Source organism: Triticum aestivum, chromosome 6D (genome assembly GCF_018294505.1).
Source record: "Triticum aestivum cultivar Chinese Spring chromosome 6D, IWGSC CS RefSeq v2.1, whole genome shotgun sequence".
Lineage (NCBI taxonomy): Eukaryota > Viridiplantae > Streptophyta > Magnoliopsida > Poales > Poaceae > Triticum > Triticum aestivum.
Window position 1 is genome coordinate 472574668 of NC_057811.1, and position 140290 is coordinate 472714957.

General features: G+C 45.1%; 11 protein-coding genes and 1 long non-coding RNA gene across 16 annotated transcripts; 7 read left to right on the forward strand and 5 right to left on the reverse strand.

Annotated features, from left to right (window-relative positions):
- Positions 1–5787: 5787 nt before the first annotated feature.
- LOC123142104 (uncharacterized) lies at positions 5788–7060 on the forward strand. The gene is made up of 2 exons (XR_006470527.1): positions 5788–6066; positions 6681–7060. It is a non-coding gene; the product is annotated as an uncharacterized lncRNA (long non-coding RNA).
- A 3947-nt stretch (positions 7061–11007) lies between these two features.
- Positions 11008–11912, forward strand: LOC123146017 (auxin-responsive protein IAA9). Its single transcript, XM_044565581.1, has 2 exons — positions 11008–11590; positions 11712–11912. The coding sequence occupies exons 1-2, from the start codon at positions 11115–11117 to the stop codon at positions 11752–11754; spliced, it is 519 nt and encodes a 172-aa protein (XP_044421516.1). The 5' UTR covers positions 11008–11114; the 3' UTR covers positions 11755–11912.
- A 15618-nt stretch (positions 11913–27530) lies between these two features.
- On the forward strand, positions 27531–29461 carry LOC123146016 (proliferating cell nuclear antigen). Its single transcript, XM_044565579.1, has 4 exons — positions 27531–27952; positions 28055–28207; positions 28305–28402; positions 29071–29461. Exons 1-4 carry the CDS (start codon positions 27634–27636, stop codon positions 29290–29292), a joined length of 792 nt encoding a protein of 263 aa, XP_044421514.1. The 5' UTR covers positions 27531–27633; the 3' UTR covers positions 29293–29461.
- A 793-nt stretch (positions 29462–30254) lies between these two features.
- LOC123146018 (eukaryotic translation initiation factor 5A-5) lies at positions 30255–35184 on the reverse strand. The gene is made up of 7 exons (XM_044565582.1): positions 34914–35184; positions 34500–34764; positions 33069–33884; positions 31595–31711; positions 31460–31516; positions 31294–31368; positions 30255–30614 (listed from the first exon to the last, which is right to left on the reverse strand). The coding sequence occupies exons 3-7, from the start codon at positions 33189–33191 to the stop codon at positions 30513–30515; spliced, it is 474 nt and encodes a 157-aa protein (XP_044421517.1). The 5' UTR covers positions 33192–33884; positions 34500–34764; positions 34914–35184; the 3' UTR covers positions 30255–30512.
- Positions 35185–37626: 2442 nt separating this feature from the next.
- Positions 37627–40690, reverse strand: LOC123146019 (transcription factor SPATULA). Of its 2 annotated transcripts, none has more exons than XM_044565584.1 (7): positions 40199–40690; positions 39955–40110; positions 39756–39821; positions 38999–39325; positions 38803–38872; positions 38545–38673; positions 37627–38012 (listed from the first exon to the last, which is right to left on the reverse strand). In XM_044565584.1, exons 1-7 carry the CDS (start codon positions 40289–40291, stop codon positions 37981–37983), a joined length of 873 nt encoding a protein of 290 aa, XP_044421519.1. In that variant the 5' UTR covers positions 40292–40690; the 3' UTR covers positions 37627–37980. The 2 variants fall into 2 exon arrangements, with proteins under 2 accessions (XP_044421519.1, XP_044421518.1); XM_044565583.1 differs by having other exon boundaries at positions 38541–38673; positions 40199–40687.
- Positions 40691–84120: 43430 nt separating this feature from the next.
- Positions 84121–85878, forward strand: LOC123146021 (uncharacterized). Its single transcript, XM_044565586.1, has one exon. It carries the CDS (start codon positions 84312–84314, stop codon positions 85704–85706), a length of 1395 nt encoding a protein of 464 aa, XP_044421521.1. The 5' UTR covers positions 84121–84311; the 3' UTR covers positions 85707–85878.
- A 97-nt stretch (positions 85879–85975) lies between these two features.
- LOC123146020 (PAP-specific phosphatase HAL2-like) lies at positions 85976–88951 on the reverse strand. Its single transcript, XM_044565585.1, has 4 exons — positions 88229–88951; positions 87011–87695; positions 86387–86752; positions 85976–86295 (listed from the first exon to the last, which is right to left on the reverse strand). The coding sequence occupies exons 1-3, from the start codon at positions 88647–88649 to the stop codon at positions 86449–86451; spliced, it is 1410 nt and encodes a 469-aa protein (XP_044421520.1). The 5' UTR covers positions 88650–88951; the 3' UTR covers positions 85976–86295; positions 86387–86448.
- A 1945-nt stretch (positions 88952–90896) lies between these two features.
- On the forward strand, positions 90897–92963 carry LOC123146022 (quinone oxidoreductase PIG3). Its single transcript, XM_044565587.1, has 6 exons — positions 90897–91253; positions 91357–91536; positions 91846–91927; positions 92020–92127; positions 92246–92404; positions 92585–92963. Exons 1-6 carry the CDS (start codon positions 90996–90998, stop codon positions 92779–92781), a joined length of 984 nt encoding a protein of 327 aa, XP_044421522.1. The 5' UTR covers positions 90897–90995; the 3' UTR covers positions 92782–92963.
- Positions 92964–93644: 681 nt separating this feature from the next.
- On the forward strand, positions 93645–96253 carry LOC123146023 (quinone oxidoreductase PIG3). Of its 2 annotated transcripts, XM_044565590.1 has the most exons (7): positions 93645–93708; positions 93835–94245; positions 94328–94507; positions 94820–94901; positions 94992–95099; positions 95237–95395; positions 95561–96253. In XM_044565590.1, exons 2-7 carry the CDS (start codon positions 93988–93990, stop codon positions 95755–95757), a joined length of 984 nt encoding a protein of 327 aa, XP_044421525.1. In that variant the 5' UTR covers positions 93645–93708; positions 93835–93987; the 3' UTR covers positions 95758–96253. The 2 variants fall into 2 exon arrangements, with proteins under 2 accessions (XP_044421525.1, XP_044421524.1); XM_044565589.1 differs by lacking the exon at positions 93645–93708 and having other exon boundaries at positions 93801–94245.
- Positions 96254–96488: 235 nt separating this feature from the next.
- Positions 96489–98012, reverse strand: LOC123146024 (uncharacterized). Its single transcript, XM_044565591.1, has 4 exons — positions 97806–98012; positions 97055–97166; positions 96934–96984; positions 96489–96782 (listed from the first exon to the last, which is right to left on the reverse strand). The coding sequence occupies exons 1-4, from the start codon at positions 97982–97984 to the stop codon at positions 96699–96701; spliced, it is 426 nt and encodes a 141-aa protein (XP_044421526.1). The 5' UTR covers positions 97985–98012; the 3' UTR covers positions 96489–96698.
- Positions 98013–101304: 3292 nt separating this feature from the next.
- Positions 101305–106488, forward strand: LOC123146025 (acyltransferase-like protein At1g54570, chloroplastic). Of its 3 annotated transcripts, none has more exons than XM_044565594.1 (13): positions 101305–101669; positions 101780–101831; positions 101938–101993; positions 102294–102469; positions 102574–102678; positions 102876–102979; positions 103286–103407; positions 103599–103707; positions 103800–103930; positions 104048–104417; positions 105497–105610; positions 105891–105973; positions 106049–106488. In XM_044565594.1, exons 3-13 carry the CDS (start codon positions 101953–101955, stop codon positions 106326–106328), a joined length of 1635 nt encoding a protein of 544 aa, XP_044421529.1. In that variant the 5' UTR covers positions 101305–101669; positions 101780–101831; positions 101938–101952; the 3' UTR covers positions 106329–106488. The 3 variants fall into 3 exon arrangements, with proteins under 3 accessions (XP_044421529.1, XP_044421528.1, XP_044421527.1); XM_044565593.1 differs by having other exon boundaries at positions 102311–102469; XM_044565592.1 differs by having other exon boundaries at positions 102311–102469; positions 105891–106488.
- Positions 106317–112923, reverse strand: LOC123142739 (uncharacterized). The gene is made up of 18 exons (XM_044561509.1): positions 112809–112923; positions 112040–112543; positions 111693–111950; positions 111442–111608; positions 111163–111340; positions 111019–111071; positions 110727–110870; positions 110514–110618; positions 110057–110182; positions 109767–109964; positions 109282–109388; positions 108799–108961; positions 108449–108514; positions 108203–108296; positions 107948–108060; positions 107421–107491; positions 107053–107245; positions 106317–106924 (listed from the first exon to the last, which is right to left on the reverse strand). Exons 1-18 carry the CDS (start codon positions 112921–112923, stop codon positions 106517–106519), a joined length of 3063 nt encoding a protein of 1020 aa, XP_044417444.1. The 3' UTR covers positions 106317–106516.
- Between the last annotated feature and the right edge of the window lie 27367 nt (positions 112924–140290).

The window sequence follows — 140290 nt, forward strand, 5'->3', positions numbered from 1 at the left end:
CCGAAAGTGGGAAGCGTGCTTCCTAAACAAATGAAAAACACAACTATGCTTTTCCAATTTTTACCGGTTTCCTTTGTTGTTTCCGTTTTTTTTTTCTATTTTTAGTTCTTTTGATTTTTTGGGTTGTTCATGAAAAAGTACGTTCAAACCTATTAACATGTTATCTAGTTTCGAAAATGTTGATGCGAGAAACTCAGCGGTGAAAATGGTTCGTGATTTGAGCACACGGTTTAAGTGATATAATGTTTTCAGAAAAGAATCTATGAAAAAAAGCATGGCGTCACACAATCAATGTGTCATTTGTCATCACTGAAAAAGGTGTGAGTTACCTTTGCAAGGGATGCCCCTCACCTAGTAATTTCGGTGCTCCAACGGGCTGGCTAGCACTAGACTTGTGGATCTTCATTTCTGGATTGGACCTCCTCCTTAATTTGCGGATTCCGGTAGTAAAAGGCCTACATAGCGAAGTGCTCCAAACTGCGGCCCCTGCAAATTTGTGGGCCATGTGCGGTGCACGCCCTCGGGCCAGTCTTTGCAGGGCCCACAAAGAGCTGGACTATTGTGTGGTTGCAAAAGAGTTACAAGCTCAGGCGCTAGCTTCGGCCGGTATTTCCTCTCATGCGAGACATCAAGATGGTCCTTGTCGGTCACGGGCCGGCCGCGCAATGCTGTTGGTTCGATTTGTTTTGCGTTCGTTCGCTTAGCCTCATTTTTGTCCTTTTTTATTTTTTCTCTATTCTTATAAAAAACCGAGTTGGTGATGATGGTGTGTCTGCCATCTTGCAATATAGACCTTCCGATCTATATCTGACGGATAGAAAGCAGACTATGGCAATTTTGGAAAAAGATACCCGCACCTCTCTCCATATTTGCAGATAAGGCCTTCCCTCGTTCATCCTTATCTCCCACAACCTCATTTTTTAGCAATTAAAAAATGAAGCCTCCGGAACAATCTGGCATGGTGGCCACTGCTGGCGTCGTCCATTCTCATCCTCTGCTCAATCCGACCACCAATCACCACCACGCCCCCACTCCTCCTCACCTTATCTCTCCTCTTTCTCGAGATATCACTAGTTTTTACACATGAGATTACCCCGCATGGGTCAATCACAACAGGTGTTTTGTAGAAAAAATGCATCTTGATGTTCCGTGCAACGCACGGGCATCTTGCTAGTATTGTACATATATTTCACACAGAATTACTTGAGTGAGTTTTGAAAAAATATATGTTTTTGTAGTGTTAAAAAAGTGTTGGTACAACTTTAGAAAAATGTTGGTAGCATTTTACATATGTTTCAACACACATTAGAATCTTTTATATCACTTATTATATTTTTCATAAATATAAGTTAAAAAATATTAATCGTGCATTTAAAAAATGTAAAATGTATATCAAATAAATGTTCCAGATGTATACAAAAATTTTACAATGTGTATGAAAAAATGGTACACAAAAACATGTATTTGTAAGAAATGTTAAATCATGTCTGTAAGAAACTAAAAAATGAATTTAGAAAATGTTAATCATGCCCTTGGAAAATATTAAATGTGTATAAAAAATGTTAAACATGTATAAGAAAAATATTTTTATGTAAACGAAAAATGTACAATTTGTATGAAAAAAGTAGACATCAAAACATATACCTGAAGAAATATTAATCATATATTTAGAAACTGTTAATCATGCCCTTTGAAAATATTAAACGTGTATAAGAAAAATGTTAAACATGTATAAGAAAAATGTTTTTATGTAAACAAAAAATGTACAATCTGTATGAAAAAAAATAGACATGAAAACATATATCTGAAGAAATATTAATCATGTATTTAAAAAAGTTAAACTTGTATAAGAAAAATGTTTCTTATGTATATGAAAAATGTACAGTCTGTATGAAAAAAAGTCCACATAAGGCAATATATCCAAAAAATAGTTAATCATGTGTTTGAAAATGTTAAATGAATATAAAATATGTTCCTATCATATACAAACAATGTACAACTTGTATGAAAAAAAGTTGACCTCAAAACATATATTTCAAAAATTATTAATCTTGTATTTCAAAAATAATAAACAAGTATCAAAAATATTAATGTTGTATAGGAAGAATGTACAAGAGAGAAAAATAAAAAAAACAGATACAAAAAATCAAAGACCACTGGAACATATTGAGAATTGAAAAGAACCAAGAAAAGAAACTAAAAACAGTGGAAATACCCCAAAGAAACAAAGAAAGAAGCAAATAAAACCGAAACTAAAAAGGAAAACCCCCCAAAGAAACCAGGCAAAACAGTGGAACAATGTGAAAGCCAAGAAAACCAAAAGAAACCAAAAAAACCGAAGAAACCTGGATAAAAAAGAAAAAAATGATGCAAAAGAGTGAATGCATTAGAAAAAATGATGCTGCAGTACCGATCCTGGTTAGTAGTGTAACGAACGGAAAAATGTTTAAGACGACCGAAGCATAGGTCTCCCTATGAACAAACGAGATATAGCTCTCGCACTTGATGGGTTGTGGTCACATGAGATCGGTATCGTGGGCAGAGACCGCGATAAACTTGATGATGTGCTGATGTGACGTGCCGAACGAACCTTGGTGACCTGATGAGAAGTGAATGTAACGGGCTGTCCTGAGTAATTGTGTTTACTCCTTGATAAAAATATTACTGAGCTAAGTACTAGTACCGTACACAAATGGGCAGCTAGGTAGATGACCCGCGTTCACGATTTTCTGGATTCACGGGGCGCATGGAAGAACACCGACAGGACAGGATACGTGAGTGGTGAGGGACAAATTAAGCCGTCCACGAGATCCGCCGTGCCCCGGGGATGGACTACGGCAGCGGGCGACCAGCTTCCGATCGAGTTCCATTGATGGTCTCCCTCCCTCCCTCCCTTGTCCCCCAAGCCACGGGCACGGGCACTTTGCTACTCGTACGTACGCGTAAATGAAACAATATCGGCCATTTATTTATGCCCTTTGCGCTGGCGAGAGAGTAGAGGAAAGTGTTGGTTTGTTCATGCCAAGGCATCGGGGCAAGTGGTGGATGTACTCCAGTGGACGAGTTGGGCAGGAGCATGGACGGAGAGGAATATCTTGGTGCCAAGGAGCACGTGCTTAAACAATGGACATTCTGACATTGTTTGTCGAGGTGGCGACCGGCGCCGAGGGAAGTGGCCGGCGCGCGCACATCTCGGTGATCGCTCGCGGAGAAACACCCAGCCCGCCCGCCCGCACGCCCGCGCGCCGACCGCAGCCGCGTCCCACGGCGACCAAACCAGCCAATGCAAGGGGCCGCGAGGCGGAGGGAGAATCTAGCCGCCGGTCGTGACCTCGCCTGCCACTCAGCTCAGATCGGGGTATCAGGCTAGCCGGCGCACTGTAAATATATGGAATGGCTTTACACTGAGCTTACTTATACACATGGGTACCACCGGTCGGGACGCCACATGCATGCATGCCCTCCACGGTGGCCAACTGATCCGCGATGCTCACGGCCATCGTAGCCGCCGCCTTGTGCGCTCGCCACTCTGACCTGGCACAGTCAATGGCAGCTCGAAATCTTGAATACGGAAAATTAGCGCCTAGCTTTATTATAGACGCATTTTGGTCCTAGTTTTCTTTTTGGAAAACCAGTTGGATACCGTTGTACTGCAAACCATACAATCGCAGGGTGGTTTGTTCAAGTCTTAGCAGGTTCGAGAGGGATGGGCATGCACTGACATGTAGGCCGTACACATAGATTAACGGTGCACACTAAGGCTGGTCACAATGGGCAAGAACATAAACTAGTAACTTACACACTTCTCTAGACTATGATACTACGTCCATAGTGGGTAGGAACATCTATGTATTGTCATGCAACGATGTATTTATTAGGTTATAGACTCATTGTTTCTTGAAGTGTGTGATGTTCCGGTAACTTAGCTAGTTACTACAAGCACCTCTCTCTTCATTAAATATGTGCCACATAAACAAAGTTGTATTGGAGTGTGTGATGTTACTCCTAAGTTCCTCCCCATTGTGACCAGCCTAACAGCATTGATTTTTGTGACAGGCTGGCCTAATACACAGGACCCAGGTCAAAATTTAGTTTTGTCAATGATATATTCCCTTCCTTTCAAAATTCTTGTCTAAGATTTATCTAGATAATCTAATACAGAACATGACTTGATATATCCGTATCTAGACGAATTTAAGACAATAATTTTGGGACGAAAGGAGTATTTGTTATAAAAGCCGGCTAGCTGGCGCGCCGACCGCCGGATACGAGCGAGCCAACTCGCTGCTTCACCTCCCTCGCCTAGCCCGATGGAGCCAGTTACCGCCCCAAGCTGACGCGTGGTTCAACAACTCGCGTCCGCGAACGGATGCGGAAGAAAATTTAGGACGATGATAACTGCCACACGTGTGGGTGTTAAGGGGTCTGTCCACACATTTTGTGTGGTGTCTAAGAGGACCAGCCCACACGCCTACGTGTGGGCAAAACAACTAGCGCCCACACGCCTATCTTTTTTCCTTGCGGTCCCTCTCAAATGCCTACGTGTGGGCAAAATGCATAACGCCCACACGACATCTCTCAGCCACCCACCTCACGGTCCCGCACGCCCCGCGTGACAGTCACCACGTGTCCCCGCAGTTGCCATGGTCCGGACCCTCTTCAATGTCCGTTTAACTGCAGTTGCCATGTCGCTGAACTACAATTGCCATGGTTGCTCAACTGCAGTTGCCATCTCAGGTCAAGTGCCAGATGCCATTTTGGACAACTGCAGTTGTTGCCATGTATGATCTGGTTTACTATAGTTGCCATGATTTAAAAACTTTAGAGGTTGCCACCTACACACACTAGGCAGAGAGAGTTGCCATCTGCTTACAAGCACGCTAGGGCAGTTACCATGTACACTGCAAAAGCATGGAAACTGACAAGTTCGGGTAAAAAAAAAGAGATGTCATCTGCTTACAAGCACGCTAGGGCAGTTGCCATGTAAATGCATGGCAACTGACATGTTCGGGTAAAAAAAAAAGAGTTGTCATCTGCTTACAAGCACGCTAGGGCAGTTGTCATGTACACTGCAAAACGCATGGCAACTGGCAGCTTGGGTGTGGGAAGAGGAGACGGGCGTGTGGGCGAGATGGCAAATGCCCACACACCAGCCCTTGTGCGTGAGTGAAAACTGACGTGTAGGCGAACTGCTAAACACCCACACACCGGCCCCTCCATGTGATGAAACGGACGTGTGGGCGACCGAATGATTGCCCACACACCAGCCCAGTTCTACGTGGCACTACAAACATGTCAAGATTCGTGCACCCATAAACGGACGCGGATCCATGCGTGTGGGTGAGCGATAGTGTTTTCGAAAATTTAAGAGTTGCCGTTAGAGATGCCCTTACTCCTTAAGAAAAAGATTGCTTATACCGCACTCAAATGGGAGAGCTAGATTGACATATAGATAACCCGCGTTGTCGATTTTCTGGATTCACGGGGCGCATGAAAGAACACCGACAGGACAGGATTTCTGAGTGGCGAGGGACAAAGCCGTACACGAGATCCGGCGTGCCCCCGGGATACGGTAGCGACCAGCTTCCGATCGAGTTCCATTGATCGTCTCCCTTCCTTGCCCCCGGGGGATACGGTAGCGCTTTGCCACTCGTATGTACGTACTACGCGTACATGAAAGAATATCGGCCATTTACGCTAGCGAGAAAGTAGAGAAAAGTGTTGGTTTGTTTATGCCAAGGCGCGTAAGTGGAAGATGTACTCCTACTAGTTGAGGAGTTGGGCAGGGCAGGGGCGGAATATCTCGTGCTGGTAGGAGCACGTGCTTAAACAATGGCCCGCTACAGAGACACAGAGTTCTTCATTTTCTTCCCGGCGGCCGTCGCCTGAGTCGCACAGGGGCGGCTGCTCCTTCTCCCGCCCTGCCGTCGCCACCGCAGTATCTTGGACGGGGCCCCAGGATCTTCAACGGCGCAGCCGCCCGGCGGCCCTCTCTCAGTCGCACGATGTTCGGACGGCGCCGGAGATCCGTTCCTCCGCGGGTCGTGGTGGAGATCCCTCGCATAGGTACGTTGCCTCTGATCCTCCCCAAACGCCATAGCTGTACGCATGAAAAGGGCTGCTGGATCTGTGTGCGTGTGGATGCTGGCTGTGCACGCAGTAGGAATTCCAAAAGGGCTGCTGCCTGCTGGATTTGTGTGCGTGTGGATGCTGGATTAGTAGTGTGTGTGAGGTTTCTAGATCTTGTCATTTTTCCTACCATCGATACTAGTGTGCGTGTGTGGCAACAGAAATAAATTATGATGGCGTCCAAGGGTTTGTACTGTGACTATAATGCTTTGCCATCACCTCAGATTATGAGTTTGATATCGTGGGAAACGTGTTACTTCTTAGAAGAACTTAATAAGGTTATTTGGAAACCTAAACTTAATATCACGCAGGAATGAAAGTGCATGCTATGTGAACAGAAGCAATCTTGAACAATAAACATGAAAACGATGGGTTAAATTACTCTGCCCATTAGGACTGTAGGCTTCTCAGGAAATTAATAATAAGGATGTCAGAGATTCTTGGTTCAGTTACGGATGATAATCTTTGACAATTTATAATTAATATATTTTAGTGCTAGCATATTTTCTTTCATGTACATATGTAACAGGCATTGTTGTTTCTTATGACAGGATAACGGCATGGGTGGTGAAGGCATCTCGATAGATGAATTTATGGAGTATGACTCGATGGTCATGCAGACATTTAAAAGCGAGAACGAAGCTTACAAGTTCTACTTAGGGTATGTGAAGAACAAAGGGTTTGTGACTAAACTTAGTATGATGGCTCGGTGGAGAAAGAGAAAAGAGAACAATGACGAAGTGTGTGCTAAGAAGAAAAGACCTTTGAAGTTTATGTATTTTCAGAAATATTGTACATGTTGAACCCTGTTTCGATACCATGTTAATTTATTTAATTTCCTACAGGAAAACACCTGGAAAGTCAAGTAGACAGACTAAGATGACAAGGGGAACACAAGTATTATACATTCAGATTTTTACTATGGCATTTATCATCAGAGTTATATTTCTGCTTTGAATGAGATGTAGACGCACACGGCACACTGCAGTTTCACTTTTATGAGATTACAATTGAGGAGCGAAGATGCATCAGTGTTGTCTCTTGTTGTTAGCGTACTGGCCTCTTCTCTAGTGCATGATTAATTACGTGCCCATCTTCTCTTTATGTTTGTAACAGTCGACAGGTGAATGAACATCCTTGCAGTTTTTCTGGCGCTAATCCTTATCACAGCGGCCATGCATGCCCGTGCCAATCGTACATTACATGGAATTGATGATCAATCATGTTTCAAAATTGATCTGAATGTTCAGACGCTTTCTCTTGGACCATCAGTGTATTATGAATCAGTAAGAGCAAGAAAACCACCATGATCCAATACGTTCATTCAGTTCAACAATGAATGATCTCAGTCCCACAAAAAAAATTTCTCTAGCTGAAGAAAGAAGAAAATGAAGTGATTGGATGGATTAAAACCGTGTATATAATGGGCTGTTTTTCCAAAGAGAAACACACACAGTGACACAGGCAACAAACCTTTGATTGTAGGTGAGTTTAGAATTGATTTGTGCATTCCATCACCTGAACGTATGGATTTTTGGGGTCATTCATGAACGAATTTTACAGGGGCTCCTTCTTCGTTACACGAGATTCATTGGTGCCAGTTGCATCCAACCTCTATACATGAGCTCCGTCCCTGGGGTGATTAGAGAGGCCGGAAGATTAACAGATAGGAGAGTACCTGAGCCACCAATCACTAATCTCTTTCGAACGCCAGCACTAGGAATCAGCGACAAAATAAGGACCGAGCACTTGATGTGCCCCTGGGGAGTTAGTGCAGTACCTATGAGAGGTTGGGGATGGCCACGAGGAGGTCGGCGTGACATGGTTCACCACGGGCTTCTCCGGCAGCTGTGTGCTGCCTTTTTCGATAAAGGGCGATTTTATTAACTCAAAAATGTAGCATCAAGTGGATACAAAGCATTATGGGCAACACCCGGCCTCTGCATAACTACGAGGAGGAGAATCAACCGTGGATCCCAGCCACCAGCGTTGGATCTGGATCGCCCAAGAGGAGCCCGTGCTGGAACTAGATGGATGAGGAGCCCGAGATGTGGTTACGAGATATGTCCAACTCCTCCATCTCGGCGGCGCGCAGGGCCGTGACGGACGGCTACCGGGCATGCGGAACTAGCAAAACTGCCCCTGATCGTAAAATATACTACCCAAAATCTGCACTAGTATTTCCATATCTAGGCCGTCCAAACAAAAAAAATGTGACGTGTTTTTCGGCGTCTAGTCCTGCTGAGCACTTTGTTATTGGCACATTTGGCATGTGTGGCGGCAGATGAGCAGTGCAGCAAGCGGGGTCGGGTCACATGAAGACAGGTCTCCGGCCAGTACGTTACTACTCCCTCCGTTCCCAGATATTTGTCTTTCTAGAGATTTCAACAAGTGACTACATACGGAGCAAAATGAGTAAATCTACACTCTAAAATATGTCCGTATGTTGTGTTCATTTGAAATGCCTAGAAAGACCTATATTTTGGAACGGAGGGAGTAGTAGCACATCATTTAATATGATACGGTATCATGATATGATACTCAACCCTCTCTTCCTTGTTTTCATTCTATGCCACCTCATCAAATTTGTCTAGTTGGCATGCATGATACTACCTACGATACTGCCATTACGACCAGCCTAACGGTGCATAGTAAGGCTGGTCATAGTGGAAGTAACAAATGAAGTAACATAGATACCATCACATAGCACTTGACAATGCAAAATGAGTCTACCACGTCGGCCTAATAGGCAGACCCAGGTGTCAGAATCAGGGTCTAAAGTTGTAAACATGCTCTGTGCTCGGTCAATGCATGCATTATGTGAAAATTTGGTGTTGTCAATGATGTCTCTGGTATAATTTTTGTGATATGGTGGCAAACAGCTAATGACGTTGCAGTCGTGGAGGGTTATGCTTTTTTACTAGTTTTTCATAGACCGTGCTGTTTTTATGAGCACGCGGAGGCGCAGCAGTGATTTGTTGGTCTGTTTTGCCTTGACTTTCTCTGCTTGCCACGTAGCTCGGTGATCACCACCCACCAGTGCCACACGCCTGAACACCGACCGCCGCCGCGCTCCACACTCCACGGTGACCAGACCAGCCGATGCCCACGGCCGCGAGGCGGAGCATCTTGGCTGCCGCTCGTGCGCTCTGACCTCACAGCGTCACACCTCGCCCGCCACCCAGCTCAAGGTTCTACAGCAAGGATCACTGCACTGCACTGCAGTGGTTAACTTTCACCAGCGGCTGCTTCAGATCGGTGCCAAGTTTGCAGCGGTAACTGAGATCAACACCCGGTTTTGACACAGCCAAAGAGACCTAGTTACTAAGTACTCTCTCCGTCCGAAAATACTTGTCATCAAAATGGATGTATCTAAAACTAAAATACGTCTAGATACATCCATTTTTATCATTTTGATGACAAGTATTTCCGGACGGAAGGAATACTTAATTACGGCAGGTTTTAGGGGGATTAAAGAAGTCACGCCGAGCGTTAGTGGACGGATGAAATAAGAAAATGTCGTTGGAGAAAGAGATCTTTGTTTGTTGATGAGGCAAGGCACATAGGCAGTGGATGGCGACGAATATCTCGTGCGCTTAAACTATGTCCCATTGCGTACTGTCGTTGTGACGAGTTAGCCATGCCCCATAGGCCACTGCAACGTGGCTGCCGAGTGAACATACAGAGCTTCGGGGTGTGATGTGCCTTTTCGTCTTTTGAACTACGTTCAGGCCTGCCTCCCCTTTTGAACTACGGGGCACATTCTCACTCACACATTTGAGGTGTGTGGCAGCACCGCAGCAGATGAGCAGCACAGCAAGCGGGTCGGATAGCTTGGAACGGAGGCTTTGCACCTAAGCCGATCGCGCAGGAAACAGGACCCCGGCCAGTAGCCACGGATCCGCAATGCGTGCATCAGTGCATGGCATGGGCAACCAGCACCCGGAACCGGGAAGGAGCAGAGTAGCAGCGGTCTGTTCGCCATCGACAGGAGACGCCCACCGCCACAGGCCAGTAGGGGCTAATTTTGGTGTTTCGACCCATTAGCGAAAGTTGAGCCAGATCCGACCCTGGAGATGCTAATTTTTAAGGTCTAATCCTTTTCCAACCGCCAGGGTCGATGGTTGTAGGGCATACCAGCTTACCGCCAAGGCCCGTCGCGGTAGGCAACTTATTCACATCAGCGCGGTGCAGCCCTACTGCCAAACAAAATGTTGATAGTCTGTGCAACCCTACCGCCGAGGTGCCCAGCGGTAGGTGGGTACCAGCATTGTATTTGATACTTAGACATGTTTTGCGGTAAGGCGTGCAACCATACCGTGAAGGGCCTCGACGATAGGCAGTTATACCCTACCGACATCGACCCCGACAGTAAAAAAAAGAGTCAGATCTTAAAAAATATCAGAGTCAAATCTGGCATAACTTTCGCAAAATGATTAAAACACCGAATTTAGCCGCCGGGAGGCCACATGCGTGGCGCCTTCCACGGTGACCAACCGATCGATGCGCACACGCCCACTCTGACCTGCCACTCAGGGCTCAAAATGATCGGCCGATCACTGGCTCACCTGGGGAATAGAGAGGAGAAGAAATCAAGCGAGCGAGATCGCTGCCGGTTTCATGCACGTAATTGGCCAACCATGAGGACACGGGAGATTGATTAGTTCAAAGCGGCGGGCGCGCGTGTCGGTATGCCACGGGAACCCCAAGCACAGCCGCGGACTCCCTCTCACTCACTCGCCCGACAACGGGCCGGCAGACAGACAGGCTGCCCGCCTCACCCCCGACACCCTGTCCCCCTCCCGCCGATTCTCGCCGATCCCGCCGATGGTGCGTGTATATATATGCCCAGTCCCACCCGCCGGCCGGCATCTCATTCCCTCCCACCACGACTCCATCAACCAACCAATCCAGAGTTATTCTGCCTTTGCAAGAATCGCAGCTGACAACTACTCAGCTCTAGCTGTGGCCGGGATCGACGCGGCATGGAGCTGGAGCTCGGGCTGGCGCCGCCGACCAACACCGGCCGCCCCCTCGGCGGAGGGAAGAGGGGCTTCGGGGACGCGTTCGGGGAGGACGAGGAGCAGCGCAGGACGTCGACCACGACGCTGCCGCTCTTCGACGACGGCAGCAGCAGCAGCAGCTGCGACAGCGGCAGCGGCGGCGGAGTTGGGGGGATGAACAAGAAGGCGCTGGTGGGGTGGCCGCCGGTGAGCTCCGCGCGCAGCAGGGCGTGCGGCAGGCACGTCAAGGTGTGGAAGGAGGGCGCGGCCATCGGGCGGAAGGTGTACCTGCCCTTCCACGGCTCCTACGCCGACCTCCTCGCCACGCTCGCCCGCATGTTCCCCGACCCCGCCGGTGACCGGGCGGCGGGCTGCCCTCACGCCAAAAGCGGCGAGATGGTGGTCACCTACGAGGACGCCGACGGCGACTGGATGCTGGTCGGCGACGTGCCGTGGGAGTAAGTTCATCATCATCTCCATCTCCCATCTCCATTTCAAAGAAAACAAAATCCTACATGCCTCCCTGAGTGTTATAACTGAATGACTGACATCCTGCTGTGATGGTGTCTTTTTCTGCAGGGATTTCGCGCGCTCGGTGAAACGCCTCAAGATTTTGCTCTGAAGAAACAAACAGAATGGCACTCCTAGATTTTGAGAAATGTTTTCCCTTTCTCTTCTGTGAGATTTCAGCTATGATGCATCCTCACTGGCTGCTCATGTTGTAGACATCTTGTAACACTATAAATACACTTATAATATATACTACTACAACATTTCCTCTATCCTTTCTCCCGTTTTCTCTCCCAAAACGTGTAAACATGTTGCGGCTATATGTATGTTTCTCCTACCAGAATACAGTCTCAGTTGTCACACTGTCTACCCTATGGAAAAGGGCCAATTCAATTCTGTTCTGATTGATTCATGCTCTGTCAGATCAGATCCTTTTTTATTTCATTCGTTCGCGGCTGATTTCTTTTCTCAATGGAATTGGAACCGGACAGGCTCGATTTGTCAAGCCTCAGGGGCCAGCAGTTTTTGCAGGTAAGCAGCTGTTACAGATGCTAACAGAAAATCATACTATTATTATGCTCGGTCAGATTCTGCACGAACACTGGACGTGAATGTGACCTGACGGGGGAATGTTTGCTCGGAAAGGAGGATCGGTGTGGCGTGCTGGCAACCAACTTCGCTTTTTACGTTGTGTTGCGACTTGTGACAGCCTTGGGTTTGGAAGAAAGCTTCAGTCTTCCTGATTTAGATCAACGGTAGTATAGATAGCTAAAGACGGTACGCACCCTTTTGGGATTTTTTTTTTGAAACCCTTTTGGGATTCTTCTTGGTTGGATTGGAAATAGTCCTGCGACATCGCCCCGGTAATCTAGGACTGCAATAGCCAGCGACCGTTCAAGGCCAGGATGGCATTTATGAACAGCGTGGTTGGCAATTTTAGTGTTTCAGAAATGAAATTTTGACAAAAAAACATGCATTTCGTTTATTTTAGTGCATTCATATCTGAAACTGCCACCGTCGGATCTTGATCATGTGGCTATGAGGGGGTTCGCACAGCTTTTCCTCCTGGGGAAGGGGAACGGTCGCCGGGTAACATCAGGGCTAATTAGCCCAATCTACATGGCTTCATCGTGTAAGAAGTGAAAGATCGTGAACCTTTGAAAGACAACGTTTGGATTCTCAAGATCAATCTCGACCACAACACCTCTAAGCAACACCTACGAGAGTTTGCCTCCCTTTGGTTGCTCCTTCGGGATACTCACATTTAGGAGGATGTTGAGGATGACATTCTGTGTAGAACAAGGTGAGTGGGCTTTACTCCTTGGCTTTGGACTACAAAGCACAATTCATAGGGTCCACGAGCACTATCTTGAGGTGCACCATTTGGAATGCTTGGGCTCCACCGGAAGGAAAATTATGTGTTTGGCTTGCTACTCAAGATAGAATTTGGATAGCCCGATCGGTTGGCGATGCGAGGTTGGCAAAATTGTGGTGCTTGCCCTCTATGCCAAAGAGTACGAGAAAGTGGGACTCAATTTTTCCTCAAATGTCGATTCACTATTAGGACTTGGAACTAGCTAGGTTAAAGATTTGAATGCACATGTGTGCCATTACAAATCCACCCCGCCGCCAATCATCTTTGAAGTCATCAAAAAGCAAACTTTTGGGTCATAGCGGGTGCATATAAAATAAGGAATATCATGTCTGGAGAGTAACGACCTTTGTGTAAAAAGGACGATGTGTTAACAAACTCTATTCTTCTTTTTAATTAATGGGTGAGGCAAAAAAGACGGTTTGTACACTAGATGAAAGGAAAATAAATAGACAGAGAGTATCAATAGGTAAAAGAAAAATAAGCAAGCAATCTATTTATGTTTGCATAAAATAAGCAAACACTGGTCTACCTCCCGTGTTTCGGCGTTTTCACCCAGCATTTGATGAATAACCTTCCCAAAGTAAACGTGCACATGTTGTGTATCAGTGCAATAATTTGCTTCCTTATGTTTTGAAAATTGTTGACATAAACAGAAATGGTCGACTAATATGTTTGCGAGTGCATACAAACCCGGCGGAAATAATATCCTTCGTGGCAGCGAGTATTATCAACGAAGATTATGCTATCGAGAGTGACCCCTAAATATTGCTGACGTGAAGCAATTGGTCCGGTGGCATCCGCAGAAATTGACTGCAGTTGAGAAGTCGAAAACGAAGTGAAGACGTAGAATTTATTTTGTTCTTCTTCTTTCTCTTTATTGAGTCATAGGACCACTGTACTACTAGGAGGGGTGTAGTGTTCGAAGATTTGATTCTCTGACAACCTTGTATCATAAGTTTGATAAGTAACATCAACCTTGCACCATAAGGAGTTGGAATCTGTCCCCCGCAAAAAAGGAGGAGTTGGAATGTGAAAAAAGAACATAAGATGACTATGTCTTGTGGCAAAAATAATAATCCAAAATGGCGGGTTTTCCCTAACAACTAAGGAGATCAAGTTTTTTTAGGAATGCTCACCAGATCAAGATGCAAGAATACAAATAACACACAAGGACAAAACAAGACATCACACAGCTCTTCACATCGATTTTCTATGTGTACAACTCTACCAGGTGAAGCTAGTTTATTTGGGACCAAACAAGCCACAAGGGAGCTAAATGGGTTGATCCGCAGCGGTTTTACCTCCTATCCATCTCTAATAGTGATGAATAGGAGCTCCCCGCGTTTGGAAGCTTCTTGGGGGTAAAAGTAGCACCGTCGTCCTGGCGTAGGCAGCCATAGCGGAACCTCCTATTGTAGCTAAAAATTGTCGCTAAGACACGTAGGTTGGCTGACCCACCTAGCACATTGTGCGCTTCCCAATCAATGTCGGGACACATGACTTTTTTTATGATTTCAGTCGGGTTTTTTCCCCTAGGGTTTCAATTGGTTTTTGACCATTTTTAACTCAGGAACAAAATGTTAACACTAGTAAAAAAAGGGACATTTGTCTCAGTTCATAAGGTCCATCTGTTCCGGTTGGGGAACCGGGACTAAAGGGTCGTTACTAATGCCTAGGCCTTTAGTCCCGATTCTTACACGAACCGGGACAGATGAGCCTCCACGTGGCCGGTGCTGCGAGCCCAGGCAGGAGGACCTTTAGTCCCGGTTGGTGGCACCAACCGGGACCAATAGGCATCCACGCGTCAGCTGTTCAGGGGCTAGGGTTTTTGTTTTGTTTTTCTGAAAGAGGGGGGTGGATTTGGGGGTTTTGTATGGTTAATTAAGGTGTTTCATATACTTTGTTAGGTAGCTAATTAATTAATAAAGAGAAGTGTCCTCTCTTATCTCCGTGCTTGGTCGACGCTACGTACTATACGTATAGAGAGGCCCTCGACACGCTAGCTAGTAAGAAAATAAAGGAAACCATTAAGTACAGAAGTTCGTCATGCATACCGAGAGAAGTGATCGACCTCTCCTTCTCCGAGAGATTGGTCGAACAACAAGTTTTCGTATTATCTATCCGACGCTACTGGCTACATACATATACAATATGTAAGATCTCTTACAATCCCCTAGCATTTGAACTCAAGTTCCACATGGTATTCTCCGGCTTTATTGATGACGTGGTCAAGAAAGAATCCCGCCAATTCCTCTTGAATTGCTTTCATGCGATCTTGTGGTAGGAGTTCATTCCGCATCTGCCACGTCTAATTTGAAGAAGGGGGTTAATACATATACATGAATGAAACTCAACAGAAATGATGGTGTAATAAAATGAAATTGTGAATATTATTGCTTACGCACTTCATATTGTCTTTTAGAGTAGCCCCGCTTATCTTTGCAAGTCGCGTTGTAGATGAACTCGCACACGTAGTATCCACAGTAATCATTCCCTTGTTCCTGCCACAAGCACTTTACGAGAAATAGAGGTCAATCAAACTGATAATGAAGCATTATAAATGGCATTGATGAAAGTAGTTAGAATCAACGGGAGATGCGCGCAACTAGCTAGCTAGTAGTACTTACTTTCGGGTATGTATATCGCAGCTCCTTCGGCAGTCTCGGAGCTTCTGCGGTGAACTTTTTCCAAACCCTGCAAGACAAAGAAAATAATTATTACTTGAGATATCAGGAAATGAACAAAAAGTTGCCGATATGGTGCGATAATGATCGATTGAACTTACTTGTTGAGAATTTTAGTCATGTCCGCATAGGTCTCGGGATCTTTTCGTCTCGAGTCTAAGACGGTTACTAGTCCTTGCTCAAGCTTAATCTCTAGGAGAATATAGTGAAGCTGCGCACGCATGCATAACTCATCAATTACATTACTATAACCTCGCTCGAGTAATAAGGGAAACCGAATATGCACACGACAGTAACACTCACTCGAAGTTGTAAGGAAAGAGTATTAAATCCTTGTTTTGATTTATTATCAATGATTTGAGCAAGTTGGCCTCGGCTTCTCTGGCGCTCTTTTTAACTTGAAATTCATCTATGAGATTTGTGTTAATGAACCCAATATCATACATTTCTGCTTTTCTGCACTCGACGATCTTCAATCTGCATAATATAGTGAGGATAATTATAAATACATGCAATGAAAGAGCTGAGATATATATAGAGACTTAATGACAGAAGTAGTACTTACAGACAGTAGCAAGTGACCGTTAATTTATCGAGGGCCTTTTGATTGAAGAACTGGAAGAACTCCTCAAATGGAACATACAACAGATCAATTCCAACGAGGTCGTGCTCCTCTTTAACTCTCAGATACAAAGTATCCGTCCCCCCAGACTCTCTGCAGGTTTTCATGTACCAATCATGGAATCTTCGCATCATCGTTGTTAGAGATTTTTCATCTTTGACGAGAGGCTTCCCGTACTCGTATATGTGTTCGTCCACCTCCAAGAAATCATAATGTACATCGTCGGGCAGGTAATCTCCAAGATTGCTATAACCGGGCACCATCCCCGGATCATTAGCGACGATGTCGCTAGACACATTGAGTGGGGGGCATGATTGGTTCGCTTGTTCGCCGATCTAGGCAATTTTTCCCAGCTGCTCGTCGTTCTTTTAACCTTTGATCACTGACAGTACTTCCCGACCGCTCCGCTTCGAGATATACCTTTTCAGTAACGCGCTCATAGTTGGTTTTCGGCGGAGACTTTGGTGGTTTCCTCAGGGCATCGATAGTGCGCTTTGCTTTCACCGGATCTACCTTCTCCTCCGGAGGTGGATGTCTCTTTGCTTTCACCCCTTCAAAGAAGTCCTTCACTTCTTTTTGCACGATCTTCTTGTTTCTCTTCCACGGTCATCTCGTACGGTAACTTCTCTAGAGGCTTGAGAGGTGGACCGTATCTGTATTGCCTCCCGCCTCTAGCTGTACTACTAGACGCCGGAGCAGATGGAGCGGCTGAAGCTGTCTTCTTTCGTGCTTGCTTACGAGGCAGAGGAGAAGGACTACGACGCGCCGGAGCAGCCGGGGCGGCGACGGGTCTCTTCCGCCCTTGCTGGCGAGGCGGAGAAGGAGGAGGCTGGTGGCTGCTCGGGCGCGCCGGCGCAGGCGGAGTGCCGCCACGCGCCGGAGAAGGAGGCTGAGTGCCTTGATCGTCACTCGCCGGAGGAGGAGGCGGTCGAGGAGGCGGAGTGCCCTGACTCGTCGGAGGAGGAGGCGGAGGCGTATAGTTCGAAAGGTTGATGAGCTCCTTCCGCCATAGGCATGGAGTCTTCAGACAAGAACCCAGCCGAGTCTCCCCGTCACCCGTAGGGTGGTCAAGCTGGAGGTCCTCAAATCCTTCTGTGATTTCATCCACCATCACCCTAGCATATCCTTCTGGAATCGGCCGGCAGTGAAAAGTTGCGCCAGGTTCAGGAGGTGCAACAGAGCCAACAACCGCCTTGACTTTCAATTCCATCCACCGCGTCATAAGGTGACAATGCTGAGACTCCGTGATAGCATCCACAGGGTAGCTACCAGGAGCCGTGAAGACAGGCTCCTGAAGCAGCTCCGTGGAAGCCACGCTGCTTCTCCGCTGAGATGGCGGGGTAGCTTCGGGTGTAGCTTTGGTAGGTCGCATGCTGCGAACTGCGTCTCGTTCCTCTAGCGCTTGTACCCTTGCGTGCAGCGCCTGTAGTTGGGTCAACTCCTTTTTCTTCTTCCTCTCCCGGCGTTTGTAACCGCCTGCGTCGGGAAATCCAGCCTTCCACGAAAGGGAGCCTGGCGTGCCTCGTGTCCGTCCGGGGTGCTCAGGATTCCCGAGGGCCTCTGTGAGCTCGTCGTTCTCTCTGTTCGGAACAAACGTCCCTTGCTGCGCCTTTTCGATATACTCCTGAAGCTTCTCGATGGGTGTGTTCAGCTGCTCGTTGGTCCAAACGCACTTCCCTGTTACAGGGTCCAATTTTCCCCCAACCCCGAAGAACCAAGTCCTGCAACAGTCTGGCCAGCGTCGCGTCTCTGGTTCGATCCCTTTATCAATGAGGTCATTCTCAGCCTTGTCCCACAACGGCCGGGCTTTCAGGTAGCCACCTGACCCCGTGCGATGGTGGTGCTTCTTCTTTGCAGCATTTTTCTTGTTTGCTGCTGACATCTTCGCTGCTCTCTCAGATTTTTTTGGTGACAAATGCGGGCCACTGATCTTTGATCTTCTCAAATCGGCCGATGAATTCTGGAGTCTTGTCTTGGTCGACAAACGATGGTTTCAGCTCATTCTTCCACCTCCTGAATAGCTCAGCCATCTTCTTAAGAGCATAAGCCTTGATCATTGGCTTTTTAACTGGATTCTCCGGATCCTCCTCTGGCGGGAAGGTGAAATTTTCCTGCAGCGCGGTCCAAAGATCAGCTTTCTGCCTATCGCTGACATAAGACACCTGAGAGTCTTTGTCCTTAGGCTTCAACCATTGCTCGATGCTGATCGGGATCATGTCCCTAACTAGAACCCCGCACTGAGCATTTAATTTTTGCTTGGTACGGAGGGGTTCAATCGGTTGGCCAGCGCGATCAATTTCGATGATCGTGTACCTTTCATCCGCGCGCAACTTTCTCTTCGGGCCTCGTCTCGTTACCGAAGTGTTGCTCGATCCGGAGGGCTAGAAAAGAAGAAAAAGAAAAGAGTTAATATGTGTACATACCAAAAACAATTAATGCATCAATTAGCTATAGTCAGCACATGCTTAATTAATATATATACCTGGCCGGACTCCGTTCGGTCACCGGAGCCTTCATCACGGTGTCCTCCCCCCTCCATTCGGTCATCGGAGCCGTCATCATGGTGTCCTTCCCCCTCCATTCGGTCACCGGAGCCGTCATCACGGTGTCCTTCCTCCTCCATTGTTTGATCATCGTCGTAGCCTGCTTCTTCATCCTGTCTTTCCAGACCATCGGTGCATGTGTCGTTGAGAAACGACAAGACGGCATCACTTCCGTGTGCGATTATCTCCCCCAACACCGCTTCTTTTGCTTCGTCTCGGGGGTGCGGATCCATAGTTTCTGCAAATATTTACAATATGGCAATTATTATTCAAACATGACAGATGGATATATTAGTGGCAAACGTTGAACTAGCTAGCTAATCACAATAAGGAATCATATTAGTGGCCTGGCCTCGACGCTTCTCTAGGGTTTGGGGTGGCCTCGGCAACGCTTCAAGGGTTTGGGGTGGCCTCAACAACGCTTCAAGGGTCCGGGGTGGCCTCGACGACAACGCTCTTTTAACTTGGTAAATTTTGGTGGCCTCAAGAGAGTTTGTCGATCGGGTAGGGGCGCGGCGGGAGGGGGTAGGAGACCGACATTGTTTTTTCTAGGGTTTGGGTGTCCTCGAGAGTTTTGGTCGAGCGAGAGGGCCGGGGGGTGCTCCGGACGTCCCCCTCACTTTAACAAAGAACTACCTTAAAAAAAGACTTGCTTTGCCGCGGGTCCTTCTTCATTTTTTTCCTTTGTTTTTTCTTATATGTTTGTTTTCGTTTTCATTCTACATTTTCGTACATATGAAAAAAATAAAGTTTCTATACAAAAGTGCACAATTTTTATGAACAAATTACAACATCTAAATTAACTATACATCTAAATAAATATAACTATACATCTGAAATTTTCCTAATCTTAAAACTAAACTAAACATAAACTAAAATGATCTAAAAACATGTAAAAACATCTAAAAATAGCATATAAAAACATCTAAAAATCTAATAGCTAGCACGGCGCAGGGGCGGAGGGGCCGGCGCCGGCGCCGGCGGGGCAGGGCAGGGGCGCAGGGGCGTGGGACAGGGGAGGGGCGCGGGAGCAGGCTGGTGCTCACAGGGGGCGGCGGGGCACGATGGGCGGCGCGTCGGGGCCGGCAGGGGCGCGAGGGTCGACGCCGTCGTCGGGGCAGAGGGCGTCAGCGGCGGCGGCGGCGACGTTGAGCGGCCTGACGACATCGGTGGCGGCGGCGACGGCGATGTCGAGCAGCCTGACGGCATCGGTGGCGGCGGCGACGGCAAGGTGGAGTAGGGGCGTCGGGCGGCGACGGCGAGGAGGAGCAGGGGCGTCGGGGGAAGAAGTGATGGATTTGGTCGAAACTGCTAAGTGTTTTCTTATATACCCAGGGCATTGGCACCGGTTCGTGGCACCAACCGGGAGCAATGCCCCCTTTAGTCCCGGTTGGTGCCACCAACCGGGACCAAAGTTCTCTTTTCAGCAGCCCAAAGGGCGGGAAGCGGCGGCCTTTGGTACCGGTTGGTGGCACCAACCGGGACTAAAGGGGGGCATTGGTTCCGGTTGGTGCCACGAACCGGTACCAATGCACCACTTTAGTCCCGGTAGGTGCCACCAACCGGGACCAAAGGCCTTGCACAACGGGGTGGTGGTGGGAGTTTAGTCCCACCTTGCTAGTTGAGAGGGGCGCGCAGTGGTTTATAAGCCCCACTGCCGCACCCCTCTCGAGCTCCTCTCCATTGCAGGCTTACGGGCCTAATTGTGACTGCTATGCCTGATGGGCCTACTGGGCCTTCTGCGGGCCTGAATCCTGGCCCATGGATGGGTTTCTAGTCGTATTCACGCGGTGGTGGCCCAGTAGGTGGCAATTTTTTTATTTTTTCCCAGTTTTTTTGTTTTCTTTTTTGCTTTATTTTTTTGTTTTGCTTCTACTTACAACAAAATACTTATTTATTTTATTTTATTTTGTTTCTAATTACTTATTTATTTTATTTTATGATAATTCTTTTTGCTATTAAAGTTTCTAACAAAAAAAGTTCTTTATGAAAATTCTTTTTGCTTTTAATGATTTTGAACAGAAAATACTTTGATAATTTTAGTTGCATCAATTTTATATAATTTTAGTTTCATAAATTTTAGAGGTTGCTTATAATGTTTTGAACAGAAAATACTTTGATAATTTTAGTTTCATAAATTTTATTTATGTTATTAAATTTTATTTTATTTTATTTTGTTTCTACTTATATATTTTATTAAAGTTTATATTATTTTGTTTCAAATTACTTATTTATTTTATTTTATGATAATTCTTTTTGCTATTAAATTTTCATGCATTTACTGATTATTTTGAGCTATAAGACCCTGAAATTGAAAAGCATTTCAAATGAACTCTGAAAAGGTTAAAAGTTGGCATGGTATCATCATTTCACCCACATAGCATGTGCAAGAAAGTAGAGAGTGTTACGGCAAAAACTGGATGCACTTCGTGTACAAAACGGACAATCTCTTTCGAAGTATTAGGGTTTCATACGGAAACTCGTCTGTTATAAAAGGATTTCATTTTTTTTAACTTATTTGAACTCCATAGTTTTTCTATGTTTAAAATGCACCATTCAAAGTCACATCATCAATTTTCAACCTTTTCTGACTTCATTTGTTATATTTCATGCATTTACTGATTTTTTCAGCTATAAGACCCTGAAATCGAAAAGCACTACAAATGAACTCTGAAAAGGTTGAAAGTTGGCATGGTATCATCATTTCACCCACATAGCATGTGCAAGAAAGTAGAGAGGCTTACGGCAAAAACTGGATGCACTTCGTGTATAAAATAGACAATCTCGTTCGAAGTATCAGGGTTCATACGGAAACTCGTCTGTTACAAAGGGATTTCATTTTTTTGAACTTATTTGAACTCCATACTTTTTCTGTGTTCAAAATGCACCATTCAAAGCCACATCATCAATTTTCAACCCTTTCTGACTTCATTTGTTATTTTTCATGCATTTACTGATTTTTTCAGCTATAAGACCCTGAAATTGAAAAGCACTACAAATGAACATGGATAGATAAGTGACCAAATTAATAGTAGTTCATCATCACATTAAAACCAAAGTACATACATAGTTCAAATTGAACAACATATAGCTCTCCAGAGCATCTAGTTAAACCATACATTGAAACTATGTAAAACCTTTCAATGCAACAACAAATGCGATCATAATCACAACTAAGGTAACAATTGATCCAACGGCATAATGATATCAAGCCTCGGTATGAATGGCATATTTTCTAATCTTTCTAATCTTCAACCGCATTGCATCCATCTTGATCTTGTGATCATCGACGACATCCGCAACATGCAACTCCAATATCATCTTCTCCTCCTAATTTTTTTTATTTTTTCCTTCAAGTAATTGTTTTTTTCTTCAACTAAATTTAACCTCTCGATAATAGGGTCGGTTGGAATTTCCGGTTCAACCACCTCCTACATAAATAAAATCTATGTCACGTTGGTCGGCATAAGTGTCATAAACAATAAATGAACCAAATAGTTATAAAAATATAATATATACCACATCCGAATCATAGACAGGACGAGGGCTGACGGGGGCGGATACCAGAACCATCGCACTATATAATAACAAGGAATAATAAAAGTAAGAAAATCAGACAAGTATCTATCTCAAGTAAGAATTTTTTCTTTCAGAAAGAAGATAAGAACAAGAGGCTCACCGCGGTGGTGCCGACGACGAGATCGGCGCGGACAATCGATGGCGGTGAAGACGGGGACGGGACGTGACGGACCGCCAAACCTAGAAAAATCTCGGGGAAAATGGAGCTCAGAGGTCGAGTTTCGAGAGAAGAAATATTAACTAGTATGGCTCGGACATTTTATCGAACACTTCATGTGCATAGGAGGTGAGCTAGAGCATCCAAATGCCCTTCCCTCGCCGGCCAGCAAAAAACAAAGCAGTGTGGAGTGCTCTGCTTGCCGGCGATGGGTTATATATAGGCAAATCATTTGTCCCGGTTCATGGCTGGAATCGGGACCAATGGATGTGGGCCAGGAGCGAGGCCCATTGGTCTCGGTTCATGCCTAGAACCGGGACAAATGGGTCCAGACGAACCGGGACCAAAGCCCACGAGGCCCCGGCCGGCCACCTGGGCTCATGAACCGGGACGAATGCACCCATTGGTCCCGGTTCGTATAAGGACCGGGACTAATGGGCTGGCTAGGCCCGAACAAAAGCCCCTTTTTCTACTAGTGTAAAGAAAATGTTCACGAAATAAAAAATGTTCACATATTTAAAAAATGGTCATGAGTTGATACAACATCCACGTATTATTACAAGTACTCAAGAATAAACAAATATTCAAGTATTTAAATAACATATTCATGTGTTCCAAAAATTCCATTAAAATTTTATTACTTTCCATTCTAAATGAAACTTCATTTTTTAAAATCACGTATTTAGAAAATTTCATTACAAATTATCTTCTGTTTTCAAGAAAATATCATTAAATTTTGAAAATATCCATAAATTCAAGAATTTATAAAGAAAAAGAAAAGGTAAAATAAAGAAAACTATAAGTGGAAAAAAGGAAAAAAAATCATGCCTATAGAAACCCTGAATTCTTTTTAACAAAATCGGCTTTTATCGGTGTCGTAGAAGAGACAAGGCCCAAACAAAAAGCTGGGTGTGCGCGATTTATACACAAAACACTGATATCCTTCCCTACGAGCAAAGAATAACATATTTCGGCCATAGCGGTAGGGCGCGTCTTTTTGTCTTGCTTGTATTGGTAAGCGGGCAGACCTGGTAACATATTCCAGTTCCATTGTTTTTTCTCAACCTAGTTTGTCTTCAGGAAACAAAGCTAGCTGCAGTTGACCCTTTCTTGGCTGCCTTCCTTGGAGGCCAGAGGTTGAAAAGCTTTGCAGAGAAGCCTGCTGATGGTACAACGGGAGGAATCCTTCTTCTATGGAATGAAAATATTGTCGTTGGAACTTTCAGTCTCTTTGTCAGCATCACCCTGATCAATACCACCACCTCCTTTCAGCTGACAACTGTGTATGGACCGACTCGAAGCAACCTGAAAGAAGCCTTTTTCCAAGAACTTGTAAATCTGAAACCACAGCAGGGTACAAGATGGCTGGTCACTGGGGACTTCAACCAAGTATTCCGCGCTAGGGACAAGAACCGCACAAATGTTGACCGTAGCCGCCTTGTGCGCTTCCGAAACACTCTCAACACGTGTGAGCTAAAAGAGATCCATCTTCAGAATAGGAAATTTACTTGGTGCAGTGAGCAGGTCAACCCAACCTTGAGCAAGCTAGATAATTTTTTCTGCAATGAGGATTGGGATGTTGACTTTGGTTCACACATTCTACATGCTCTTTCGTCCTCGCTCTCAGATCATTGCCCACTTCTCCTGGCATGTGATAAGGGACCCAAGCAGCCAAACACTTTCCGTTTTGGAAACTTTTGGATCAAGATGCCTAACTTTAAGAAGACTGTCCAAGATGCCTGGGGTGAAGAAATGACGCACACTGAGCCCTACCAAGTGCTTTTTCACAAGCTAAAAAGAACGAGCCAACGCCTACGGACCTGGAGCAAGGCTATCTTCTCTAACCATAAAGTCCAGCTACATATGGCCCTCAAAATCATCCTCCGGCTTGATGTTGCGCAAGAGCAAAGACAGCTCAGCCCGGGTGAATGGAACCTCAGAAAGGAGCTTAAAAGAAAAGTAGTGGCCTTGGCGGTCCTCGAGCGGGCGAGAAAGAGGCAAAGTTCGCGAATTACTATCCTCAAAGAGGGGGGGGGGTGCAAATACTCGCTTCTTCCACCTTCGAATAAACCATCGCCGCAGGAAGAATTTCATTCACTGTCTTAAACATAACAATGGCTGGGTCACCAATCATGATCACAAGGAAGAGACCATCAAGAGTCACTTCTCGAGGGCCATTGGAAAGGCCCCTCCGCGTTCCAAGGACTTCAACTGGGATTGCATACCGCCGTCGACTAGAGATCTATCAGACTTAGGAGCCTTTTTCACTGAGGAGGAAGTCCGGGCTGCCATCCATGATCTTCCTGGCGATAAAGCTCCGGGACCCGATGGATTCACCGGTGTTTTTTTCAAGGAATGTTGGGACATCATCAATCCAGAGATGTTGAATGCGATCAACAATTTTTCAACTCTGCATGTTTCCAACCTTCACTGGCTAAACTCGGCCAACATTGCGCTCATCCCAAAAAAGATGGGCGGAGGACATATCGGACTTTCACCCCATTAGTCTCATCCATGCGGCTGCAAAGATCATCGCGAAGATGATGGCGACTCGCCTTGCCCCCCACATGTCAGCGCTCGTCTCCAACACGCAAAGTGCATTTATCAAGAAGAGGACCATCCATGATAACTTTATGTACGTTCGCAACTTGGCACACCGTCTCCACCGAAACAAATCTCCAACCTTGCTCTTCAAGTTAGATATCAAAAAAGTGTTTGACTCGGTCAGATGGGACTACTTGATGGACTTGCTGAGACACCATCACTTTCCAAGCTGATTCAGAGATTGGATTTCCGCTCTCCTTTCCACGACCTCATCCAGAGTTCTCCTTCACGGTGTTGCGGGTGATCCAATCAAGCATGGTTGTGGGCTTCGACAAGGGGATCCGCTATCCCCCCTGCTCTTTGTGCTTTCCATTGACCCACTCCACCACATTCTTGCAAAGGCTACAGAACAGGGCAAGCTACATCACCTCAGAGGCCGCCCCATTAGGGCATCTTTGTTTGCGGATGATGCAGCCATCTTTGTTGCACCAATCAAGGAGGACATCCAATTCCTGGCATCCACTCTCAACTCCTTTGGTGATGTTACTGGCTTAGTCACCAACTGCAACAAAAGCCTGGTGGTGCCCATTCGATGTGCCAACATCGATCTTGATGATATCCTCCATGCCTTCCCAGCAGTCCGGACCTCCTTTCCAATGCGATATCTTGGTCTACCACTGTCAATTAAGAGACTCAAGCGAATTCATTTTCAGTTTTTGGAGGATAAGGTGGCTGCCAAACTACCCCCTGGTCGGCCATGCATGTGGCAACACCAGGGCGCATTGTTTTGGTCAAAGCAGTCCTCACGGCCATTGCTATATACCACCTCACACCTCTTGACCTCCCGGTTGAAGTTAGGAAAAAGATTGATAGTCTGAGGCGCGGCTATCTATGGGCGGGTTGCGATACGGTGACGGGAGGCAAATGTAAAGTTAACTGGAACCTTGTGTGCAAGCCCAAGATCTATGGGGGGCTGGGTGTGTTAGACTTGGAAAAGTTTGCTTCTGCTCTGCGTCTTCGTTGGCTTTGGTTCGAATGAGCTGATCCGCCAAAAACTTGGGCTGGGATGGGTATGCCATGTACGGATAGTGATAAAGATCTTTTCGCGGCGGCCACAAGGGTGTGCATCGGTGATGGTAAGACAACAAAATTCTGGGAATCCTCTTGGCTAGATGATCTTAGGCCCAGAGACATAACACCTAAGATTTTTGAGATATCAAAAAGGAAGGCATGTGTGGTTAGTAAGGCGCTGGACAATCACTCTTGGATTCACCAGATTAACACCCAACAAGGGCTCACCTTGACGCATATCCAACAATTTGCTAAACTTTGGGAGATGCTCGCTGGTGTTACTCTCAGAAATGATATGCAAGACACTATATCATGGAAATTCACTACAAATGGGGAGTACTCGGCGTCAACGGCATATTTGGCACAATTTGCAGACCTAACATACAACACCAACAATGCCACAATCTGGAAGATGTGGGCCCCTTCGAAGTGCAAATTCTTTGCCTGGTTAGTGCTGCAAAACCGTGTTTGGACAGTTGCGTGGACGGGTAGCAAGGGTGATGGTGGCGATGGATCGAATGCGGGAAGTGGAGGACGACGCGGGAGGAGGGTGCCTTTTTTTGGTGGACTTGGTCAATTTGAAGGTATTTGGCGTGGGTTTGTTCTGTCAGATCCAACATGACAGACTCTTCTGGGTGAGCCAAGGCCTCCCATATCTGCCCCTGATATGAGTTGAGCTCCAGGGGTTCCGGATAGCGCAAACGTATAGGATTGTTTTGAGGAGGCCGGGTGTAGATGCTCTTACTAGTCTGATTTTCATTCAACTCCGGGCTGTAAATCGTTTGGCCAATTTTTCCCTTTTGTCGGAAAAAGGATAGCCAAAAACAAAACAAATCAAATGCACTTTTGCTTGTTTACTCAAAACGCGTTGAGCACTGTAGATCATGCAATTGGTATATGTTTAAAAAGAAGAGTACTACCGCCGGTTCAAAATAAGTGTCATAGTTTTAAACAAGGGCCGGTCTAAAATTATGCGACCATATGGGGCCGAGGGAGGGAGTAATCGATATACACTTTGAAAAATGTCATGACACACAGACCGGGGCACTTTTGCTGCAACAATTTGTCCGACTTTTCCTTTTGCCATGCTTCGATATTTCGGAAAACCTATAAAACGAAATCGAAACCCAAAACCGATGGAGGGAAGCCCACCCACGCAGCGAGCGAGATGGCGGGAAAGCGAAACCCCTCCTCCCACCGACACGTGGGGCCCACAGCCTCCCGCGGGCCCACCCGCCAGGCCAACCTTCCGGTGGAAGGAGGCGCGAGCGGGAAAATATATATCGCGGCGCGCGCCCGATTTCTCCCTCCCATTCATTCCCCCGCCCCGCGCCCCCCAAACTCTTCCCCACCCCGCATCCCCTCGATCCCGCCGCCGCCGCCGCCGTCCCCCGCCGTCCCCCGCCGGACGCGAAGATGCTGGAGCTGCGGCTGGTGCAGGGGAGCCTGCTGAAGAAGGTGCTGGAGGCGATCAAGGAGCTGGTGACGGACGCCAACTTCGACTGCTCCGGGACCGGCTTCTCGCTGCAGGCCATGGACTCCTCCCACGTCGCGCTCGTCGCCCTCCTCCTCCGCTCCGAGGGCTTCGAGCACTACCGCTGCGACCGCAACCTCTCCATGGGCATGAACCTCGGCAACATGGCCAAGATGCTCCGCTGCGCCGGCAACGACGACATCATCACCATCAAGGCCGACGACGGCTCCGACACCGTCACCTTCATGTTCGAGTCGCCCAGTGAGCAAATCCCCCCTCGATCTCGTCGTTCCTTCTCCTAGTTGCGGATGTCGTCGATGGTGACCGTGGTTTTGGTCTCTGGATCGATGGGTGGATGAACAGATCAGGATAAGATCGCGGACTTCGAGATGAAGCTCATGGACATCGACAGCGAGCACCTCGGGATCCCCGACTCCGAGTACCAGGCCATCGTCCGCATGCCGTCCTCTGAGTTCTCCAGGATCTGCAAGGATCTCAGCAGCATCGGCGACACTGGTATGCTCGTCTCCATCTACTGTAATTTTTGTTCTGCTGCACTTTTCATCTCTGTTCCTCGCTTGTCTGACGGCGGCTTCTGTTCTGTGCGTTGCAGTTATTATCTCTGTCACCAAGGAAGGTGTCAAGTTCTCCACTGCTGGAGACATTGGAACTGCAAACATCGTCTGCAGGCAGAACACTACTGTTGACAAGGTATCTTGTATTTCTTCTCCCCTGCTTAGTAGTATGAATCAATTTCCTCCAGGCATTTAGACAGTGTGATTTCTTAGATATACTGCATAGTGAAAGTTAAGAACCCCAACTGAATTGTTCTCAACCTGATTGTTTACTGGTTACCCAGTTTTTATATCTGGACGATTTGATAGTTATGTTGATGTTGTCGTTTATTCATGGTAGATTGGCCCAAAAAATGTCTTATCTGCAGTTCATAGATGCACACTGCCCTACTAGTATTTGTTTACAGAACCTAAAGTGATGATGTACAGCTAGTTATAATTATATTTGCTTCCAAATGTTAAGCTGCCGTTACATCTTTTCTGAGATGATATTTATCAGGACACAAACTAATCTTGATGAACCCTGTACTCGTTAGTGCTTTGAGCTGGTGAACCTCACAACTGAAGTAATCGTTGCAAGTGTAAACTATCAGAGTACCATTTAGATATCGCTGTTGAGATGGTCAGTGACACCAGTGAACAGAAAGTAGATTTATAGTCAGCACGAGGCCTGTGTGGAGCATCCAGCTCACATATATTTCACACTTGCAAAATTTACTTCAGTTTGAGGACTGGTTTTCATATTGGGGTACCATTTTGCTAATGTATCAGTATGATAGCTAAAGATTGTTTTGTCTGATGCAGCCTGAGCAATCAACCATCATAGAGATGCAAGAGCCGGTGTCACTCACCTTTGCTCTGAGGTACATGAACTCCTTCACCAAGGCAAGCCCACTGTCGGACCAAGTCACCATCAGCCTCTCATCTGAGCTGCCGGTGGTTGTCGAGTACAAGATTGGAGAGATGGGATACATCAGGTTTTATCTGGCGCCCAAGATCGAAGAGGATGAGGAAATGAAGGCATGATTGTGTTTCAAGGATATGCTTATCTTGCCTACTTTCCCTAGTTGTTTAAATTGCCGTTTGCGTAACTATTGTTTCTAAGCAAAAAGGATGTTATGCTTGTTTTAGCTACTCTTGTATCTGGATTTTCAGTGATGAATGTTAGATTAGTGAATTATGCCTGTCTATGTTACACCAGTGCTGTCATGGTTAGATTTAGCATTTTTCCCTGTCTGGGATTTGTGGCGCTGTTTGGATACAAGAAGCCATAATTTCCAGCTGCTTGTACTGATTGTTCTTTCAGAAGTGGCAATCCATCTCTTATCAGTTTTGTTAGTGTGCCAATTCAGTGGCAAGCCATAATTTCCAGCTGCTTGAACTGATTGTTCTTTCAGAATTTCGCATATATGCCATGGTTAGTCCTATAACTAAACCCTGTGAATGTGCCAATTCAGTTTACGGGGCTGTGAAACGAACTACGCAGTCTGAAAATAGCACAATACTTTCATCAACGGAGTTTCAAGTTTTCATTGGTTAGTTGCTGACAGTATGACTTAGATGCTACTTGTACTAGTGATCACCATTTGCTTTACTTCACTAGTGTCATGGACTGCTGCCAAAATGAAGCAACCCAATGGGCAGATCTTCTAGAAACATACTGCACATCCGCAAATTAAAACATAACATTCATTATTAATGTTCCAATTTTCCATAGATTGGATGCTGACAGTCAAGAAATTGCTACTCTCGCCATGACACGGTGACCCATGCCCTTAGCACTTCATATTCACAGGAACAACATTTCTTGATGTCACCAAAGTGCAGTCTGACTAACTCAAAGTTGCTCCATATAATTTCAAGTAATTCTTAGAAGATGCAGTCATGATTTTTTGAAATAAAAACCGAAAACAGATCTGCTCAATACGGCATCCTGAAACCGGTCCAGTTTCGAAATTGTTACGGGGCAAAACGAGCAAAACTTGAGGTGGGGTAGAGAATGCACAGATATATCTCAAAAATCAGATAGGGTAGGCAACACCAGTAGGCAACAGGTGCCAATAAACCCCTGGACCGGAGGCAGAGGAGGATGTTTTAGGATACAGTGAGCTGCCAATTTAGGACCACAGATCAAGGAAACCCAGACAACTTATTTTTGTGATACATATACTTAGTGGCTGTGACTGTTGTCAGGGAGCCTTTGTCCCTTCCCTTGACACCCAAATCGACGGCCATCAGGGCACGGTTTACTTCGGGCCGATGTCCTTGAGACCACATATCTGCTCTTCTCCCATGGCGGACATGACTGACACCATTAGGTCCTTCCCTTCGGCAAAGCCATCCTTGATCTGCACCAATGGGGGAATGTAATATCAGAGCTGATGGCGTACGGAAGAAAATGGTTCGGTACACCTAATAATAAACACACAACAGCAAGAGTCGCTCTAAACAGCCCATTGTGGTGATTGCATTGGCTTTTTATTCATGGGACTGGTTTCAGAACACCTAACAATAATACGCCCACTACAGAAGTCGCCGAAATCTAGCACGTAGAGTTGGTGATTTATTAAACAAACAAGGAATTGCTAAGCTATAGTTGTTAAACACAATATCTTGTGTAGCGTGACAGCCTAGGAGAGGTTGCAATCTTGTGCGGCATAGTTAGGTAGTTAGATGGATAACTCAACTATGTAACCATAAACCCTTATCTCTATCTTTCTTCTCCCTCAAGTTGTAATCTCCCAACTGTATGCGCTATCCAGGGAGGTCCCCCCCTGCCTATAAACATGCACCGCGTCCCCTCACGATGAGGTAAGACGCTTTCGCCTAACGCACAATAGTACCAAGAAAAAACAACTTAACAGTCAACTTATATGGTAAGCTACCAATTCAAACTGCAAGAGTGTACTGAACAAATAGCTTGCAGGTTAGTCGGCACTCTTATAAATAAATAAAAGTCCAGAAGGCATCTCAGACCTATTCCGTCTGCAAGCAAGAATGTGCACGGATTATATGGTTCATACAAACCTGGCAAAGAAGGGCATCATCAGTTGGGAGCTTGAGGTCATCTTTGGTGTTACCATTGTCAGTCAGCAGACTCACCTGAAAGAAATGTTGACTTCTCAAGGTAAACACACATCCAACAAAAAGATGATGAATATATAGGAGACATTAATAAAATAATACAACTTACATATCCATCATCAGTTATATCAATGAGCTGGTAATCAGTGCGATACACATGAGGAACCTGTAAAGATAACAAAATTCATATTTCGGTATCAACAAAAGCCATTTTAATAGAAAAAAGTCCAAGAAATGTACTGACATAACAGTTGTCAGAAGACGACACACTATATTCAAATTTCTCGGCGGTGAAGATGTCAATGGCAACAAAGTGGCAGCTGCCATAATCTCCAGTTTCAGATGTTGAAACCTCAACAACCTGCACATTTGTTTCAAATCCATGCCATTAGAAATCTGAAGAACAACAAAAAACCGTTAGGGTAAGAATGAATGAAGATGTTAATCTTAAATATATAAAAGTATTAAAATCTGGAATGACTGAAGAAATTCATTGGTATTTTGAGTGTCAACTACATACCGAATGCGTACAGACCTACAACAACATGACAAATGCACCGTTGGTAGCATTGGTGAATTGATTATGTACTGAAACAGGAGGCAGCAAAAAGCAAGTACCAAAAAATGGCAGGTATAAAACATACAAGAAAATAAGTAACCCAATCCAGACTTCACATATTTGGTCTCTGTACTTCAGCCACCACTGAAAATCGGTGATACTGGTTTTCAAATCACAACGCTGAATCAGTTTACCCCCAGCTATGTACCTCACCCGGTAAAAAGTACGAAAGATGTAGACAGATTTGCAATCGTGCTGTCCAACTAGTCTTGGGCATATCTCGGGCCGGGCCAAAAAAAGCCTGGTGCTAAAAACACAGGCCCGAGCCTGGCCCGATCATCGGGCCTACTAAATCGAGCCCGAGCCCAAGAAAGCCCGACACAGCCTGGCCGGCCCGGCCCAACTACAGCTAAAATCGTGTTTTCTGCAAGCTTGAGCCCGGCCTGATATGCCTGCCGGGCCCAATTTCCAGGCCCGAGCCCGGCTCAATCTGCCCGTCAGTCTTAATTTCTAGGCCCGAGCCCGGCCCAATGGCACACTCGGGCTCAGCCCGGCCCGGGATTTTCTGGACGGGTCGGGTCGGGCCTCCGGGCCGGGCTGCCCATGGCCAACAAATAAAACAATACATGCCGATAAGAAGCATAAAGGCATGGACTTTTTTTTATTGTATGGACCTTTTTATTGAATATTGAATATGGAGTTCTTTATTGAATATGGCCATTTTCTTGAATACGGATATTTTATTCAACACCTTCGTGAATGAGGTTGCTACAAACCAGTTACCGTTTTCCGTCATGGGAGACTGCGCAATTCAAACAAATAGGATTCCGATTCAGGTAAAATAGACGAATAAGAAGTCTTAAATTCAAGAAAGATCATTACTGGACTGGGATTTTTTTTCTTTCGTCAGGAAAATCTAATAATTCTAACTAACCGTGGAAGTAGAGTCGATAGATCTAAACCAATCTATACTGCTAATCTGACGACGCACAAACACCAACATAAACTGAAAAATCGAAATGACGCGCATACACGGCTAACTCGTACCTCTAACTTGGCCTACAGATGCAACATTTACCACAGCAACATCCAACACTACTACTCATAATAAGCACAGAAGAACATCACGAACCAATCGTGACAGGTTGTATATATATACCTTGCAGGGGCGGTTGTCGATGACGATGTACCCGTTCCTCCGGATGGTGCCGGCCTTCTGCGTGTAGGTCTTCGACGCACCCGCGTCGGCCCTCGACTCGAAATGATGTTCCTCGTCCGACATCTCCCCTCCTCGGATCAGGAACTGTAAAATCTCTACAAATTCCAACAAATACGAGACAGGATTGGAGCAACGGAGGAATCACTTCACTTGGTGCACAAGAGAACCGCAAACCCTGCCAACTTCTTAAGCTTTGCTCTCTAGCTTAGCTACATAGTCAAGCGGTATTGATGCCATGCACTGTTCCAACCTCCATCATAGGTACTGCTCCAACTTCCATCCAGACCGGTCCCGCCTGCCATTCTCAGCCAACAGCAATAGAACCTACTGCTTCCTTCATGGATGAGTGTTGAGTGATGTGATAATGGGTCCTTCCAGCCTGCCCTAGCTGATGGTTTGGCCGTCACATTCATTTATCCATTCGTTTTCCATCACATTGGTCACACACACCGTGATGCACGTGTATGGGTAGACTTGACTATGTGTGTGTGCAATAAGCACCCGGGTAGTAGTTAGTAAATGTGTATATAAATTATGCAATACAGTGAGAGTGTCCATTTTACTGGCATGGGAAAAAATTCAAGCTCCCTTGGAGGTATATATATATTTTGAAATGACAGAATGATGATCTAAACGATCTTGTATTAGTTTACAGAGGGAGTAGAACAGTATATGCAACACGCACGTTGCACGCCTCTTGTTCTTCGTATGCAAAGGATATGTACCTCCTTGGATCCATCGATCGTCATCATCGGACTGAAAGTGAGGAAACAATGAAGCACACAAAGAATTATCAAGAGGAATAAATTGAACGGCATGTAGAATCACAGAATAAACTTCGTCAGTGTCATCTTAACCAGGTCATACTGTCTCCTCATTAGATTTTTTTTTGGGTACGACTTTGTTGTTATTGTGAGTATTGGTAGTTTAAGTAGTATGATATATTATCTCAAAATGTCTTCCCTGCAGTTCATAGATAACACTTCTTATTTAAAAAAGAAGAAGAAGATAACACTTCTATTGTTGTTCCCTCCCCCACCCTAATTAACAACGCAATTTGCAGTTATATTTTGCTTGCAAAGGTTAAGTACCTGAAAGTGCCACCCAAACCGCTGTAACAAAGCTCAACTGGAATAACATTTGGAAGCGTAACACCATCTCCATATAAGTCTCAAGCTGAATATATAATTTTTTACTTGGTTTGTTAGTTTTTTCAGTGTGACTATCTATCTCATAATTTCAAGTGCCCCCCTTTAATCTGTTCAGTTTTCATATCGGAGTACCATTTTAGGGACATGTGTCAGTATGATAGTTAGTCATTCTCGTGTATCAATGCAGCCTGAAAGAGATGCAAGAGCTAGTGTCACTCACCGTTGCTGTGAGATACATGAACCCCGTTTGCTTAGCTTCTTGTCTGGCACCAGAGATCGAAGAGCTCGAGGATATGAAGCCACGATTGCGCCTCATGGATATGCTTATGTTGCCTACTTTGACAGGTCTCTGTTGACAGCTCGTGAATCCATGGATTTGCAGCGGTGAATGTTCGTAGATTAGTAAATCGTGTCTGTCCATGTCACTGCTGTTTTTCGTTCCTTCAGTTCGGTTGTTTGATGCTTGTGGACGGCGGAGTTCGGACCTATGGTTCAGGATAAGAAAGAAGTCACAAATCCATGGTACTTCAAATGTAGTAATTGCCTCTGCTGCCTGAATTCCTAAAGACCTAAGCATATACTGAAGCATCTGAAGTGTGGGAAACCGTCGTAAGCATCTACTGAAGTCACATACCTCCGTTGGTCGCCGCCGGCGAGCGGCGTGCTTCAAACAACAATGGATGCTTGCGGGAACTGATGATTGAACGGTGCCTCGGCGGATCAGCCTCACGGAACAGCCGCAGCGCTGCCTCGCATCTCGCCGCCGGTCGGAAGCCTCCCGGCGTGGTCGATGGGACCGCGCGGCCGCATCTCCACCCTCGCCTCGCCGCCGTCTCGCTCTTTTTTTTTTCTGGGGGAGCAGAGCAGGCGGAAGGACCGGTCGCCTCAGGGGAGCTCGCAGTGGGCCGGTCCAGTAGGGAGCCGCTTGGTTTGCTTCCGTTCGTTTCTTTACTTTTTTTTGTTTCCGATCGTTGTTTCATTTTTCGAAATATCATACTCCTTCCATCCCGAATTACTTTCTCAGAGTGTTAGATACTCCCTCTGTCCCACAATATAAAAGCGTTTTTGACAATACACTAGTGTAAAAAACATTCTTATATTATGGGACGAAGGGAGTACATACGTATCTAGACAAATTTATGACAAGTAATTTGGGACAGAGGTAATAATATATACTCCCTCCGATTCATATTACTTGTCGCTCAAATTGATATATCTAGCATTGAAATACGTTTATATACTTCCATTTCAATGACAAGTACTCCCTAGGCTCTTATATTTCTTTACGGAGGGAGTAATATCAATCAGAATAAGTGGTATTTTCCAAAAAAGTTCATCACGCACTACAAATATTCACATAATTTAAAAACTAAAATAATCTGTAAAAAATCCATATCTTAAAAGAAATGTTCCTCATGTTCAAAAATATTCATGAGTCACAAAAATACGTTTGTTAGCATTTTATACAATGTATCTGTTCTTATAATTTTGGAAAAAAATGCTTCGTACCATTCAAAAAAAGTTTATGACATTTAAAAATATTTTTAACAGTTAAACAATATTTCACATGTTTTGATAAGATGCTCATGCCATTTATGAAAAATGTTCAATGTGTGTGTAAAGAAAATGTTCACTGTATATTTAAAGAAACGCTCAATGTGCATTTGACAAAATGTTCAACATGTATATGGACAAGTGTTCGACGTGTATATGAATTTTTTTAATGTGCGCAACATGTATTCAAATAAAATGTTCAACATGTATCTAAAAATGTTCAGCGTGTATATGGAGAAAGTGCATTTTTTTTAAAAAGTAAACCTGTATTTGCAAATAAAACATAAACATAAATAAAACATAAATAAAAAACTGAAAGAAAACCAATACAGACCAGTAAAGTAACGCGCAGAAGAAAAAAAAGGTCGTAACCTTCCCAAAACCGGATTGAAGGTCCCAAAACTGGTATGGACGGTAGATAGAAGCTTCCAAAACCAACACTACTGGTCCGACCCATCAGAACGACTGTTTTTTTTTAAAGAACGACTGCTTGAGGCGAGGCGTTGTTCTGTCTCGCTGTAGGCGATGTCTAGCATTTGCAAGAGTAAACATTAAAAAATAAATCTGTCCAAACATGATGAAATCAAATTAACTGGCGGTCTCAAAATCTTCCTTTAAAATTGGGCTAGACCGGCCACTGGTTATGGTGGTGCGTTCGGTGGTTTACTGATGATCATGGTGTCGTCTTAGGTGGGAGACGTTGCCCAACCTTTTGTTGGTGCCGCTCCAACCCTCCAACCTATCATTGTCGCTAGCCACAATGGGGCACTACTCTAGAGGCGGCCGGCTTGGTGCCTATCTGGGGTCATGCATGATCACATGGTGGCGATATAACGATGTGGCATAGGCCTTCTCGTTTTCCCACGTGTCAATGGTGCCCTATGACTTCATCTAGATAAGTGGCGCCATGTGTAATTAATAGAGTCCCTATCGTGTTCGATGATGAGTAGAGACTCATCTTGTAAAGCCAAGGATTACCAATGTAACCCGGTCTTTAATCCGGGCCTTGTGTTTGCATGGGTGCAAGAAGTTATGATGGAGGCATGCTTCGTGGATACTGTATGATACCCCGAGCGTTGCATCTGAAGTTGGTTGCAATATACTTTCATGATATTTAATTTTGTTTGAGGGTCTGATATTTAATTATTTGGAACATAATACTTGGATGAATAATATGAGAACTCAAGTAAAATTTAAAATAAATATGATTTTCGTATTTATAGAGATGAGCCTTTTCCCATGTGTGTTTGCATGTTTAAGTGGTTCTTTTCCATACATGTTTTCATGATGGCGTGGCATGTGTGCATGTTGAGAAAAAATAGGTTAGTGGAGGCTAACTAGGAAAATACCCTGATACACCTGGTGGTAGATGAACCTGATAAAAAAGTCCAGATTTATTTAGCAATTCAGGAAAAAGTAAAAAATCTCCAAAAAAAATCAAACATACTTGACCTACCGTTGTACTCGTATAAAAAGTTCGACAAAGAAAAAACTCCCGTAAAATATCTGAGCAAAAAAACAAAATTTTCAGGACAATATAGAGTGAATAGGGGTACCTCTATTACAGCGCTGATTTTGTTTTTTCAATAACAATACCACAAAATTCATTTCTTTGCAAAAAAAAAGCAAGTGTAACGCTTGAGCAAGTTTGTTGCCAAAAGAATTCATGATTTTTCGACCATTTATGCTATTGAGACGGTGACTAAAACACCGCTTCATATTTTGGAAGAAAATAAGTGGTCTGGCATTTGCGGCTGAGAGGTTTAACCTTCATTTTCAAAATAAAATAGAAGGGAAAAAAGAAAAGAGTTTCAAGTTACTAATTACCGGTAGCACAGGCACTTACAAGGATTCATACTAGTAGCTGGTTTCAGTTCATTGCGGTTTGGAGAAGGCGTTCACGCTACATATTCACATGATCAGCATTTCTTGATTTCATATCAAGAATGCAGTCTGGCTGATATATAATATAACTGCTACTGCTAGCATTAGACAAGTTGCATCTGATGAAGACCATTACTATCTTGGCGATCACCATTTACTATCCTAGTGCATGTCTGCCTAAATGGAGCACCCCAATGGGCAAATGTTCCAGAGATTCCAAGTCATCTGTCCATTTTGATCGCGAAGTTACTTCGATTCCGCCCTCAGACCCGAGTCAGCATTACCGTTTCCAAATCTGTCAAGGATCGTGAAGAGAACTGTTAGTTCCTTTAATCAATATACGAAACATATCACAAGCTAAGTTGATCAGAGAGAAATGATACCATATTAACGGTTCATATAATTTCATAAGCCTAGAGTAGACTGTTAGTGGAAGTGGTGGCTACCAGATAGCTTAACTGCGGTCACATAACAAGTTTAGGGGCTGGGATAACCCAAAATAAAGGTTACTAGTAGATCAAAATCAGTGACTCCAACCTATTTTTTTAGGAGTCTGAAAACAGGTGCATACAATGCATTCTCTGAGTTCTCTAAAATATCTATCTTGAGCCAAGAAATCTTGCTGTTAGCGTTGGTACTGAAAGTACAGGTTACAGCAGGTAGTTAGATCATACTTTCAAGTCCTCAGATTCCTTAACTCCGTAAAAAAATGCTTGCAACAGAAAATAGCAATATGACTAACCAAAAAAAGACCCTCTCCCAAGTTAAAATAAAAACAATTCTCTCCCGCCATGAATGTGTACATGCCAGAGTGAAGAATTACCTACGCAAGTGAGGCGCAAACAGAACGCTTTCCGGATTGTTTGGCGTCATGTCTTGTGATTGATTTTTCCAGATTGAACATGCATCGAAATGACCAGCCCTCGCTGCAGGTGTTTCCTGCTTCATCTCATGTCCTATTGGAGAAACATAGAGGAATGCCAGAAAGAAGACAAGTATCTTCACCAATTCATCAAAATGCTAAAGATGATACTAGAGGTGAAGTGCTAACTTCTAGTTATTTGAAACTTATTACGACCCCTAACCTGGCACAGAGGTGGTCTCTTGAGTTGAACTTAGCCGATGCTTTAGCATTGCCTCCTCTTGAAAGATCATCTGGCATGGATAAGAAAACAAGTGAAACACCATATACGGGAAGTACTGACAGTTTGCTGTTCTGCATTTGCAGAGGAAGGGTGGCTTCATCGCAAGCTTATGCTCTGCACTCAACAGAACAGTTACCTCGGCCGGTAAGGTCAACTGAAGGGATCGAAGGGGGGACCCCTGCGATGGCCCGAGAAGGAACGGAGGCTCTCGAGTGGTCGTGCACGGAACACTTGATAACACAAGAGGTTCGTGACGCGGTCGGTCCTGATTCGGAGGACCATACAAATGTCGAGTCCCTGACATTGCTCCTAAAAAATGATTCATAGGCAGCATGGATGATGGATGGTTTGATGATGCGTCGACGCGGTTAAGTGCGGCGCACATTTGCGATGTTGGCAGTTGGTCAGGTGCTCCTGGTAAGTTCACCGAGGGGCGATACATGCCATTCCTCATGGACAGCATCTGGAACAGAGTCATAGCAATCAAAACACAAATCGAAATGCGATGAACCATTGCGACCGAACACAAATTGAAATGCAGAAATGGGGTATGATGCATTGGTGCTTTCCCTAGTCCATAGAGACGCAGAAATGGGCAGCTACTTGATTATCACAGCACAACAATAAGACTGAAAACCGATGTTTCGTTTTCATACAGTCAAGGGCAAAACAAATAATTCCTTGTGCAACCTACTGACGCAACAGCCTAGCTAAATCAACATGTCTTGTCCAGTTTCCTGTTTTTTGTTGTTGTTGTTGCCCAATTAAGGGTTTTAAACCTAGGCAAATATTCACATTTTCGTTCAGCACTGTTGACCAGCACAGCACATATGATTTTTCAGGCGATGACAATGACACAGCATAAACTTTTCTGTTGAGAAAATTTTGCTGACCTGCACTTGGAGCTGGAGGTGCTTGAGGTACTCGATGGCGTCGTCCAGCATGGAGGCCTTGTCCGTCTGCAGCAGCAGCAGCCGGTGCCGGCGACGGCCATACAGCATCACCTCAGTTAGCTTCCAGCAAAAAAAAACAGAGAGGAGGGAACAGCAGCATGGTAGCAGTATGATTCTTGGGTGTGATGCACGGACGGACCTTGCTGGAGTTGGGCACGAGGCTCTGGAGCGCCTTCATCTTCTCGTTGATCTTGCACCGCCGCCTCTTCTCGGAGAGGTTGTGCACCTCGGCGGCGCGGGCCCTCTTGCCGCGCGGCCTCCCCGCCGGCTCCGACTCCGACGACCCCAGCGCCTCCTGCAATCCAAGTCCGCAGCCGGTTACCGCGCCTAGCAAGCAAGCAAGCGATTCCGGCGGCGGCCACCCACCCACGCACTGCACTGACCTCGCTGTCGCCGCGGTCCGCGGGAACAAACCCCATGCCGTCCTGGTGGTGGTGGTGGCGCATGATGAAGTCCAGGTGCTCCTGGTCCATCATGGCGCGCTGACGACCGCCGGAGCGCCGCACTGGTGACCAGGAGAGGAGGAGAGCTCGCCACCAGCCGGAAGACGACTGGTCGCCCGCCGCTGCCAGAACCGAGAAGGAGCCAAGAAAAGGAGCCCCAGCAACTGGTCGGCGCCGCTGCTCACGAGGAGGAGGGAGAGCCCATGCCGCGACCGACCGCGACCGCACGGGCGTGCTCTGGCGCGCTTTTCCTCGGGACTCCGGGCCGTGGAAAAGCTGCAGCTGCAGAGAGCTTGCCTTTGAGGTCCTTTCTTTTCACGCAGGCTCCGGGCTTCCTCCTCCACCTCGGTTCCCTCCCCGTCCCCCTCCCCCACAGCTCTCTCTCTCTCTCTCTTTCTCTTTCTCGAGGACCAGGACGGGGACGAGGAGGGACATCGCAACTCGCAGGCGCATTGATGGAGGTCGTTTGCTTGCTGGGTTCGGCTGCCGCGTCGCCCGTCCGTCCGCGTACGCTGCATCATCGCGCCGCATTTACGCGGGGGCCATCAATGGCGTGCCGTGCTCGGCTCAGCGCGCAACAGTCTCGCCTCGTGACCTCGGCCGCGGATTGCACGAGAGAGAGAGAGAGGATCTATCGCGGGCGTGCGTACGTGCATGTCAGTCCTGCGCTGCGCTGCTCGGGGGCACTGTGGCCTCGGCCAGCCGTCAGCGTACCCGCCTTCCGCGTACTGTGCCGTCGGTGCTGCGACGTGACGTGTTTTCCATCCACCAGGACCGGTTCGATCTGCGCCAGCATTTCGGATTTACCGTGGGCTCTCGGGGTAAATTTGGTTCGACCCAAAGTAAAATAAGAGCATCTCCCACGGCAACCCGAAAAAAAAATCCTCTCGCATCAATTCACGGACACAGGAGACCAGTTCATGTACACGGAGGCGGGAGGACGTCTTCCAACCGTAGCCGCGTACATCTAATCTTCCTTATTTTTTTTCCAAGTCCGCATGCATGCAAACGGTACACATGTTCAAGTACCCGCATGCAACACAAGTTCGAATTTTAAAAAGTTCAAATATTACATCCCAACATTGTTGTCCCCTTCACCGCCCACTGATGCTCAATCAAATATTCCTTCAGCTGCTCGTGAGTTGGTTGATGCCGAATTTGTTGATGCATTTCAATAAACTCCTCAAATGTGGCCGGATTCTGGTCCGGAAGTTGGATAGGATCACCCATGTTCTTAAATTCCAGAGCTACGGCGGCATCGTCACCCTCATCCTCGACGATCATGTTGTGCATGATCACACAACATGGCATCACCTCCCACAAGGTCTATGGATCTTATTGTTATGCAGCTCCACGAACAACTGCAAAACGGACCTGAAGAACTCCAAATGCCCTCTCGACATCCTTTCTAGCTGCTTCTTGTCTTTGGGACAAACAATCGAAGACAGTCTTGCGCATCCGAAAACACCGGCGAAAATGGTCAGTGAATAGAGCATCAGAGGCAAAGTAGTCGGCCATCAGTGTCAAATGGCGCGCGCCTTGTCGCGGTTGAGCACTCGATGACCCTTGATCGAGCCCTTGAAATTGAGAACATGCTCCTCCGCACGCTCCGCGTCTTCAAGGACCGCTAGCATCATCAACGTCTCATTGGAGTACTCCTCCTTGTCCGGCGAGCCGTCGGATGACTCAACATACTGCTCATATATGTACTTCAAATCGGAATCCATTATACAAAGAAGAAGGGACAACTGTTTTCAGCTCCGACGATTCATCGAACAGTTGTCGGGCACGGTAGAGGATGGTACCTGGCGGGGCGGTCGGAGGACAGGGGTTTAACGGAGACGGAGGAGAAGCGGCGGGGAGCCCTGCTGGATCGCCGGAGGTGACGGAAATGCAAATTTCTGGCAGGGGTGTGGCGTGGTGGCCGAGGTGGTGGAGCGGCGGCGATGGCAAGAAAGAAAGAAGGAAGGAGAGAAAATGGGGAGGATGGAGTCGCGAGATCGGGGAAGGGTTTTGAGTGGGTCTGGGGTGTCGGATTCGTACGTTTCGCGTGTCTGAACTCCTGCAAAGCTCCTCAACTTTTGTCTCCGTTTTATGAGAGAAATCACATCCGAACCGGTCCGCGGACCGATACAGGTCGGCGTTGGATGACTTCGACGGTCCGGACGGTTGCGGGTCCACTTGGAGATGGCCTTAGAAAGGATTGCGAGGCACCGGGAACGAGTACACACTAGCGTGAGAAGGCATTGGCGCTTGGACTCCTTCTGAAAGAATTCATAGGAAGGTCCATAGTTTTACACATGGGGGTTTACGTCGATGGTGTTACAAAACTAAAAGCAGCGACTATGCTGCTCCGGGGTCAGACAGGCCATCCAGGTTAAAGCTCCAGACTGTACATTAATTCACGTCCATACGGTCATACGCCACTGCATGCGCCGGCCGGCTCCATCGATCTCTACCAATACTATGTTGCACATACACATGCAGTGAAATTTGGAGCACGAGTTTTGCAAAGCTCCCATCAAGTCTCAAGAGCACAGCTGACCTGAAAATGAACCTGCTGTCAAGCCTGCTTCAACCTGAAAATGTAGCGCCAAGCATTTGCATTCTCGAGCTCAGGAAACAGTAGAGTCCATGGAACCTACAGGCCCCCGTTCCATTACTAGAATGAAACATTATAAGTATTTAGCATCTACAGTGCTGTCGACACACGCCCTCCCAGCAGAGGGAACTGCTAATCCAGTATCAAAAACGATTGCACGCCATCAGCCAGCAGTATTGCTAGCTAATGCAGTATCAAAAGCAATTCATAGGAGTATCCAGATCATGGGTTTGAATTCTTCATGTTCCTACACTACTAGTCTAGCAGAACCACCATGCTTGCAACTAACAAGATCAAGAACTTCAAATCAAAGTCAGCAAAAATTACAAGTACAACGATATTAAATAATCATACTAAAACATAAGTAATGTAGGTACTAAAGAGAAAAACGTACAGTTCAAAATGCTAATGCGCTAATCTTCTTCATACCAAAGAACACTGAAGAGTCTCGCCATGCATGAAGCGAATTCAGGGACGAAAAGTACAGTTCCTAACCGTGCTACACTAGTTTGGTTGGTTACTCAAACTCAAGGAACAGCTTGTCGTGGCGACGGCAGATGTCAATCGAGGAAAAATAAGAATGTCCTGGAATGGGGCTGGGCTGGGCGTTGAAGTTCTAACTACACTAGCTCTCAAACAGGATGGGCGTAGCCCAGAAGACGATTAGAACTTGATAGTAATCCCTACTACTACAACTGCATCGCATGCTTTACTGAAAAAACATACTGCATGCAGTAGCAAACGATCAGAGCAGCTTTTCAACTTAATTACTCTTCTTAACTGCTTTGCGACACAATCCCAGGTGCTTTCTTGCAAGAGAAAAGTTGCTGAGAAAACAATGGAACATGGCTGGCATCTTTTTCATAGAAACATGCCCGGCAATTAGTAAATGACCATGACAAACCTTCTTGTGCTTACCACTACAGGTTTTGTACAGAATCAACATCTCATGAAACATTGATTCTTACAATGGTTAGCAGCTGAAGTGAAATGTTAAACATGGTTGTAAATGATGAAGTGGGATGATAAATATAATTCCAAATGATGCAACAGACAGATGTGATATTTACATGCCTAATCAGATGCTACGGTATCATGAACAAGAACGAATTGCATCAGAACATTGCATTCAAAAGTTGACTGCTGTAACCTCATCATTCAATTTAACAAATAGTGCTCCAAGCTCTTCTAAAACCAGGCGCAATTTGCTTGGTCAGGAAAGTGGAAAATCTGCCTCATTTCATCATCGGCTACAACAAAAAACAGAAACGCGTATATTTGCTAAATTTGTAGAATCATTAAGAAGACCACCTGTAGTCTCTAAGAAACAACAGGCAGGTATTATGGGACGGAGGGAGTATTTCAAACGCTGACCAGAACGACTTAGTAATTTCAGCATCAACGTGCACGGTAGCCACCTCTGCTCAAAAGGATATTCACAGTAATATGAATTCCATGCAACCATTAGCAGTTGGAGCTTCTCGATCATAACTTTGTATACATCAACAAAAAACTAGCAGACTCATAGTGGATCTCATTCAAACATATTGCAGCCACAATGGATATAGCAGCCACAATGGATATATTTATCACACACGTGTGCAGATGCCAGAGGGGGCATGCATGCAACAGATAATGGGACCTACAAGTGATGTGAGCAACTGAGGAATCACCCTGCAGGAATGGCACACAATACGTGCTGTGACAAATTGTGCAATCTACTTTCGAGAAATGGTACTCGACATGGCCCTGCACCAGATACAGAGAGAAAAGGAACTATACGTCTATAACAGGGCAATTCAATACCTAACCAGATTGCAATGCACACATGGAGAATAAATTGCGACATAAACATTTCACTCACAAGTTGACTGTAATGCAATCGCTCCATTCAATCTAACAAGCAGTGTTCCAAACTCCTCTAACAATCAGGTCAAACTGAACAAATCAAGATGATGATCAGCCACATGTAACCGTCGGCTACACAATACATAGAAAGAGGAAACTGATGTATATTGGCTAACCATTTAATATTATCGAGAAAACCACTTGATGACCTTTAAGAAGAAGAAGACATCGATAAAAAACCAAGGCAATTCTTCAGTTCAAAGAAAAACAAAGACACGAGGCAGATCAATTTGCAACTATTTCGAACTTGACCAAAACTACTTCATAATTTAAGCATCAACATGCTAGCCACTTCAGCTCAAAAGAATATTCACACAAGTGTTCATGCAAATCATTAACCAGTCAGAGCTTCTTGACTATAACTTGTATACATCAAAAAGAAACTAGCCATCTCATAGTGGAGCATTGCACCAGACACCAGTCACAGAAAAAAAGAACATGGGCTCTGCACATAAATACAAGTTTCATTTCTCGAGCATATGTTAAGATTAGACATCACATGAAGCTGTGATTCCTTTAAATGTTTAGCAGCTAAAGTGAAATGATAAATATAGTTCCAAATGATGCAACACAGAGGCAGAATTGTTTCAATAAACCAGATTCAATGGAATCATGAACAAGAATGAACTGGAACAGAACATTTCACTTGAAAGTTGACTATAATGCAATCATTCAATTTAACTAGCGCGCCGCGCTCTTATAAAAATCAGGTGCAACTTGCTAGCCAAAAAGGAGGATAATCTGCCACATTTCACCGTCGGCTAAAACAAAACACGAAATAGGAATCGAATTTGCATTTGCTAAATAATTAGTATTAAAAAGACAACTGGGTAATCTGTAGAAAAGTAAACCTCAATAAAAACTAGGTACATGTTAATTCGGGCCTCTAGATAACTGGGAAAGCGAAGGTAAGTTAATTTGGACCGTGGCTAGGTACACATTTACTCAAGAAACAGGGTACATGCTAGGTACTTCTTTTGCTAGGTACACATTTACTCAAGAAACAGGGTGAAAACCTCCTAGGAAGTACTGCTGAACAATCCTAGGAACTTTAAAGTACTGCTAGTTTTTTCTTTGTTTATTTTTCAATCTACATTTTTTTGTTTCCCACCATTTTGCATCTGATTTTTCACCTAGTATTTTCTATCTATTCTTTCCACCCAGTGTTTGAACCATTTTTCTCCCTGGTCTTCCTCCTTTTGGTTTGGTTCTGTTGTTTCTCACACATGTTTCACTGTTTTGGCTGGGTGTTCTTAACTAACTCCCAGCTTAAGTTAACCTCACCCCAGCTATCAGCTACTAAACCAATGGCCTTACTTATAGCTTTTTTCCCGTTCTTAAGCTAAGGGTACCACAGAATTGGTTAAAAGAAGCTAGCTCCGCAAAGCAAAGAATACAGTCAAGGATGCCCGCGTTGTTGCTCTGATACAAGAACTATAACTACAGTTCCACCTGCCGAAAGGGGTTCTACAGCGTCTAGATTACTTTAGATCCAGATTTTTTTGGCAGTGTGATAACGAAACCAAGAAATATAGACTGGCTAGGTGGAGCGTATTATGCGGACCTAAAAGCCAAGGGGGCCTGGGAATCCAAGACCTTGAGATTAAAAATATCGCTCTTCTCAGCAAGTGGGTCTATAAATTACTCACTGAGAATGGAGTATGGCAGGAAATCATTCGCAACAAGTATGTGGGATCCAATTCCATTTCTCAAATTCATTGGAAACCTGGGGATTCACATTTTTGGAGTGGTGTCATGAAGGCCAAGGAATTCTTCTTCCAATCTGGGACCTTCTTGGTTAGGGACGGTGCTCAGGTTCGTTTCTGGGAAGATACCTGGCTAGGGAACACTCCCCTAATGGTGCAATATCCGAGCTTGTACCGGATCGTCAAACATAAATTTGTCACGATCAAACAAGTATTAGGACAGGAAAACCCCGATATTTCTTTCCGTAGGGATCTTTTGGGCACTCGTCTGACAGCATAGAATGAATTACTCACTCGCCTGGAGGACATTCAACTGTCAGATGATCCGGACACTTTTCGATGGAACTTGCATCAGAATGGCAAATTTTCGGTCAAATCCATGTATGATGCAATGGTTCATTGTGATGTTCCTGTAGATAACAGGAAATTGTGGAAGCTAAAAATTCCCCTAAGAGTGAAGATTTTCCTCTGGTTTCTTAACAAAGGAGTCATCCTAACTAGAGATAATCTGGCACGACGAAACTGGCATGGTTCCAAGACATGTGTCTTTTGCCAACATGACGAGTCTATCAAACACCTATTTTTTGAGTGCAAGTTCGCTCGGGCAGTTTGGGCTATGGTCCAAGTAGCTTCGAATTTATACCCACCACGTAGTGCACGGAATATGTTCGGCAACTGGTTGCAGGGTATAGAGAAACAATTTTCTGCACATATTCTTGTGGGAGCGGCGGCCTTATGCTGGGCAATGTGGCTTACCAGGAATGATGTGGTTTTTAACAATAAATGTGTCTCATCTCCTATGCAGGTTATTCATGTTTGTACACGATGGCTCCGTACTTGGTCTATCCTGCAGAAGCCGGAAGACAGGGACATTTTTATGATGGCGTCTACACGGCTGGAGCGTACGGCCAGGGAGGTTTTCTACCCCCATGGATGGCGGTGTGATTTACGGATAGGATCTACCACTCCTTAGGCTGGACATGATTTATTGCTTGGCACTGTATCAAATTATTTTATTTTTAGGGTGCTTTGGAATTTTTGGCTGTGTGCATCTAGCTATGCAGAGGCCGGGCTTTCTTTCGATATGATTGTATCACCTCGATATATCTATTCAATGAAATGTCCTTTATCGAAAAAAAACTACAGTTTCAGTTGTTCACTGGTTTCAGATCACGAGTGTTAAACTTGTATACTGAATCAACATTGAAACTGTAACCACACTCCAAAGAATTTCTCCACTATTTATAATATCTTAGTAGCCTACAACTAATGTGAATAGCTAAGGAATTACCCTGCAGGAATGGCACATCATATGATCTTCAGGAATGTGAATTGCGCTTTGACATTGAATGAATGCTCTCAAACGACAAAGAGGGAGCTCTCAAGGTAGGAACACAAGCAAAGAAGCTCATAGCTTGGTTAAATTTTCAGTTTCTCTTAGCCAGGGTCGTCACTTGTGACTAGGCTATCCACATGACCCTTTTTGTATTCCTTTGAACTTCCCAAGTAATCAATAAAGTGTCCTTCACCCAAAAAAAACAGTTATTATTTCTTTTTACTATTATTATTATTATTATTATTATTATTATTATTATTATTATTATTATTTCTTTTGGTCTTCTAAAAAAATTATTATTTCTTTTGGAATTACAGCTTTTTATTGTAAGTTTTTTTGTGACTTCTTATTATAAGTTTGTTTACTAGCTCTATCACACATAATGGATTTTGTCAATAGTAAGAATCGTGTGTGAGCACTAAGTGCTAATAACGTAAAAGAAAAAAACTAGCCATCTAAAATAGGATGCGTGTCCCCGCAAAAAAAGAGAGGATGTGTGTATGTAATGGTTAGCTAATATGTATAACCATCTCTATTTTTTTTGCGGGTAGGCTAATATAACCATCTCTATTTTGTGTAAGTCTTGTTAGAGTTTTCTTTTTTGCGAGATAAGTCTTGTTAGAGTTTATGTCAATTCATAATTTTTCTCTTTACTTTCAGAAATTATGTGTTGCATTTGCATATTGTCCTAGCAATTATAGTTCTTTAAAAAAATCACATGGACGTTTAACCCTGGTGTGATAAACTCATGTATTCGTACCTAAATGGAGATGGGAGATAAGTAAGTTGTGAGTTATGGATAACGAAGAGTTGCTTACAAAGTTATGTGAATAGATTTTCAAAAAAAGAGTTATGTGAATAACAAATCGGTTCGACCTAGTGGTTCCGTTAAACATTTTGCCATGCATGAATCGAAACTTCTAGATGTGCTCTTGTCACTTGGATTCTCTTTCATACGTATATGCTTATGACCTGGCTCTTGAAGAGTGTAATCATTTTATTTCTCATGTCGTTTGTGTACAGCAGTGGGTCACGTGAGAGAATTAAACTGTTTTGTGACACTATTAGAGAATTAAACTCGTTTGTGTACAATAGGAAGGAGAAGATCAGCTTCTCTTCTTTGGTTCGTTTGGTTGCAAGTAGTGATCGATGATTCCCACGGGACTTAGCCCACACACTTAACACCACTCGTTCGGCTCGCAGGTCACTCACCACACACACGCGCGCTGGTGGGCCTCCCTTGTCAGGGTTCCGTACTCTCTCTCTCTCTCTCTCTCTCTCCACCCTGCTCACTATCACGTGGGCCCGTTGCGTCAGTGTCCTCGTTGCGGCTGTGGCACATGGTAGTAGTCGTGCCATTCTCCCCTCCTTGTAAGCCGCCTTTCCCCCAAGGCGACATTGTGGGAAATGTCTGTTGTAGTTGCTTGGGATCCTCCCAGGTCACCAGCGATGCAGGGAGGTCCTCCCACTGCACAAAGATGCGAGGCTGCGATACGCCTTGTTTGCTGGTCCAAGACACGGGCCAGAGTGTGTTCAGCCTGTAGAAAAGCGTTAGTAGGTGGCAGATAGGCGCTTACCGGCACGGTGGCGCCCACTACACGCTTGAGCAGAAAAACATGAACCACAAGATGTATCCTGCTAGTTGCTGGCAGATTCAGACGGTATGTCCCTCCAATCTTGGTTTGAACTGTGTACTATCTGTAGTACCTGAATGCAAGCTTCTGAAACGGACGTCGGGCCACGAAAGTCTGAATGGACGGTTGTAGTTTGAGTAACACCGCATCACTAACTTCAAAAGATATGTTGGTGTGATATTTATCAGCTTGAGCCTTCACGTGTCTTGGGCGTTCTTCAGCTGCTACTGCAAATGTTCCATCAGAAATTCTCGCTCTTTGAGCCATGATGCTAGGTCTGGCAAAGTGGCATCTTCCACTTGGGAAATGCCAAACTCTCTTAACAAATGCACATAGATTACCTCGAATGGGGTCCGTCGAAGAGCCAAGTGGAAGTAGGTGTTATACCAGTATTTAGCTAAGGCCAACCATTTAGCCGAATTCCGTGGACACGAGTGCACTGAGCAGCGCAAGTATGTCTCGAGACACTGATTGACTCTCTCTGTATGTCCGTCCGTTTGCGGATTATAGGAAGAGCTCATGTTCAACTCGGTATGACACATGTGGAATAGTTTCTGCCACACTTGGCTGGTAAAGATGCGATCTCGGTCTGATATGATACCTAATGGCAACCCATGTAATTTATAAATCTCCTGCATGAACACCTTGGCCACATCAAGTGCCGTGAAGGGGCGAGTAAGGGGAATAAGGTGTGGGTACTTGGAGTAAGGGAATAATGACAATTGATTAAGGATCAACACAAAATAACTCTTTTGCATTTTTTGAGACAATCCTACTAAGATTTATTGATTCAAAAATTTCATGGGTACAGTAACCGGATCATGAGGCTTGCCAAGCCAAACATGGCGTCTGACGCTTAACGAAAGAGAACATTTAGCAAGATTGTAAGCTTTGAAGTTAAAATTCCTCAAATCATGGATGAAAGAGCATCGAGAATAATTTGATGACCATTCCTTAATCTCCTTGATGATGGCCCTATACCTCCCAAGCGAGCCTTCTTTGATATCATCAACCACATTCTTGTAGTCCATGATGACCCACAAGTATAGGGGATCTATCGTAGTCCTTTCGATAAGTAAGAGTGTCGAACCCAACGAGGAGCAGAAGGAAATGATAAGCGGTTTTTAGCAAGGTATTCTTTGCAAGCACTGAAATTATAGGTAACAGATAGTTTTGTGATAAGATAATTTGTAACGAGCAACAAGTAACAAAAGTAAATAAAGTGCAGCAAGGTGACCCAATCCTTTTTGTAGCAAAGGACAAGCCTGGACAATTTTTTTATAACAGATAGAGGAAAGCGCTCCCGAGGACACATGAGAATTATCGTCAAGCTAGTTTTCATCACGTTCATATGATTCGCGTTCGGTACTTTGATAATTTGATATGTGGGTGGACCGGTGCTTGGGTGCTGCCCTTACTTGGACAAGCATCCCACTTATGATTAACTCCTATTGCAAGCATCCGCAACTACAAAAGAAGTATTAAGGTAAACCTAACCATAGCATGAAACATATGGATCCAAATCAGCCCCTTACGAAGCAACGCATAAACTAGGGTTTAAGCTTCTGTCACTCTAGCAACCCATCATCTACTTATTACTTCCCAGTGCCTTCCTCTAGGCCCAAATAATGGTGAAGTGTCATGTAGTCGACGTTCACATGACACCACTAGAGGAGAGACAACATACATCTGATCAAAATATCGAACGAATACCAAATTCACATGACTACTAATAGCAAGACTTCTCCCATGTCCTTAGGAACAAACGTAACTACTCACAAAGCATATTCATGTTCATAATCAGAGGGGTATTAATATGCATATAGGATCTGAACATATGATCTTCCACCAAATAAACCAACTAGCATCAACTACAAGGAGTAATCAACACTACTAGCAACCTACAGGTACCAATCTCAAACTTAGAGACAAGAATTGGATACAAGAGATGAACTAGGGTTTGAGAGGAGATGGTGCTGGTGAACATGTTGATGGAGATTGGCCCCCTCCCGATGAGAGGAGTGTTGGTGATGACGATGGCGATGATTTCCCCCTCCCGGAGGGAAGTGTCCCCGGCAGAACAGCTCCGCCAGAGCCCTAGATTGGTTCCGCCAAGGTTCCGCCTCGTGGCGGCGGAGTCTCGTCCCGAAAGCTTGCTTATGATTTTTCTTCGGACGAAAGACTTCATATAGCAGAAGATGGGCACCGGAGGGCCACCAGGAGGCCCATGAGGCAGGGGGGCGCGCCCAGGGGGTAGGGCGCGCCCCCCACCCTCGTGTCCAGGGTGTGGGTCCCCTCTGGTATTTTATTCGCTCAGTATTTTTTATTATTTCCAAAAATAACTTCCGTGGAGTTTCAGGACTTTTGGAGTTGTGCAGAATAGGTCTCTAATATTTGCTCCTTTTCCAGCCCAGAATTCCAGCTGCCGGCATTTTCCCTCTTCATGTAAACCTTGTAAAATAAGAGAGAATAGGCATAAGTATTGTGACATAATGTGTAATAACAGCCCATAATACAATAAATATCGATATAAAAGCATGATGCAAAATGGACGTATCAACTCCCCCAAGCTTAGACCTCGTTTGTCCTCAAGCGGAAGCCGATAACGATAAATATGACCACATGTTTAGAGGTAGAGGTGTCGATAAAATAAAATACGGACATGAGGGCATCATGATCATTCTTGTAACAGCAACATATATGGATATTGTCATATGATTTCTTATGCTCAAGTAACAATCTATTCACAATGTCAAGTATGAATCAGAAACTTTATTGAGAACTAACAAACTATAGTCTCAGTCATTGAGACAATTGCAATTTATCATAACATCAGAAAGAGTCTATGCAAGAGCTTTTCAGCAAGTTCACATACTCAACTATCATTTAGTCTTTCACAATTGCTAGCACTCACGCGATACTTATGGTTACGGAGTTTTAATCGGACACAGAGAAAGATAGGGGCTTATAGTTTCGCCTCCCAACCTTTTACCTCAAGGGTAATGTCAACAATAATAGTTCATGCTAACTTATATCCAATTGGGTATATATATCAGGATCTTTCCAACATACTGTGCTTGCCAAAGGATAAAATGTAAAAAGAGGAAAGGTGAAGATCACCATGACTCTTGCATAAGGGTAAGAGACAAAAGTAAAAGATAGGCCCTTCGCAGAGGAAAGCAGAGGTTGTCATGCGCTTTCATGGTTGGATGCACGAAATCTTAATGCAAAAGAACATCACTTTATATTGCCACTTGTGATATGGACCTTTATTATGCAGTCCGTCACTTTTATTTCTTCCATATCACAAGATCGTATAAAGCTTATTTTCTCCCACACTAATAAGTCATACAAATTTAGAGAGCAATTTTTATTGCTTGCACCGATGACAACTTACTTGAAGGATCTTACTCAATCCATAGGTAGATATGGTGGACTCTCATGGCAAAACTGGGTTTAAGGATATTTGGAAGCACAAGTAGTATCTCTACTTGGTGCTAAGAATTGTCTAGCATGAGGGAGAAAGGCAAACTCAACATGTTGGATGATCCATGACAATATACTTTATTTCAGATGTAAGAAAACATAACCCATTACGTTGTCTTCCTTGTCCAACATCAACTCTTTAGCATGTCATATTTTAATGAGTGCTCACAATCATAAAAGATGTCCAAGATAGTATATTTATATGTGAAACCTCTCTTTCTTTATTACTTCCTGTTAATTGCAACGATGACCAAAACTATGTTCGTCAACTCTCAACAACTTTTAATCATCATACTCTTTCTATGTGAAGTCATTACTCTCCATAAGATCAATATGATCTATTTGTTTCTTTTTATTCTTTCTTTTTATTTTATTCCCTCAAGATCATGGCAAGATAATCAAGCCCTTAACTCAACACTAATATTTATTATATAGCTCAAGGACTCGATTACATAGAGAGATCATAAAGCAAAACTCAAAACTAAATCATACCAAAAACTTTATTCTGCTAGATCAAGATATTACTAAAAGGATCGAACTAAGAAAAAAACCCGGTAAAGATAGGAGTGTGATGGTGATACGATACCGGGGCACCTCGCCCAAGCTTGGCAGTTGCCAAGGGGAGTGCCCATACCAGATACTTAGTTTTCCTTTTTCGGAGGAGGTGATGATGGAGTTGTTGATGATGACAGTTGTGTCTTTAGCTTCTTCATACTGTAATTGAGAAGGGCAATTTCCTCCTTTAAATCATCGACCTCCGATTCCAGCTTCAAAATCTTGTCACATAAATCTCCTTTGCTTTTCTGCCGAAAACGAGAAGGAATAGATCGGTTGTTAGATAGTTTAGCCCTCTCAGGGAGACTAGATTTCTTGAAATTCACGTGCATATCCCCAGGTTGAGGTAGAGGGACATCCTCCTCCTCCGAACTTGAATCATTGATCCTCATCAAATGAGCATCCTCCTCATCCGTAGTTCGACCACAAGGAGATAGATCCCCATAGGTCTTTGGGTCAGCAATGAGGTGGGAGACATAGCTCTCTCCGTTGGAATCCTGAGATGACATCTTGCTCCAAATCTGCTACAGAAACAGCTGAAACAAAAACAGAGGATAATTGCGTGATACGGTGGTCAAAACCTTCAGGAGATTATATAATGAATTTTTACCGACCAAAATACGTATCATGCAAGAAAACGGAGTCCACGAGGCAGGGGCGCGCGCCCAGGGGGGTAGGGCGCGCCCTCCACCCTTGTGGAGGCCTCGTGTCCTTCCCGGTCTGCTTCTTATTTTTCTATTTTTCTAAATATTCCAAAACGGAGAAAATTTGCCATTAGAACTGTTTTGGAGTCGGTTTACTTACCGTACCACATACCTATTCCTTTTCGGAGTCTGAAACGTTCTGGAAAGTGTCCCTTATGTATTCCTCTGGGGTTACGGTTTCAATAATATTAGTTTCAACGTTTATAGGATTACCTGAGATATAATGTTTGATTCTTTGACCGTTCACCACCTTCGGATTTGTGCCTTCGAATTTGTTGATTTTTATGGCACCGGAACGATAGACCTCCCTGCAAAAAATCTTAAACGAGAGTTGTATAATAATACATAATCACCTACATTAAACTCACGCTTTTGTATTCTTTTGTCATGCCATCTTTTAACTTTTTCTTTAAACAACTTGGCATTCTCATAGGCTTGGGTTCTCCATTCGTCAAGTGAGCTAATGTCAAATAGCCTCTTCTCACCGGCAAGTTTGAAATCATAGTTGAGCTCTTTAATAGCCCAATATGCCTTATGTTCTAGTTCGAGAGGTAAGTGACATGCTTTTCCATAAACCATTTTATACGGAGGCATACCCATGGGATTTTTATATGCAGTTCTATAGGCCCATAATGCATCATAAAGTTTCTTGGACCAATTCTTTCTAGATCTATTAACAGTCTTTTGCAAAATTAATTTGAGTTCTCTATTGCTCAATTCTATTTGACCACTAGACTGTGGGTGATAAGTGTTGGAAATATGCCCTAGAGGCAATAATAAATGGTTATTATTATATTTCTTTGTTCATGATAATTGTCTATTGTTCATGCTATAATTGTGTTATCCGGAAATCGTAATACATGTGTGAATACATAGACCATAACGTGTCCCTAGTAAGCCTCTAGTTGACTAGCTCGTTGATCAACAGATAGTCATGGTTTCCTGACTATGGACATTGGATGTCATTGATAACGGGATCACATCATTAGGAGAATGATGTGATGGACAAGACCCAATCCTAAGCATAGCATAAAAGATTGTGTAGTTCGTTTGCTAGAGCTTTTCCAATGTCAAGTATCTTTTCCTTAGACCATGAGATCGTGCAACTCCCGGATACCGTAGGAGTGCTTTGGGTGTGCCAAACGTCACAACGTAACTGGGTGACTATAAAGGTACACTACGGGTATCTCCGAAAGTGTCTGTTGAGTTGGCACGGATCGAGACTGGGATTTGTCACTCCGTATGACGGAGAGGTATCTCTGGGCCCACTCGGTAATGCATCATCATAATGAGCTCAATGTGACTAAGGAGTTAGCCACGGGATCATGCATTACGGTATGAGTAAAGTGACTTGCCGGTAACAAGATTGAACAAGGTATTGGGATACCGACGATCGAATCTCGGGCAAGTAACGTACCGATTGACAAAGGGAATTGTATACGGGATTGATTGAATCCTCGACATCGTGGTTCATCCGATGAGATCATCGTGGAACATGTGGGAGCCAACATGGGTATCTAGATCCCGCTGTTGGTTATTGACCGGAGAGGCGTCTCGGTCATGTCTGCATGTCTCCCGAACCCGTAGGGTCTACACACTTAAGGTTCGGTGACGCTAGGGTTGTAGAGATATTAGTATGCAGAAACCCGAAAGTTGTTCGGAGTCCCGGATGAGATCTCGGACGTCACGAGGAGTTCCGGAATGGTCCGGAGGTGAAGAATTATATATAGGAAGTCCAGTTTCGGCCACCGGGAAAGTTTCGGGGGTTATCGGTATTGTACCGGGACCACCGGAAGGGTCCCGGGGGTCCACCAGGTGGGGCCACCTATCCCGGAGGGCCCCATGGGCTGAAGTGGGAAGGGAACCAGCCCTTAGTGGGCTGGGGCGCCCCCCCCCATGGGCCTCCCCCTGCGCCTAGGGTTGGAAACCCTGGGGGTGGGGGGCGCCCCACTTGGCTTGGGGGGAAGCCACCCGCCTTCCCCCTTGGCCGCCCCCCCCTTGGAGATCTGATCTCCCAGGGCCGGCGCCCCCCAGGGGTCCTATAAATAGTGGGGGGAGGGAGGGCAGCAGCACCACAGCCCCTGGCGCCTCCCTCTCCCCCTGCAACACCTCTCCCTCCCGCAGAAGCTTGGCGAAGCCCTGCCGGGATCCCGCTACTTCCACCACCACGCCGTCGTGCTGCTGGATCTCCATCAACCTCTCCTTCCCCCTTGCTGGATCAAGAAGGAGGAGACGTCGCTGCTCCGTACGTGTGTTGAACGCGGAGGTGCCGTCCGTTCGGCACTCGGTCATCGGTGATTTGGATCACGGCGAGTACGACTCCATCAACCCCGTTCATTGGAACGCTTCCGCTCGCGATCTACAAGGGTATGTAGATGCACTCCCTTCCCCTCGTTGCTAGTATACTCCATAGATGGGTCTTGGTGATGCGTAGGAAAAATTTTAAATTCTGCTACGATCCCCAACAATAAGGAGATGCAATTCTATGATTAACATCATACTTGGCAAGCATTTTACGGAAATCACCATGAATAAAATGTGAACCACCATCAGTCATTAAATATCTAGGGACTCCAAACCTTGGAAAAATAACTTCTTTAAGCATCTTAATAGAGGTGTTATGATCAGCACTATTAGTTGGAATAGCTTCTACCCACTTAGTAACATAATCAACAGCCACTAAAATATGTGTGTATCCATTAGAGGCAGGAAACGGTCCCATATAATCAAAGCCCCAAACATCAAATGGTTCAATAACAAGTGAATAATTCATAGGCATTTCCTGACGTCTACTAATATTACCAATTCTTTGACATTCATCACAAGATAAGACAAACTTACAGGCATCCTTGAAGAGAGTAGGCCAATAAAAACCGGATTGCAATACCTTATGTGCAGTTCTATCTCCAGCGTGGTGTCCTGTAAGGGCATTTTTATCCCTTAGTTGGCTTTGGTGATTGATGACAATGCTTTTGCGGACTAATCATGTGCATCGAATATTTCAGATATATTGACTAGGCACAAGATGATTTGGTTCCCCTCGAAGGCTATGGAAGACAGCGTTTCTCTTCGTTTCTTTTCGGTGGTATTGAGTCGTAGGGAAGCCGTACTACTAAGAGGGGGTCCGCGTTGGAAAGGTTGGGTGGATTCATCACGTACACATCTTCCTTTGCACCTCCTTTCCTCTAGCCTTTGGAGTATCCTATGTTTTCCTTGTCTATGCAAATATTGCTCTTGCCTGCTGAACTAGGGCGTGCGGTAGTACTGCTCCTTAGAGCGGTAGTACCGCAGGACCTTGCAGTAGTACCGCCCGCTGGTGCGGTAGTACCGCAAGGGCCCACGGTAGTACCGCTTCTAGTAAGCGGTAGTACCGTGGTATCTGACTTAGTTCCGCAAGTACGCGGCAGTAAGGGGCGGATGTAATTTTTTACATCCGCGCCTCGCGCGGTAGTACCGCTGCTGGCTTACGGTACTACCGCGTCGGGTTTTTGCATCGACTCCAACTCTGCGGAAGTAGCCACGGATGTAATTTCTTATATCCGTGCCTTCCCATCTCTGGACAGCCCCTGCCTTGCGGTAGTACCGCAAGGGGGAGCGGTAGTACCGCGCCAGCAGTACTACCGCCCTCTGCTTTAGTGCATTTTAGGCTGTTCTGGTCTCTGCTGCGTGGGCGGTAGTACCGCGGGGCCCTGCGGTAGTACCGTGTGCCCCTGCAGTAGTACCGCGCCTCAAGTACGGTAGTACCGCGTTGCGCAGGCTGAGTTGGTGGATAACGGTTGGATTTGTTCTTCCACTATATAAGGGGTGTCTTCCTCCTCTAGTTGACCACCTCTTCCACCTCCAAGCTCCATTGTTGCTCCAAGCTCCATTTTCGCCCGATCTCCTTCCCTAGCCAATCAAATTTGTTGATTCTCTAGGGATTGGTTGAGAAGGCCCCGATCTACACTTCCACCAAGAGAAATTTGAATCCCCCCACTAATCCCTTGTGGATCTTGTTACTCTTGGGTGTTTGAGCACCCTAGACGGTTGAGGTCACCGCGGAGCCATAGTCCATTGTGGTGAAGCTTCGTGGTATCGTTGGGAGCCTCCAATTAAGTTGTGGAGATTGCCCCAACCTTGTTTGTAAAGGTTCGGTCACCGCCTCCAAGGGCACCAATAGTGGAATCACGGCATCTCGCATTGTGTGAGGGCGTGAGGAGAATACGGTGGCCCTAGTGGCTTCTTGGGGAGCATTGTGCCTCCACACCGCTCCAACGAAGACGTACTTCCTCTCAAAGGGAAGGAACTTCGGTAACACATCCTCGTCTTCACCGGCTCCACTCTTGGTTATCTCGTGCCTTTACTTGTGCAAGCTTATTTGTGCTTTATCTCTTGCTTGCGTGTGTGCTTATTGTTGTTGCATCATATAGGTTGCTCACCTAGTTGCATATCTAGACTACCTACTTTGATGCAAAGTTTAAATTGGTAAAGAAAAGCTAAAAATTGTTAGTTGCCTATTCACCCCCCCTCTAGTCAACTATATCGATCCTTTCATGTCCTCCATAAGCTTCGGAGTGACACTTGCGTAGGATCTGTTCCTGTTCATGCTCAGGTACACAACGCCTAATAACACCATCCACTCCTTCTTTATAAAGATGTGGGTCATCCCAAAAGTAATGTCTCAAATCATAGAAAAACTTTTTCTTTTGCTGGTATGTGAAACTAGGTGGTATAAATTTAGCAACAATGTAATTAGCATAATCAGCATGCCATGGAGCAGTACGAGAAGCATTTATGACATTTAATTGTTCATCAGGAAAGCTATCATCAATAGGTAGTGGGTCATCAAGAACATTTTCTAACCTAGACAAGTTGTCAGCAACGGGGTTCTCAGCTCCCTTTCTATCAATAATATGCAAATCAAATTCTTGTAGCAAGAGAACCCATCTAATAAGTCTAGGATTAACATCTTTATTTTCCATAAGATATTTAATAGCAGCATGATCTGTGTGAATAGTTACTTTAGAATCAACAATATAAGGTCTGAACTTATCACAAGCAAATACAACTGCTAAGAATTCTTTTTCAGTAGTAGCATAATTTCTCTGAGCACTGTCTAGAGTTTTACTAGCATATTGAATAACATTTAATTTCTTATCAACTCTTTGCCCTAGAACAACACCTACAGCATAATCACTAGCATCACACATAATTTCAAAGGGTAAATTCCAATCATGTGGTTGAACAATAGGTGCAGAAATCAATGCTTTCTTAAGTATTTCAAATGCTTCTACACAATCATCATCAAAGACAAATGGTATATCTTTTTGTAATAGATTAGTCAGAGGCCGAGAAATTTTGAGAAGTCCTTAATCAATCTCCTGTAAAAACCGGCATGACCAAGAAAACTTCTTATACCTTTGATGTCCTTGGGACATGGCATCTTTTCAATAGCATCAACTTTAGCTTTATCAACTTCAATACCTCTTTCAGAAATTTTATGCCCCAAGACAATACCTTCATTAACCATAAAGTGGCACTTCTCCCTATTCAAGACAAGGTTAGTGTCTTCACATCTTTGCAAAACTCGATCAAGGTTGCTCAAGCAATCATCAAAAGAGGATCCATAAACGGAGAAATCGTCCATGAAAACCTCACAAATCTTTTCACAAAAGTCAGAGAATATAGCCATCATGCATCTTTGAAAGGTAGCAGGTGCATTACATAAACCAAAAGGCATACGTCTATAAGCAAAAGTACCAAAAGGGCAAGTAAAAGTGGTCTTAGCTTGATCATCAGCTGACACATGTATTTGAGAGAAGCCAGAGTAACCATCTAGAAAGCAAAAATGTGTATGTTTGGATAATCTTTTTAGCATTTGATCAATAAAAGGTAAGGGGTAATGATCCTTTTTAGTAGCCTTATTTAATTTGCGGAAATCAATTACCATCCTATAACCTGTAATAATTCTTTTCGGGATCAATTCATCTTTATCATTAGGAACGACAGTAATACCTCCCTTCTTAGGGACACAATGGACAGGACTTACCCACTGGCTATCAGCAACGGGATAGATTATACATGCCTCAAGGAGCTTTAATATTTCCTTTCTTACCACTTCTTTCATCTTAGGATTTAATCATCATTGATGATCAATAACTGGTTTGGCATCTTTTTCCAGATTTATTTTGTGTTGACATAGAGTGGGACTAATGCCCTTAAGATCATCAAGAGTATATCCAAGGGATATTTAAATTAGTGCCCCTGGTTCCTTAGTTGTGCTCACTTTTCCCCATGCTCCAAACGTTTGCTCACTTTTCCCCTCTTCCTTAGCTGAAACTCTCACAAATGCTCATAGCGGGCGTTTGCCGTCTTGACCGTTAATTGCTGACGAGTGGGGCCGAGTCTTCGTCTGACTGTTGCTTGCTGATGGGTGGGACCGCAAGGAGACACGTATTGGGAAGCTTGTCTGAATCTGAAACAGATCTGGACAGGCCGCACTGCACCGCGCCGCCCCGCCCCTGTTGGGGATCGTAGCAGAATTTTAAAATTTTCTATGCATCACCAAGATCCATCTATGGAGTATACTAGCAACGGGGGAAAGGAGTGCATCTACATACCCTTGTAGATCGCGAGCAGAAGCGTTCAAGTGAACGGGGTTGATGGAGTCGTACTCGCCGTGATCCAAATCACCGATGATCGAGCGCCGAACGGACGGCACCTCCGTGTTCAACACACGCACGGAGCAGCGACGTCTCCTCCTTCTTGATCAAGAAAGGGGGAAGGAGAGGTTGATGGAGATCCAACAGCACGACGGCGTGGTGGTGGAAGTAGCGGGGATCCCGGCAGGGCTTCGCCAAGCGCAAGCGGGAGGGAGAGGTGTCACGGGAGGGAGAGGGAGGCGCCAGGGGCTAGGGTACAGCAGCCCTCCCTCCCCCCATTTATATAGGCCCCCTGGGGGGCGCCGGCCCCTGGGATCCCATCTACAGGGGGGCGGCGGCCAAGGGGGGGAAACTTCCCCCCAAGCCAGGTGGGGCGCCCCCCACCCCCAGGGGGAGGCCCATGGGGGGCGCACCAGCCCACTAGGGGCTGGTTCCCCTCCCACTTCAGCCCATGGGGCCTCCGGGATAGGTGGCCCCACCCGGTGGACCCCCGGGACCCTTCCGGTGGTCCCGGTACAATACCGATAACCCCCGAAACTTTCCCGGTGGCCGAAACTGGACTTCCTATATATAATTCTTCACCTCCGGACCATTCCGGAACTCCTCGTGACGTCCGGGATCTCATCCGGGACTCCGAACAACTTTCGGGTTTCCGCATACTAATATCTCTACAACCCTAGCGTCACCGAACCTTAAGTGTGTAGACCCTACGGGTTCGGGAGACATGCAGACATGACCGAGACGCCTCTCCGGTCAATAACCAACAGCGGGATCTAGATACCCATGTTGGCTCCCACATGCTCCACGATGATCTCATCGGATGAACCACGATGTCGAGGATTCAATCAATCCCGTATAAAATTCCCTTTGTCAATCGGTACGTTACTTGCCCGAGATTCGATCGTCGGTATCCCAATACCTTGTTCAATCTCGTTACCGGCAACTCACTTTACTCGTACCGTAATGCATGATCCCATGGCTAACTCCTTCGTCACATTGAGCTCATTATGATGATGCATTACCGAGTGGGCCCAGAGATACCTCTCCGTCATACGGAGTGACAAATCCCAGTCTCGATCCATGCCAACCCAACAGACACTTTCGGAGATACCCGTAGTGCACCTTTATAGTCACCCAGTTACGTTGTGACGTTTGGCACACCCAAAGCACTCCTACGGTATCCGGGAGTTGCACGATCTCATGGTCTAAGGAAATGATACTTGACATTGGAAAAGCTCTAGCAAACGAACTACACGATCTTTTGTGCTATGCTTAGGATTGGGTCTTGTCCATCACATCATTCTCCTAATGATGTGATCCCGTTATCAATGACATCCAATGTCCATAGTCAGGAAACCATGACTATCTGTTGATCAATGAGCTAGTCAACTAGAGGCTTACTAGGGACACGTTGTGGTCTATCTATTCACACATTTATTACGATTTCCGGATAACACAATTATAGCATGAACAATAGACAATTATCATGAACAAGGAAATATAATAACAACCATTTATTATTGCCTCTAGAGCATATTTCCAACGGTCTCCCACTTGCACTCGATTCAATAATCTAGTTACATTGTGATGAATCGAACACCCATAGAGTTCTGGTGTTGATCATGTTTTGCTCTAGGGAGAGGTTTAGTCAACGGATCTGCTACATTCAGGTCCGTATGTACTTTACAAATATCTATGTCTCCATTTTGAACACTTTCACGAATGGAGTTGAAGCGACGCTTGATATGCCTGGTCTTCCTGTGAAACCTGGGCTCCTTGGCAAGGGCAATAGCTCCAGTGTTGTCACAGAAGAGAGTCATCGGGCCCGACGCATTGGGAATCACCCCTAGGTCGGTAATGAACTCCTTCATCCAGATTGCTTCTTGCGCTGCCTCTGAGGCTGCCATGTACTTCGCTTCACATGTAGATCCCGCCACGACGCTTTGCTTGCAACTGCACCAGCTTACTGCCCCTCCATTCAAAATATACACGTATCCGGTTTGTGACTTCGAGTCATCCAGATCTGTGTCGAAGCTAGCGTCGACGTAACCCTTTACGACGAGCTCTTCGTCACCTCCATAAACGAGAAACATATCCTTAGTCCTCTTCAGGTACTTCAGGATATTCTTGACCGCTGTCCAGTGTTCCATGCCGGGATTACTTTGGTACCTTCCTACCAAACTTACGGCAAGGTTTACATCAGGTCTGGTACACAGCATGGCATACATAATAGACCCTATGGCCGAGGCATAGGGGATGACACTCATCTTTTCTCTATCTTCTGCCGTGGTCGGGCATTGAGCCGTGCTCAATTGCACACCTTGCAATACAGGCAAGAACCCCTTCTTGGACTGATCCATATTGAACTTCTTCAATATCTTGTCAAGGTACGTACTCTGTGAAAGACTAATGAGGCGTCTTGATCTATCTCTATAGATCTTGATGCCTAATATATAAGCAGCTTCTCCAAGGTCCTTCATTGAAAAACACTTATTCAAATAGGCCTTTATACTTTCCAAGAATTCTATATCATTTCCCATCAATAGTATGTCATCCACATATAATAAGAGAAATGCTACAGAGCTCCCACTCAGTTTCTTGTAAACACAGGCTTCTCCATAAGTCTGTGTAAACCCAAACGCTTTGATCATCTCATCAAATCGAATGTTCCAACTCCGAGATGCTTGCACCAGCCCATAGATGGAGCGCTGGAGCTTGCATACCTTGTTAACATTCTTAGGATCGAAAAAACCTTCCGGCTTCATCATATACAACTCTTCCTTAAGGAAGCCGTTAAGGAATGCCGTTTTGACGTCCATCTGCCATATCTCATAATCATAGTATGCTGCAATTGCTAACATGATTCGGACGGACTTCAGTTTCGCTACGGGTGAGAAAGTCTCATCGTAGTCAACCCCTTGAACTTGTCGATAACCCTTAGCGACAAGTCGAGCCTTATAGATGGTCACGTTACCATCCGCGTCTGTCTTCTTCTTAAAGATCCATTTATTTTCTATGGCTCGCCGATCATCGGGCAAGTCAGTCAAAGTCCATACTTCGTTTTCATACATGGATCCTATCTCGGATTTCATGGCTTCCAGCCATTTGTCAGAATCCGGGCCCGCCATCGCTTCTTCATAGTTCGAAGGTTCACCGTTGTCTAACAACATGATTTCTAGGACAGGGTTGCCGTACCACTCTGGTGCGGAACGTGTCCTTGTGGACCTACGAAGTTCAACAGTAACTTGATCCGAAGCTTCATGATCATCATCATTAACTTCCTGCCCAGTCGGTGTAGGCACCACAGGAACATCTTCCCGCGCTGCGCTACTTTCCGGTTCGGAAGGGGTGACTATCACCTCATCAAGTTCCACTTTCCTCCCACTTAATTCTTTTGAGAGAAACTCTTTCTCCAGAAAGGACCCATTCTTGGCAACAAAGATCTTGCCTTCGGATCTGATGTAGAAGGTATACCCAATGGTTTCCTTAGGGTATCCTATGAAGACGCATTTTTCCGACTTGGGTTCGAGCTTTTCAGGTTGAAGTTTCTTGACATAAGCATCGCATCCCCAAACTTTTAGAAACGATAGCTTAGGTTTCTTCCCAAACCATAATTCATACGGTGTCGTCTCAACGGATTTCGACGGAGCCCTATTTAAAGTGAATGCGGCAGTCTCTAAAGCATAGCCCCAAAATGAGAGCGGTAGATCGGTAAGAGACATCATAGATCGCACCATATCCAATAGAGTGCGATTACGACGTTCGGACACACTGTTTCGCTGAGGTGTTCCAGGCGGCGTGAGTTGTGAAACGATTCCACATTTCCTTAAGTGCGTACCAAATTCGTGACTTAAATATTCTCCACCACGATCTGATCGTAAGAACTTTATTTTCCTGTCACGTTGATTCTCAACCTCACTCTGAAATTCCTTGAACTTTTCAAAGGTTTCAGACTTGTGTTTCATTAGGTAGACATACCCATATCTACTTAAGTCATCAGTGAGAGTGAGAACATAACGATATCCTCCGCGAGCCTCAACACTCATTGGACCGCACACATCGGTATGTATGATTTCCAATAAGTTGGTTGCTCGCTCCATTGTTCCGGAGAACGGAGTCTTGGTCATCTTACCCATGAGGCATGGTTCGCACGTGTCAAATGATTCGTAATCAAGAGACTCCAAAAGTCCATATGCATGGAGCTTCTTCATGCGTTTGACACCAATGTGACCAAGGCGGCAGTGCCACAAGTATGTGGGACTACCGTTATCAACTTTACATCTTTTGGTATTCACACTATGAATATGTGTAACATCACGTTCGAGATTCATCAAGAATAAACCATTGACCAGTGGGGCATGACCATAAAACATATCTCTCATATAAATAGAACAACCATTATTCTCGGATTTAAATGAGTAGCCATCTCGAATTAAACGAGATCCAGATACAATGTTCATGCTTAAAGCTGGCACTAAATAACAATTATTGAGGTTTAAAACTAATCCCGTAGGTAAATGCAGAGGTAGCGTGCCGACGGCGATCACATCGACCTTGGAACCATTCCCGACGCGCATCGTCACCTCATCCTTCGCCAGTCTCCGCTTATTCCGCAGCTCCTGTTTTGAGTTACAAATATGAGCAACCGCACCGGTATCAAATACCCAGGAGCTACTACGAGTACTGGTAAGGTACACATCAATTACATGTATATCACATATACCTTTGGTGTTGCCGGCCTTCTTGTCCGCTAAGTATTTGGGGCAGTTCCGCTTCCAGTGACCACTTCCCTTGCAATAAAAGCACTCAGTCTCAGGCTTGGGTTCATTCTTTGACTTCTTCCCGGCAACTGGCTTACCGGGCGCGGCAACTCCCTTGCCGTCCTTCTTGAAGTTCTTCTTACCCTTGCCTTTCTTGAACTTAGTGGTTTTATTCACCATCAACACTTGATGTTCCTTTTTGATCTCCACCTCCGCTGATTTCAGCATTGAATATACCTCGGGAATGGTCTTTTCCATCCCCTGCATATTGAAGTTCATCACAAAGCTCTTGTAGCTTGGTGGAAGCGACTGAAGGATTCTGTCAATGACCGCGTCATCCGGGAGATTAACTCCCAGCTGAGACAAGCGGTTGTGTAACCCAGACATTCTGAGTATGTGCTCACTGACAGAACTATTTTCCTCCATTTTACAGCTGAAGAACTTGTCGGAGACTTCATATCTCTCAACCCGGGCATGAGCTTGGAAAACCATTTTCAACTCTTCGAACATCTCATATGCTCCATGTTTCTCAAAACGCTTTTGGAGCCCCGGTTCTAAGCTGTAAAGCATGCCGCACTGAACGAGGGAGTAATCATCAGCACATGATTGCCAAGCGTTCATAACGTCTTGGTTCTCTGGGATTGGTGCTTCACCTAGCGGTGCTTCTAGGACATAATCTTTCTTGGCAGCTATGAGGATGATCCTCAGGTTCCGGACCCAGTCCGTATAGTTGCTGCCATCATCTTTCAGCTTGGTTTTCTCTAGGAACGCGTTGAAGTTGAGGACAACGTGGGCCATTTGATCTACAAGACATATTGTAAAGATTTTAGACTAAGTTCATGATAATTAAGTTCATCTAATCAAATTATTCAATGAACTCCCACTCAGATAGACATCCCTCTAGTCATCTAAGTGAAACATGATCCGAGTTAACTAGGTCGTGTCCGATCATCACGTGAGACGGACTAGTCAAGATCGGTGAACATCTCCATGTTGATCGTATCTTCTATACGACTCATGCTCGACCTTTCGGTCTTCCGTGTTCCGAGGCCATGTCTGTACATGCTAGGCTCGTCAAGTCAACCTAAGTATATTGCGTGTGTTCCGAGGCCATGTCTGTACATGCTAGGCTCGTCAACACCCGTTGTATGCGAACGTTAGAATCTATCACGCCCGATCATCACGTGGTGCTTCGAAATAACGAACCTTCGCAACGGTGCACAGTTAGGGGGAACACCTTCTTGAAATTATTATAAAGGATCATCTTACTTACTACCGTCGTTCCAAGCAAATAAGATGCAAAACATGATAAACATCACATGCAATCAAATAGTGACATGATATGGCCGATCTCCATCTTTGGGGCGCCATGATCATCCTCGTCACCGGCATGACACCATGATCTCCATCATTGTGTCTTCATGAAGTTGTCACGCCAACGATTACTTCTACTTCTATGGCTAACGCGTTTAGCAATAAAGTAAAGTAATTTACATGGCGTTATTCAATGACACGCAGGTCATACAAAAAATAAAGACAACTCCTATGGCTCCTGCCGGTTGTCATACTCATCGACATGGAAGTCGTGATTCCTATTACAAGAATATGATCAATCTCATACATCACATATATAATTCATCACATCTTCTGGCCATATCACATCACAAGGCACATGCTGCAAAAACAAGTTAGACGTCCTCTAATTGTTGTTGCAAGTTTTTACGTGGCTTCTATAGGTTTCTAGCAAGAACGTTTCTTACCTACATAAAACCACAACGTGATATGCCAATTTCTATTTACCCTTCATAAGGACCCTCTTTCATCGAATCCGTTCCGACTAAAGTGGGAGAGACAGACACCCGCTAGCCACCTTATGCAACTAGTGCATGTCAGTCGGTGGAACCTGTCTCACGTAAGCGTACGTGTAAGGTCGGTCCGGGCCGCTTCATCCCACAATACCGCCGAAACAAGATAAGACTAGTAGTGGCAAGAAAAATTGACAACATCTACGACCACAACTGCTTTGTGTTCTACTCGTGCATAGCAACTACGCATAGGCCTGGCTCTGATACCACTGTTGGGGATCGTAGCAGAATTTTAAAATTTTCTACGCATCACCAAGATCCATCTATGGAGTATACTAGCAACGAGGGGAAAGGAGTGCATCTACATACCCTTGTAGATCGCGAGCAGAAGCGTTCAAGTGAACGGGGTTGATGGAGTCGTACTCGCCGTGATCCAAATCACCGATGACCGAGGGCCGAACGGACGGCACCTCCGCGTTCAACACACGTACGGAGCAGCGACGTCTCCTCCTTCTTGATCCAGCAAGGGGGAAGGAGAGGTTGATGGAGATCCAGCAGCACGACGGCGTGGTGGAGGAAGTAGCGGGGATCCCGGCAGGGCTTCGCCAAGCGCAAGCGGGAGGGAGAGGTGTCACGGGAGGGAGAGGGAGGCGCCAGGGGCTAGGGTACAGCAGCCCTCCCTCCCCCCTTTATATAGGCCCCCTAGGGGCGCCGGCCCCTGGGATCCCATCTACAAGGGGGCGGCGGCCAAGGGGGGGAAACTCCCCCCCCCCCAAGCCAGGTGGGGCGCCCCCCACCCCCAGGGTTTCCAACCCTAGGCGCAGGGGGAGGCCCATGGGGGGCGCACCAGCCCACTAGGGGCTGGTTTCCCTCCCACTTCAGCCCATGGGGCCCTCCGGGATAGGTGGCCCCAACCGGTGGACCCCCGAGACCCTTCCGGTGGTCCCGGTACAATACCGATAACCCCCGAAACATTCCCGGTGGCCGAAACTGGACTTCCTATATATAATTCTTCACCTCCGGACCATTCCGGAACTCCTCGTGACGTCCGGGATCTCATCCGGGACTCCGAACAACTTTCGTGTTTCCGCATACTAATATCTCTACAACCCTAGCGTCACCGAACCTTAAGTGTGTAGACCCTACGGGTTCGGGAGACATGCAGACATGACCGAGACGCCTCTCCGGTCAATAACCAACAGCGGGATCTGGATACCCATGTTGGCTCCCACATGCTCCACGATGATCTCATCGGATGAACCACGATGTCGAGGATTCAATCAATCCCGTATACAATTCCCTTTGTCAATCGGTACGTTACTTGCCCGAGATTCGATCGTCGGTATCCCAATACCTTGTTCAATCTCGTTACCGGCAAGTCACTTTACTCGTACCGTAATGCATGATCCCGTGGCTAACTCCTTAGTCACATTGAGCTCATTATGATGATGCATTACCGAGTGGGCCCAGAGATACCTCTCTGTCATACGGAGTGACAAATCCCAGTCTCGATCCGTGCCAACCCAACAGACACTTTCGGAGATACCCGTAGTGCACCTTTATAGTCACCCAGTTACGTTGTGACGTTTGGCACACCCAAAGCACTCCTACGGTATCCGGGAGTTGCACGATCTCATGGTCTAAGGAAATGATACTTGACATTGGAAAAGCTCTAGCAAACGAACTACATGATCTTTTGTGCTATGCTTAGGATTGGGTCTTGTCCATCACATCATTCTCCTAATGATGTGATCCCGTTATCAATGACATCCAATGTCCATAGTCAGGAAACCATGACTATCTGTTGATCAACGAGCTAGTCAACTAGAGGCTTACTAGGGACACGTTGTGGTCTATCTATTCACACATGTATTACGATTTCCGGATAACACAATTATAGCATGAACAATAGACAATTATCATGAACAAGGAAATATAATAATAACCATTTATTATTGCCTCTAGAGCATATTTCCAACAGCCCCCTCCGCCGGCGTCGTGCCGCGTCCACCGCAGTTGTTTCCTCCACCCTATGCTCCTATTCCGTTCGTCGGCGACGCCGCGTCTCCGCCAGATATAGCCCACCTCCCCATCTGGGATTACATAGCGATGTTGAGTGAGGACGCCCGGAATGCAGCCGATCGTGGAGAGGATTGGGTCGAATGGTCGGCATATAATTCATGGATTAAACCTGGGTAAGCATTGTTTCCTCTCGAATTGACGTTCTAAGTCGTATTGTAGGCTGTATTTGACTTCTGTTTGCTTGAATCGTTTGAATTTGTGCTTGATTTTACCCGGCTAACCGAAGCCTTTGTTTCCTTCAACAAAATAGGATTGATCCCGCGTTGGCTTTCCGGCTGGCGATTAGAATGGAAACTAGTGTGCTGCGTGGTACTAAACCGCATTTGATTTCATCATTTTTCTATCCCAAAGTGGTAGAAACTAGCATATCTTTCAAAGATTTGCGAGCTGAGCTCCGAAACACCTATCCCTGGAGTGATGCCGATGCAGTTGAACTAAATTACTTCAGAAGTGACGAGCAAAGATTTCTCCCACTCACTTGCGACGATCATATGCCGTTGCTTTTTGCTGGGATTGCTGGCTGCCGATTTGGTAAACTCCAAATCGATGTGCTTCAGCCACACGCAGAACGGGCGAAGGGGAAGGGAGTTCAGACATCATCTGTCTGTGCTAATAGCCAGCACCCCGGCACTCCTTGTAGGTCGACACCAAGTAAAGCAAGTGGTTCATGGAGCCACAACATGCCTGCTGCCAATTCTGGTTCCGATTCAGCTGCTGCTTCTCGTGTACCTTCTGCAGTTGGTGTAGAAGAAGATGCAGAACCTGACGAGGCAGTGCCTACAAATGATGATGAAGACGAGATGATGTTTCCTGAACTGGTCGATGTAGCCAGTCAGCAAGCAGTGGATGACGAATATATGGAGGAGCCCATCAGCCAAGCTAGGTTTGATGACACTGACGATGAAGAGAAGGTGGAGAACATGGACAACTTAATCGAGGATGAATACGATGGTGATGACATGCCAACAATTGAGTGGAACAGGGAAAAACCTGAGCTTAGTGTAGGTACCATTTTCCAATCAATGGTGGACTGTCGGAATGCAGTGACAACATGGTGCATTATATCTGAAAACACCTATAAGATTAAAAGGAGTGAGCCAGCAAGGTTCACAGTTTTTTGTCCATATCCTAGGTGTAGGTGGAAGTTGCATGCATCTCGTATGAGAAAGAGCAAATATATTCAGGTAATCCAAGTTCAGTTAGTAATTTAGTTTCAGATCGTTGAGTAAGGTTTCTTAACTGTTTTTTACCCTTTTATTTTGTTTCAGATAAAGAAAAACCCACACAAGCACACCTGTCCACCTGGAGGGGGGGAGGCCAAAACCAAGCTAGCAAAAACTAGGTGGGTGGGAGATGCTATATTGGATTGGCTGAGAGAAGAACCTGGACTTGGTCCAACAGCACTCCATGGGAAGCTTTTTGAGAAGTACAAGATAGAAATTCCTTACATGAGAATTTTCAATGCTAGGGAAAAGGCTCTTGACAGAATTAATGGTCAATGGAATGACAGTTTCCAGCTGCTTTACACTTTCAAAGCTGAAGTGGAGATGGCAAGTCCAGGGAGTGTTGTAGAGATTGACAAGCATACAATTCCATTCAAAATAAAAGGGAAGTCATTTCAGAAGGAGTGCTTCGGAAGGGCTTTTGTTTGTTTCAAGGCGTGCTGGCAGGGGTTTCTAGATGGTTGCAGGCCCTATTTGGCTGTAGATGCTACACATTTGACTGGAAGATGGAGAGGACAGCTAGTAGCAGCTTTTGCAGTTGATGGACACAACTGGCCATTCCCAGATGCATTTGGTGTGGTGGAGGCAGAGTCTGAGGAAAGTTGGGTCTGGTTTCTGCAGCAGTTGTGCAACATTATAGGCACACCCCCAGGTTTAGCTATACGCACAGATGCTTGCAAGGGTTTAGAGAGTGCAGTGGAAATTGTATTCCCTGGAGTGGAGCATAGGGAATGTATGCGACACCTAGCGCATAATTTCAAAAAGAGGTTCAAAGGTGAAGTTTATAATGAGAACTTATGGCCAGCATCATACACATGCAGCAAAAGGAAGCATGAACACCATTTGAGAGTGTTGTATGCTCAAAATCCTCTTGTGAAGGAGTACATGGATGCACATCATGGCAAGGTGTGGTCAAGAAGCAAATTCAACGAAATCTGCAAAGTAGATTATGTGACCAGTAACCTTGCAGAATGCTTCCATTCAAAGTTCAAGTAAGTGAAAGGGCTCTTGTTGTGGTAAACTCCACGCTCCTGTCATTACTAGACCACCAGGAAGACCAAGGAACCAGAGGATTAGAGCAGGTGAGGAGGGTCGTCTACCAAAGAAGCGTGCTTGCAAAAAATGTGGAGTTCTGGGGCATATTGCTAGGCTTTGTACCAATGCAGTGGATGCATCATTTGGAGAGGAGGAAAGATGGACAGCAGCCAATGCTGAGGAGAATGCAGCAGCAATGGAGACTGAAGATGCAGTGGAGAATGCAGCAGCAAATGAAGCAGTGGAGAATGCAGCAGCAAATGAAGCATCTTGGTATGTGTTTGCATTTGTAGAATGCAGCTACCCTTTTGTTTGCATTTGTTCTCTTTTTTGCCTATGGCTTATAATTTTATTTACCAGCTCTAGGGAGAAAAGGCCAAGAGATGAAGAAGCAGAAGATTTTGAAACCATGGCCTTTGATGGTTTTGAAGCTATAAGAGAGGAAGAGGAGGGGGTAATTTTTCCAATTGTGCCTTTAAAGATTACTGAACCCATAGATGACCGTCAAATGGTCGTCAAGTGCTCGGCGAGTGGAACTACTCCATCAGCACCTCCACGGGGAAAACCCCAAGTAAAGCCCAAGATCAAAAGGAACAAGAGTCTGAAAGAAAAGAGCATCTCAACTAGGGAAACCAGGAGCAAGACGGTGAAGCCAGCTGCAAACACAAGGAGCAAGTCAAAAATTTGAATTAAGTTGTTGGGAAATGTTTGTGTTGTCAATTTGAGGGCGAGTCGATCGCTTAAAACTTGGTAGATTTGTATTAAGATGTTGGCATCTTAAAACTTGGTAGATTTGAGCTACTGTGAAAACTTATCAGTTGTAATAATGTTGCTTCTACTTTGGTTTCTTATTTGAGTCAAAATTCAAATTTCCATCAATATTTGAATTTGGGCCAAAATTTGGATTCGAGCCAAAGTTGAAGTTGAACATTGGAGGTTCATTGCTCTGTGTGGTGTATTTGATCGAGCATTTGAAGTCCAATATTCGTAGGTGAACAGTCCGAATGAAAAATGTGCTGGAAACGAGCTCGAAAGCTAGGGTAAACAGCCCTATTTGAAATCAAGTTTTTTTGACCTTGCCTAAATAAGGCATATATATTTTTATTAACACTTGTTCCATATATATAGGGTAAAAACGAAGTCTCACTATTTATTGATTAATATTCATATTACTACATTTTTTTTGAAAAAATATGCTTTTATTCAAAACCGTCAAATAACACGTTTTAGATATGAAAATGAAAAAGTAAGTTCAGATTCTTCTTATTCACTCCAAAATGAAGCTATGGAGATTTTTCTGATTTTTTTTGAATTATTTTGATTTTTTTTCAAACCCTAAACCCTCTCTCCCTATTCTACGAACTCTGAACATGTTCATAGGTGATAGCTCATTTGTGTGAAGCCTTTTTTCATGAAAATGACCTACACCAAGTTTATATTTTTTTCTCATAACCTTGTCACATATGATGGCTATGTGCGCAAGAATTACAACATTTTGATTTTTTTTGATTTTTTTAAAAACATTTGAACTTGATTTCGACAGATCACTTCAAAAAATGATTTTTCAAAAAAAAACGCCCCTATACCGAGTTTATATTTTTTTATGGTAACTAGGTCTCATAAACGAACGAACTACGTTTGTTTTATATTTTTGCAATTTTTTCTAATTTAGTTATGGCCATTTGAAATCTGGTCAAACCCTAATAACCCCGTTGACTCGCTCATAACCCCGCAGAAATGCTCCAAACCCTAGCGTCGAACGTCCGCCGTCGGATCCTACCAAGCGCCAAACACCACCCGTCAGATGTGGGGCAGGCATGCGCGATCCGCGTGATGCATCCTGATTGGCTACTGCACTGTCCTTCTCGGGTTTTTACGATCTGCCCCACTTTACATATGAAATTGTATTTTTCGCACATGACCACCACATGTCAGTGTTAAGAGTTGGTTCAAATATTCAAACTGCAAAATACAATGTGGCAAATCGTCAATATAGCTTCCCCTTCTCCTCTTCTCCATCTGACAGACAAAGGCATCGAGCAGATCGAGCAGTTCCTCTGTTTCTTTGCCCATCTTCTCGTTCTTCTTCCTCTCGAGCAATTCCTCTGTTTCTTCCTCTCCGGCGATATGTCGACCTCCTCGTCAGCACCCCGTTCCACGTGGCCGGTGTATGGTCCAGTGCCGATGACTCGATGCACTGACTGCCCACGGACTGCGCCACTGAAGAGGTTGACTTCAAAGGAGGAGAAGAATGGGAACTTTGGGCGCGAGTTCGTCAAATGCGAGAGCAAGCCGGAGGGGCAGGTTAGATCTGAGTTTTCCTCGCATCCTTTATCTCTAATTTCTCAAAAAATCTGTCAGATTTGGATTTAGGTTACATGATTTCGTTTTCAGATCGTGAAGAAATGCCACCATTTCGAGTGGATGGATGATTACATCCAGAGGCTTCAAGGGTTGGGCTTGCTGGATTCGAGGGGGGATGCAATCCGCGAGTTCAATCTACCCCATGATAGTGCCGCTCCGGCAGCAGCAGCACGTCCGGAATACCCGACGGTGGTAGATGTCGAACTGAAGACGGAATTGAAGAAGATGAACAAGAACTTCAAGCAGCTGATTGAGTTGAAGAAGCAATCCAATCTGATAGCTTTAGGAATACTTGCTCTAGGAATTTTTTACTTGATGGCCATCTCTCGTTAGAGATGTTTGTCTACTATTGTTGCCACTGTTTAGCAATCCAAGTCTGTTTATCTCAAATGCAACTCTGTTTAGTGCAACTGTCGATCTCTGAATGTATGCAGTTTACTGTTATGTTTCGACACTTTCAGTTTCGGCAGAAGACAACTACCAGTTCAGTGATAGGATCATACCCTAGCTCGTCAGATGACAGTAAGCAGTACTTGAGCAGCACAAGGGATATACATCAAGTTCATCTCTTCTCTCTCGCACTTGCCAAACTTTTGTCCTCGAGTTCGTCAGTTCTGCTAGAAAAAAACCCTACTTCGCGGGCCCAAAGAGAATCAAGCTGCAATAGGCCCACAAAGGATAACTGAGGCCCAGAAACAAGCGATGTTTCTTTTTTTGTTTAGGAACGATTGCTTTGTTCTTTTTTGTTTCTGATTGCTTTTTTCATTAATTTGATTGCCCAATCTCTTCTATCTCATTGAGGAATTTTTTTGGCTTTCCTTTATGGGTCCCTTCATTTTTTAGAATCAAAGTATTTGCAAACCGCAGTATTATTATGCCTAGCGAACCAATACTTCATGATTGGAAAAAGAGGTCCAACCCTCTTTTTTATATACTTCAAACATAGTGTAGTTTTCTATATATTAAAGTATATAAAACTACACTTTTGACTAAAGCCAAGCATCTCAAAGTATTTGATACTTCAATATTTCTGAAAACCAAAGTATTCTTGGAATACCTAAAAAATACAGAGCTCTCAAACCAAAGCCGTGTACAAATGTACAATATGTTCTTATTTTTAGAAGGCATCTATAAACACATCATTTTTAGTTAGTTTGGTTAATTTTTCCCACACCAATTAGCCGTGTCTAAACTTGGGACAAACAAAATACAAACATAACAAAGCATTAATATAACACACATAACTTAACTTAGATAGGGTTGCTAGGGCAACATAAGTTCTTACATATAACACGACACCGATAGATAGATAATAATTAACCTTACATAGATAGGGTAGCTAGCTCGGGCAACACACACACCAAACTCACACTACATAGTAGATAGGGTAGCTAGGGCAACACCGCCATGTCTTCACCGTCGTCTTCACCTTAACCGCCGGCTTCACCGTCTTCTTCGCCGCCGGCTTCAGTACTGCTCCTCCTCAAGGCCGTTGTCGCCGAGGTAGTACGGGAGGCTGTGCATGCGGTTGCGAGCGGGGAAGACGCTCTCGAAGTCGGTGAAGATGTTATAGGTGGTGAATGCGATGAACTCGCACCCACACCAATACACCTTGCCGAGCAGCTAGTAGGCATCGAACCTGTTGGTGAAGTGGACGACGAGCCCTACCACTGGAGGGTTGGTGTGGGGACGCTGCTCCACGAGGTTGAACATGGGTGGCGAGCCCGCCAGGAGGTGGTGGAAGCCCGCAATGAGGAACCCCCGTGCAAGCTCAGTGCTACCCCTCCAGCGTGAGAACGCCCACACGCGGAGCGATGCCTCGACGACGACGTTGGCGGCGTACCGCCGTTCCGGCACGGTGGGCGGCTCTTGGAACGTCGGCCCGTTGTATTGCATCTTGCTCGCTTCGCTGAGTGGAACGGCTTTGGCTTTTGGGGGAAGAAGAGAAGTGGGAGGCGCAGATGGATCTGTAGAAGAAGAGGCAATGAAGGGCGGTTTTAATAGCCGGGGGAGACGAAGTGGGTACATGCGGAAACGGCGTAGATCGTGACTCAGTGCGTGCGTGAACCGATGCGATCATCAATGTGTGAACGTGAATCGATGCGAGCGTGCTTTGCGTTGGCGGCTGCCTGCCTCCCCCTTCTGCGTGCTCTGCGTTGGCGGCTGCCTGCCTCCCACAACTGAATCGAGCGGCAGCCATGCGGCGTGAACCGATGCCTCGACATATGGACGCGAGCGTGGGTGCAGCCTGCCCCTTCTGCCACCGGCACGTATGCCTGCGACGCGTGAAACGACGCTGCGGAGCGACTGAATCCACCGGCAACCGTGCGGCACGGATCGATGCGTGCGTGTCGGCGTGCATGCATGCGATTAGGTCTAGGTCACTAGATGCGTGCGTGGCGGCGTTCGCATGCATAGCAGGCTACATCGATGCCAAAGCCGGGCATGCATAGCAGGTTGCATCCATCGATAGCAGGCTTTTTTAATTTATTACCAACAAACTAACGGGCCCGTCCTATGAACACAAACACGGCCCAACCATCGAAGCCACAGCCACAGTCAACAGAGTCCAACGTGGCCCCACAAGTCAGTTAACGGCCAAGACGGCAAACATCTGTTATGAACATTTGTGAGAGTTTCAGCTAAGGGAGTGGGGAAAAGTGAGCAAAAGTTTGAAGCGTGGGGAAAACTGAGCACAACTAAGGAATTGGGGGCACAGATGGAATAAGCCCTATATCCAATGGCAGCACGGTGCTTCTTCAGAGTTTTCAAAAAAAATTCTTCCTCCTTCTCTGAAAGGTTAGCACTAATAATAACAGGATATATCTTCTTTTCATCAAGATAAGCATATTTAAGAGTATCAGGTAAAGGTTTAAGCTCAAACACGGGATCACAAGCAAGTTGTGTTTCAGAATAGGTCCTTGTTTAAAGAATACTTCATCTATTTCCCTTCTTTCATTCATAAACATATCATTTTCATGGTCTAGCAAATATTGTTCTAAAGGATCATTAGGAGGCACGGCAATAGAAGAAAGACCAATAATTTCATCCTTACTAGGCAATTCCTCTTCGCGGTGTTGTCTACGAAATTTAGAAAAATTAAACTCATGAGACATATCACCCAAAGCAATAGTAACAACATCCTTTTTGCAGTCTATCTTAGCATTAACAGTGTTCAAGAAGGGTCTACCAAATATAATGGGACAAAAGCTATCTTGTGGGGAACCAAGAACAAGAAAATCAGCAGGATATTTAGTTTTCCCACACAAGACTTCAACATCTCTAACAATTCCAATTGGTGAAATAGTATCTCTATTGGCAAGCTTAATTATGACATCAATTTCTTCTAACTCAGCAGGTGTAATATCATGCATAATTTCTTGATATAAAGAGATAGGTATGGCACTAGCACTAGCACCCATATCACATAAGCCATGATAACAATGATCTCCTATTTTAACAGAAATAACAGGCATGCCTACCACAGGTCTATGTTTATTTTTAGCACAAGGTTTAGCAATTCTAGCAGTTTCATCAGAGAAATAAATAACATGCCCATCAATATTATCAGCCAAGAGATCCTTAACAATAGCAATATTAGGTTCAACCTTAACTTGCTCAGGAGGTGTATAAGTTCTAATATTGCTTTTACGAACCACAGTTGAAGCTTTAGCATGATCCTTTATTCTAACAGGGAAAGGTGGTTTCTCAACATAAGCAGTAGGAACAATAGGATCATTATAAGTGATAGTCTTTTCTTCAACTTTCATAGGTGCAACTACTTTTACTTCTATGGGAGGATTATATTTAAACCACTTATCCTTAGGGAGATCAACATGAGTAGCAAAGGATTCACAGAAAGAAGCTACTATCTCAGAGTCAAGTCCATATTTAGTGCTAAATTTACGGAAAACATCGGTATCCATAAAAGATTTAACACAGTCAAACTTAGGTGTTATACCTGACTCCTTACCTTCGTCGAGATCCCAATCTTCAGAGTTGCGTTTAATTCTCTCCAATAAATTCCATTTTAATTCAATAGTGTTCATCATAAAGGAACCAGTACAAGAAGTATCGAGCATGGAGCGATTGTTGTCAGAAAGCCGAGCATAAAAATTTGAATAATCATTTCTCTTGAGAGCTCATGATTGGGGCATGAATATAACATTGACTTAAGCCTCCCCCAAGCTTGAGCGATGCTTTCTCCTTCGCGAGGCCAAAAATTATATATATAATTACGATCACGATGAACAAGATGCATAGGATAAAACTTCTGATGAAATTCCAATTTCAATCGCTTGTAGTCCCATGATCCCATATCATCACATAGCCTATACCATGTAAATGCATCTCCCTTCAAAGATAAAGGGAAGACCTTCTTCTTGATAACATCATCGGGCATACCTGCAAGCTTAAATAATCCACAAACTTCATCCACATAGATTAGGTGTAAATCAGGATGCAATGTTCCATCTCCTGCAAAAGGATTAGCTAGCAGTTTCTCTATCATAACCGAAGGAATTTCAAAGTAAACATTTTCATTTTCAGTAGGTTCAGTAGGTTGAGGAGCAACTCTTTGCTCTACTGGTCGGGGTGAAGATACCCCTAACAAGCCCCTCAGAGGATTACTTTCCATAGTAACAAGTGACAGTAAATTTCAGCACACTATATAAATTTTCCCTTACCAAATTCCACCTACCAAAGGCACTTCACTGCCCGGCAACGGCGCCAGAAAAGATTCTTGATGACCCACAAGTATAGGGGATCTATCGTAGTCCTTTCGATAAGTAAGAGTGTCGAACCCAACGAGGAGCAGAAGGAAATGATAAGCGGTTTTCAGCAAGGTGTTCTCTGCAAGCACTGAAATTATAGGTGACAGATAGTTTTGTGATAAGATAATTTGTAACGAGCAACAAGTAACAAAAGTAAATAAAGTACAGCAAGGTGACCCAATCCTTTTTGTAGCAAAGGACAAGCCTGGACAATTTCTTATATAGAGGAAAGCGCTCCCGAGGACACATGAGAATTATCGTCAAGCTAGTTTTCATCACGTTCATATGATTCGCGTTCGGTACTTTGATAATTTGATATGTGGGTGGACCGGTGCTTGGGTGCTGCCCTTACTTGGACAAGCATCCCACTTATGATTAACTCCTATTGCAAGCATCCGCAACTACAAAAGAAGTATTAAGGTAAACCTAACCATAGCATGAAACATATGGATCCAAATCAGCCCCTTACGAAGCAACGCATAAACTAGGGTTTAAGCTTCTGTCACTCTAGCAACCCATCATCTACTTATTACTTCCCAGTGCCTTCCTCTAGGCCCAAATAATGGTGAAGTGTCATGTAGTCGACGTTCACATGACACCACTAGAGGAGAGACAACATACATCTTATCAAAATATTGAACGAATACCAAATTCACATGACTACTAATAGCAAGACTTCTCCCATGTCCTCAGGAACAAACATAACTACTCACAAAGCATATTCATGTTCATAATCAGAGGGGTATTAATATGCATATATGATCTGAACATATGATCTTCCACCAAATAAACCAACTAGCATCAACTACAAGGAGTAATCAACACTACTAGCAACCTACAGGTACCAATCTCAAACTTAGAGACAAGAATTGGATACAAGAGATGAACTAGGGTTTGAGAGGAGATGGTGCTGGTGAAGATGTTGATGGAGATTGGCCCCCTCCCGATGAGAGGAGCGTTGGTGATGACGATGGCGATGATTTCCCCCTCCCGGAGGGAAGTGTCCCCGGCAGAACAGCTCCGCCAGAGCCCTAGATTGGTTCTGCCAAGGTTCCGCCTCGTGGCGGCGGAGTCTCGTCCCGAAAGCTTGCTTATGATTTTTCTTCGGACGAAAGACTTCATATAGCAGAAGATGGGCACCGGAGGGCCACCAGGGGGCCCACGAGGCAGGGGCCCGCCCAGGGGGGTAGGGCGCGCCCCCCACCCTCGTGCCCAGGGTGTGGGTCCCCTCTGGTATTTTCTTCGCTCAGTATTCTTTATTATTTCCAAAAATAACTTATGTGGAGTTTCAGGACTTTTGGAGTTGTGCAGAATAGGTCTCTAATATTTGCTCCTTTTCCAGCCCAGAATTCCAGCTGCCGACATTCTCCCTCTTCATGTAAACCTTGTAAAATAAGAGAGAATAGGCATAATTATTGTGACATAATGTGTAATAACAGCCCATAAGACAATAAATATCGATATAAAAGCATGATGCAAAATGGACGTATCAGTCCAACGCAACATCGATATTCTGCAACCTAGTTTGGCTGACAAGGCGAGAACCTCTCTACATGCAAGAGCTTCAAGTGTCGTGGGGTCATCACTTTGTTGAAAACGACAACCGAATAGCCAAATAATCTCCCATATGATATCTGCATATGAATTTGACTCCACCCCTCTCGCTTCCCACTACACCATCAACATTAACTTTCACCAAGTCTCTTAGGGGAGGCAACCAACGATGAGCACTATCTCGTCCAAACTTGCTGCACTTATTTTAGGAGTAGGTAGCTAGGGCATGCAACTCAGAGAGATATGACCAAACCTATTTGTGGAGTATGGGCTCTGGAACACTGCTTCGTGCATAGCTCTCTATCATGCTGACTAGATCGCGCACAATGTTACTATCATCTTTGTGAACTGTTCATGGGATAATGAACTGTTCAGCTAAACAATTCAATTCTTTGCACAAGGCTCATCGTTTACATTCATTTTAACAACAAGTTCATCGTCATACATCGCCATGGCTTCCATGTTGCGATGATGGAGCAAATCAGTCGTCAATAGCGATTATCCGGCCAGCAACCAAACACAACTTTGAGCGTAGCAAGGACTGAAATCTTCCATATAGATGTCCAACCATCAGCCTCACTTTTAGCATTAAAGTGACCAGCTTGATTCTCTAGCCAATTCTCCCTGTTAATCATGGTGGTGACCAACATCCTCTATGTCGAACACACAATAAATATCCCCTTTCGGTTTGGTTGGCAACACCAAAAATTTGTTATGTTTCGAGTATAGAAGGGAATTGGTAAGATCGCGTCAGCATCAACCTAGAGGAAATTCTTCGTCACAAGTTCTTCATTCCATATTGTTGATGAAGGTATAAATAGTTCCAAAACTAGTTGAGGCAGGTTCTAGACTAGCGACATGATAGGCCGAAGGAGAGAAATTTTGGGTCCAATGTTTGTATCTTGCCTATTTTTTTTATCCTTCGAATTAGTCCTTGCAAACTTATTTCCCTGCCATCCAAAATCGCTCGCCAAATCTGACGTGGGTGAGAGCCTAGCTCAACTTGAAGAAAAGATCTTTCGGGAAGTATGCAACTTTTAAAATTCTAGCGCTGAGAGAAAAAGGCTCCTAAACAATCCTCCAAACTTGACTGGCACGAAGTGCTAAGTTAAATAGCTCAAGGCCGCAGAAACCCAGTCCACCCAAGTATTTGGGTCTTGTCATGGCAGACCTTCCTGGCACCTTGCCTGCTGCCCCACCACAACTTAATGCGAGAATTTAACCACAACTTTTATTAAGACATCCTTTCCCCTAGCTGAGTGACGCTTTCCCATTCACCCTTGTATCTTCTCCCAAATACGATCATTGTCTTGTTCTTTGAATTCCCTACATCTGTTGGCATGTCAAGATCTCTCATTTAATTATTCATTAGGAACAATATACCTTTTAACATCTTCTCTTGTACTTTGGGGGCATCCTTTACTGAAAAAATGGATGATTTTTCTCGATTTACCCTTTGGCCCGATGCTTGACAATAGGCATTCAATAGATTTGATACTTCTTATGCACTTTGTACACTTGACTTGAAGAATAATAGGTTGTCATCTGCGAATAATACGTGGTTCAACGGGGTGTCGATGGAGCCACCGTAATGCCGCTGAGGATTGTGATCTCGATTTCAAAATGCACGAAAAGGCTCTTCACTGCTAAGAAGGAATATAAGATGATTTAGACTGTTCAAGATTGTTTCCATTAAAAAGGACAGTAAAGGAAAATGAGCTAACCATTCCCATAACCATAGATATCCATTGGGTTGGAAAACCCAATCCTTTCCTTGATAACTTGCAATATGCCCATTCCATCCGGTCATATTCAACTTTTTCGAGAATCACCCTAGAGTTTTATTGCATGATGTCAACCGGAATACAACAACTATAGGGAATGGGGAGGTTAGCCACAAGTGACGTCCACTCTCCAAAGATGTTAAGGCTTTAACCAACACATGGGCTTCAGTATTGCATGCATGCATTTCATGTCCAAGCTCGACTCTCTGAAACTAATTCCTCTTAGCGTTGAACTCATGGATGATTGCACTATATTTGCATGGGTTTTGCTCCCTGATGTTCTTAACGACTTACACGCAGTCTGTAGCCACATGAACACTTGAAATATTCAGATCAAAAGCTGAAGACAGTGCCTCGCTGAATTGCCTCTAGTGTCTCCGGATCAACAAATCATCGACAACAACTGTAGATGCTCCCGTGAATTTGCCCCTATCATCCCTACAAACAGCGTTGACTGCACCCCGTTCGCCTGGTCCCGAGAGGCCCCTATTCAACATTTATTTTGACACACTTAGAGATCGGAGCAATCCATTCCTTCTCCTATACCCTGGCTGGAATTGCCGGACTTCTTGGAGCTGCTTCCACCGTCTCTAAGTCCTGCAGGAACCTTCGAATGAAGGAGAAGGTATATGGTGGGCTCTGAATTTTTTCCCCGTATATTGCCTTCCTCCTAGCCCACCAGATCACCCAAAGTGTCACAAGAATCTGAATCATCTTCCTCTGCGGGACTGATTCCACTAGTTCAAACAAACAAAGCTTTCGGTCATCATGCTTCTTGGCTGTGAGAAAATCAATCAAGTCTTCATCCATCGACGTCCATATACACTTTGCCATACTACACTCTAGGAGAGCATGTCTCCATGTATCAGTCCCTCCTTGACAGATAGTGCACTCCTCGGAATCAACCATGTTCCGCTGCTTCCATCGCCCGTCAGGAGCAATGGAAGCCAGGCGCCATGCATAAATCTTCAGTTTCGAGGGAACCTTTACACCCCACAACATCGACATTGTTACTTGGAAAAAAAGGTAAATTAGTGTGTCCACAGCAACTTACCTAGTAGTTGGCAAAGCGCTTATTTGTGCACCAAGCCCAAACTCACATACCACCACCGGTGTGCAACATGGCTTTCTCTACCTTGGTCTAGCCTAGCCCCCGAGACCCGCCAGGCCCATACCTGAACCAAAACCAAAATCGGTGTTCGTAGGATTGAATCCATAGAAAAATGCCCGTGACTATACCTGGTCATGGGAAACCCGACCCAAAATAGCCCGACCCGGTCTTGCCCACGGGCGTGGGCCTAGGCCTAGGTTTTGAGCCCGAATGACATGGCGGGCCAGGGCTGGGCTTAACATATACTTCCTCCGTCCGAAAATACTTGTCGAAGAAATGCATAAAAATGAATGTATCTAAAACTAGAATACATCTAGATACATCCATTCCTCCGACGAGTATTTCCGGACAAAGGGAGTATGTGTGTTTTAGGGAAGAGGCCCAACATGCTTTTCCACTGGCGGGTCAGGCTCAGGCCTGAATTCTAGGCCCAAAGGTCGGGCGGGGCCTAGGTTTTCTGTTGTGGGCTTTTTTAGGCCCGACCCTGCCCGAGTTATGGCCTGGTATACCCGTGACTAAACCCGGGCATGGACAACCCGACCCCGAGTTATGGCCTGGTATACCCGTGATTAAACCCGGGCATGGACAGCCTGGCCCGAATAACACGGGTCGGGTCGGGCCGGGCTCAGGACTTGTTTTGCAGCCTGAAAGATAGTTCGGGCTGGGCTCAGGCTTCTCTATTTCTGCATTTCAAGCTGGACTTGCACGTCTGTACACTAAAAAACAGCGTTCAGGCCGGGCTTTTAGGCTTCGGGCTTGATTTTGGGCCGGGCTCAGGCTTGAAAACAGAGAGTATTTTGGGCTTCGGGCCGGGCTCTCGAGAAAACGTTTGCCGGGGTTTACCCGTGACTGTACCATTGTTCGCGCACGCATGACGCAATGACGCATGTTCGATTCACGTTGACAAAACGGGACGGCACGTGGACGCAATCACGGCACTGTTCGTCAAACGGCGCCCGTCCCTTTCGTCGGGCGTCCGTCGTCTCGAAGGATGCCGCCGTCTCATTCCAGCAACAAGACAGGCCTTCTAGCAGCTCGGCTTACGCTACGTCGGGCATGGCCGGAGTTCCCAATGACCAACACCCCCCCTACGCTTCGATCCCTCCGCCCGCCCGCCATGGACGCGGCCCAGCGCTGCCCCCGGCCGCCTATATATAGGCCACGCGTCCTCCTTGCAACTCCCCTGGTTGGTGGCGGTGATGAGCAGCGAGCGCGTCGACAAGTGATTGAGATCGCCATGGGGTCCTTGGAAGGCGACGTGGCCACCTCGCCCTCGCTGTCCAGCACCGGCAGCAGCGGCACCGGCGCCGGCAACGACAACCATGGCGGCGGCGAGGTGAGGATATACGCCTGCTTCGCGCACGGCGCGTCCAACAGCCTCGAGTGCTACGAGCCGGGCGCCAACACGTGGCGCCGCGTCGGCGGCCTCCCGGGGGTGCCCCACGGCCACGTGCTCAAGGGCTTCGCCGTCGTCGCGGTCGCCGAGTCCGTCTACGTCATCGGCGGCCGCCTGTGCCGCAGGGAGAGCGTGCCCGGCGGCGACTACCGCGACACGGACGTGGGCGTGCGCGCCGACGTGCTCCGCTACGACGTGCGCCGCGGGGAGTGGCGCTGCTGCGCGCCGCTGCTGGTCCCGCGCGTCGACTTCGCGTGCGCGCCGTGCCGCGGCAGGATCTGCGTCGCCGGCGGGCTCTGCTCGCTCTCCGGCGCGCGGGGCACGGCCGCCGCCGAGGTGTACGACCCGGAGACCGGCCGCTGGTCGCCGCTCCCGGACATGAGCACGCTGCGGTACAAGTGCGTGGGCGTGACCTGGCAGGGCGGGTTCCACGTGGTGGGCGGCTTCGCCGAGAGCACCACGCCGGCGGCCGCGCCCGGGGAGGCGCTGGAGCGGAGCTCCGCCGAGGTGTTCAACTGCGGGCGCGGCGTGTGGGAGATCATCCCGGGGATGTGGCAGCTGGACGTGCCGCCCAACCAGATCGTCGCGGTGGCCGGCCGGCTCTTCAGCTCCGGCGACTGCCTCAACAGCTGGAAGGGCCACGTGGAGGTCTACGACGGCGAGCTCAACATCTGGAGCGTCATGGACCACTCAGCACTATCAGACCTGGCGCTGCTCGCCAGCAACCTGCCGCCATCAGCGCAGCAGCTCTACCTCACCATGGCCGTGGTCGGGACGCGGCTCTTCTTCCTCGCCGGGTACGAGATCGCCGGCGACGACGACGAGAGCTTCAGGACGGTCTCACTGGTGCACAGCTACGACACCAGCGCCGCGCCAGGGCTGGCGCCGGCGTGGAGCAGCTTCCAGCCCAAGATGGACCATGACAACAACGTCGAGGACGGCAGCAAGGAGCTCTTCAGCCAGTGCTGCTCCGTGCAGCTCTCCAGCTGATCAACTGCAGGCCTCAGTCCAGTCCAGTACACACAGTCAGTCCGTCTGTATCATGGTTTTTACCATGTGAAAAATTGCTACTTGTGCTGTTGTGCTAAATTCGTGTGACTGTATTTTTCCTTTCTTTGTGGAGTGGACAATGGAGAATATATATACATGGAGTGATACTTTATACCCAAATGTTAAAATGTTTCCTACTTAATATTATATTTATATGAGTGCAAGGAAACGCAAGCATCAAGACAATGAGAATAACTGAAGGCATAATATAGAGGCGAAAACTTGCAGACAATGCATCATGAGATCATTTTATCAAAGGTTCAGAGATTCGAGTTATCAGGTTCAGCAAACTGCTCATGACTGATGATTTAATCGACGTGCCATCAACCCAAGGAGCGTATGAGTTGTACCCGAGGGAAAAAGGAATGATACAAACCATCAAAACAGCCGATAAACATCTTTACAGATGCTCTTGGCGAACAAATGACGGTGTTCGTCGATCTCGTTCCGCAGATTGTTTATGAGCAGACAAGCTATGGTTAATTGAACACTGGAGACTAATTCTTCATACCAAAATGAGTCGAGTTACCTGTAAATAAACAGATACCGGAATGTAAGAGGCAGGCCAATTTTAGTTCAGACGTTGATAAAAACAGAGCAAAAGTTCTTTGTAAACTCACTCTTGCATGCTATGACTAGCATCACGCCATCTATCTGACTGTAAGGGTTTGGGTTGCTTGCATTACAACGTTGATGAGTTCCAACTTGCATCGACAGCTTCCAAAATTCTCCGATGAAGCAACGCCCCAGAACAAGCTATTATGCCTCTGTCCAAACCCTCCAAGTAAACACCCCTGGAAAAGTCCAACGGGCAACCCCCAGCATCTGTGACCACTCCACCAGCCTCTTGAATGATGACCACCCCGGCGGCATGATCCCATATCTTCTCCTTGTATCCAGCTCTAGCGAATTTCATGAAGATTTCAGCATCACCTCGTGCTATTGCAGCATATTTCACCATGCTGTACACACGCAGAGGCTGGTTCCTGGAAACCAAGCAAAATAAATCAATCAATAAAAAACAACCAAAAGCCAAAACTTGCAATCCGCATGCAGATGACACGGAACAAGAGTAAAATGCTAGCACCAATTCATTCTAATGCCCATGTAAACCAATTCACTATTCAGCAATACCATATGCCAACTAGCACAAGAAAATCTATGAAATAATTTCTGCACTCTAGTGAAATAATAATATCATGGTTAATAAAAGTACCGTGTAGACAGTGAAATTCAGAACTGACCTTAAGCCTACACTATGGGCAAGTCCTGCAGTGAAGGAATGGCTGGAGTTGGCTTTCTCAACAGGTTCACAGAATGTTGCTGAAACAGGATCACTGACGGACGATACTTGAACCTCCCTTGAGTTATGCCAACTAAGCATACCAAAGTCGTGAACCAATGGCTGCATCCAAGCTTGGCCACATCCTTTGTGAGCATACATCACGCAACCCTTGTTCCAGGTTCCTGATGTAGGGGGAGCAACCTTAGACATCAACCTGTAGTACCGTTGGTGGTAGTTGAGCCATTCCTTCTTCATTGGATAATTTGGGCACCCGAGAACACCGAGCACAACTTCCCCGTCTTCAATTAAGGCGAGAGCAATAGCGTATTGGTCCCCACGCACAAAACCAAGCGTGCCATCCACAGGATCAAGCACCCAAAATCTTCCTTTTGGACCTCCGGTAGAGCTGCACTTCCGTATAGCTTGAAGAACATCATGAGCCCCGAGGTCTTTCTCCGGGGATCTCAGCCCATACTTTGGAGCTTCAACCAGGCAACCGTTGACTGCAGCGACGACAGACTCAAGCAAAGCCGTGCCGTCGCTACTAGACAGTGTCTCATCGTCTTCCTCTGCTACGATCGACACACTTTCATCACCAAAGCGATCTGAGAGTAGCCAGCTCACTGTCGCTTGCACGCCCCAATCTGGCATAAGGAAGACAGATGGGATTTATTAGGAACTAACCACCACAGAGACCCAATTTATTGCATAATAATATTTATACATTTAACTCCGGGTACTTAGTGACGTCACGAGTAGACAAAATTTGTTGCACAATAATACTCATATATGAGGCATTCCTGATATGTTGGAACTTGAAACACCCACTATATTTGACTGTGAGGCTGCAAAGCTGAATTGCATTTGCAGCCCACTATCAGTACTGTAACAGGTCAGCCAGTATATATCAGTGCAAACCCGCAGTCTTATTTATCGAATGGGGAAAAAAGATTACCACACTTGCACAATTCAAAAGTCAACACTCAACGCCAATAATTTAACTAAGCAGCATCTCGTTTAGGCATTGAGACTCACTCTAATAGTAATATAAATTTACCAATACAGCAGAGTTGTAGTTTGACTAACTTGGCTGCTAACTGGGTTCAAGGTGTGGAACGAATGGATTTGAATACTGAATGCTAGTACAAGTAATAATACTCAGAGTGGCAGTACGAACCGGCGACGGTGACCGGAGAGCGGTCGAGCTTGGAGTGGACGCCCCCGGAGCCGGAGCCTGGGTCCGCAAGGAGGAGCGCGTCCTGCACCCGCTGGCAGAGCGTGCAGGCGACCTGCACGACGCGCACCGCCGCCTCCATCTCCTTGGCGTAGTCCTTCTTGCCCCCTCCCCCTCCGAGGCCGCCGCCGCGGCAGTCCCACAGCCACTCGCGGTCCGCCCCGACCCGGAGCCGGCCGGCCGCGCCCAGGGACAGCGCCGGCGACGCCGAGGGCGGGGACGACGGGGCGCAGCGGCTGCGGCGCCCGCGCTCTGACCCGCGCCAGTCCGGCGGGGACCGCGGGAAGCCCCGCGCGGCGGCGGAGGAGGGGGAGGGGGAGGGGGAGGGCGCGGCCGCCCAGGCGGAGAGGCGGAGGCCGCCCATGGCCGGCGGCGCCAGAGCCCCGAAATAGACAGACGGCGCGGGCGGCTCAATCAATCCGAACCCTACCCCGCGCGCCCTCGCTGGCTGGCTGGCTCTTCGCCCGCTGCTTCGATCCGATATGTACTAGCGTTCCGAGAAGCTTCTGCTCTCGCCTTCCGTTAGCCGCCGCCGCCCGCGACTGGTGAGCGGCGCAGCCCCCGCGCCGATGCCGTGGATGGTGACGAACTCCATGATGCCATCATCCTCTACCCTTTCCCCAACTCTGTATCCCTGCTCCCACCACCACCACTGGCCGCACGCACGAGCACCGCAAAACAGCATGCGCATTTCTGGAATCACTTTATGGCTTTATGCCGGTACAGCCCAATCAACTACTCCTTTCCTTCCATAATCTATTGCCTATAATTCCTAAAGTTAACTATTTGTATAAAAAAATCCCTAAAAAACTAGGATCTTGCTAAGTCTTAGTCGAAATCTCAGTCGATACTATACCCATGAGATCTTACATTGAGATCCGTCCAGAATTTTCTTTTTAGTCTTTTCTTTTTCTCTCTTGCATGTTATATCACTTAGCTAAGACTTGATTAAATCCTAGTCGACTGAGAACTATTAGTATAAAATTTGATCAAAGAAAGTTAAAAAACATTGACAACAATATTACTAAACTAATATAAGACGTTTTTATATTAGTTTACGGAGGGAGTATATCTTATGTATCTATTCATATTGGTCAGAGTTTATGAAGTTTGTCTTCTAAGAAAATCTATATGTACTACATTATAAAACGAAGAAAGTACTAGTAAGATACATATTAGCTTTTCGTAAGTCAAATCTAGGAAAGTTTGGCCAAATTTATATTAAAAAGTATCAATATCCTTTTTTTGGGGGTAAAAATTATCAATATCTACAATATCAGATAAATTAAACATGAAAATGTTTTTTTGTCATAGACCTAATTAATATTAATTTAGTATTGTAAATCATTTTTCTATGGTCAAATAGACTTGTAAAAGTTTTGATTTAAGACAACGGTAAGATGTGAAATAAAAAAGGAAGGAGCATAAAAGAAGGATTCATTTTTCTAGAACCCAAAAGTGAAGAAAATAATCGAGGGATAAGAGCATCTCTAACCCAAGTCCTCTTTTCTTCCCTATATGTCCAGACCAAACGGTCCGAACATGTTTAGATCTCAAACACGGACACCCATTTTACGACATGCTCATATTGAGGCAGTCCAACCTCTCAACTGAGAGGAAGAGAAGATAGGAGGAGGAGAGGAGGAGGAGGAGGCCGACCCCATGGCCCTGGCGAAGGTCGCGGAGGAGGAGGCGATGGTCGTTGAGGTCGCGACTCCGGTCCATGGGCCAAACAACCTCTACTCCATGGTGGAGGCGAAGGAGCAAGTCCGCCTCACCCTACTGGAGGAGTACCGCGCGCCCGTGGTGCAACTTAAGGCGGACCACGCAAATGCCGATGTCGTCTTGGAGCTCGTTGATGCGGACCCAGAGCTCATTGACGTGAACCGGGCGGTCTACACGCCCATGTAGAGCAACCCACACGGTCGACTCCGAACACCGCTAGCTCCGCATCAACGAGGCGTGGTGCACCTGGCCGTCGAGGAGCTCGGGGCTGAGGACGACGACGGCAATGCCAAAGAGGCACACGTCAACAACCGTCATGGGTTCGCACCCGCGACCAATGACAACGAGGCCAACAGCTCTGGCGGGAGGTCTTCGACCTCACCTCTGGACGAAAAAAGCAGGATTTTTAGAGTAGTTTTTATTAAGCGATCTTTTACACTACAAAAATCTATGAATTAATATGAACGACTCGATGTCCGCCTTGTTTGAAATATTGTTAAACGGCCGGCGTTCGACCGAATGTCCACCAATGCGTCATGAACAAAGGTGGGTTTTGTCCGGGATTAAATGAAAAGGGGGATGGAGGAGACATGAGCTGTCGGCAAAATAGCTCGATGCCAAAATATAAAAAGCTTAACACTTCTTATTTGATTTTTTTCTGTATTTTAAAATAAAAAGATCTAAATCTAAAATGCAAATGCAAAGGTCATCTTATTCAAAATCTCAATCATCACATCCGTGTTCGTTTGACGTATGCCGTTGAAGTTTTTTTTTTTTTTTGAGAGATCGTATGCCGTTGAAGATGCTCTAACCACGTTCTGCCGTCCAACTTTCTTGGGCCGGATCCAGCCGGAGAAGCCCGGCCCTATATCCGAGCAGAGCCGCCGAGAGCAGAGCCGTGGAGCAGTGGCCTGCAGACGCGGAGCTACCGAGAGCCGGAGGACGGAAGCAAGTGAGCTGAGCGCAGGCGGAGGCGGACGCGACGATGAGGGCGGTGGCGATCGCGAGCCCCGGCGGGCCGGAGGCGCTGCAGGTGCGCGAGGTGGAGGACCTCCCGGCGCCGGGGGAGGGCGAGGTGCTCGTCGCGGTGGCCGCCGCCGGCGTCAACCGCGCCGACACGGTCCAGCGGCAGGGCCGGTACCCGCCGCCGCCGGGCGCCTCCCCCTACCCGGGCCTCGAGTGCTCCGGCACCATCCTCGCGCTCGGGGCCAACGTGCCCCCGCGCTGGGCCGTCGGCGACCAGGTGCCCTCTGCCCTGCCTGCCCCCATGGCGAATCGGTGATGGCCGCTGCTTCTCTGAAGTCTGAAACTCACTTTTTTTTTTTGCGTATGCCGTTGCGCTGCAGGTGTGCGCGCTGCTCACCGGTGGCGGGTATGCGGAGAAGGTGGTGGTGCCGGCGGGGCAGCTGCTCCCGGTCCCGGAGGGGGTGTCGCTGGCCGACGCCGCCGGCTTGCCCGAGGTGGCCTGCACCGTCTGGTCCACCGTCTTCATGACCAGCCACCTCTCCCCCGGCGAATCCTTCCTTGTAAGAAATTCTCTCTTGCTAATTTGTTCTCCATGTGATGATTGCAAACGGCGTATCAGTTTACTGGGAATGAGACTGCTTTGTGGGGATGAGACTGCTTGTGAATTTCTTACACTGAGAATTGAGTCTGATATCTTTTGTCACAACAAATTGGCATGCCTCGACTAACTGAGAAATAGCAAAGTAATTGATGCTTACTCGAATGAAGTGTGAACTACTTTAGCAGTTACTCATATGCAAAGTGAGGTGAATTATCCTGGACTCCTGGCTGTATTATTCCTGATGATTGGGTGTCTCCAATGTATGCAGATCCATGGCGGATCGAGTGGAATTGGTACATTCGCTATACAGATTGCGAAGCACCTTGGTGTTAAGGTTTTTGTTACTGCAGGTTTGTTAGTTATACACTTACTAAGAAAAGAAATAAGATATTACCAAATCGTTTCTGAATCTGTGCTAATTAACTCTGTCATTCTATTCTAGGAAGTGAAGAAAAACTAGCAGCCTGCAAAGGTTTGGGAGCGGATGTATGTATAAACTACAAAACTGAAGATTTTGTAGCACGCGTAAAAGAAGAAACAAATGGAAAGGGTATGCTGCTGCTCTTCTGCTCTTCTTTGTTGTTGTTGCCCCAACACATAGTGTTGTACCACGTCATACCTGTCAAGTTCATATATACTAACTGTAGTATGAAAATACCTCTAACCAGGTGTTGATGTCATTCTGGACAATATCGGCGGGTCTTATCTCCAGCGCAATCTGAACAGCCTAGCTGTTGATGGTAGACTCTTCATCATCGGTTTCATGGGAGGCACTACAACTGAAGTGAACCTTCAGGCGATGCTTGCCCGAAGACTGACCATACAAGGTTGGATGGATCTATCTATAGGCAACCATCTCTCTTTCAGAGTTTTCAGACCTATGTGATTCTCAGTATCGCCATCTGATGTTATTTGCTTGTTGTTTGCTTCGTTGTTTTACATGATTGCACTATTCCTAAACATCATCACTAATCTACACTTGGTTGAATCGTCATGATTTTGTACAGCTGCTGGACTGCGGAACAGAAGCCTCGCTAACAAAGCCCAGATCGTCAGCGAGGTGGAGAAGAATGTGTGGCCTGCCGTCGCGTCGGGCAAGGTGAAGCCGGTGATTTACAAGACATTCCCTCTATCCGAAGCAGCTGAATCTCACAAGTTGATGGAGACGAGCTCCCACATTGGCAAGATACTGCTGATTCCATGATGGGGTATGGTGTATCATGTATTCATGTGTACACTAGCCGATGTGGGCACTGTTTTCTGTAGTGAACTATGCATGGACATGCCCTTTTATATTGTAATAAGCTGGATCTCTAAGTGCTGGTGAAATTGGATATGTATCTTGAGGATAAATAGTCACAATAAAATGTTGGAACTTGGAAGTCTTGTTCTTTCATCTTATGGGAGGATTATTGATGTTGAGATTTTTTCACAATAGTTTTGACTGAATTTCCAATTTGGATAAGTCAATTTTGTGGGAGGAAGAAGACTGAAGGAGAAAAAAAAAAAAGAGATGGTATAGCGAACTTTCGGATTTTGCCCATGGCAAATCGAACGTTTTCTATGACAGCTTTAGTTGACGCAAGAATGGCAAATTAGTTGGCAAGCATGGCAATTTCGAAGAAAAAACAAACTGAGGACGGAATTGACATGCTTACCAACTAAATTTGCCATCCTCGCATCAACTGAAGTTTCCATAAAAATCGTTTGATTTGCCATCAGCAAAATCCAAACGTTCAACACTTATCGAGGTCCAAAAATAAGCTAGGGGAAGAAAAAAGAAGGGCAAACTTATGATGTTTAATTTAAAATGGCCTAGAAAATTGAATAACCCAAAAAAAATATTGTGACGACTTACCTGTAGCCACTTCCATATTTTCCCTATTAGTTTGATCGACTTTTGAATTGAAAAAGTTTATACGCACTCGAAACGCTGACGTGTGGTTCATCAGATCGATTCAAGGATTCAATGGCGATGACTGTGGCTCCCGATCGCTGGTCCTTAGATGCACGTGCAGGAAGACTTCGCGACTCTCATCGATAAGGTCAAGCTGGCTCCGATAAGGAAGTGGTGCGTCGGCGGCTCGTTCTGGCGGCAGCAATGGTCATTCAGTTGTCCATGAACATCGATGTAATTTTTATTATATTTGAGGTGCTTTGTTCTTAGGTGAATCTTTGTAATAGATTTGATATTTTTTTTAAAGAAACGCTGACGTGTGGTTCATCGTCTCTACCTCTATGGCGGCCTCGGGAGAAGTGGGGGAGCCAGCGGGGACCACGCAGCTAGCCGCCGGCGGCGGGAACTTTCTCCCGTCTGTCGACCTCATGGGGGATATCAGGCATGAGCAACCCACTCGCGGCCGAGCTGAGCAGGCAGTGAGAGCGACGAGGGAGATCGACGCCGACGACGATGAGGGCGGTGGCGATCGCGAGCCCCGGCGGGCCGGAGGTGCTGGAGGAGCGCGAGGTGGAGGACCTCGCGGCGCCGGGGGACGGCGAGGTGCTCCTCGGGGTGGCCGCCGCCGGCGTCAACCGCACCGACACGGTCCAGCGGCAGGGCGGGTACCCGGCGCCGTCCGGCGCCTCGCCCTACCCGGGGGTCGAGTGCTCCGGCTCCATCCTCGCCCTCGGGGCCAACGTCCACCCGCGCTGGGCCGTCGGCGACCAGGTAATAGTTTAGTTCACCGCCTCCTCTGGCCCTGCGCGCCCTTGCTGTCGCGTGCTGTGAACCTGTGATGTATCGCGCGCAGGTGTGCGCGCTGCTTAACGGCGGCGGGTACGCGGAGAAGGTGGTGGTGCCGGCGGCGCTGCTGCTCCCGGTGCCGGAGGGGGTGTCGCTGACGGACGCCGCCGGCTTGCCCGAGGTGGCCTGCACCGTCTGGTCCACCGTCTTCATGACCAGCCATCTCTCCCCCGGCGAATCCTTCCTTGTGAGAAATTCTCTCTTGCTGATTTGTTGGGATTGCAGGCCGATTAACCTGCCTCAGTCATCCCCACATATGATTCCTACTACTCTGAGCATGATTCAGTCAGTCTGGTCACAACAAATTGGCATGCTCTGACTAACTGAAAAATACTAGCAAAGTACTGAATGATCCCAACTCGAATGGAGTATGAAATGATTCAGTAGTCACTTGTATGCAAAAGTAGGTGCACAATTGGTGTTGTGAGAATTGAACTGGAACTGAATTTTCATGTCTATGTTTTTTATTTGCTGATGAGGTATCTCTAACGGTATGCAGATCCATGGCGGATCAAGCGGAATCGGCACATTTGCCATACAGATCGCAAAGCACCTCGGAATTAAGGTTTTTGTTACTGCAGGTTTGTTTGTTCAGATAGATCCAGTATATATGGTACTAAGATGTTTTCTGAAAGTGTGCCACAAGTAACTCTGTTATTATGCTGCTCTAGGAAGCGAAGAAAAATTAGCTGCTTGCGCAGGTTTGGGTGCGGATGTATGCATAAACTACAAAACTGAAGAGTTTGTAGCACGTATCAAAGAAGAAACTAATGGAAAGGGTAATATATATCCTGCCATCCTCTTGTAATGCTTGATACCCTGATGCAAAAATAAAACATAATGTTTTGGCTTTTAAAAGTTATGCTTGACAAGTTAATATACATTCTAACTGTAATATGGGGAATATCTTTACCAGGTGTCGATGTCATTTTGGACAACGTCGGCGGACCTTATCTCCAGCGCAATCTGGACAGCTTAGCAGTTGATGGTAGGCTTTTCATCATTGGTTTCATGGGAGGCACCGTGACCGAAGTGAACCTGCAGGCGATGCTTGCCCGAAGATTGACCATACAAGGTTGCATTGATCCACACGATTTCCCCACTTCTCGTTATGTCACGTGTTTTTTACCTGATCACAGATTTTATATCAAAGCTTTTTGTTTGTTTTATGTGATTGGACGATTCCTAAATGTCATCACTAATTTTAGCAATGGTTTGAATTGCTATGATTTATGTGCAGTTGCTGGGCTGCGCAGCAGAAGCCTGGCCAATAAAGCTCAGATCGTCAGCGAGGTGGAGAAAAATGTATGGCCAGCCGTTGCATCGGGCAAGGTGAAGCCGGTGATTTACAAGACGCTCCCTCTTTCTGAGGCAGCAGAAGCTCACAAGCTGATGGAGTCAAGCTCCCACATTGGCAAGATACTACTGATTCCATGACTGGGTATGGTATCCTTCAGCTTTGAGCAGTGTGCAACCATGCATTGATGTGCTACCCTATCTTGTAAAGTTGGTTCTTGAAGTGCTGATGAAAGTGGATATATATATTGAAAACCATTAGTTATAATAAGTGTTGGAACTTCGAAGTCACTAGATTTGGGTTTGAAAAAGGTTGCTTGGTTGAGCCGCCTGGCATAGTGTTCTTGATGATGATGCTCCTAGTTCAGATCCTACTGAGCAGGATTAGCATTGAATGGTCACAAGCATGATGCATTACTTTGCTCAGTAGGATTAATCCAGGCACCTGAATAGGTTGATGGAGGATTAGCACCTGTATATTTTGGATTGGGCAACGGTTGCATAAACAGAAGTGAATAGGTTTATGACAACTGAATATTTTGGATTTGGCAACTGTTGCACTGTATATTTATAACCTGAATAGGTTTATGTAACCAGAACACTTGAAGAGAATTTCACAGCGATAGCTGGTCAGAGACAAGATGAGCAAGACAGGCCTCTGTTTAATATGCCGCTTTTTGGGCCCACCCTGTGTACTCAGGTGGATTGGCAGGTTCAAAAAGAAAAGGAATGTCTACAGCCAAGATTTTTTTACTTTTGAAAACATACACCGAAGGAATTGGATATAACCATCACTGCACTGCATATGTACAGCTGCCAAGCAATTTTCCCAAATCCAGCACAAAACTTAGTACTGTACATAATATTAAAAATGAGCCGAAAACACACTTATGCATTGCTACTCACAAGTGATTACTTCAAAAATTGTGCCCGGGTGTATAGGTCATTAACAATTGCAAACACAAGTTTCTTTGCTGCAGTCGCCATATGTACTATTACAAAGCTGCTCATTCCATCTGTCCTCACTCCAATAATAAGAAAAATGAAAACGAAACTAGTGCTAATCTGCCAGTGAAATGTACTTATTCCTGATTAATATTCAATGGAACGGTGCAATTGCACTCCAGTTTCATGGATTCAGTCTGCCTCTTCAACATCTCATTATCCTGCAGCGACGGAGATCAGCTTAAGCAAGGCATGTACATAGGAGAGAGTGAAAATAAATGGAGAGGAAGCAGACGGTCAAATGAAACAGGATACACAAAACTAAGGTTCTGATATAGTGAGAAAATGCACTGAAATTTGCCCCAAAATTACCTTTTGTAACTCTTCAAATCTCTTGGTTGAATCAGACAGTGAGGTCTTGACCTACAAATAAAGATTGTCCCATGAGCATCGGAGACGTAAATCATGGGAGAATGCAAGCAATGGAACCAACCTTTAAAAGTTCATCTTGCAGGTCCCTGTTTTTCGCCAATTCCGTGTCGTATTTCATTCTCCATTCAGCGGATTCATCCATTGCCTCTAGGTTAGCATGCTCGAACTGCCTCCTGCAAAGATGACCCAGCAAAAGAATGCCAATAAACCGCTTAGCCATGCCTCCGACAAAACATCAAGATAACACGAACGCGAACACACGCATATATGAAATTGTACGGACCTAGCTTAAAATTTGACCAGAGACAGACAACCGCTATGCGAAAAATCAAAATCAACAATGTTCTGTATGGAGCAGGCAAATATAGCTTAAGCATATGGCAGTCAAAATCTTGCTGAAAAGCATGCACTTGAGACGACAATGGCAGACACGTATATTCAGTGGGAATAAACGAGCAAGGAAATAATGCCCCAATTCATCAAACTCCCCTTGAATTGAATCCTTGACCAGCCAGCTAATTCTCAGATCATCTGGACTGGGAGCAGGCAGTAAAAAAGAAACTAGAAAAAGTGAGCATCTGATGCAATGTAAGTCTGGATCCATTGTTTCTTACACCCAAATGGTGAAATGAAATGCCAGGACTCGGCTGGAACCCGACTAAGATTTGCCCTTAGGAATCCACTCTACAGAAGCGAGGTGCCCCGAATTCGAGGGTCTCCTCCTCCCAGCCATGATCCACCCGTGGAACAGGCCTGAGGATCCGTCGGCAGAATGATGTGGGGAAGAGGGGAAGGGCGGGCGGGGTGCGAACCGGAGCTCCTCGCGGTCGTCGGCGGTGAAGGAGGGGTCGTCGGACTGGCGCGCCCAGATGCGGAAGTAGACGGCGGTGCCCATCAGCAGCGCCACCGCGAACGCCAGCATCAGCGCCTGCCGCTCCTGCCGCCGCCCCCCTCCTCCTCCGCTTGCTACTCCCCCTCTTCCTCCCATCATCTTCCTCCTTCCTCGCCGATCTGCCCTCCACACCCCACACCCCGCACCCCGCTTCCGGCAAGCTCCTGTTTACTCGCAAGGGCCTCTTCACGGCCCACCCAGCTGCGCGCCCCAGCCCAGCCCGTTCGGAATCTAAGCCCACTGGGCCCGACCATTTCGAGCCCTGCGCGTCGCCCCCTGCTAGGGTGACTCGAGCGGAGATCCCGGAATTCCCTATTCGCCGCATTTTGCGGCAAAATGTCGACCTGCCGCACACCCATCGACCGTTCGTGGGCCGGCCCATGTCGGATGCATCGTACAGTGAAAATTGCTAAAAAAATGAAGAGAGGGAGAACTCGAACCTCAAACCTCCCACTTCGGGAGATGCGAGTCTAGCCACTCGACCTATAAGTGCAAGGATATCTCCTATTATATGTTCCCTTCTTTCACTTTTTTTCTTTTTTCGTTTTCCTGTTTCTTTCTTTCTTTTATTTTTGTTTTAGAAATATCGCAATTTCAAAAAAGTTCTATATATTCAATACTTTATTAGGCTTTTTATAAAAAAAATGATTTTTTTCAGGTTTCAAATAACATTCCATTCTTTTCAAAAAATGTACAAAATTTGTTTGTGTTTCAAAATGAGTTCGGTGTTTCAAAATTTGCTCGTGATTTTCAGAAAATGTTCGCGTTTTCAAATTTGTTCAAATTTTCAAAAAGTTTTGGAATTTCACATTTGTTCCCATTTTTCAAAATTTGCTCGTGATTCTCAAAAAATGTTCGCGTTTTCAAATTTGTTCAAATTTTCAAAATAGTTTTGGAATTTCACATTTGTTCCCAATTTTCGAAAATTGTTCGTGTTTTTCAAAAAATGTTCACGTTTTCAAAATTTGGATAGAAATTTTAAAAATGTTCAAGTATTTTAAAAAATGTTTGTGGTCATAAACTTTTGTTCATACTTTCACGAAATTTTCCATTTTTAATTTTTTTGTTCACCAATTCAAAAAATGTTCGCTGTTTGAATTTTTATTCAGAATATCACGAAATGTTCCATTTTTCAAATTTTTGTTCACAAATTCAAAAAAATTCACGGTTTCAAATTTGTTTGGAATTTCATAATTTGTTCACAAATTCAAAAAATGTTCGCGGTTACAATTTCTTTGGAATTTCATAATTTGTTCACACTGTTTCAAATTTGTTCGGAATTTCATAATTCTTTCACAAATTCAAAAAATTGTTCACGTTATCACAAAAACAATTTCTGACTTTTCAATTTTTTTGTTCACATATTCGAAAAATGTTCTTGTCTCTATTTTTCCATGAATTCAAAAAATGTGCGCACATTTTTAAAGAGACACATTCAAAGAAACTATACTTGAAAACAAATCAATACAACAAGTAATTTTGGGTTCACTGCAGTAATTGGTTCCTGTTCGCTACAGTGCACAAGTCAGGTTTAGTTCTTTAACACCTGTGCTAGTCTACTGTGTTGGCGACGTGTGCGCAGTCGCAAGCACTTGGTCGCAAGTTCGAATCCTCGTCGCGCCTGACTTTTCTTTTTGCCATTTTTTCGTCCCGCGGTGAAGCTTCATGGGCCGGCCCAGTCGAGCTGCCCCTGTGCGTCTGGCCACCAATTTGACACAAAGAGCGTCCAATAGGAGCTCTCGGAGATCCCATCCGCGCCGCCGGGCTATCTCCCCCGCGTCCTCCCCTCCGTCGCTGCCGGAGGAAGCCGCCGGGCGAAGCCCCGGCCGGCCGACGACGGCGGCGGAGGACCACTTCCCTCCCGTGTCCAGATCGGGTGAGGCAGGTCACCCATCGGCGCTGGGGTGCCTCTCCCAGATCTGGGTCGCGGCGGCGTGGTGGCGGGCGGAGGCGGCGGAGCTGCAGGCAACGTGGGAGTCCGGGTGGTGCGGGCCGCTGGGTGCGTCCGCGTGGTCACGGCGGCCATGGTTGCGGTGGCCGGTGGCTCGTCGATCTGGAGGCGGCGGAACGTGGCCGGTGGCGGCGGCGACGTTCGACCTGGATCCTGGGGCGGCGGCAGGTGAAGCTCGGGCTGCTCGCGGCGGCATAGCATGGGGCTGTCCCTGTCCAAGGCGAATCTGCACCGGCGATCTGGTGGCTTGGTCTCCGGATTGGTTCGGATCATAGACGGTGACGAGCGCGCAGGATCCCTCTAGACGGCCCTCACGGTTTGGAGAGGTGGGGTGGCAGCCCTCCTCCCAGGCTCCAGTGGTGGCACCCACAGGCAGTGGTCGGTGTGCCAAGGGCTCCCACGGTGGCAGTGCTATTGCGGATGGTCGCCGGATCTAAGCAGCTAGATCTGGGGCTTTGAAGGCGGTCAAGATGGTGCACAAGTTGTCGGCTGGATTACTTGGGACAGATCCGGGTGAAAACTTAGTCTTCGACCGGTGGCCGGAGCCGGTGATGGCGACACCCTTGCATCGTTCCTTCTTGAACGCATCATCAAGGTGAAGCTCCCAGCTCCTCCCGATACCTCCGGGGGAAACCCTTGATCAATTGATCGGATGATGGCGGCGCTCTCGTGTCGTTCCCTCCTTGGGGGCGTCATTCTTGGAGGTGTGCATTGGGTCGAGGGACCAGTGGACGGTTTTACTGTTTTACTGGTGGAGCGGCGTTTCTTGTTCGCATCGGCGATGTGGAGTCTCGGCGGCGTGGCGCGGCAGGGTCTCGGCAACGGATGTGTGATGATGGACACGCGTATGAAGGTGGCGCTGTCTGATGTCGTGGTGGCGTCGACTTCAGGCCTGACAATTGATGCGTCGGTACATGCTCTGAAGATGGCGGTGGCAGCCTCTGAGAGGGCGCCGAACTGGTGAGTGCCCCAGAGCAGGTGGCTTAGTTGGGGCCTCAAGTTTTAGATGTTAGGCATTGGTGCGAGGTCTGTTTGGTATTTGCCCCAAACTCTCGGCACCCCCTTCATCAGTTAGATAGGAGTAGCGACAGTTGTTGCGAAGATGGTGGCTTCAGACCTATTGATGTATTTCTTTGTAAGGTCTTTGTGAATAATCAATAAAATGGCCGCATGCATATTCCAGATGCAGAGGCCGGGGGTCATCCTCCTTGTCTAAAAAAAAGTACTAGTATTTAAAAAAAAAAATCGGCAAAGTCCACCACGCTTCAGACTCCACCGGCCACCGCCGACAGCCGTTTCAGCGCAGAGCAGAGGGGGAAACCATGACCAATGTCTGGCGTGTGGCTCGGCGCCCTCTCGGAACGACGCCATGGCTGCACTCACGCTCTCCGGGCCTCGATAAGATTCAGTTATGTCCGTTGCGCATCGGATGCATGAGCGGCACGCATGGCTCATGCTTAAGTAGGAGGTCTCTCTTGAAACCATGGCCGGGATGTTCAAAAGAAAGCTTAGCGGCAATGGCGACTCTTTCTCTCTCCCTGGCACACCCGCAGGTCCGCGCCCTCTGGCGACAAGCAGGGCGGCCGCAGCGGTCGCGTGGCTCGTCCAGCCGCCGGTTCAGGCACGCACACGCCGCCGGGAGGGTGCAGGCCAGCTACAGGGGTCTTGAGCCGCTGTACGATGATGGGTACGGGACGGTCAAGGACCTGGGCCACTACTATCGGGCGATCGGGGAGCTGGTGGAGCACGACGGCGGGCCGCCCCGCTGGCTTTGCCCCGTCGACGCCGGCGAACCGGCGGTCGAGGATGCCCCGGTCATGCTGTATTTGCCAGGTGAACGAGTATTCATGTGCCGAAATGTTGTGCCTTCGACGGAATGCTAATTTCAGGTGTTGATTTGGGGTTACATACATACTCACATGCATACATATTAATCTTTGCAGGGATAGATGGAATGGGGATGGGGCTCTGCATGCACCACAAGGCTCTTGGAACGTGAGATGCCACGATCAGTTTACTTGGAAAAATATATGGCAAACCCGGAGTAGTGTGATCGTGATACTACTTCGGATACATTATGCATTTGTTCCTTCATTTGCAGGATATTTGAACTTAGATGCATGCACATTCCTCTTCGCGACCGCACGCCGTTCGAAGGTATGGGATATCTGCGTATTTAATTTGTTAGTTTCTCTCCCGAGCATTTTCCATCTCAAGTGAAATTCTGAGCTTATTTTAAGATTCAGAGTGAAAGACGTCCTTTTTGTTGGAAATGGAATATTTCATTTCTCTCGATGTCTGTATCATGAAGATGCACACAGCACACAAAGTCATTTTTTTAGAGACATGCCCTCAGGTTGACATGTGGCAAAAACAAAAGATCCCCAAAACGCGTTAAGCAGAGCTAACGCCGTATGTCCGGTTATTAAGTTCTAAAGATTAACTGTATGGTTTTAGCTCCTTTTATTTTTCAGAACTTGTCACAATGGTAGAAGATGTTGTGAGAGCAGAGCATTCCGCTTCTCCTACTAAGCCCATCTACATATTGGGGAATTCATTTGGAGGATGCATAGCTCTTGCAGTCGCCGCTCGCAATCCTGGCACTGATTTGGTACTGGTACTAGTTAATCCAGGTATGCAAGAAATTCTGATGGTGTGCCAGTGAACCTGCCTATTTATGAAAAATTTCTGATATACATATATTTTTTTGTTTCGTCTCTCTTTTCTTCTGGGGAAGCTACATCATTTGAGAGATCACGCATAAAAACACTTCTGTCGGTTTTCAGCCCGTTGTCGGACCGCGCCTGTATTGCAGCTGCAGCTCTACTGAATTACAACATCCGTAAGTACCTTGTCGGGTCCAACATAGAAAATTTGAAAAAGGAACAAGTGTAGGAATAGGCTAGAAATTAAGCAAAAACATTGATGCATTTATTGGACTGGAACTTGCCTGATATATACCACTATGCCATAAGTTTACATTTGTTCTCTAAGTTTTTTGCACTTGCTTCTTCTATTCTTCCTGCTCATTGAGACCAGACAATGAGGTGAACATGGCACTGAGTATGATGAAAAGTGGGAGGCATCCTTTTGAAGCACTCAGCAGATTGACAAGTAACATGTCATCTTCCCTGAAGCATTCGGTGTGTACCATCGACTTCTCTGCATCTTGTTTCTATGTATCTAATTTTATCCAGGCAATACACATTAAGGAATAAAATATGTCAGTAGATAGTTGGGTGCATCAACTGATGTAGAGGCCAAAGGTTATTCTACCTTTCGGGAAAAAAAATCAAATTTAAGGGAGAAAATGGTCTAGAAATATATTCAGTTTCCTGCTATCTTCTTTTCTCGTGTTTCTTTTGGTCTGTAAGATTAATGTGCGCACAAAATATGTGCCTTCAAATTTATTCATTTTTGAAGGAATATATGTGTGCCTTTAATTGCAGAAAATGCTGGACAAACTACCAAAAGACACACTAAAATGGAAGATTAAACTGATCAAACAGGCTGCATCATACGCTAATAGCCATATACAATCAGTTACAGCCGAGGTGCTACTGCTAACCAGGTTTGTGGCCTTATTAGGCACTCGGTGCTCTACTTCCAGTTTCATCCTTAGCTGCAGATTTTTGTCACATGATAAATTCTACTACTGCATGATTTAGCAGTATTTCTGGTTTGAATGCGTATTTTTTGTCAGATTTCGACCAATTGATTTACGGCATCATGACTGGAGATCTTTTGTATGCTTGCACTCAGCTGCGCCGATAGGTTACTTCCGAGCAAATCTGAAGCTAACAGGCTACAGAAGAAGTTACCCAAATGCAGAGTCTTCTTCTTTGAGAAGCATGGCCACAGCTTGCTGCTGGTGAGTTCTTTTTAAGCAGATTTGATCAGATTGCAGTATATCTTATGCACTGAAAGGAACATGTCAAAGGACAATGCTGATGAAAATTTCAGGAGCATGGTGTCCATGTCTCATCCATCATCAAGTGCTCTTCCCTCTACCGCCACTCGAGGCGCTACCACCGGGTTCACGACTACATACCGCCGTCGGCAACCGACATGAAGGAGGCCGACAAGATCAGCAGGTGGTGACCAAGATCACCACACCCAGCAGCAAATTCTTACATCCTTCATTCATACGTGCCGAATAATTAATCATGAATGTACTACTACCACTTACACACTGTAAATAATAATAACAGGGGCACGATGCTCAAGACGTGCCCGGCGATGTACTCGACGATGGAGGACGGCGCGGTGGTCCGGGGCCTGGCGGGGCTGCCGGAGGAGGGGCCGGTGCTGCTGGTGGGCAACCACATGCTGATGGGCACGGAGATCATCCCGCTCGGCGCGGAGCTGATGCGGCGGAGGAAGGTGGTCGTCCGCGGCGTCGCCCACCCGCTGCTGTTCCCGAGGAAGGCGAGGACGCGGTCGCAGGGGCACGACCTCTTCGACTTCCTCAACCTGTGGGGCGGCGTGCCCATGACCTACAGGTGCATGTACGAGCTGCTGGCCGCCGGCGAGTTCGTGCTGCTCTACCCTGGTGGCTATAGGGAGGCGCTCCACTGCAAGGTAGAGTACATGATTCCCCGCAAAAAAAGGAGAGTAAATGTCGTCCCACCGGTCGCAGCACCCATCATTGCCGGTTGCGACATGAGGTCTCACGATGCCTGCCCCGTCGCAGCATCCATCATTGCCGGTTGCAACATGAGGTCTCATGATGTCCACCCAGTCGCTCACAGCACGTCGTCCCACCAATCGCAGCATCCGCCATTACCACTTGCAGCGTCTGTTGTCGTTGCTTGTAGCATGTCTCGCAACATCTGCCGTCGCTGTTCGCAGCATTTTGACCCACCGGTTGTAGCATCCAGCTGTGCCCCTCGTAGCACCACAGCTACGCTGATCTCACTCGTCTGAGACTTGGCTAAGTCCCAATGGACTAAGTTCTAGCCACACCCAATTTGTTAGTGGCTTGATTGGATCCAGGCCGCCCATAAGAGCATCTCCAAGAGGTTCCCGAAAAATCTCCCCCAATAAATGGCCATTGAGGCCCTCCCTATAATTTTATCGGGGTTTGCAAGTGTGGTGCATTCTCAGATCCCCAATAATCTATATTTCTCAATACTCAATCTGACATATAGGCCCCACGGTCAATGTGATTCTCTCTCACTCTCTCCGGTGTTGATGCGCTGATGTGACACTTATTGGGAGATGCCAAATTTCCCTAGATACTGGGGTTGTTGGGGTCGATTATTGGGACATCCCAATATTATATTTTTCTTTGGGGGGAGGGGGGGGGGGGGGGGGGGGAGTCTATTGGAGCACCTTTTTTGGGCCAATCTCCCCAAATACCATAATTTTATTAAGGAAAAGGGAGTCTCTTGGAGATGTTTGTAAGGTGCTCAAAGAAATGTTTAGAATTTTTTTTACTTGCATTGCTGCTTATCGGTAGCACGCAAGTGCTTAATTAGGCACCTGTATTGTATGTACAAATAAGCGCGGCTGCTTAAGCAAACACTGGTTTATCTTTAAAAACACATGTCTAGCATTTTGCACTGTAAATGGTTTTATACTCCGAACTTCTGGCAAGTGATTGAATAAATGTTATTATTGTGAACTTGCATGCATTTGAGCTTGTGGATGGATTGTAGGGCGAAGAGCACAGGCTTTTTTGGCCTGACCAGGCCGAGTTCGTCAGGATGGCGGCGCAGTTCGACGCCACAATTGTGCCATTTGGAGTCGTTGGAGAGGATGACCTCGTGAACGTAAGACATTGCCAGTTTCTTTCGACTCCCTCTCTTGCTTAATTTGCAAGTAAACATTACTCCCTCTGTAAAAAAATATAAGACCGTTTAGATCACTACTTTAGTGACCTAAAAGGTTTTATATTTCTTTCTAGAGGGAGTATTCATGAATCTGATCAACATTTCGAGAAACTGTTAAGAGATCCAGAATGCAACCGCATGCATTGCATCTCATGGCTGCCAACGCGTCCCTTAGTTGGCAGAGGCATCTTACATATGGTTATACATTCTGAAACTGCAGCTGCTCTGGACATTCGACGATATCAGGAGCGTACCCTTCGGCAGGAAGCTGCTGCGGGGCTACAGCAACCATCTGAAGCTAAGGTTTATAACCAGCCAGGAACATTCGTTCTCTTCTCTCCATGAACTGAGGCTAAGGTTGGTTGGTTTCTGCTGCAGGGACACTCAGGAGGTGATCTTCCCCGGCGCAGTCCCAAAGATCCCCGGCCGGTTCTACTACCGGTTCGGGAAGCCGATCCCGACGAGGGGGCGGCAGGACGTGCTCACCGACCGGCGGGCCGCGACCGAGCTCTACTTCGATGTTAAATCGGAGGTGGAAGAAATCATCGCCTACCTGCTGGAGAAGAGGGAGGAGGACAGGTACAGGAGCATCCTGCCCAGGCTCCTCCACAGAGCTGTGAGGGGGTCCAAAACTGAAGTCCCGGCCTTCAACCCTTAACATACATAGCACTAGCAATGTTCATACTATCCCAGAATCCAGATCTTCATGAAGAAACTGGCTACAAAACACAAGTATGTTTGGTACTGATATATCATCTATGTACACCGTGTCACTCTGATACATTTGCAAGCTAGTGGTACTGTTCTTTTTTCGTGTACCTAGCCTGGTTGCTGCTCGCCTAAACCCTAGATCTGAGCTAGCGCGGGCCTCCGCGACGTCGGCACCGGCAGGTATTCCTCGGACAGGAGGACGGCAAAGCGGTGTGCGCCGATGGCGGCGGACACGGCCGAGACGACGAGCGCGCTCCAGCCCACCCTGACCATCAGCATTGGCTCCTCCCTTAGATCCTTGACAAACTTCGAGAATATGACCTTCAGCCTTCGGTCCCTCACGACCTCCTGTAGCGATGACACCACCGGTGAAATCGGTGCTTCTTTGGACAGTCCCGGGTCGTCACCCCTGTCCCTGAGTTGTTTAAGTGCAGTCACCTTGACCATCCACTGGCAGACGACGTCGGCGAGAGCCCGGCTCAGGAGGGCCCGGAAAATCGCCGCGTCTTTGGAGATCAGGTCCCGGGCAAGAGACTTGTGGTTCTGCACAACCAAACACAGAGTGAGCTCAAGATGCAGTTCAGTTTAGTTCAGGAAAGAACAGTCAGGAGAGCCAGCTGATTCAGGCTAAGAAGTGTCCGAAAATAGCAAAGGGTCGTTACGTTACGTACTGCTGTCATTATAAGCCTCCTTATCACAATGCTATCCCTTGATAATAAGAGCCTCAGGCAAAGGTTTGCAGTGTGCATCGCCCTTTCTGGTGTGGCGCGGTCGAGGGAAGATGCGTCACTGATCTCTGCAAGGTTTGAGACATCCAGGCCCTTTCTCTCGGGCAGGGCGCCAGTGTTTTGCCTGAAGTTACCCCTGCACATATGTGGAGAATGTTAGCAGGCACGTCGCATCTTGAGGAAAGCATACTATCTGTATGATTTTAAAGTGCCGAAAACTAAGCATCCTAATAGTAGGCTTCAGACCATTCAGAAAAGCAATTATGTTTCCTTGGTTTTTTGAGAAATAAAATCCAGAACTGGAAATCTACCTTGCTGATGCTAGCTTTAGAAACACTGCAATCTTTTGCCACTGGAACTCTTTCCTCCTGTTGAAAATCACCTGCGTCGCATATTGACTGGTGTCAGTAATATGGCAGATGCTTTTTGTTACGAAGAAGTGTGCGCCGTGGAACATTGAAACTGGACTAGTCTTACATATTGCTAGCGGATTTAAGAGGAACTAGGGAGCCCAGGGCTGGAGATAATAAGCCTCGGCCCTAGCAAATGCCGCTGCTTAAATGTGGGTCATGTTGCTAGTCGAAAGTAGTTGAGGTAAAGATTTTCTGTGAATCTTTTTAGAATAGAAAAAAGGGAAAAGATCACAAATATGAAAGTATATTGCTGGGTGGTGCCTGTTAGCTGGCAACTAGTCATGTTATAAAAGAGGAACCGGATGATAATATGTGTTTCAAAGACTAACCTTAGCTAAGACATCAGAACAGTGAAGCAATCAATTAGATAAACTTAATCACGCATGCCATTCTGGAAATTAACTGAGATAATTAAAAAGAAGTACCTGATGCAGGACCTTCCTAGTATCAAGTGAATTATCAGACAGAAGCTTCCTAACAACATATGGATATGCTGCCTGAAATGTTTTAAAAGTTCCGTCTTGTGCTATGGCAAGTCCTATCAATTACAAAAGAAGGGTATAAACAACCTATGAAGAAACAAATTGCAATCAAAACAAACTAATCCGGAGTAAACAACTCATTTATACATGTATTTATCGAACCAGTTCATTATCTTAACAACCGATGAACAAGCTAACCTTCCAAAGAGGCAATTGACCGCAGGACCAGCGTAAAATATGGTGGCATATGAAAGTGATATTTAAGTGCTATGGACCAAATTTTTCCAAGTACCTAAAAGATGTTTGCATCGGTTCAAGAACCACAGCAACAATGTGAAATGAATGTCATTAAGCAAAGTACTTGGTTTAAGATATAATACAGAAATGGAGATATCAGACCAACTGTATAAGGAACTGAATCTACAGAGAGAAAAGGCTACTCACCCTGCTAAACTTGATGTCTGGAATTCCACCTTCATAGGTTACCTCGCCCAATGTATCCTCTAAGTCCTAAACGGCAAAGACAATATTGTAAGAAATAATTATAAATAAAGAAAATAATCTAACGGGCAGTAAATCACAGCATGTAAATGTATTATGAGTTCATAACCCCTTCTCTTTATCCAAGTGGGTAATGGCAGAGGCAAGTAGATAATTGTGTGGACAACGAATCTGACAAATATTTTGGTGGGAAATCGTATACATATAAAAGTACACAATGATCCAAGGGTAGTAGCTTAAAATTAGTTGAGCCCACTGGTACACAAAAAACATATTCTTCTCAAACATATTACCATGGTCACTCGCCGTAGATTAGTTCTTGGTGGAACAACATCCATTTCAATCAGATCGTAAACAAGGGAAGCCCAATCTCCATTTACTATGTGCACAATGCTCGAAAGCATAGCTCGGCTATGTTTCTTCTCCATCTCGCAAAGCAAACCAAAATCCAGAAACCTAACATGTTTAAGAAGATGTTACCACAGCTCAACGAATAATTCACCGGGAAAACATTTGAAATATAATTGCACAGAGCGAACTAAACTGTGAGCCTTTATAGTTTGTACCATATGTGATAAACTACACAATAAAATGGCTGTGTGCATCAATCGATGCAGAGGCAGGGGGTACAACCTCCTTTTCGCAAAAAAAGTTTGTGCCATATGAATATATTGGTCTACTCATTTTTTTTAGCAAAAGAGGGGGAATATTGGTCTACTCATTACTGTAGCAGGTCATTTACTTTGTAGCATGCATCAGAAATAAACTGGACTTACCCAACACGACCATCAGGTGTATAACGCAAATTCCCAGGATGAGGATCAGCATGCAGCAAGCCAGTTTCAAGGAGCTGCACTAATGATGCCTCGACACCTTTATTGACCTTGTTATCGAAGTAAATAACAAAATGTTAAAATCATGACCAGTAAGCTCAAACCGGATCATGAAATGTGCAAATTGTTGGTAAACCATATATATACTACAGAATATCCTTCAGGTTTCAAGATATCTATTTTTAATTTGCGTTATTCTCAGACAAGCACAAGTTGGTAAAAAACTACCTGAGTCCTGAATTGCAACCTTTAATTGATAAAGAAGCACTCACTAAGTTATGAATGAACATAACATCATTTCCAAATATTTGCTACCAAGAACTACTCTGCTTGGTTGGTAACGAACTTATTTATGGCGCTCGTCTTATGTCAAATCGGACAAATAACTAAGGAATTTTTCTGAACAAACTACTACTAGTACTAAATACCAGGTCAAGAAGGCGGGCTTTTGCATCCAACTTCTGCTTCTCTGACAACTGAGCAATGCTACCAGAAATTCCTTTAGCCAGAGAAAGCAATTCCCTGGGGTTTTCACCAGCCACCCACTCCATAGTCAAAACCCTCTTCCTAGTAAGTTGTTTGAGAACCTTCGGAACCATGACAAATGAATATTTGGAGTGAGTGTCCTGCAAGAGGAGTGGAAATCATTAGCTAAAACTAAACCTAGAGAAGACATACATTAGCAAAGCATGGGTGGGGGACAAGACCAAAGAAGCACCAGGAATTTAGTAGCATTATCAGCTTCAATATTGTAGTCCAACTCATCAACAAATCCTTTACCCAACTCATCAGCATAGAGGGAAATGTTACTTCTTCGCTTTGCAACTTTCCTCACAAAAGAAAGCTGCAACAAATAGTAGGTAGTAAACAACTGAATAAACAAGGCATCACAAAAATGAGACTGCAATAATAGAAAATGCTGCAATTGTACAGTCAAAACAAAGAGCTAAAGGACGCGGAAAGAACAGGAAAGCTAAACATGATATAGGAAGAAATTATTTATGTGGTACTTCTCGTGTCCAGCCAGGTTCCAAAGTTACACTATCACTGTAGAGCAAAATATTTGGAGGATAGAAAAATAAAGCTTGTTCCGAAAAAGTGACTACTATTGACAGGCCAATACAAATAATAAATTGCACATAGCAAGTTGAGAGAAGTGTAGAAAAATTACAGACCCCAAGGCGTAGTATATAGATGTCCCTCAATACAGAAGGAAGAAGGTTCGGCCGCTGAACCTTTATGGCCACAAGAGCACCATCAAATGTACGCCCCTGATAAACCTGATGGAGATGGTACAACAATATAAATAAGAATATATCAGCAACTCCAAACAATCTTTCTCTAACACATTAGAAGCAGAGGGCAAAGATCTTGGATAAAAAAATTACCTGTCCAAAGGAAGCTGATGCAACAGGCTCATCAGAAATGTAACTGAAAACCTGCGAAACAGGCCGCTCAAATTCTCCCTCAATGATCTTCATTGCATCCTCTCTTGGGAAAGGAGGAACTCTCTCATGCAACTCGGCAAGTGCCTGAAATTGAGGTGCTAAGGCCAGTTTAATTTCTAGTGAAAGAATATGAGCACTACTTAACTGTGAAAGTGTGAAGCAAATGCTTGTTAAGAAGATGAAGCAATATGAATGTAAAATTTGGTAATATCCTGGAGTAGTTTTACCTAACCTCAGAAATCTCAGAGCCTAAGATATCAGGTCTTGTTGAGAGGGATTGTCCAACTGCATACATAAGATATGATAGCGTATTAGGAGTAACTCGAAGTGGATGACCACTACCATGGCTTAAAACTATCAAACATGGATACCAGACCTTTAATGAAAGTAGGTCCAAGGTCAAGAAATGTATCCTTGAGAAGCTGTCCAACCATGTATTGTGAAGCATCGAAACCTTCGTTGCTGACACTACTGCTGTGGGTAGCATCTGTGGTCAGACTGGCCTTTTTAAACATCTGCACCTTTGCCGCACCCACGAGGAATGCGAATAGTATCTACAGGGTAGATATGCGCATCGCATCAAACCATTATACAGATCAGCCGAAGCAAGTAAAAATCTAGGTAAAGGCAAAGATGGTGGCCAGTTGTAGCTTACTTGAACCGTGCGAAATACAAGGATATGAGGCCGTGATACGAAGTACTGTGCGAGCAGATCGGGATCGTAATGCTGGGGCAGAGGAGTGTTGAGAATGGCCAAGAAGTAATTGACATACAAGTTGAGGGCATCGGCGTCGGCCATCATCAGCTCCATACAAGACAGCCCTACCAAATTCATGGGAAAATAGTTTAACAGTGTGACCAGTGAAGCTTAATTGATGTATAATCCTGCAGTGTACACTGAGGAACCTGGTGGGTGGGGATGAGGAGGGAAGGCCGGGGGCTGAAGCGCCTGCTGCAGCTGCTGCTCTTTGTGCTCTCCATTGGGTTTGGGACCTTTGGGTTTAGGTTGTTTCTTGAAAACTGGTTTGAGCTCAGTAGATTGCTGCTGGGATTGAGGCTGCTGCTTGCTTCCGAGGAATCGGAGCACGAACTCCTGCTTCGAGGAATCGGCGTACACCTTGAGGGCTTGCAGATCGGCCATCACCAGCTCCACGCAAGACAACCCTGCCGAAAATTTGGCGGAAATGCCGTAAGAAACAAGGCAATGTGATGTGACCTTAACTTGGCATGCGCTCTCGCCGGCGGCGAGGAACCTGGAGGGTAGGCTGGGAACGCCGGGGCTTGGGGATGTGGTGGCGCCGCCGCCTCCTGCTGCTGCTGCTCCGCCGGCTTAGGTCTCGGCCGCTTCCGCTGCTGCTGCTTCTTCTCGAGGAAGCGGAGCCAGAGGGCGTCGCGGAGCGGGGCGCCGGCCGCGGCCTGGAGGAACTCGCCGTCGCGGCGGAGCACGCCGAGCACCTGGTCCAGGGCGCCGCCGCCCCCGCCTCCTCGGCCCCCGCTCCCGCCCGGCTGGTGCGGCAGGCTCTGCTTGCTCCTCCCCCACCACGACCGCTGCTGCCGCGGCGCCCACTTGTCGCCGTTGCCCCCTCCGCCGCCGCTCTTCGCGGCGCACACGGGCAGCACGGCGGGCCGCACCAGCGGCGACATCGCATCCGCTCCGGATTCCGGGAGGAGCAGGGAGGGGGGAGTGATGGTGGTGGGCACGGCGGCAAAAGTGTGCGAGAGGAGACCCAGTGGCCACGCGCCGCACACGTCATCGGCTCATCATCCACGTGGCCAGCGAACTGGCCGATCCACTTGGATACCATTCTTAGGCCAACTCCAACGGCGACCCCATCCTGTCCGGTGCGTCTGTTTAAGGTAGAACGGACGAATAGCGCGACCCAACGCGCGGCCCCAAACAGATAAATGTCCGGATTTCGTCCGTTTTCGACCCATTCCCAGCCCAAACTTGTGCCGAGTTTGGGGTGAAACGGACATCGCGCGGATGAGCTCGACGCACGCCCTTGTTCCCCCGTGGCCTGCCTATCGGGGTCACTAGCAGTCCATTCGCTTCCAACGCCTCCACCCGCTCTCCCCCGCCGCCGGCGCCGGCACTTTCTCCGGCCGCCTCCTCACTGCTCACCCCCCGGCCGTCCATACCAGAGCACGTCTCGACATGGCCGCCACCACGCCCGCGCTTTCGTAGGAGTTTTGGCCGTCACTTGGAGGAGATTTGGCCGTCGCCGTCGTATCCGGTGGCAGAGGGGATATGACCGCCGGCGACGTTTATGGACCACGGCGGCCACGGCAGCTCCCGACGAGTGCTCCAGAGCGGCTAGTAGTCGGCCGCCAACCACCCCTACTGCATCGAGGTGATCATCGCGGCCTCTTTGCCACCAAGACTGCAAGGTGTTTGACACTTTGCCCACAAATATATGGATAGTGGGATGAATTTTTCTTCCACCACTTCATTTATTCATCGGACGATTCGTCCTCGGATGATGAAGATCTTGTGGTGGCTGCACTGGTCGTTCACGACCACATTGAACGGCAGCTTCCTCGGTACAGGGCGTCACTCCCTGGCCGTGCTCCCAACCTGAACCACGACAGGGAGAGAGGTCACGCCCTGCTCTATGCCGATTACTTTGCAAACACCCCGCTCTTCAAGCCGGATAAATTTCGTCGCCGTTTTCGTATGGCAAGGCATGTGTTCAATCGTATCCGAGAGGGAGTGGTTGCTCATGCACATACTTCGAGTGCAAGACGGATGCCCTTGCAAGCTTGGATTCTCCTCTTACCAGAAATGCACCGCGGCCATCCGCATGCTTGCATATGGAATTCCAGGCGATCTGGCGGATGAGTATGTGCATATGAGTGAGTCCACATGTCTGCTATCACTGTACAACTTTTGCAAGACCGTGGTGGCAATGTTTGGCCCTGAGTACTTGAGGCAGCCAAATGCCGCTGATACATAGAGATTGTTGGCGACCAACGCAGCTAGAGGCTTTCCAGGCATGCTTGGCAGTATAGATTGTATGCACTGGGAGTGGAAGAACTGTCCATTTGCTTGGCAGGGCCAGTATAAGGGGCATGCTAAAGCGTGCATTGTCATATTAGAAGCGGTGGCTTCGCAGGATCTTTGGATATGACATTCTTTCTTGGGCATGGCAGGTTCTCACAATGATATCAACGTGCTGCAACGTTCTCCAGTCTTCGCAAGGCTTGCAGAAGGCCACTCCCCACTTGTCAACTTTGAGATCAACGGCCACCAGTACAACAAGGGATACTACCTAGCTGATGGTATATATCCTTAGTGGTCAACTTTTGTGAAGACAATCTCGAACCCCCAAGGTGAGAAGAGAAAGAGATTTGCCCAAATGCAAGAGAGTGCTAGAAAGGATGTGGAACGTGCTTTTGGTGTGCTTCAATCCCGATGGGGTATCGTTCGAAACCCTGCGCTGACATGGGATGAAGGGAAGCTTTGGGAGGTGATGACTGCTTGTGTGATCATGCACAACATGATCGTCGAGGACGAGCGTGATGGTACAACATTTTCAACCAAGGATTTGATTTTCAAGATGAAAATGTTGAGCCCTTGCACCAAGAACCGGCCACGTTTGAACAGTTTGCCCAATTTCAACGTGAAATGCGTGATTGACGCACTTATTTGAAACTTCAAAATAATTTGGTTGAGCACATGTGGACTCACATTGGCAACAAATAGATGTATTGGTTCATCCAAGACAATTTTGATATGGTTGTAAAACTATATTATTAGAGACAATTTTGATTAGGTTGTAAAATTATTTTTATTTTTAGACAATTAATATTTGGACGTGCAAACTTGCTTTCAATAATGAAATATGAATATATGGGCATTTTTTGCCGTGGAGGACAGGATGGGGCCAAAGGATGCGTCCGCATGCTGGGCGCACGGCCACCACATCCCAGGACAGGCCCGGACACGACCCCATTGCCCTACCCAAACGGATAGAATCCGGGTAAAACAGACGTCCGTTTAGGGTCGTGCGCTGGAGTTGGCCTTACACTTTCAAAATAAATAAATCAAAACCCCTTCCCATTAATTATTTAAAAGTTGGAAATGTTAGTTGGCGGACCCTCTTTCTGCCATCGGATTTTGTTGCACGAATCTTGGCACGCGAGGGAAGACATGCCAGACTTTCTAAAGAGTTCGTTGTGGCAAAAAGCTAGCGAACCATGGCCTCTCGAAAACCGCACCACCAAACTAATTGTTTATGTTCGTGAGCCTACATTCGGGGACATGGGATCGAATCCCAGCTGCCCCTTTTTCAAATTAACATGGCGGTTTTTATTTTGTTAAGAGGGCATCTTTTTCAGTTTTTGAACATGGCGTTTTTACTAAAAATCATGGAATTTTTTATTTTTTTAAGAGGATGTATGAGGTGTATTTGTTTTTCCCAAAGAAATTCAATGTAAGGTGTATTTTTTCTTTCAGTTTTTCATGCGTGTCCTTCCACCACCCAATACATGCCTTAGATAAAAAGTATTTACTCTGTTTCTTTTTACTTTGCATGTACAAAGTTTGACTAGCTTGTAGAAAAAGATATCAACATTCACACTATGAAATCAATGTTATTTAGTGCATGATGAAATTAATTTTCATAACATATAACTTTAGTATTGTAGATGTTGATATATTTTTCTATAAAGTTAGTCAAACATTGTAAAGTTTGACTTTGACCAAATCTTATATGCACACTAGAAACGGAAGGAGTAACACGTAGTCCCAAATAGGAAGGTAGTAAAAACCGAATCTCTCTCCCTGATTGCATGCACTCACATTTCTCTCTCTCCACCCCACAAATTGATTTTAGGTGCAGCGAGAATCAGTTTACTTTTATTAGATTTTTGATTATTTAGTTGTCGCTAATTAAGCAATTAACTACCTAATTAGTTCAGGGTATTTTCATCCAAAATTCTCCTCAATTATGCGCCTTGATACTGTGACAAAAAAATACACCTTACATAAAGAAAAAAGATGGAGTACATGGCAATTTTACTAAAAAGACTAGAAGATGAAAGCGCGTGTTGCTGCGTCCGTTTAACTTGATGAATGGATGATAGAATTTTTTGTCAAAACCTGAATGCTGAAAATAATTGAGAAAATTTGGATTACATGTGGGCGAGAGTTGTTCAAAACTCCAGGTAAAGATTCACATAAGCTACAGAAATATCTGCATGGGAAAATTGACTAAGATTTTTAACAACATTATTTAGCATAGCATACAAATATCCGATGTAGTCATTGGACGCATGCCGACCAAGCTTTCAGAAGGTAAACTCTTTGCAGTTTTGAAACTATTGTTGTAATAATTGTACCAAGCATGGCTTTTATCTGTATTGACTAGAGCAATATTATCAAATCAAATGCCAGAAAATTAGGAGCAATCTTTTGAAATCACATCTGAAGAACTTCTAATAAAGAATGACATGGGAAGTGATTAATGAAAGATTACCCAAATCGGACCTAATAATTCAAGAATTAAGGAAACAAAATTAACATGAACATCATATTCAACTGCATGTAGCATTTCCCAGCAAGCTCTTGATAATGGAAAGTTTGTCTCAAGATACGTGTAGTATATCCCTTTTTAGTAAATAGTCCCTCCAAAGAAATATAAGAGCGTCTGGATCACTACGGGAGCGGCGATTCGGTGCTCAGGTCCAGCTGAACCTGATATCTTAGTCGTTGAATCATGCGTAGGATGCTGAAAACGGTCTTGTCGTGTCAGAGGCCGAGCGCTAGAAAATTAAATACGGGGAGTATACCGTGCTGTACAGTGTTGTACGATGGGCCCTTTCTGTAGGCAGGAGGTCTATTTTAAATCGCGCATTGGTCGATCCGTCAGGTGATAGTTCTGGGCCGTGGCACAGGACGGTGGGGTCGTGATGAGCCCGGTCGAGGGTATTCGTTCTGATCGCCAACGAAAAAACGTGTGTCGGTGGGGTCGCCCACAGAAATTTGTCTCCCTCGACCGTGAGGACTCATTCCTCTTTGATGAAAATTCTCTTGAAGTTTTGGGTGAGGCGGCGAGTGACCCAACCGGCGGCCGCAGATGGAAACGAAAGGATTGGAGCATTTACTAGATCCGGTGGACAAGTGAGCTGTGGGTGTTGTTGGCCCAGTGATGTTCCTGCTTGCAGTATATGAACATGGCTGTCAATTTAATTTTTGTTTGCCGTTGGCGGCGGCGGTGCGTGGGCTGCTGGCAGGTTCCGGCCGAGGAGGTCGACGAGAACATAGCAGCCGCATTTGCTGCACCTGGCACTGGTCCCGCCTCGTGGACTCCAAGTCCCAGCTCAAGATGATTCCAATGGCGGCTCCGGCTGTGTGCATGTGGTTGGTGCGGGGCTTCAGCCGCAGAGTGGAGAAGAAGTGCGGCATAGGAAGAAAGCGTCGCCCGCGTCGCCGATTAAATCCACGGTGAACCTTGCAGCAGCGAGGTGGACAAAGAGGTAAAAATGTTTCCTGTTCCATAGAAGTTGTTCTAAACCACTGAATCCATATACTAGATGCTCCACGCGATTAGTGAATAAGTTGTGTTCAGTTTCTTAACCAGAAAGAATCAGGCTACCTGATTTGCATTGGAATAATGACAGCGGCATTGGCGTGATTTCCAAAGACTTTGGTTCAGTTCAGTTTATTAATTACAAAGATCATGTTTGCAGGTTACGGCTGGGCAGAGTGCACCTCCAGACGGACTCCTTGCGCATCTCCGACGAAAACAGATGATAAGGAAATTCACTTATGAGCCAACAAAATGTGTAATCCAGCATGAGTTGTGGATTAGTTTTGTATCTGAAGTACTGCTGTAAGTGAGTGCCCGCTTAGGACGGCTCAGAAATTTACCCGAGCCGTGATCTGAACTCTTGTCCAGTGCTGGCTGTTGGGCCAACTACCCGTCTTAATGACGGGCTCATTTCCTTTTTTTACTATCCAATACGGATGGTGTACAACCAATAATACATGTGGTGACGCGAATCTCTATGTAGCTGAGTGGCTTAGATTTAGGGTGCATCTGAGCCGGGCTCAGAAACAGATTTTCGGATCACTACTTATTTCTTTACAGAGGGAGTACATACATTATATTACTTGGATGTAGGCATAAATTACAATGAAAAATTGTGCAGATTGCTCAAGTGTCGTGGTTTAATTCTAAGCTGTAGTTTTGACCAAGCACAATAACGCGACCTCATTTAGGCCATAGACCCTCTAAAAATACATGATCTCCTCAAGCAATATTTCCTCCGGTTACCTACTCGTGATGAAAATAAACACTCACAAGTGTGTAACTATGCTTTTAAAATAGGAATCATGGATGACTCGGTGAGATCCTGTATGGGAAAAAACAAGACGATCCTTTTACTTTTTCTGGCATATGCTCGTTTTTATAGTTCGGTTGAGAGAGAAGCTTGTGTACCGGCCCAATGCGCAATTCCGGCCCGATCAACCATAAGAGGCCCAAATAGTTATGTGGAGCAGCAATCCAAGAGACAATCGAGAACGCTAACACAACGTTAGATCAATGCAATCGGCGGCCAACAAAGGCAACACACTGTGGTGGCTTGTAGGTCACCCTGTTTTACTGTTTCTCAATTAACATGGCACTTTTATAATTTTTTTGTACATGGCAGATTTTATTGTTAAGAGGATGTTTTTTTAACTTAAGTACATGGAAATTTTACTAAAAAATAACATAGCCGTTTTTACAATTCTTTGTTCATGGCAGTTTTTATTGTAAGAGGATGATATTTTTAGTAATAATACATGACAATTTCATTATAAGAGGATGGCATTTTTATTACTCGAGGATGAAAATTTTGTTTATAAGAGGATGGCATTTTATTATTACAGGATGGCATTTTTATTTATAAGAGCATGACATTCTTCATTTTTTATAATAGGATGGTATTTTCATTATAGTGATGATGACATTTTCAGGAGGATGGCATTTTTAATTTGAGAGGTGGGATTTTTATTATTTTTAATAAGGTGCCATTTTTAATTTGAGAGTATTGCATTTTTTATTACTGCCACCTTTTCAACTTATTTTGTTCATGGCATTTTGTCATAAAAAAATTCAATGGGCTTTGGGCCAATTGGGGGTCGCCATGGCCCTCCTAGCTGGTGAATTGGAGAAACATTCACTGGAGCACCTCTCCCCTGGCGAACAAAAACGTTCGCTAGAGGTTCCCTCTTAGTTGACGTCTCACAGATAAAAATTAATATGGCAGTTATATATTTTTTGTACATGGAGGTTTTTATTGTTAAGATGGTGTTTTTTCACTTAGGTATATGGAAATTTTACTAACAAAATTAACATGTCAATTATTATAATTTTTTTGCACATGGCAGTTCTTATTATAAGAAGATGGAATTTTTATTATTAGTAAGAAGACATTTTATTATAAAGAGGATGGTAGTTTTGTTAGTAGAGGATGATAGTTTTGTTTATAAGAGGATGGCATTTTTATTATTAGAGGATGGAAGATTTATTTATTAGAGCATGTTTTTTCATTTTTATAATAGGATGGTATTTTTATTATAGTAAATTAGTAATGATGGCACTTTTTAGACAGGATGACATTTTTTTGAAAGGGGGCATTTTAATTTGATAGGTGATATTATTATTATTATTAGTAATAATAATATTATTATTATTAAGATGGTGGATTTTTAATTTGAGAGGATGGCATTTTTATTACTGCCACATTTTTGATATTTTTTTGTTCATGGCATTTTCTCATAAAAAATATTAGTGGGCTTTGGGCTAATTGGGGCTTGCCATGACCCTCCTCAATGGCTAATGGGAGAAACGTTAGCTAAAGGACCTCTTCACTGGCAAACGGAAACGTTTGCTGGAGGTTCCCTCTCACGTGGCATCTCCATGATAAAAATTTAACATGACAACTTTATAATTTTTTGTACGTTACAATTTTAATTGATAAGAAGATGATTTTTCACTTAGGTACATGAAAAGTTTACTAACAAAATTAGCATCATAGTTTTCATAATTTTTACTCCATGGCAGTTTTTATTGTTAGAGGATGATTTTATTATTATTAATAACATGACATTTTTATGATAAGAGGATGTCAGTTTTAATACTGGAGGATGGGGTTTTGTTTATAAGAGAATGCAATTTTTATTATTAGAGGATGGTAGTTTTATTTATAAGAGCATCACATTTTTTACATAATAGGATGGCATTTTTATTATAGTTATGATGGCATTGTTGTAATAATTATACCTAGCATGGCTTTTATCTGCATTGACTAGAGAAATATTATAAAATCAAATGGCAGAAAATTAGAAGCAATCTTAAGAAATCACATATGAAGAACTTCGAATAAAGTATGACATGGGAAGTGATTAATGAAAGATTACCCAAATCAGACCTAATAATTTAAGAATTAAGGATACAAAATTAACATAAACGTCATATTCAACTTCATGTAGCATTTCCCAATTAGCTCTTGATAATGGAAAGGTTGTCTCAAGATACATGTAGTATACCCATTTTTAGTAAATACTCCCTTCGTAAATAAATATAAGAGCGTGTGGATCACTATTTATTTCTTCATAGAGGGAGTGCGTACGTTATATTATGTGTACGTAAGCATAAATTACAATGAAAAACTATGCAGATTGCTCAAGTATTATGGGTCAATTCTAAACTGTAGTTTTGACCAAGCACAATAACACGACCTCATTTAGGCCATAGAGCCTCTAAAAATACATGATCTCCTTAAACAATATTTCCTCCAGTTACCTACTCGTGATGAAAACAAACACTCACAAGTGTGTAACTATGCTTTTCAAATAGGAATAATGGCTGACTTGGTGAGATCCTGTATGGCAAAAAACAAGATGAGCCTTTTACTTTTTCTAGCATATGCTTGTGTTTTATAGTTCAATTGAGAGAGAAGTCTGTGTACCGGCCCAATGCACAATTCCGGCCCGATCAACCACAAGAGGCCCAAATAGTTCCCTGGAGCAGGAATCCAAGAGACAACCGAGGACGCTAACACAATGTTAGATCAATGCAATCGGCGGCCAGCAAAGGCAACGCACTATGGCGGCTTCTAGGTCACCCCGTTTTACTGTTTCTTAATTAAGTTGGCAATTTAATAATTTTTGATATGGCAATTTTTATTGTTAAGAGGATGTTTTTTAACTAAAGTACATGGAAATTTTACTAAAAAAATAACACGACAGTTTTTACATTTTTTTGTTCATTGCAGTTTTTATTGTAAGAGGATGACATTTTTAGTAATAATATATGGCACTTTCATTATAAGAGGATGACATTTTTATTACTCGAGGATGACAGTTTTGTTTGTAAGAGGATGGCATTTTATTATTACAGGACGACAATTTTATTTATAACAGCATGGTATTCTTCATTTATTATAATAGGATGGTATTTTTATTATAGAGATGATGGCATTTTTTAAGAGGATTGCATATTTTTATTTTGAGAGGCGGCATTGTTAATTTGATATATGGGATTTTTATTATTTTTAAGATGGTGCCATTTTTTTATTTTAGAGGATTGCATTTTTTATTACTGCCACTTAATTAGATTATTTATTTATGGCATTTTCTCATATTCGATGGGCTTTGGGGGCAATTGAGGGTCGTCATGGCCCTCCTCGTTGCGGAATGAGAGAAACGTTCACTGGAGGACCTCTCCACTGGCGAACGAAAACGTTCGCTGGAGGTTCCCTCTTAGCTGACATCTCACAGATAAAAATTAATATGACAGTTTTATATTTTTTTTGTACATGGCATTTTTTATTGTTAAGAGGGCGTTTTTTCACTTAGGTGCATTGCAATTTTACTAAAAAATTAACATGTTAATTATTATATTTTTTACATGGCGTTTTTTTGTTAAGAGGATGGAATTTTTATTATTAGTAAGAAGGCATTTTTGTTACTGGAGGATGGTAGTTTTGTTTATAAGTGGGTGGCATTTTTATTATTAGAGACACCAGATTTATTTATAAGAGCATGTTTTATTTTTATTTTTATAGGAAGATGGCATTTTTATTATAGTGATGATTGCATTTTTTGATAGGATGACAATTTTTATTTTGAAAGGTGGCATTTTAAATTTGAGAGGTGGTACTATTATTATTTTAAAGATGGTGGCATTTTTAATTTGAGTGGATGGCATTTTTTATTACTACCACTTTTTTGAGTTTTTTGTCTCATGGCATTTTCTCATAAAAAAATTCTGGGCTTTGGGCTAATTGGGGCTCGCCATGGCCCTCCCCGATGGCGTATGGGAGAAATGCTTGCTGGAGGACCTCTCCCATGCCGAACAAAAACGTTCATTGAAGGTTCCCTCTCACGTGACGTCTCCATGATAAAAATTAACACGAGAGTTTTATAATGTCTTTTACATATGAGTTTTTATTGTTAAGAGGATGATTTTTCACTTAGGTACATGACAATTTTACTAGAAAATTAGCATGGCAGTTCTCATAATCTTTTGTCCATGGCAGTTTTTATTGTAAGAGGATGATACTTTTATTAATAACATAACACTTTTATGATAAGAGGATGTCATTTTAATACTTGAGGATGGCAGTTTTGTTTATAAGAGGATGCAATTTTTATTATTTGAGGATGGTTGTTTTATTTATAAGAGCATCACATTTTTCATTTACATAATAGGATGGCATTTTTATTATAGTTATGATGGCATTGTTGTAATAATTGTACCTAGCATGGCTTTTAGCTGTATGGATTAGAGAAATATTATCAAATGAAATGTTAGAAAATTTGAAGCAATCTTTTGAAATCACATCTGAAGAACTTCGAATAAAGTATCACATGGGAAGTGATTAATGAAAGATTACCCAAATCATACCTAATAATTCAAGAATTACTGAAACAAAATTTACATGAACGTGATATCCAACTTCAGGTGGCATTTCCCAATTAGATCTTCATAATGGAAAGGTTGTCTCAAGATACGTGTAGTATATATAGCCATTTTTAGTAAACACTCCGTTCATTAAGAAATATAAAAGCGTTTAGATCACTACTTATTTCTTTACAGAGTGAGTAAATACATTATATTACCTGGATGTAAGCATAAAATTACAATGAAAAGCTGTGCAGATTGCTCAAGTGTCATGGTTCAATTTTAAGCTGTAGTTTTGACCAAGCACAATAATGTGGCCTCATTTAGGCCATAGAGCCTCTAAGAATGCATGATCTCCTAAAGCAATATTTCCTCCGGTTGCCAGCTCATGATGAAAACAAACACTCACAAGTGTGTAAGTATGCTTTTAAAATAGGAATCATGGCTGACTTGGTGAGATCCTGTATGGAAAAAGACAAGACGAGCCTTTTACATTTTCTGGCATATGCTCGTGTTTTATAGTTCGATTGAGAGAGAAGCCTGAGTACCGGCCCAATGCGCAATTCCGGCTCGATCAACCACAAGAGGCCCAAATAGTTTTGTGGAGCAGCAGTCCAAGAGACAATCGAGGACGCTAACACAACGTTAGATCAACGGAATCGGCAGCCAGCAATGGTAACACACAGTGTGGGTTTGTAGGTCACCCTGTTTTACTATTTCTCAATTAACATGGTAGTTTTATAATTTTTTTATAGTTGGCAGTTTTTATTGTTAAGAGGATGTTTTTTAACTTAAGTACATGGAACTTTTACTAAAGAATAACATGGCAATTTTTGCAATTGTTTGTACATGGCAGTTTTTACTGTAAGAGGATGACATTTTTAGTAATAATGCATGGCACTTTCATTATAAGAGGATGTCATTTTTATTATTGGAGGATCACAATTTTGTTTATAAGAGGATGGAATTTTATTATTACAGGGTGACAGTTTTATTTATAAGAGCATTGCATTCTTCATTTTTTATAATAGCATGGTATTTTTATTATAGTGATGATGGCATTTTTTAAGAGGATGGCATTTTTTTATTTTCAGAGGTGGCATTTTTAATTTGAGAGGTGGGATTTTTATTACTTCAAGGGTGCCATTTTTAAATCTAGAGGATGGCATTTTTTCTTACTGCCACATTTTCAGATTATTTTGTTCATGGCATTTTCTAATAAAAAAATTTCAATGGCCTTTGGGCCAATTGGGGATCGCCATGGCCCTTGTCGCTAGTGAATGGGAGAAACGTTCGTTGGAGGACCTCTCTCCTGGCGAACAAAAACGTTTGTTGGAGGTTCCCTCTTAGCTAACTTTTCAGAGATAAAAAAGGTAGTTTTATATATTTTTTGTACATGGAGGTTTTTGTAGTGAAGCGAGTGCTTTTTCACATAGGTACATGGCAATTTTACTAACAAAATTAACATGTCAATTATTATAATATTTCTATACAGTTTTTATTGTAAGAGGATGGAATTTTTATTATTAGTAAGAAGGCAATTCTATTATAAAGAAGATGACATTTTTGTTACTAGAGGATGGTAGTTTTGTTTATAAGAGGATGACATTTTTGTTATTAGAGGATGTCAGATTTATTTATAAGAGGATGTTTTTCTTTTCATTTTTGTAGTAGGATTGCATTTTTATTATAGTGATGATGGCAGTTTTTAGATAGGATGACATTTTTTATTTTGAAAGGTGGCATTTTAAATTTGAGAGGTGGTATTATTTTTATTTTTAAGATGGTGGCATTTTTAATTTGAGTGGATGGCATTTTTTTATTACTACAATTTTTTTTGAATTTTTTGTTCATGACTTTTTTTATTTTGAAAGGTGGGATTTTTATTATTTTTAAGAAGGTGTCATTTTTGATTTGAGAGGATGGCATTTTTTATTACTTCAACTTTTTCAGATTATTTTTTTCATGGCATTTTCACATAAAAAATTCAATGTGCTTTGGGGCAATTGGGGGTCGCCATGGCCCTCCTCGCTGGGGAATGGGAGAAACGTTCGCTGCAGGACCTCTCCCCTGGCGAACGAAAACGTTCGCTGGAGGTTCCCTCTTAGCTGATGTCTCATAGATGAAAACTAATATGACAGTTTTATATTTTTTTGTACATGGCGGTTTTTATTGCTAAGAGTGTGTTTTTTCACTTAGGTACATGGCAATTTTACTAGCAAAAACATGTCAATTATTATATATATTTTGTACATATTTTATTGTAAGAGGTTGGAATTTTTATTATTAGCAAGAAAGCATTTCTAATATAAAGAGGATGACATTTTTTTACTAGAGGCTGGTAGTTTTGTTTATAAGAGGATGACATTTTTATTATTAGAGGATGGTAGATTTACTTATAAGAGCTTGTTTTTTTTCATTTTTATAAGAGGATTGCATTTTTATTATAGTGATGATGGCACTTTTTAGACATCATGAATTTTTTTATTTTGAAACGTGGCATTTTAAATTTGAGAGGTGGTATTTTTTTAAGATGGTGGCATTTTTAATTTGAGTGGATGGCATTTTTTATTACTACCACTTTTTTGAATTTTTTGTTCATGGAGTTTTCTCATAGAAATATTAGTGGGCTTTGGGCTAACTGGGGCTCGCCATGGTCCTCCCCGATGGCGAGTGGGAGGAGCGTTTGTTGGAGGACTTGTCCCCTAGTAAACGAAAATGTTCGCTTGAGGTCCCCTCTCCCGTGACGTCTCCATGATAAAAATTAACATGACAGTTTTATAATTTTTTGTACATATTGATTTTTATTCTTAAAATGATAAATTTTCACTTAGGTACATGAAAATTTTACTAACAAATTTAGCATGGAAATTTTCGTAATTTTTTCTCCATGGCAGTTTTTATTGTAAGAGGATGATATTTTTATTATCAATAAGATGACATTTTTATGATAAGTGGATGCCATTTTTAATACTTGAGGAGGCATTTTGTTTATAAGAGGATGCAATTTTTTTATTTTAAGATGGCATTTTTATTTATAGGAGCATCACATTTTTCATTCACAATAGGATGGCATTTTTTGTATAGTTATGATGGCATTGCTGTAATAATTGTACCAAGCATGGATTTTATCTGTATAGATTAGAGCAATATTATCAAATGAAATTCTAGAAAATTAGAACCAATCTTTTGAAATCACATCTGAAGAACATTGAATAAAGTATGACATGGGAAGTGATAAATGAAAGATTACCAAATCAGACCTAATAATTCAAGAATTAAGGAAACAAAATTAACATGAACGTCATATTCTACTTCAGGTAGCATTTCCCAATTAGATCCTCATATGGAAAGGTTGTCTCAAGATGCGTGTAGTATACCCATTTTTAGTAAATACTCCCTTCGTAAACAAATATAAAAGCATTTGGATCACTTCTTATTTCTTTATAGAGGGAGTACGTACATTATATTACCTGGATGTAAGCATAAATTACAATGAAAAATGGTGCAGATTGCTCAAGTGTCATGGTTCAATTTTAAGCTGTAGTTTTGACCAAGCACAATAATGTGGCCTCATTTAGGTCATAGAGCCTCTAAGAATGCATGATCTCCTCAAGCAATATTTCCTCAAGTTGCCTACTCGTGGTGAAGACAAACACTCACAAGTGTGTAACTATGCTTATAAAAAAGAAGTCATGGCTGACTCGGTGAGATCTTATATGGGAAAACACAAGACGAGCCTTTTACCTTTTCTGGCATATGCTCGTGTTTTATAGTTCGGTCGAGAGAGAAGCCTGTGTATCGGCCCAATGCGCAATTCCGGCCCAATCAACCACAAGAGGCCCAAATAGGTCTGTGGGGCAGCAGTCCAAGAGACAATCGAGGACGCTAACACAACGTTAAATCAATGGAATTGGCGGCCAGCAACGGCAATGCACCGTGGAGGCTTCTAGGTCACCCTATTTTACTGTTTATCAATTAACATGTCAAATTTATAATGTTTTGTGCATGACAGTTTTTTTGTTAAGAGGATGTTTTTTAACTTAAGTACATGGAAATTTTACTAAAAAATAACATTACAGTTTTTACAATTTTTTGTACATGGCAGTTTTTACAATTTGTTGTACATGGAAATTTTACTAAAAATTTACAAGGCAGTTTGTACATTTTTTTGTGAATGTCGACTACATGACACTTCACCATATTTGTGCCTAAGGGAATGCATTGTGGAGTAGTTATTAGATGATGGGTTGCTAGAGTGACAGAAGTTTAAACCCTAGTTTATGCGCTACTTCGTAAATGAACGATTTGGATCCAAAAGTTTAATGCTATGGTTAGATTTTATCTTAATAGTTTTCTCATAGTTACGGATGCTTGTGAGGGGTTAATCACAAGTAGAAGGTTTGTTCAAGTAAGAACAACACCTAAGCACCAGTCCACCCACATATCAAATTATCAAAGTAGTGAACATAAATCAAACCAACATGATGAAAGTGACATGGTGAAATTCCCGTGTACCCTCAAGAATGCTTTTCTTATCATAATTGACTATTTTGGACCGTCCTTTTTCACAAAAGGATGGGCTACCTTACTGCACTTTATTTACCATTATCATTACTTGTCCGTTACAAATTATCTTGCTATCAAACAACTTGTTACCGACAATTTCAGTGCTTGCATACATTACCTTGCTAAAAACCACTTGTCATTTCCTTCCGCTCCTTGTTGCGTTCGACACTCTTACTTATCGAAAGGACTACGATTGATCTCCTATACTTGTGGGTCATCACACAATCAACCTTAGAGTGGTGATTCAATAACCAACACGCTAAGAATGAAATTATCGTCCATTAACTACCAAGCAATGGGGTTGCTATGAGTATTGATTTCACACATCACGGTTTACTTGTCGGCATTCCGGTTACAACCAACACGGAGACCAAGAAATGAATGATGATGGCAAGAAGTATCACTACATCAAGAACTCATAAGAGGTTGTGCAATTCCCATGACATTCTTAACATGAAAGAGGGCAACACTCGAAGGTAGAGTGGATTAGAAGCTGAATTGACTTCTTGATCCACAGAATTGATAACCCACAAGTATAGGGGATCGTTTGTAGCCTTCTTCGATAAATAAAGTGTCGAACCCAACGAGGAGCTAAAGATAGAACAAATATTCCCTCAAGTTCTATCGACCACCGATACATCTCTACGCACACTTATCGTTTGCTTTACCTAGAACAAGTATGAAACTATTTTGCGAGAATAAAACTACAAGTACTTTGCGAGAATAAAACTATGAATAAATTGCAAGGTAATAAAAGTGGATAGCTTTTGTCAATAAGAAAGTCATTTATCCCTTGGCAATCGATAACAAGTACCGGTAATCATTCTTGCAATTTTATATGAGGGAGAGGCATGAGCTAACATACTTTCTCTACTTGGATCATATGCACCTATGATTGGACCCCTAGCAAGCATCCGCAACTACTAAAGATCATTAAGGTCGTGAAACTCAACCATAGCATTAAGTATCAAGTCCTCTTTACTCCCATACGCCATAACCCACTTATCCGCGTTTAGGCTGCTGTCACCCCCGCAACACTGACAATAAGCAAACCATTGATGTCTACTACGCAAGTTTATTCTTGTAGACACGTGTTGGGCCTCCAAGCGCAGAGTTTTGTAGGACAATAGCAATTTTCCCTCAAGTGGATGACCTAAGGTTTATCAATCCGTGGGAGGCGTGGGATGAAGATAGTCTCTCTCAAGCAACCCTGCAATCAAATACAAGAAATCTCTTGTGTCCCCAACACACCCAATACAATGGCAAATTATATAGGTGCACTAGTTCGGCGAAGAGATAATGATAAAAGTGTAGTATGGATAGTAGATATGAGTTTTTGTAGTGCGAACAATAAAAAAACAGCAACGTAGTAAATGGTAAAACGAAGCACAAACGGTATTGCAATGATGTAAAATGAGGCCTAGGTGCATACTTTCACTAGTGCAATCTCTCCACAATGCTAACATAGTTGCATCATATGACTATCCCTCAAAGTGCAACAAAGAATCACTCCCGAGTTCCTATTAGTGGAGAACAAAAGATAGAAATTGTTCGTAGGGTACGAAACCACCTCAAAGCTATTCTTTTCGATCAATCTATCCTAGAGTTTGTACTAAAATAACAACAAGCTATTCTTTCTGATCGATCTAATCAAGAGTTCGTACTAAAATTAACACCATATGACACATATCAACCAACCACTAGTAGAAAACAGGGCCTTCCGTTCAGGCCAGATAAGCCCATTAGTCCCGGTTCTGTCACGAACCAGGACCCATGGGGGCATTGGCCCGGTTCGTGAGGCCAGGGGCCTGCCGGGCCTCGTGGGGGCATTGGTCCCGGTTCGTCTGGCCCCTTTGGTCCCGGTTGGTGGGACGAGCCGGGACCAATGGACCTCGCTCCTGGCCCACCACCATTTGTCCCTGTTGGTGTCTTGAACCGGGACCAAAGGGTGTCCTTTAGTCCCGGTTCAAGCCATGAACCGAGACCAATGGTGATCCTATATATACCCCCTCGCCAGCGAGCAGAGCACTTGTGACGCCCGGGTAATCACGCTACAGTAACCCTCCGCTAATGATGCCATGTCACCTCGGTTACCGTTGATAAACTCGCGTCACTTCGAAACCCAATTCAAATTTCAAAATTGAAATAAAGGCAAACAATAAAGGTTTTCAAATATTAAAACTAAATGTTTGGGTGGAGCCAAATAATGCATAGGTAATTATGGTGGAGAGACCACGCTTCTATAAGATGTTAAATAATCTAAAATGAATAAACAATAGCTAAAACAATAAATAAGTGCCTTCTGAATTTTATAAAATACTAAACTATTTTGCTCAGGGGTAAAACTTTTTGTGACGGTAGTTGGAATTGTAACTCTATTTTAGGTGTGTGTTTTACCTTTTGTAAAACTATAAAATATTAAAGAAAACAGAAAGCAAAGGTAAGAATAAAACAAAACAAAACAAAAACCAAACCCCCCTTCTCGTGGGCCTTTCGGCCCAACTGGGCATCTAGGCCACCAGGCCAGCCCACCCCACTCTCCTTATCCCCTCGGGCGACCGAACCCTAACTAGCGAGACCCCACTCCTCCCACTCGCCCACTCTCCCACATCTCTTCCCCCACCTCTCGGCCCCGTTCTGGATCGAGAAGGAGAGAACGGACCTGGCGCCGCGCCCCTGCTGCGACCACGCCCCCGCCACCCGTCTCCGACCCCGTCGCCCTTCGCCCGAGCCGACTGCGTCGCCCATCGCCCCCGACGCCGCTGGACCCCGCCGTCGTTGGAGCTGCCCTGCCGTCCTTCGCTTCGACTCCTCCTCGCCGGACCTCCTCCTCTACGTCGCCGTCGTCCCCGTCCTCCTCCACAACGGCTCCCTCGAGCCTTGCCGCCCCCTGGTCTCTACTCGAACGTGAGGCCCGCCTCCCCTCTCTTCCCTCTCTGTCCGGCGCCGCCTCCCGTTCGTCCCCACGAGCCGCTCCGCCCCTGACCTCCCCTTCGTGGCCGCGCTGTACGCGCGCCGCCCCGCGCCCCCGTCCACGGCCACGAACGGCCAAGCATTCCTCGCTACGCCCGGCGCTCGCGCCCATCGGGCACCCACGACCTCGTCCGCCTCACGCACCCCACTGGCCGCTCGTCGGCTCCCTGAACCGCCGCCCCTTTTCCATCCCGCGGCGGTCCTACTGCTGTGCCGCATCGGCGCGCAGCCCCGGCCCCCTGCGCTGCTGCTGCCGCTCGTCGCGGTGGCCGCCGGCGCCCATCGCCATTTCCCCCCTGTCGGCCTGGGCGGGTGCCCAGCGCCCGCTCCAAGCGCCCGTTAGCCCGAACCGCTAGGGCTCTGGCCCAATGACAGCCGGGGCCCAGCCCCAGAACATTTAAAAAAATGAATTTAAAATAAATAAATTATTAACTAATTAATTAAGTTAATTAATTCTGTTAACTAAACTAATTAAACCTAATTAATCTACTAACTAATCTACTTAACCTGTTAGTTAATTAAACAGCCTATGACATGCGGGACCTAGTGGTCTGTTGACTAGTCAAAGTCCACAGTTGACTGCTGACGTCATGATGACGTCATAAAAGCAATTTCGATTTGAAATAATCTGTTAATTCTAGAAAATGATTTAAAACTTTAGAAAATAATATAAAATAAACCGTAGCTCGGATGAAAAAACTTTGTACATGAAAGTTGTTCAGAACGACGAGGCGAATCCGGTTACGCAGCCCGTTCGTCCGCCACACATCCCTAGCATAGAGAACACACAACTTTCCCCCTCCGGATCACCTGTCCGAAAACGCGAAAACGCCGGGGATACTTTCCCGGATGTTTCCCCCCTTCGTCGGTATCACCTACTACCGCGTTAGGGCACACCTAGCACCGCGTATTGCCATGTTACGCTTTGTGATGCTTTGATTGCTCTGTTATTTATTGTGTTCCCCTCCGTTACTTCTTTCCGGTAGAACCCGAGACTACCGGCGCCCCCAGTTCGACTACGGAGTTGACGACCCCTCCTTCTTGCCAGAGCAACCAGGCAAGCCCCCCCTCTTGATCACCAGATATCGCCTATTCCTCCTCTATACTGCTTGCATTAGAGTTGTGTAGCATGTTACTACTTTCGGTTAATCCTATTCTGATGCATAGCCTGTCATTGTTGCTACAATTGTTGATACCTTTACCCGCTATCCTAATGCTTAGTATAGGATGCTAGTGTTCCATCAGTGGCCCTACACTCTTGTCCGTCTGCCATGCTATACTAATGGGCCATGATCACTTCGGGAGGTGATCACGGGCATATGCTATATACTTTATACTGTTACATTGCTTATGATACTGTTCGGAGATGGGGGCTGGAGGGGCAGGTGGCTCCATCCCGGTAGAGGTGGGCCTGGGTTCCCGACGGCCCCCGACTGTTACTTTGTGGCGGAGCGACAGGGCAGGTTGAGACCACCTAGGAGAGAGGTGGGCCTGGCCCTGGTCGGCGTTCACGGATACTTCAATTAACACACTTAACGAGATCTTGGGATTTGATCTGAGTCTGGCCACTGGCCTATACGCACTAACCAACTACGCGGGAACAGTTATGGGCACTCGACGTCGTGGTATCAGCCGAAGCCTTCGTGACGTCAGCGACTGAGCGGCGCGCGCCGGATTGGAACGTAAGCCTGCTCTTGTATTAAGGGGGCTAGTTCTACTTCCGGCCGCCCACGCAACGTGCAGGTGTGCAATGGGCGATGGGCCCAGACCCCTGCGCGCATAGGATTTAGACCGGCGTGCTGACCTCTCTGTTGTGCCTAGGTGGGGCTGCGACGTGTTGATCTTCCGAGGCCGTGCATGACCCAGGAAAGTGTGTCCGGCCAAATGGGATCGAGCGTGTTAGGTAATGTGGTGCACCCCTGCAGGAAAGTTAATCTATTCGAATAGCCGTGATCTTCGGTAACAGGACGACTTGGAGTTGTACCTTGACCTTATGACAACTAGAACCGGATACTTAATAAAACACACCCTTCCAAGTGCCAGATACAACCCGGTGATCGCTCTCTCACAGGTCGACGAGGAGAGGATCGTCGGGTAGGATTATGCTATGCGATGCTACTTGGAGGACTTCAATCTACTCTCTTCTACATGCTGCAAGACGGAGGCTGCCAGAAGCGTAGTCTTCGACAGGATTAGCTATCCCCCTCTTATTCTGGCATTCTGCAGTTCAGTCCACCGATATGGCCCTTTACACATATACCCATGCATATGTAGTGTAGATCCTTGCTTGCGAGTACTTTGGATGAGTACTCACGGTTGCTTTTCTCCCTCTTTTCCCCCCTTTCCCTTCTACCTGGTTGTCGCAACCAGATGTCGGAGCCCAGGAGCCAGACGCCACCATCGACGATGACTCCTACTGCACTGGAGGTGCCTACTACTACGTGCAGGCCGCTGACGACGACCAGGAGTAGTTAGGAGGATCCCAGGCAGGAGGCCTGCGCCTCTTTCGATCTGTATCCCAGTTTGTGCTAGCCTTCTTAAGGCAAACTTGTTTAACTTATGTCTGTACTCAGATATTGTTGCTTCCGCTGACTCGTCTATGATCGAGCACTTGTATTCGAGCCCTCGAGGCCCCTGGCTTGTATTATGATGCTTGCATGACTTATTTTACTTTTAGAGTTGTGTTGTGATATCTTCCCGTGAGTCCCTGATCTTGATCGTACACCTTTGCGTGCATGATTAGTGTACGATTGAATCAGGGGCGTCACAGCACTCCACACTGCTCTGTTTTTTCGGGCCGGCGAGGGGAGGGATTTGTGGTGCTCTAGCTCACCTCCTATGCACATGAGGTGTTCTATGGAATGCCCGAGCCACACTACTTAAGCTTTCTCCTCTCCAAGCTCGACCTCCAAGCTCATTTTCCTCAATATTTGTCTAGGTTTAGCGGTCTGTCACGTCCCATCCCCGTCTTCACCGCCGTCGATCGCCCGCGTCGATCTCGTCGCCGACACCACCATGGTGAGCCTCTTGTTCTTATCTTCTTTCTGAAAGGAAAAAATTCTTACTTGTATGTTTAGATAGATACTTGTATAATTTTCTTACTTTTATTATTGCTTCTTATTATATAGTGCGATGGTTTTGGTATCCGCCCCCGTCGGCCCTCGTCCTATCTATGATTCAGATGTGGTATATATTATCTTTTATAACTATTTGGTTCATTTATTTTTATGAAAATTATGCCGACCAACGTGACATAGATTTTATTTATCTAGGAGGTATGTGAACCGGAAATTCCAACCGACCCTATTGTCGAGAGGTTAAATTTAGTTGAAGAAGAAAACAGTTTCTTGAAGGAAAAAATAAAATAAATTGAGGAGGAGAAGATGATATTGGAGTTGCATGTTGCGGATGTCGTCGATGATCACAAGGTCAAGATGGATGCAATGCGCTTGAAGATTAGAAAGATTAGAAAATATGCCATTCATACTGAGGCTTGGTATCATTATGCCGTTGGATCAATTGTTACCTTGGTTGCGATTATGATCGCATTTGTTTTCACATTGAAATGTTTTACATAGTTTCAATGTATGGTTTAATTAATTAGATGCTCTGGAGAGCTATATGTTGTTCAATGAGAGAACTATGTATGTACTTTGGTTTTAATGTGATGATTAACTTATATTAATTTGGTCACTTAATTATCTATTCATGATGTTCTGTAATGGTTTTTGACACAATTAATTATATATAATGCACGCAGATGAACCGACAATGGATGTACAGTGACAGACACACCTCTGAGTACATTAAGGGCGTGCATAATTTTCTCAAAGTGCCTGAGGCAAACAAGCAGAATGGTTTTATGTGTTGTCCATGCCCTATATGTGGGAATACGAAGTCTTACTCTGACTCGAAAACCATTCACACCCACCTGCTTTATAAGGGTTTCATGCCACACTATAATGTTTGGACCAAGCAAGGAGAAATAGGGGTTACGATGGAAGACAACGAAGAAGAAGAGGATGATGACAACTATGTGCCCCCTGAATACGGTGGTGCTGCAACGGGGGAAGCTGTTGAAGATCAAGAGGAACCAGACGATGTGCCCGATGATGATCTCCGTCGGGTCATTGTTGATGCAAGGAGACAGTGTGAAAGTCAAAAGGAGAAGCTGAAGTTCGATCGCATGTTAGAGGATCACAAAAAAGGTTTGTACCCCAATTGCAAAGATGGCAACACAAAGCTCGGTACCGTACTAGAATTGCTGCAGTGGAAGGCAGAGAATGGTGTGCTTGACAAAGGATTTGAGAAGCTACTGAAAATATTGAAGAAGAAGCTTCCAAAGGATAACAAATTGCCCGACAGTACGTATGCAACAAAGAAGGTTGTATGCCCTCTAGGATTGGAGGTGCAGAAGATACATGCATGCCCTAATGACTGCATCCTGTACCGTGGTGCGTACGAGGATTTGAACACATGCCCGGTATGCGGTGCATTGCGGTATAAGATCAGACGAGATGACCCTCGTGATGTTGACGGCGAGCGCCCCCGGAAGAGGGTTCCTGCCAAGGTGATGTGGTATGCTCCTATAATACCACGGTTGAAACGCCTGTTCAGAAACAAAGAAAATACCAAGTTGATGCGATGGCACAGAGAGGACCGTAAGAAAGACGGGAAGTTGAGAGCACCCGCTGACAGGTCGCAATGGAGAAAAATCAAGAGAAAGTACTGGGAAGAGTTTGCAGGTGACGCAAGGAACGTATGGTTTGGTTTAAGCGCGGATGGCATTAATCCTTTTGGGGAGCAGAGCAGCAATCACAGCACCTGGCCCGTGACTCTATGTGTCTATAACCTTCCTCCTTGGCTGTGCATGAAGCGAAAGTTCATTATGATGCCAGTTCTCATCCAAGGCCCTAAGCAACCCGACAACGACATTGATGTGTACCTAAGGACATTAGTTGAAGAACTTTTACAACTGTGGATTGGAAACGGTGTACGTGCGTGGGATGAGCACAAACAGGAGGAATTTGACCTGCATGCGTTGCTGTTTGTCACCATCAATGATTGGCCTGCTCTCAGTAACCTTTCAGGACAGACAAACAAGGGATACCACGCATGCACGCACTGTTTAGATGACACCAAAAGTATATACCTGGACAAATGCAGGAAGAACTGCTTCCGGTTGCATTGAGGGGGCTTCTACTGGAAAACGTTCGATTAGCCATTGTGAAGCTATGTTCATTCCTCAATGCAATCTCTCAGAAGGTGATCGATCCAGAAATCCTACCAAGGTTTAGTGATGTGGCACAATGTCTTGTCAGTTTCGAGCTGGTGTTCCCACCATCCTTCTTCAATATCATGACGCACGTCCTAGTTCATCTAGTCGACAAGATTGTTGTTCTGGGCCCTGTATTTCTACACAATATGTTCCCCTTTGAGAGGTTCATGGGAGTCCTAAAGAAATATGTCCGTAACCGCGCTAGGTCAGAAGGAAGCATCTCCATGGGCCATCAAATAGAGGATGTCATTGGGTTTTGTGTTGACTTCATTCCTGACCTTAAGAAGATAGGTCTCCCTCAATCGCGGTATGAGGGGAGACTGGGTGGAAAAGGCACGCTAGGAGGGGACTCAATAATATGCAGGGACGGGCATTCTTGGTCTCAAGCACACTACACGGTTCTATAGAATTCTACCTTGGTGACCCTGTATGTCGATGAACACAAGAACATTCTGCGCTCCAAACACCCGGACCAGTGTGATGACTGGATTACATGTGAACACATCAGGAGTTTCGGCAGTTGGTTCCAAACATGTCTCAGGTGTGACAACACTGTTTTTGATGACCTGTACTCATTGGCGAGGGAACCATCTTCGACTGTAATGACTTACAAATGGTACGAGATAATTGGGAATACATTTTACACGATCGCCCAAGATCAAAAGAGCACCAACCAAAACAGTGGTGTTCGCTTTGATGCAGCAACCAAGAGGGGAAATGACACATATTATGGTTACATAGTGGACATATGGGAACTTGACTATGGATATGATATTAAGGTCTCTTTGTTTAAGTGCAAATGGGTCAATCTGTCAGGAGGCGGGGTATAGGTAGACCCACAGTACGGAATGACAACGGTGGATCTAAAAAAATCTGGGGTACACAGACGAACCATTCGTCCTAGCCAATGATGTGGTGCAGGTTTTCTATGTGAAGGACATGTCTACCAAACCGAGAAAAATAAAAGATAAGGAAGCGGATACATCATACGGCGAGCCAAAGCACCACATAGTTCTTTCAGGAAAAAGAGACATAGTGGGATTGGAGGGCAAGATAGACATGTCTGAAGATTATGAAATTTTTCATGAAATTCCTCCCTTCAAAGTCAAGGCTGACCCAAGCACCCTGTTAAAGGATGAAGATTATCCATGGTTACGGCGCAATAAGCAAAGGACACAAGCGAAGAAAAAGTGAAGATTTTATATCAACAACTATTATGATGATGCCTTTGATCTAGAATATCACTGCAGTTACATGTGAACAAATGAAATCCCTTTGTAACAGATGAGTTTTCGTCCGAAACCCTGATACTTCCAAAGAGATTGTCTGTTTTGTACACGAAGTGCATCCAGTTTTTGTCGTAACCCTCTCAACTTTTTAGCACATGCTATGTGGGTGAAATGATGATACCATGCCAACTTTCAACCTTTTCAAAGTTCAATTGTAGTGCTTTTCAATTTAAGGGTCATTTAGCTCAAAAACAAAATCGGTACATGCATGAAAATACCAAATGAAGTTAGAGAGGGTTGAAAATTGATGATGTGGCTTTGAATGGTGCATTTTGAACACACAAAAAGTCTGGAGTTCAAATAAGTTCAAAAAAATGGAATCCCTTTGTAACACATGAGTTTCCGTCCGAAACCCTGATACTTCGAAAGAGATTGTCCATTTTGCACACGAAGTGCATCCAGTTTTTACCGTAATCCTCTCAACTTTTTAGCACATGCTATGTGGGTGAAATTATAATACCATGCCAACTTTCAACCTTTTCAGAGTTCATTTGTAGTGCTTTTCAATTTCAGGGTCATTTAGCTCAAATAATGAACTAATAGCAAAAAGAATGAACAATAGCAAAAAGAATGAACTAAAAATAATCAATTAAAATATTCTGTTATGATCAACTAAAACAAAACTATAATATCCTTCAATAGCAAAAAGAATCAACTAAAAAGCTTTTATAAAACTCCAATAGCAAAAGGAATCAACTCAAAAAACTTTTATAAACCTCTAGTATTATTGAAACTAAAATTATATAAAATTTATGCAACCAAAATTATCAAAGTATTTTCTGTTAAAAACATTAAAAGCAAAAAGAATGTTCATAAAGAATTTTTTTGTTAGAAACTAGCAAAAAGAATTATCATAAAGAATTTTTGTGTTAGAAACTAAAATAACAAAAATCTGTTTTTGAATATAAGGATAAAACACAGTAATATTAAATAGCAGGAAAAAGAATCACTCAAAAATTTATTTTTATAGTAAAGTTATTCAAAAACTAGTGATTCACATAAATTTCAAAAAATTCAAATTTAAATTATTCAAACTGGAAAACAAATGGCACTAAGAGAAAGTTTATAATTTTTATTACCTAAAAGCAAAAAGAACCAAAAAATAAAGCAAAAAACTAAAGAAAATAAATAATGCAAAAAACAGAAAAAGAACTAGGAAAAATAAAAAATGCCACCTACTGGGCCACCACGGCCTGAATACGACTAGAAACCCTACCATGGGCCAAGATTCAGGCCAGTAGAAGGCCTAGTAGGCCCATCAGGTATAGCAGTGACAATTAGGCCCGTAAGCCTGCAATGGAGAGGAGCTCGAGAGGGGTGCGGCAGTGGGGCTTATAAACCACTGCGCGCCCCTCTCAACTAGCGAGGTGGGACTAAAGTTTTCGCCACGGGCAGCACGAGGCCTTTGGTCCCGGTTGGTGGCACCAACTGGTACCAAAGGCCTCTTTTCAGTAGCCCTCGGCGTTGGTACCGGTTGGTGCCACGAACCGGTACCAATGCCCTGGGTATATAAGCAACACTTGTGCAAATTTCGTTTCAGTTCTTCTTCCGCCCCGACGACGCCGCCAGGCTGCCCCGACGACGCCGTCGCCGCGCGCGCCCCTGCCCCGACGCCGTCGCCGCGCGCCGCCCCTGCCCCGACGCCATCACCGCGCGCCGCCCCTGCCCCTGCCCTGTCGCCGCGCCGCCCTTGCCCGACGCCGTCGCCGCGCGCGCCCCTGCCGCACCGCCGTCGCCGCGCCGCCCCTGCCCCGACACCGTTGCCGCGCCGCCCCGCGCCGTCACCGCCTCGGTCCGCGCCGCCCCTGCTCCGACGCCGTCACCGCGCCACCCCTGCCCCGACGCCGTCGCCGCCCTGGTCCGCGCCGCCCCGCGCTAGGTCCGGCCGGCCTCCTCCAATATGCATTTTTGTTATATATACTGATGATGATATGATGATGTTGATGATATGATGATGTTTTTTTTCATACATGTATTAATTTTTTAATTTAAGTTGTTAGTAGATATCGATTTTAGGTTAGTGCATTTTATCACTAATTTTAGGTTAGTTGATCGATTTAGTGCATTTTAGGTTTGTTGTACCGATAACTTCGACATGAGGAGGGGTCGACATACCCCCTCTCCGATAACATTTTTTCTATGTATATGTCGTTGTTGTCGATATAACCCCTCCCCGATAACTTCGACGTGAGTGGGAGTCGATATACCCCCTCCCCGATAACTTTGACATGAGGGGGGGGGTCGATATACCCCCTCCCCGATAACATTTTTTTCTATGTATATGTCATCATTGTCGATATACCCCCTCCCCGATAACTTCGACATGAGGGGGGTTCGATATACCCCCTCCGCGATAACATTTTTTTCTATGTATATGTCGTCGTTGTCGATATACCCCCTCCTCAATAACTTCGACATGAGGGGGGGTCGATATACCACCTCCGTGATAACATTTTTTTCTATGTATATGTCGTCGTTGTCGATATACCCTCTCCCCGATAACTTCGACATGAGGGGGGTCGATATACCCCCTCCATGATAACATTTTTTTCTATGTATATGTCGTCGTTGTCAATATACCCCCTCCCCAATAACTTCGACATGAGGGGGGGTCGATATACCCCCTCCGCGATAACATTTTTTTCTATGTATATGTCGTCGTTGTCGATATATATACCCCCTCCCCGATAACTTTGACATGAGGAGAAGAAGAAGGAGAAGAAGAGGAGAGGAAGAAGAGGAGAAGAAAAAAATAAGAAGAGGAAGAAGAAGAAAAAAAGAGGAGAAGAAGAAGGAATAGAGGAGAAGAAGAAAAAAATAGATATTTTTTCTATTTTTTCTTCTTTTCCTCCATTCCTTCTTCTTCTCCTCTTTTTTTCTTCTATTTTTTTTCTTCCTCTCCTCTATTTTTTCTTCTTCTTCCTCTTCTTATTTTTTATCGGGAACGAGGGTGTCGGGAACTAGGGTGTCGGAAACTAGGGTAGATGGTTGAGGGTCGCCGAGGGATCGAGGGTCATCGAGGGTTCGAGGGTCGCCGAGGGGTCTATGTTTTCCACTATTAATATATCCATCTCTCATGTTTGTATATTAATTGCCATGTTGTAATATTTTCAGAAACTATGGATCAACAAAGAGACTTCAAACAAGAAGAGATATTGGGGGACATAATCCGCGACGGAGGTGATGTCTTGTTGTTTCTCGACGACCTCGAAGAAGGTCTGGAAGGAGAGGAAGCAGGCCACGGTGATCAAACAATGGAGGAGGAAAGTCATGATCGTGATGGTGGCTCCGGCGACCGTGATGACGGCTCCGGTGACCGAACGGAGTCGGGATCAACTGTTGCAAAGTCCGGCGAGGTGTATGTATATATATTAAGCCTGTGCTGACTAGCTAATTGATGCATTAATTGTTTTGGTATGTACATATATTAACTCTTCTTTCTTCTTTTATAGCCCTCTGGATCAAGCAAAACTTCGGCAACAAACGAGGCCCGAAGAA

What these genes read in the sequence shown, in the direction of transcription:
- LOC123146017 (XM_044565581.1), top strand. Translation starts at nt 11,115, where the DNA reads ATGGAGCTGGAGCTCGGGCTGGCGCCGCCGACCAACACCGGCCGCCCC. An exon ending in GTCGGCGACGTGCCGTGGGA is followed by an intron (nt 11,591 to 11,711) that starts GTAAGTTCATCA and finishes CTTTTTCTGCAG; the next exon opens with GGATTTCGCGCGCTCGGTGA.
- LOC123146016 (XM_044565579.1), top strand. Translation starts at nt 27,634, where the DNA reads ATGCTGGAGCTGCGGCTGGTGCAGGGGAGCCTGCTGAAGAAGGTGCTG. An exon ending in CAGCAGCATCGGCGACACTG is followed by an intron (nt 28,208 to 28,304) that starts GTATGCTCGTCT and finishes TGTGCGTTGCAG; the next exon opens with TTATTATCTCTGTCACCAAG. An exon ending in AGAACACTACTGTTGACAAG is followed by an intron (nt 28,403 to 29,070) that starts GTATCTTGTATT and finishes TGTCTGATGCAG; the next exon opens with CCTGAGCAATCAACCATCAT.
- LOC123146018 (XM_044565582.1), bottom strand. Translation starts at nt 33,191, where the DNA reads ATGTCGGACGAGGAACATCATTTCGAGTCGAGGGCCGACGCGGGTGCG. An exon ending in CGTCTTCTGACAACTGTTAT is followed by an intron (nt 31,517 to 31,594) that starts GTCAGTACATTT and finishes TTATCTTTACAG; the next exon opens with GTTCCTCATGTGTATCGCAC. An exon ending in ATGATGCCCTTCTTTGCCAG is followed by an intron (nt 30,615 to 31,293) that starts GTTTGTATGAAC and finishes CCATTGGTGCAG; the next exon opens with ATCAAGGATGGCTTTGCCGA.
- LOC123146019 (XM_044565583.1), bottom strand. Translation starts at nt 40,291, where the DNA reads ATGATGGACCAGGAGCACCTGGACTTCATCATGCGCCACCACCACCAC. An exon ending in CGGACCGCGGCGACAGCGAG is followed by an intron (nt 40,111 to 40,198) that starts GTCAGTGCAGTG and finishes CTTGGATTGCAG; the next exon opens with GAGGCGCTGGGGTCGTCGGA. An exon ending in ACCTCCAGCTCCAAGTGCAG is followed by an intron (nt 39,326 to 39,755) that starts GTCAGCAAAATT and finishes ACTCTGTTCCAG; the next exon opens with ATGCTGTCCATGAGGAATGG.
- LOC123146021 (XM_044565586.1), top strand. Translation starts at nt 84,312, where the DNA reads ATGCCGCCGTCTCATTCCAGCAACAAGACAGGCCTTCTAGCAGCTCGG.
- LOC123146020 (XM_044565585.1), bottom strand. Translation starts at nt 88,649, where the DNA reads ATGGGCGGCCTCCGCCTCTCCGCCTGGGCGGCCGCGCCCTCCCCCTCC. An exon ending in CTCTCCGGTCACCGTCGCCG is followed by an intron (nt 87,696 to 88,228) that starts GTTCGTACTGCC and finishes TCCTTATGCCAG; the next exon opens with ATTGGGGCGTGCAAGCGACA. An exon ending in GCCCATAGTGTAGGCTTAAG is followed by an intron (nt 86,753 to 87,010) that starts GTCAGTTCTGAA and finishes CTTGGTTTCCAG; the next exon opens with GAACCAGCCTCTGCGTGTGT.
- LOC123146022 (XM_044565587.1), top strand. Translation starts at nt 90,996, where the DNA reads ATGAGGGCGGTGGCGATCGCGAGCCCCGGCGGGCCGGAGGCGCTGCAG. An exon ending in CCCCCGGCGAATCCTTCCTT is followed by an intron (nt 91,537 to 91,845) that starts GTAAGAAATTCT and finishes CAATGTATGCAG; the next exon opens with ATCCATGGCGGATCGAGTGG. An exon ending in AGAAGAAACAAATGGAAAGG is followed by an intron (nt 92,128 to 92,245) that starts GTATGCTGCTGC and finishes ACCTCTAACCAG; the next exon opens with GTGTTGATGTCATTCTGGAC.
- LOC123146023 (XM_044565590.1), top strand. Translation starts at nt 93,988, where the DNA reads ATGAGGGCGGTGGCGATCGCGAGCCCCGGCGGGCCGGAGGTGCTGGAG. An exon ending in GCTGGGCCGTCGGCGACCAG is followed by an intron (nt 94,246 to 94,327) that starts GTAATAGTTTAG and finishes TATCGCGCGCAG; the next exon opens with GTGTGCGCGCTGCTTAACGG. An exon ending in AGAAGAAACTAATGGAAAGG is followed by an intron (nt 95,100 to 95,236) that starts GTAATATATATC and finishes TATCTTTACCAG; the next exon opens with GTGTCGATGTCATTTTGGAC.
- LOC123146024 (XM_044565591.1), bottom strand. Translation starts at nt 97,984, where the DNA reads ATGATGGGAGGAAGAGGGGGAGTAGCAAGCGGAGGAGGAGGGGGGCGG. An exon ending in GACGACCGCGAGGAGCTCCG is followed by an intron (nt 97,167 to 97,805) that starts GTTCGCACCCCG and finishes TCATCTTTGCAG; the next exon opens with GAGGCAGTTCGAGCATGCTA. An exon ending in GATTTGAAGAGTTACAAAAG is followed by an intron (nt 96,783 to 96,933) that starts GTAATTTTGGGG and finishes CCGTCGCTGCAG; the next exon opens with GATAATGAGATGTTGAAGAG.
- LOC123146025 (XM_044565592.1), top strand. Translation starts at nt 101,354, where the DNA reads ATGGCGACTCTTTCTCTCTCCCTGGCACACCCGCAGGTCCGCGCCCTC. An exon ending in ATGGCCACAGCTTGCTGCTG is followed by an intron (nt 103,708 to 103,799) that starts GTGAGTTCTTTT and finishes TGAAAATTTCAG; the next exon opens with GAGCATGGTGTCCATGTCTC. An exon ending in GAGAGGATGACCTCGTGAAC is followed by an intron (nt 105,611 to 105,890) that starts GTAAGACATTGC and finishes CTGAAACTGCAG; the next exon opens with CTGCTCTGGACATTCGACGA.
- LOC123142739 (XM_044561509.1), bottom strand. Translation starts at nt 112,923, where the DNA reads ATGGACGGCCGGGGGGTGAGCAGTGAGGAGGCGGCCGGAGAAAGTGCC. An exon ending in TGGACCTACTTTCATTAAAG is followed by an intron (nt 111,072 to 111,162) that starts GTCTGGTATCCA and finishes TTATGTATGCAG; the next exon opens with TTGGACAATCCCTCTCAACA. An exon ending in AAGCCCGCCTTCTTGACCTG is followed by an intron (nt 109,389 to 109,766) that starts GTATTTAGTACT and finishes TTCGATAACAAG; the next exon opens with GTCAATAAAGGTGTCGAGGC.